We start from the raw sequence: 144,179 nt of genomic DNA on the forward strand, positions 1-144,179 counted from the left end.
GAGTTATTACCCAAACAGTTGGCTGGTGTATCTGTCAAAGAAGGTAAAGGAAATGCTCTTGTAGCCAATAAGAGTAACTTTAAAGGAAAAGCAAGAGATAGGCTACACTCTCGCTCCTCAGGTGGTTCAAGCTCGCCAGGAAAGAAGGAAGAGTCTTCTAAAAATCACGGTAAGAAGCCTCCCAAATGCTATCGGTGCGGCAAAATAGGACACATAAAAAGATATTGCCGAGTCAAAGAGAGTAATATGGCTCAAACTGAGAAAGCTTCTGAAGAAGAAGAAGAAGAATGGGGAAAGTGCTTTGTAGCTGAGACTCGAGCAGTAGATGCCATGGCTTCCATCAATTTTGAAAAAGACTGCATGGCTTCCATCAATTGTGGATTCAGGATGTGGGCACCATCTCACCGGGGATGAATCTAAATTTTCCAACTTCCAGAAATACAATGGTCGTGATGTCATTGTAACAGCAGATAACTCAGTTCATCATGTGGAGAAGGAAGGCTCTGTTGTCATCAACGAGAAGCAGGAGGACTCTATCACTCTCAACAGTGTCTTTCATGTTCCAGGTATGAAGAAAAATCTATTTTCAGTTGCAAATGTCGTAGATGCTGGAAGTTATCTATTATTTGGCCCACATGACGTAAAGTTCCTTCAAAATATCAAAGAACTCAAGGCAGATATCATTCATACCGGTAAGAGAGTTAATGATTTATATGTCTTATCTGCCTCTAATTCATATATTGAGAAGATGAGTAGCAATGATAATACATATCTGTGGCATGCTAGACTTGGGCATCTTAGCATGGATAAATTAAAAGCTATGGTGAAATTCAATCTAGTAAAAGGATTACCAAACTTAAGCAACTTTGGTGGAGGAGAGATTTGTGAAGGATGTCAATACGGAAAGGCACATCGTCTTCCGTTTGATAGATCCTTGTCAAGATGCAGTTCTCCTCTAGAGCTAATTCACAGTGATTTGATAGGGCCAACAAGAACTCCTTCATTCTCCGGCTATTCTTATATGTTAATTCTCATTGATGATTTTACTAGATTCACTTGGGTTTACTTTGTGAGGCATAAGTTAGAAGTTTTCAGCAAGTTTATGGAGTTCAAAGAAATGGTTGAAAGCGAGCTCGGTTCCAGAATAAGGTGGTTGCGGACTGATAATGGTGGTGAGTTCACTTCTGAAGAATTTCTTTCTTTTTGTCGTCAGCATGGTATTAAAAGAGAACTCACCTGTGCTGATACACCACAACAAAATGGAGTGGCAGAAAGAAAGATTCGACACTTAACCGAGACATGTAAAAGTTGGCTTCATGCCAAAAATTTACCTAGAGCCTTATGGGCTGAAGGTATGAAATGTGCAACATATGTGATCAACAGGATGTTGCTTTCTCCAAACAACATGAAGTCACCCTATGAATTAATGTTTGGAGAAAAGCCTAGCATCAAACACCTAAGAGTTTTTGGCTCTATCTGTTATGTTCATAACCCAGATTCTCAACGAAGCAAGTTGGATGCCAAGGCAAGGAAATGCATCTTTGTTGGATATGACGAAAGGAAAAAGGGTTGGAGGTGCATGGACCCGAAAACTCATCGCTTCATTGTTTCTCATGATGTCGTATTTGATGAAGTCTCCTCGTATTATGGAGCAGCTTCAGAAGGAGAGGATTTTAAAATCTTGAATCCTGGAGTTCCAAGCTTACCTATCACAGGTGTTTCCTCGGATAGTACAGCTGCAGAGGAGCTAGGAGAAAGGGGAAGCCCGGGAACTCAACAATATGAAGCTCAACAAGAAGATAATTCACGTAATTCACAAAGACCAAGAAGAACTATTGTTAAGTCAGCCCGCTTTAGAGATGAAAATTTTGTTAGTACATATTCTTGCTTCTTTACAGGACCAATTGACGATGAAGAACCTTCCTCGTTTGAAGAAGCTAAAGGAGTCAAAGAGTGGGAGGTTGCTATGAATGATGAAATGGAGGCGTTAATGAAAAGTCCAACTTGGAGCCTTGTACCAAAGCCCAAAGACGTACAACCCATATCTTGCAAATGGGTTTACAAAATTAAAAGAAGAGCAGATGGCAGCATAAACAGATATAAAGCAAGGCTAGTTGCTCGAGGATTTTCTCAAAATTATGATGAAGACTACGAAGAAACCTTCAGTCCGGTGGCTAAGAAGATCTTAGTTCGAGTTGTATTAGCCATGACAGCATCGTACGGTTGGAAGTTATGGCAACTCGACGTGAACAATGCCTTCTTGTACGGGGAACTTGACAAAGATATCTATGTGGATCAACCACCCGGGTATGTCTCTAACTTATATCCTGATTATGTTTGCAAGCTTAAGAAAGCACTTTATGGACTCAAGCAAGCTCCACGAGCATGGTATGGAAAAATTGCACAATATCTACATTTTTGTGGATATGCTGCATCACATTCAGATCCTAGCTTGTTTGTTAAGAAACATGGAGACTTTCATGTTGTTGTTCTGTTATATGTGGATGACATGATAATAACAGGAAACAATGATGATGAAGTTGCGAGGCTTCAAGAGGAGCTTGCCATAAGATTTGATATCAAGAAGCTGGGAGAGCTATATCATTTTCTTGGCTTAGAGGTGACAAACACGAGTAAAGGGATCTTTATTACCCAAGAAGGGTATGCCAAGAAGCTTGTTGACAAGTTTGGGATAAATCAAAGCAAAAAGTTCTCTACTCCTCTTGAGACTAGCACGAGGTTAAGGCGTGAAGAAGGCTCACTTCTTGCAGATCCAATGCCTTTTCGAGCTCTTGTTGGAAGTATTTTGTATTTGACTATTACAAGGCCAGATATTACTTTTTCTGTTGGATATGTTAGCAGATTTATGCAATCACCAAGAAAGCCTCATTTGGAAGCTGCAAAGAGGATTCTGAAATACATCAACTCAATATCAAATATGGGCCTACTCTTCCAAAAGAAGAATGATTTGGTGTTAATTGGATATACTGACGCCGATTTTGGTGGTGATCTGGATGATCGAAAATCTACGTCAGGCTATATTTTTCTTTGTGGTGGAACAAGTGTTTCTTGGTGCAGCAAGAAACAAGACTCAGTTTCTTTATCAACTACGGAGGCGGAATATAAAGCAGCAACTCTTACTGCTCAAGAATGTGTATGGCTCCAAAGACTTGCTGAAGATTTGCATCTGTCTATATCAAAGCCAACTGCTATTTTCGAAGACAATCAAAGTACCATCAAGCTTGCAAGCAATCTGGTATTCCATGCTAGAACTAAGCACATTGAGGTGGAACATCATTTCATCAGAGAAAAAGTTCTTGATGGAACTATAAATACTTTGGAAGTGCGAAGTCAGGAGAATATTGCTGATATCTTCACCAAGTCACTTCCTAAAGCTTTATTCGAGTTCTTTCGCGACAAGCTTGGTCTAGTTCCAAAAATTCACTTTAAGGGGGAGTGTGAAATCATAAAGTAGATTTTTTGGAACTACAAAAAATCCTAGATATTTAGTAATGATTCTAGAATAGCCTAGTATAGTATCTTGGATAAATATCTTGAAGAGATTTCTAGATAGTCTAGAGTATTGCAAGAAGATAAGGTTTGCTAGATTTTTCTTATAGACGTATGTAGAAGAATGTCTAGAACCATCCTTAAACAAGTATAAATAGGAGTGGACTTGATCATTTGTAACCAAGTAATTCAAGAAAGACTTTCTTCCATAACCAAGTTCTCCTATCTAAAATTTTCTTTATCCTTTCCAAAGCTTCCTCTTCTTTAGTTGAATCTTCCAATCTTAGTAACGATCTTGGGCTAGCAGAAGGTCTCTCTGATTTACTTTTCTTCTGCTATATTTCTCTACAGGGACTAGACTTAGAATTGCAGACCTGGTTTGGACATCTGTAGCGCAGCCAAGACACAGAATGATAGTATGGTTAGCTGTGCAAGGAAGACTGCTCACCAAGTAAAGGTTGATACATTTGAATATACCAGTTGATAATGCTAACTGTTGCCTATGTTCTAGCCAAGCAATGGAGACCTCGCTTCACCTCTTTGCTGAATGTGGCTGGTTGAAACAGGTGAGAGATGCCATAGTTAGTTGGGTTAGCATACAAGTGCATAGAGGAGAAGTAAAGCAGGTCTTGGAGGCAATCAGAAGGAAACATTGGAAGCAGTTCTACAAAGAAGTGGTTGCTGCTATATGAGGTGCAGTTATATACCAAGTGTGGAGAGCAAGAAACAGGAAATTATACAAAAGCAAAGTAGTGAATACTGATATTGTGATTACTCAGACAAAATATGAGTTTATAGATAGGATAGCAAAATATAGAGGTTCTAGGAAGGCTCAACGATGCATTAGGCTGATCCAACAGTTTTTTTTTTTTTTTTTTGTAATTAGATTCTGTAGGAGGCTTAGAGGACATAGAACTCTTCCTATAGGGTGGCTATGGACTCTAGGTGCCCTGTAGGTGTAATGACTCTTGTTTGTTTGTTAATGGTATTTACAGTTTACCAAAAAAAATAAAATTCTTATCCCTTTTTAACCGACTATACCTAAAGAATAGTAACCACTTTCAATTCCCCTAAATAAGGAGAGTTGCTTCTGCCACAATATCAAATCCCCTTTATTCTTTAATCTATACTCAATCAAATTTGTTGGGGATATACATATGTACAGTCAATTCTGGAGTTTTTAAATAAGAAAGGCTTTGAAGTAACCATGTCCGATGATGTTGGCCATTTTGTGTGCAATTATGTATATTACCATTTTCTCCAGTTCGCAGAGCAAAAAGGTCACAAATGTCTCTTTGTTCATGTTCTTACCTTTAATAGAGTGAGTCAGGAGGAACAAATGGAATTTGTAGTTACTCTGGTGGAGGCTATTGCGGCAACTTGTTGAAATTAGTCGACTGGCTTCAAAATGGATTTCATAGTTTCAAACTTCCGGTTTTATTATGTATTCTGAATTACCTGTAAATACTGAACATCAGTGGTTCATGTTTGCATTAAAAACGAAATGGAGCCTGCTCCATTCAGGTAGGTGAGGTTTGCTACTATGCAACCTTCTGATGTACTTCTTTTTTATTATCAATAAAGTACATCCAAAATAATAATAAAAAAAATATATCATATGTATACAAATCAGAGGTGCATACAATATGTCTATGCAAACCTAACTAAAATTAAAATAAAAAATCAACTGCATTCAACAAACTTGCATATGTATACACAACCAATTTTTAAGAAAGCCAATATATGTATACATTAGGTGTGTACAACTCATTCAACAAACCAACAAGTGTATACAATATATGTATACAAATAACAATAGACGTATACAAAACCTAGTTGAAATAAAAACAACATGTGTATACATTAAGTGTATACATCTCAATCAGCAAACCAATAGGTGAGTATCCGGTATCCAAAATAAAGCTGCAAGAAAATACGCATATACATTTAAAAAAATCAATTACCTTCTAAAAACAACTACTATACTTGTATCATGAATCTAATGTATACATCATATATATACCAACTGCTATGCATGTATTCATGAATTCTGATGTATACATCATATGTATACCAACTGTTATACATGTATTCGTGAATTTAATGTATACATCATATGTATACCAACTGCTATAAATATTGGTATACATGTTTTTTTGTGGGTGGTGAATTCGGAGGAATACCCTTTAGAAAGAGGATAGTCATAATTGAACATCTTTTATTAATTTTAAGGAGCGAGATGGTTCTAAATATTTGTTTGCTAATTTTAAGGAGATATTTTGTTTGAAAGTTAGAAGAGAGAGAGAGAGAGAGAGAGAGAGAGAGAGAGAGAGAGAGAGAGAGAGAGAGAGTACTAAAACTATGTACTTCTGGCTATAATTTCGATTGTTAATAGTGAAATTTTAGGAGATGAAATAAAAAAATAAAAAAAAATAAAAAAAAAAGAGAAAATTTTAGAGGAGAGAGAATGAAATTGAAACCGTATACAAAGTTATTTTAGTGAGATGATTTATGGGTTATGGAGTACAAAAGAAAATGGCCTAAAACGTGTGAATGGGTCATTCTATGCCAACTTTTTAAAACTTGGCTATTTTATGTCAATTTCTTGTCTTAGATGATATACTGCGCCAAATTCCCTAACTTTATCAAGGAGAGGCATAACTTCAGTGTAAACTATTTATAAGTTCTGCCCATACATTATTAACAAGTTATGATGGTTACTGGATAGACACAATTTTGGTACACACTGTTCAAATACCCGGAAACTTCATCAATTTTTGTAAAGCTCTCTAAAATGAAGTATCTAATCATAGCACACAGGGTGTAAAATACCTCATAACTTAACTAAAAGTTGTTGGTTAAATAAGTTGTTCTTAATTTTGATACTGACAGTATAAAAAACTTTTATAATATTTAGATCATAAAAATAAATAAATTATATGTGTTATGTATATTAAAGTTGGTGTAACGACCCGTTTGGTCGTTATTGCGTTTTTTTATCCTTTTTCCCCTGTTGACTTTTCCCCTAGATTCGTTAGAGTGTGTTTGACTCGTGGGCATAGGTAGCACCGTTCCCGAGGTGATCAGGATTGGTTTGAGGGGTTTAGAAGCCCTTAAGTTGAATAAGCGAAAAAGTATTGACCAATAGTTGACTTTTGTGTATTTATGTTCTTTTGTGAGTTTCATTGGTTCCATTAGATCCGGATGGTTGATTATGACTTGTTAGGACGGTTTGTTCGGTTCCTGAGGCACTCGGGGGTGTTTTGGGCTATTGGATGGAAACCTTATTTTAAGGGTTCGGGGGTGACCGGGTCAGGATTACCTCTTTTGGAAATTTAGGGTGTGCGGGTGAGTTCGTAGCATGTTATTGCATATGGTTATATGTCTAATTGTATCCGGGAGGTCTCGGATGGATGTCGGGATTTTTGGTTGAAACGTGGTGAAAACTATATTTTCTGATGTCTGGCTCTGCGAGAGTGTTTCTGCCTCCAGCTCCGCATTGAGGTGGTTAGAACTTACTTTAGTTAGACTTTGATTAGTAAAATGTATGTATGCATAGAATTGATAGGAGAAAGCATGATTAGGCCTCCAGACATGATGTTGGGATGGATATACATTTAGGTTGGTATGACTTCTGATTATGTGGGCTCGTCGCTGTTATTTTATGCATTGTGACATATGGTGTCCTTGTTTATGTGGTTGGAGTGATGTGATGTGATAGATTCACTATAATGATTGAAAGTTGATGTTGATTCCATTTCCATGGTTGTTGTGATTTATGCAAGACTTAATATGGCGCTTCTAGTGCTTTATGATCTCCATAGCATATTCATTAGCACTGATTTAATTGATTTCTCATTTTATACATTCATGCATAACGGAAATGTTGTGGAAAATAGTTTGATGAAAGAATCGTGGAACAATTGATGGAAAAAGGTTATGGAAACTTTTGAAAAGAGAGTGAAAGATGAGACTCACCTCTAGGCTTTGTGCGGAGTGGCTGGTTTGTGAAAGTCACCTCTAAGATTTGTGTGAAGTGGCTGGTATTGTGAAAATCATCTTTGGGATTTGTGCGGAGTGACTGGTACATGGACGTCATGGATCCCTTGCAGGTCATGACTGCCGAGACGTCGATATTTCGTCCGGAACATGTATATACAAATTGAGATATTAGCCATTGCATTGCATGACGTCCATTTCATTACATTGAATACATCATTATCACATTTTACATAGATTGACTGGATTTGTTGGTTATATTTGTGAATGTGGTTACTATGAGGTAATGTTGGAAACTTGGTAGACTTGTGTTTAGGTGCTTCACCTTAGGGGATGATTTAGTTATTTGATATTATGTGACTTGAGTGGTTATTATGTGCCTGTCTATTTATCTTGTTGATTTTGTGCCTTATATGCGTAAACTAATCTTAGTCGGCCTATAATACTTACTAGTACTTGTTATTTGTACTGATGCTACCTTGCTCGATTCTTTTCTGAGTGCAGAGTTTGTTACAGATTCCACATCAAGCCCTCGTGTGTGAGTTTCATGATGAAGTCAATTGGAGTTTTCAGGATGAGCCATGTTCCGATCCGCTACCCGAAAAACTCTTCTATCATGATATCTGTCCCTTGTATTCGAGACATAATTGTTCAGACTTGATGTATTTCTACTATTCAGACTTATGCGCTTACTTAGTAGCTCTTGTACTGCGACTTGACCAGATTCCTTGGGTAGTTGTTGTATTTCCAGACTAATATACTTTACTAGTCTTGTGAAGCCCGTGCTGAGTCCGGGCCCAAGATCTAGGCAGATAATTCCACAATAGTTTAAATTAGAAAAGAGATAATTTAATATATGGTAAACAAATATAGTTGGATGTATTTAAAATATATATATTTAAAAAAAAAAACTGGCTGTAAGAGTTTGACCATTTAGTTTTGTTTTTCTTCACAATGGTTACGAAAAAATTCTACTCGCTCCGTTTCTATTTAAGTATCTTATTTTGACTGTGCGCGAGGTTTAAAAAATAAAAAAAAACTTTTGAATTTTGTGGTCTTAAACTTGACACGTAGAATTTTGGAATGGAAAAACTTATTTAAGTATAGAAAGAAGCATTCTTTTTTGGACAACCCACAAAAAAAAAAAACACTTAAATTAGGACGAAGGGTATATTATTTCAGCTAAGATTTCGATATATAGAATGATCCTTTTATTTCTCATCACAGATTCTTGCTTTATTTTCTTAAAAAGATCTCATATCGCCATAAAATTCAATGTTTATCTAAACTAAAAATGATTAAAGAGTTAGAAAAGATAAATAACAAAATTAAACTTCAAAAGTTACAAAATTGTTAAAAAGTTAAAAGTTATTAAAAATAAATGCAAAGATGGGATTAAAGAGCAGCCCACTTAGTAGACACAGTTACATCCTTTTCCGTTTTATTCTCCTCCACCCCTAACTTAATTAAGCAAATTGAATGAAATGTAACGTTCCTTTTCTTTTATTTTCAGAGATCTTGATATAATAATTATTAAAAAGTTTGATACCGTAATATACTTCAGTGCAAAATCTTTAAAAAAAAAAAGTTGCTAGAAGTACTGGTGGTTTACATATGCACGATTAGTAACAACCATGTTTTATGAACTATCCGGTTCAAGAAAAAAGTATCAAACTATACATTCTACATTTTTTCTTTTGTTGAGGAATTAGTGAACTTACTATAAATAAGACAAAATTTAAAATTTAAGAAATTGATACTTTATACTGATGTTAGTATATCCTAATTCAAATTTAATCATAGATATCTAAAATATGAAAAGTAACTATTTTTCTTAATTTAAACTTTCTTTTTGCTTTCAAAAATGCATGTGAGAAAATAACACTTCCCCCCTTTTTTTCTTGAAGTCTAAGTGGAATATTAATTGGTAAACTTTTCGTCAATAGTAATATTATAACTCCATTATCAGTCCCGATAAAGTTAGGATCAACTAAATTTAAATAATTAAATCATGTCTCAATACAATAACGTACCTAAAAATTTTATTTGTTCTCGCTTTTATTTTTCTAAAGGATCAATTTTGATTCCTTTTCCTATTATACAAAATTATGTTAAAATATCATACCTTATATTTTCAAAATAAAAGATTAGATCAAGAGAAATTTAATTATAATCTTAGAATTTATAAAGTGAAAATATCATTTAAAGACTTCTCTCTCAATACCAAATGAGGTCTTCAAAATTATTAATATCATATAGTTTTTGTCTTTATGGATAATTATTTCTTTTAGATGACATCATCACCATTCACAACTTTTTAAGCATTTTAAAGAGTCTTAAACTTTTTTATATTTACCAAATTGAAAGTGGCAACCTAAGTAATAAAGGAATAAAATAGGGCTAAATAAATGACACAAAAAAAGTCATGGTACATACTTCACTTGCAAAAAGTTGAACTAAGGGGCCATATAATTACCAAAAAAGTTTGAAAGTGTTTTGATTTATTTGGAACATACTTTGGTATATCATACAATAAAAAACAAGTACGAGGACAAATTTGGAAGAGCCCTTGTTTTGATTAACAAGCTGCTCAACTAAATAGTTGAGATGCAACTAAGGACTACAAAAATCATTGGATTGCCCCTCATTATATATAGTAATATGACATGGCGATTGCTTAGAAAGTTATGCTTCTTTTGGTATGTTTAATTTGAATGTTGAATAAGGGAAGGGTTCGCCCACCGGGGGGCGGGCGGTTAGCGTGGGAGCCCGCTCGACCCACGAGTTGGATCGTGACAGTTGGACGGATAACCTTAAACGGAGAGAAATTTGTCGATTTATGCATGAGCAGCCCTTAGCAAAATTATCAAGTGATGTCGAAATCTAGAGGTAAACAATCAATAGCAGGGTTGAAATTTAGTTAATTAGGTTCTATGTGATAATCATAGTCTCTAAAGTCCAAGTTATTGAGATCTAAATTATATTCAAAATATCTTCGAGATTTTTGGAAGAAAAGACTAACATACGTCCACCTTGAATCAAAGTGTCTCCATTGCTATATTACTGTAATAGGCAACTAATTAAGAAAACATTCACAATGAAATGACATCAAGAAATTAAATAATCCACCAGCAAACTAATTCACCCATAATTTCAAAATATAACCAACTCCATTTCTCATGTTTTGATGAAGGGAGCATAATGAAAATTTTGATGTAAGATATTTCAAACACAATCAAAATGTTTATAAATAGTACTATCATGCAGAGCATCAAACGGCTACTCAAGAAGATAAATGCTTTAAAGAAACAAAGAAAGTTGGTTATTTGTCAGGAAAATATGGGAATCCTAAATAGGAAGTCAAACACATCTGCGCAACACAAAGTTATCCTACAGTCTTAAAAATTGACATTATAGGGGTAAATCCCTGCTTTGGGATCAAGCATGTTGGCTACAGAGAGGCCAGCATGGTTACATAGAGATCTGCCAGCTGAAGCTCTAGGACCTTTACGCACGGATAAAATAAGCCTTTCATCATTCAGGAACTGGCCAGCAAAGCATATCTGAAAGGTGGTATTCAACAAAGCATAAGTTCCGGCTGGTCAAGCTGGATCTTGACTTAGTTGGGAACAATATTTTGGTGCTCTATCATGTTATGTTGTAGCTGGGAATAATTCATAAGCTATTTCTGATAGTTGTAGGCTATAACGTACATGTTTCTTGTCTTAGTATAGTTTCCTGATACTAGGATATAGAAGAGATAAGGTTTATGCCCTCCTCCTTGTATTGCAATTCTGTGGGTTTTCAATTAACAAGGTAGGGGTTTATGTCAAATCCCGGCCCCCAACACTATAGGAGATGAAAACCTGGGTGAGTAGTTTATTGAAAAAAAAGATATTTTTATAGGAGACAAGGGTCAAATTTGCCCTTTCTGAAATTGGGCAACTTGATGCATCGTTAATTTGTAATATAGTACCCTCGATATCGGGTAAAGTCTCATATTTTTCCTTTGACCCCTCACCGAGCTCCAACTTGAGCACTACAAGAAAGTATAGAAATGACAATAAAAAATTTAATATTTGGCAACAATTTGGTTTTACTGTTGGCAAATGATCTTTTTTGTTGCCAAAAAATTTAATTTTGTTGTCATAGTATTAATTATTGTTGCAAAAAATACTTTTGGCAACAACAAAAAAAGTTGTTGCAATAACAGCCGTTGAGAAAAGTCTACGCGACCAAAAAAAAAAATATTGTTGCCACAAGTACTTTTTGTAACAATAATCAATCTATTGCCAAATATATTTTTTCTTGTAGTGGAGGGTTATTTTAAATCATAGTATGAAAATTGAGGGGTAAATTAAACTTTTTTTTTAAGGAATTTGGACATACCTAGCTTGCGTCTATTTCACGTTGAAACAAATACGAGACGATTTGTTAACAATAAGAATATGAATGAGCAAAAAATATAAGAAATTGAACAATACCGAATAGTACATGTCCAAATTAGTTCCACGATCTCTTTCATTTACTCATTCCTTGGTACTAAAATAGGTATGGGCAAATGTACATCGAAGGTAAGTGGCCCAATCATTTAGGGAAATATTTTTAGAATATATTTATGTTAAGTTCAAATTCATCTTTGCAAAGAGTTTTTTATGTAATAATACTGGTCCTGATTTAAAATTCTGAATTCACTTTATTTATAGGGAGGGACCCACCTAACCCCACAATTAATGTGTAATGAACGTTACTAGAAATAATTATAGCAGAACAATTCCCAGTGTAACTAGAAAATAACCAAGTTCATAGAATGATTTAGCTGATTCATGTGGGCTGCTCCTTTTTTTTAAATAGAATGAATCAGCTAAATCATTCTATGAACTTGGTTATTTTCTAGTTACTGATAGCGACTGATTCTTATACTTTGCTTAATTAGTAGTATTAATTATTAGGTTAATGAACGTGCTAGAATTAATCTAGCCAAGATCCGAAAAATGATCTTGGACAAAGGCCGCTTTTACTTTTACCTTCAATATTTTATTTGGGTGTATAGTTTATTCGGCCAGACTTTTTCTTTTAATCTGGATCCGTCGGTGTCACTCACTGGATTTTCAGATATACTTTTAACTTTAATATATACACATAGTGGGCAAGCAAAGAAAGTTAGTTGGCAACTGATAACGCGTAAAATGATAATTAAATTGTCTGATCATCTCATTTAATAATAAAAAATATTTTTTTTTGAGACATATTAAAAAGAAAAATACGTGTCATATAAATTGGAATAGAAAAAATACTTTATTTTGTTTAATCATATTTCGGATTAATAAAGGACTATTTTAGAACACTAGGAATATTTCATTCCGAATTAAAACATAAAAAACTTCAGAATTATAGAATCAATCAATGAAAAAATTGGTTAAGACAGCATTATCAATACGATTTATTCTTTATCTATTAACTAACGGAGTTGCAGATATTCAAAATTATCATGATGGTCCTATTAAGAGTTGGGGCTAAGGTTGTGCATCACATCCTCAATTGTTCACTTGTTAATTAAGACAACATATTCCTGAGTTAGAAAATGGAAGTTGTCCCCACGCAACTTATAGCCTGTTTGGCCAAATTTATTCCCCCCCCCAAAAGTACTTATTTTTTCAATAAGTACTTATTTGAAAAAAAGTGAAGTGTTTGGCCAAGCTTTTAGAAGAAAATAAGTGCTTCTAGAGAGTAGCAGAAACAGTTTTTCAGAAGCTAAAAAAAATTGTTTTTGCCCAAAAGCATTTTTTTAAAAGTACTTTTGAGAAAAATACAAATAAAAACACTTTTTAAAAGTTTGGTCAAACACTAATTGCTGTTCAAAAGTACTTTTATAATTAATTGGCCAAACACAAACTGATTTTTGCCAAAAGTGCTTTTTTGAAAAGTACTTTTTAAAATAAGCTGATTTTAGAAGTTTGGCCGAACAGGCTATTAATTAGAAATGAGTCATGTTACACGTTATTAATTTCAGAATTGGTATTCTAATTTCCTGGTATATTCGTCATGCAAAATTAGGGATTGGTGAAGACTGAAGAGTCAATGAGAATTAAATAGTTGAACGAAACACAGCCAATAGTTGAACAAAACATAGCCAAAATCGACAAGAATCCTCTATGATAGATTGAGTGAACTAAGAAATAATTAATTAATTCGGTACTAAAAGAGCCTTTAGGAAGATAAAAGGCTTAATTAAGTATCATCATGTTGCTAATCTCTAAAGTTAGAAAATATTGTAATCAAATAGTTACTTGTAATGACTAGCCGTGATTAAGCAAGTGAAAATGCATCCATTAGATGACTATAGTTCCTTGTTTGTACGGTTCAAAACTTTTGTTACTTGAGGAGGTGGGAATGTCCAGCTCTTTTTTGTTGTTTGAGGAAATTCAGTTTTATGTTCCCTCCTTCGTGTATTCACTTTTTGGATATTTATTTACAGAATAGGGGTCGATGTCCAAAAGAGTTCAATACTCCTTCTGTCCAAAAAAAATTGTCCCACTTTCCTTATTAGTTTATCCAAAAAAAGTTGACACATTTTTATCTAAGGCTTGTTTTAGATCACACATTTCAAAAGTCTTCCTTTATTTTTTAAATTCCGTGTCAAATCAAATCAGGACAATCTTTTTGGGACCAAGATAATACCTTTTTTTTCCATCTTCCATTTGATGTGACTTTATCATTGAGAAAACATGAATCTTTTTTTAACATCTGATATTTTTTGTTTTACTTTTACCTTGTTAGATAATATATTTTTATAATCATAGAATATTATTAGCATGATTAAAATTATAAGTTTCAAGAATACTTTTGGTGTTAGTCAAAATATTCTAGAATCTTTTAAACTTCATCCTCAATTAAATATTGCCATACACTCCATCGCCCCCCCCCCCCCCCCACCACCACCAACAACCAAAACCGCCCCCACCCCCAATTTATGTGAGGCATTTGATTGAACGATAATTTAAGGAACAATGATCTATTTTTAAAAATTTTGAGGTCTATAACATGTCACAAATATTTGTGTGTGATTATAAATCATCTAATTAAGCAAAAAATAAAATGTTTAAAGTTAAATTATTTTAAATATAATAAAAAGATATCACTTTTTAAGGACGAATTAAAAAAATATCACGCGAAAAAATAGAATATAAACTTGGAATGGAAAGGGGGAAAAAAAGAAAAAGAAAGAAGTGCAGAAACCACGTGAAAATGGTGCCAAAATAGAACGTATTGTATGAAAGGAACCTCTACCTCTGCTAATATATTAAAGCCAAAACTCTCTGTGAGGATTAAGGCTCAACAATAATCTCTCTTCATCAATTATTACTACTAAAATAAATTAGTAGTAGTTGCTGAAAATGGAAAATATATTTTCTACTTCACAGCCAAACACACTTCAAAAACTCCTTCAATATATAATCCATAGTCGTCAAGAATGGTGGGTTTATTCCATCTTCTGGAAAGCATCCAAAGATGTCAATAACCGTCTTATCTTCTCTTGGGGCGATAGCCATTTTCGTGGAACTAAAGACACAGCTTCCGCGAAAATAGGCCATCGCCAGTACCATCAGCATCAGAAGAAATTTGGCTTCGATGTAATTGATGATACCAGTAATGATAATGTTACAGATTCGGAGTGGTTTTATATGTTATCTATGACACAGTGTTTCGTGGCTGAGGATGAACTCGTCGTACGAGCTTATACCTCGGCCAGCTCACACGTGTGGCTGGCTAATTATTATGAATTGCAGCTTTATAATTGTGATAGAGCTAAAGAAGCTGATTTGCATGGAATTCGTACGATTGTGTGTATTGCTACTCCTGGTGGTGTTGTCGAATTGGGTTCTTCTGATGTTATTCAAGAAAATTGGGAATTTGTTCAGCTCATTAGGTATCTATTTGGATCAAACAATAACGTGAATGCGACTTCTCATCTACCCATCAATCAAGGTATTTCTAGCTTTGATTCTATTTCTGTTGAACTGTGTGATTGTTTCTTGTACTCTTCTTTTCAATTTGTGATATAGTTTAAATCGAAATGAAATTTAAGAAAGAAATTAAGTTTTTTGAAGCTTGTAACATTAAACATAACATATGTGCAGTTATAAAAGTTGAGAACTTGTTTAGCTTATTAGGTCTCTATTTGGAACATATAATAACATGAATACGACAACTCATGTACCCATGAACCAAGTATATATTTGGAGCCTTAATTTGGTTTACGTTGAGTCGTGTGACTATTCATCTGACAGTGTCCAAACATATGCCTCTTCAGTGAGTCTGATTCTTAAAATACACAATTTCTTCTAAAGGCTTAATTTGTCAAAGAAAATATACTTCTAGTTAATTATATTGCGGCTCACTGGCTCAACATGTCTTTTCATGTGTTCACCTGATTCTTTTTCATGGCTAAACATGTAGAAATAATTTTTTTGTTTTTGTTTCCATTCTTTTTGGGTGGCAGTGAGGTTAGAGAAAAAGATGTCTTATCGGCTCTGATACCATGTTGAATTATGCAATCATAGTTTCATCTAAAAATTCAAACTGTTAGATAGGGCTTAATTTTAATTATTTAATTACATTATGACTCAGCAGTAACATCGGGAGATCATCAGAACGTTGGAAAACGTGGATCACCTTGCCAAGAAGCAGATGTTATAAAGCAAGAAATGGTTATAGGAAACCTCATATCAGATTCAGGCAATTCCGATTTCGAGAGCGAGTCCTCACCTATCAACAATGTTGTCAATCGGTCACGAAAGCGGGGAAAGAAGGGCGATTCAAGCAGTACAATAATAACCAGTCGAGAAACAACAATGGAAATTCACGTGGAGGCTGAGAGAAGAAGAAGGGAAAAATTGAACCATCGATTCTACGCGCTACGAAGCTTTGTTCCGTATGTGTCCAAAATGGACAAAGCTTCATTATTAGCAGACGCAGTTACTTATATCAATGAGCTCAAATCTAAAATTGAAGATCTAGAATCCAAATTAATCGAGCCCCAGAAAAAACCTATAACTATTGAGCGACACGATTCCTATAGTGCGTCTTCTGTTGTAACTGATCGAGGTAACAATAATAAGTCATTATTTCCGAGCAGCATTAACGGGGCACAAAATGGGATGGAAATTGAGGTGAAAATTATAGGATCGGAAGCCATGATTAGGGTTCAGTCTTTGGATGTGAATCATCCGTGTGCGAGATTGATGAAAGTGATGAAAGAGCTGGAGTTTCAGATTTATCATGCAAGTGTTTCCAGTGTTAAAGACTTGATGCTTCAAGATATCGTGATTAGGGTTCCGGATGAGTTATCAAATGAAGAAGCCTTAAAATCCACTATAGTGACAATATTAAGTGTTGCTGAGAATTAGTACTAAGCATATATTACTGCATGCTGGCTTGCTATCTATAGTATACATATGATTATCCGTGTAATTCAGGGACTCGTGTTATATATATAAAATTGCAGGACATACGCTCCGTGGCATGCCTCATTGATCAGGAAATCTATTTATCTTTTTCTCTTTTTTTTGCCCTTTTTCATTTTAACTATAAAATTGCAGGACTTCGAACAATTTATTTGACTAGGCATGAAATTTAAGAAATAAATAAAAACTTTCGGAACTTGTGGTCTAAAACAAGTCATATATTTCTGTGGTTGTAAATAATTTCATTAAGAGTAAAAGGAAATTATTTCTAAATATATACTAAAATTGAAATTGCATCACATAAATCGGGACAGAGAGTAATATAATATTATATCAAAAGCAAAAGCTCCCTACAGAGAATACATACCTCACAGCTAATGTAGTGAAGTAAACACAACAAATAAGACCTGATAATACATAAATACCTCTGGTACTAAATTATCCTCTTTGTAATTATTTTTTTTTAACTATACACCTTAATTTTGGGAGGCTCTATATATTTGTTCGAAGTGATATTAATTGGAGACAAGTACGGGGAAGAAGTAAACTTCATGATATGTTTACCATTTAAAAGTCTTTCCCTTTGTAAGACCGCATAATAATAATTGTTCATTTTTCTTTTTCATTATTATTGCTGAATGCGGACTAGAAAGCTGCGAAATTATTTGCGTAAATTTCAATGTTGACGGGTAGAAAATAATGCCATGAATAACCATCAAAAGTAATTTTTTTTTGTTTGTTTGTTTGGGAAAACCATATAAAAGCTAGATATAAGTAAAAGATGCAAAATAATTTTTCGTGCTTAAAGTTCAACCTATTTTTTTTTTTTTGGTTGTGTATATACATACACACACACATTATTAGTTCTACAAATTATTCCTCTAGTATTGTCAAAATTTGTAGTTCTACGAATAATAGATTGGCCATTTTGTTGATTATATTGCTGAGTTTAGCAGCACGATCAAACCCATAATAGAGAGGCCCTAGAAAAGATAGTAGAGAGGCCGGGCCACCTGCAAAGCCCATAACAAAAAATGAGGTCCGATTGGTGCCCATAAGATGGCAAATGGCTGATTTACACGAACATCCTTTTTAGGCCCACATTTGAATTGGGTCATTCGCACAAAAGTCCTTATTCGGGGATGGTCTTTAATTTTTGTCTCTCAAATTGTTGGTCTTTAATTTTTGTCGTTCGGTACTTTAACTGATCGAAAATACCACTGAGATTCTGGGTTCGAATCCCAGCAAAGTATATAGAAAAAAAATCGCAAGGCAGAATTCCATAACAAAATTAGGTCTATTCGAGCAAGGCCTAACTTATGTAGAATCACAGCAGAGGGAAAAAAGGAAACAATTCGTAAGGCGTAGTTTCTATATAGAAGTCATGCCTTGTCTGGCATAACTTTTGCCTTAACGTAGAACTACAGAAGTTATGCTTTATACGGCCTAACTTGGAACTATTGCATTTTCGCGAAACCTAGCCTAGCAAAAATGTTTTTGTTTTTTTACTAAGCCGGAATTCTAACCCAGATCGTCGGGGTATTTTAGACCACTTTTTTAGGCGAAGGAAAAAAATTAAAGACCAGCGCTTTTGAAGGGAAATCCGTGCAAAAAAATGATTTAAATTTGTCCCTATTTTAAAAAGTTGTGCAAATTTTACGTTTGGAAAATTACTCGTTCAAATAACATCAAACCCGGGTATAATGTTTGCATTTATATGTCAAACCTTACAGACAAAACTTTAGACTGCCGTCGGAGGCGGAACCATGATTTTAATTTTATGGGTTCTGAATTTTAGGAAAACAATTTTCAAGTGCTAATAATTGAGTTCTAAGTTTAATATTATACATAAATTTTTAAACACAAATACACTTTTTGGAGCGAAAGCTACTAGGTTCGGCTGATCTCGTATTCAGATTTCTGAAACTGCCCTGATTGTCGCATAACATTTGCAATATGTACAAAAATTAAACTGTCGCCTAACGTCTACTCAGAAAACTTTTAGTTTGCTCAAAAGCGGTCATAAGACCATGATCTAAAAGTTCCATAAGTTACAAGAGATGTAAAAAGAGGTTTATTTACTAAGCAGTTGTCCAAAAAAGGATAATTGGTGAAATTTTCTGAATTTAAATAGTCACCATTTGAGAAAGAAAAAAATCATTAGAAAGGCCATAACTTTCTTAAGGAGAGGCATAACTTCAGTGTAAATTGTTTATAAGTTCTGCCCATACATTATTAACAAGTTATGATGGTTACTGGTTAGACACAATTTTGCTACACACTGTTCAAATACCCGAAAACTTCATCAATTTTTGTAAAGCTCTCTAAGATGAAGTATCTAATCATAACACACAAGATGGAAAATACCTCATAACTTAACTAAAAGTTGTTGGTTAAATAATTTGTTCTTAATTTTTATACTGACAATATAAAAAACTTTTATAATACTTAGATCATTAAAAAAGAAAAAAAGAAATTATATGTGTTATGTATATTAAAGCTGGTGTAACGACCCGTTTGGTTGTTATTGTGTTTTTTACCCTTTTTACCCTAGCTTGTTAGAGCGTGTTTGACTCGTGGAATGGATAGCACAGTTCCCGAGGTGATAGGGATTGGTTTGAGGAGTTTATAAGCTCTTAAGTTGAATAAGCGGAAAAGTGTTGACCAATAGTTGACTTTTGGGTAGTTGTGTTCTTTTGTGAGTTTCGTTGGTTCCATTAGATCCGGATGGTTGATTATGACGTGTTAGGGTGTAGTTTGTTCGGTTCCCGAGGCACTAGGGGGTGTTTGGGGCTATTGGATGGAAACCTTGTTTTGGGCGTTCCGGGTTGATCGGGTCAAGATTACCTCTTTTGGGAATTTTGGGTGCGCGGGTGAGTTTGTTGCATGTTTTTACATATGGTTGTATGTCCAGTTGTATCCGCGAGGTCTCGAATGGATGTCGGGACTTTTGATTGAAACGTGGTGAAGACCAGATTTTCTGATGTCTCGCCTCTGCGAGAGTGTTTCTGCCTCTATCGGTCCGGCCAAGCGGGACTTGGTTCGCAGACACGATTGTTGTGTCATTTAATGAGGTCGGCCTCAGTAGACTGTTATCCACCGAGGCAGGATGACATAAGCGGAACTGTATCCGCAGGAACGAAGATTGCTGAACCAGTAAGCTTTTTATTTCCTATTTCGAATCTCCATTCAAAAATTTGAAACCTTAAAGAGTTTTGGAGGCAATTTGAGGAGCTTTAGAGTTGAATCATCTTCGAGTAAATTCCCCTGACCTTGACTTATGTTTGTTTACTTTTTAAGTTAGAATCTATGATGAAATTAATGAGATTAGTTAGGGAAGATAGGTTTACAAACCCAATGTTAATGTTTGAATCTTAAGTTATGAATATGGGTTTATTTGGTGAATCTTGTTTTTCTAAACATGGGACCTGGTGAATTAGTAGATTATGGGAAGCTTGAATTTCTATTATGTTTAAGAAATTGATTAAAGGAAGCTAGGGTTTTATCCTAAATTGGGGTTTTTCGATCTAATGTTGAAATTGATCATTAATTGAGTTTATTTAGCAATTGGGGAATTGTACTGAGCTTCTTGAACGTTGGGTTACTGTTTTTAATTTTGAAATCCCCATCTTACCCTTATGGGCCCGATTTCCTCTTTTGAAGTCTAATTTTCGATTCGAATAAGCCTATAGAAATATGGGTATCATTAGTCTCCTTTTCTAACTTAGATTATGATATTCACTAGACTTTGATTATTCGAAAGCTCCTCGAAAGGGCAAAGCTCACGTTTGATTGTTCGTGGTCCCAGCTTCGCATTGAGGTAGGAACTTTAGTTAGACTTTGATTAGTGAAATGTATCTATGCATAGAATTGACGGGAGAAAGCATGATTAGGCCTCCAGACATGATGTTGGGATGAATATACATTTAGGTTGGTATGACTTCTGATTATGTGGGCTCGTCGCTGTTATTTTATGCATTGTGACATATAGTGTGCTTGTTTATGTGGTTGGAGTGATGTGATGTGATAGATTCACTATGATGATTGAAAGTTGATGTTGATTCCATTTCCATGGTTGTTGTGATTTATGCAAGACTTGATATAGCGCTTCTGGTGCTTTATGATTTCCATAGCATATTCATTGGCACTGATCTAATTGATTTCTCATTTTTGCATTCATACATTCATGCATGATGGAAATGTAGTGGAAAATAGTTTGATGAAAGAATCGTGAAACAATTGATGGAAAAAGGTTATGGAAATGTTTGAAAAGAGAGTGAAAGATGATACTCACCTCTAGGCTTTGTGCGGAGTGGCTGATTTGTGAAAGTCACCTCTGGGATTTGTGTGGAGTGGCTAGTATTGTGAAAATCATCTTTGGGATTTGTGCGGAGTGACTGGTACATGGACGTCATGGATCCCCTGCAGGTCAATGACTGCCAAGACGTCGATATTTCGTCCGGAACATGTATGTACAGATTGAGATATTAGCCATTGCATTGCATGACGTCCATTTCATTGCATTGAATACATCATTATCACATTTTACATAGATTGACTGGATTTGTTAGTTGTATTTGTGAATGTGGTTACTATAAGGTAATATTGGAAACTTGGCAGACTTGTGTTCAGGTGCTTCACCTTAGGCGATGATTCAGTTATTTGATATTATGTGACTTGAGTGGTTATTATGTGCCTATCTGTTTGTTTTGTTGATTTTGTGCCTTATATGCGTAAACTAATCTTAGTCGGCCTATGATGCTTGCCAATACTTGTTATTTGTACTGATGCTACCTTGCTCGATTCTTTTCTGAGTGCAAAGTTTGTTACAGATTCCACATCAGGCCCTCGTGTGTGAGTTTCATGATGCAGTTAGTAGGAGTTTTCAGGATTAGCCATGTTCCGATCCGCTACCCGAAAAACTCTTCTATCATGATATATGTCCTTGTATTCAAGACAAAATTGTTCAGACTTGTTGTATTTCTACTATTCAGACTTATGCGCTTACTTAGTAGCTCTTGTACTGCGTCTTGACCAGATTCCTTGAGTAGTATTTGTATTTCCGCACTTATATACTTTAATAATCTTGTGAAGCCCGTGCTGAGTTCGGGCCCAAGATCTAGGCAGATAATTCCACAATAGTTTAAATTAGAAAAGAGATAATTTAATGTATGGTAAGCAAATATAGTTGGATGTACTTAAAATACTTTTTTTAAAAAAAAAAAATTGGCTGTAAGAGTTTGACCATTTAGTTTTGTTTTTCTTCACAATTGTTCCGAAAATATTCTACTCGCTCCGTTTCTATTTAAGTGTCTTAGTTTGACTGTGCACGAGGTTTAAAAAATAAAAACTTTTGAATTTTGTTATCTTAAACTTGACACGTAGAATTTTGGAATTGAAAAACTTATTTAAATATAGAAAGATGCATTCTTTTTTGGACAACCCACAAAAAAAAACACTTAAATTAGGACGAAGGGTATATTATTTCAGCTAAGATTTCGATATATAGAATAATCCTTATATTTCTCATCACAGATTCTTGCTTTATTTTCTTAAAAAGATCTCATATCGCCGTAAAATTCGATGTTTATCTAAACCAAAATGATTAAAGAGTTAGAAAAGATAAATAACAAAATTAAACTACAAAAGTTACCAAATTGTTAAAAAGTATTAAAAATAAATGCAAAGATGGGATTAAGGAGCTGCCCACTTAGGAGGTACAGTTACATCCCTTTCCGTTTTATTCTCCTCCACCCCTAACTTAATTAAGCAAATTGAATGAAATGTAAAGTTCTTTTTCTTTTATTTTCAGAGATCTTGATATAATAATTCTTAAAAAGTTTGATACCGTAATATGCTTCAGTGCAAAATCAAAAAAAAAAAAAGTTTCTAGAAGGACTTGTGGTTTACATATGCGCGATTAGTAACAACCATGTTTTATGAACTATCCGGTTCAAGAAAAAAGTATGAAACTATACATTCTGCATTTTTTCTTTTGTTGAGGAATTAGTGAACTTACTTATAAATAAGACAAAATTTAAAATTTAAGAAATTGATACTTTATACTGATGTTAGTATATCTTAATTCAAATTAAATCATATATATCTAAAATATGAAAAGTAACTATTTTTCTTAATTTAAACTTTTTTTTTTCTTTCAAAAAATGCATGTGAGAAAATAACATTTCCCCCCTTTTTTTCTTGAAGTCTAAGTGGAATATTAATTTGTAAACTTTTCGTCAATAATAATATTATAACTCTGCTATTAGTCTCGATAAAGTTAGGATCAACTAAATTTAAATAATTAAATCATGTCTCAATACAACAACGTACCTAAAAAATTTATTTGTTCTCGCTTTCATTTTTCTAAAGGATCGATTTTGATTTTTTTTCCAATTATACAAAATTATGTTAAAATATCCTACCTAAATTTATATTTTCAAAATAAAAGATTAGATCAAGAGAAATTTAATTATAATCTTAGAATTTATAAAGTGAAAATATCATTTAAAGACTTCTCATATTTTTCCTTCGACCCCTCACCGTGCTCCAATTTGAGGGTTATTTTTAAATCATAGACAGAAAATTGAGGGGTAAATTAAACTTTTTTTAAAGAATTTGGACCCACCTAGCTAGCGTCTATTTCATTCTAGAGCAAATACGAGATTATTTGTTAACAATAAGATTATGAATGAGCAAAAAAATATAAGAAATCGAACAATACCGAATAGTACAAGTCCAAATTAGTTCCACGATCTCTTTCATTTACTCATTCTTCGGTACTAAAATAGGTATAGGCAAATGTACAGAGAAAGCAGTGGGTAGGTGCACCCCTTGCCTCCGACTAACCCAATCATTTAGGGAAATATTTTTAGAATACATTTATGTTAAGTTCAAATTCAGCATTGCAAAGAGTTTTGTATGTAATAATACTGGCCCTGATTTAAAATTTCGAATTCACCTTATGCATAGGGAGCGACCCATTTAACCCCCAATGTGTAATGAATGTTATTAGAAATAATTATAGCAGAACAATTCCCAGTGTAACTAGAAAATAACCAAGTTCATTGAATAATTTTGACGCACTATGATAAAAAAAAAAAAAAAAAAAAAGGAGCAGCCCACATGAACCATATGCTTTTAACAGTTAAATTCGATTTTTTCTCTATTTGTTCCCTTACATGATACACGACCATCTAGATGGCTGATTGCGACTGATTCTTATACTTTGCTTAATTAGTAGTATTAATTAATAGGTTAATGAACGGGCTAGAATTAATCTAGCCAAGACCGAAAAATGATCTTGGATAAAAGCCACCCGTACTACCTTCAATATTTTATTTAGTTATATAGTTTAATCGACCAGACTTTTTCTTTTTATATGGATCTGTCGGTGTCTCTGACTAGATTTTCAGATATACTTTAACTTTAATAAATCCTTTTTTAAAAATAAATTTCTAAAGGCAATTAGTAGACTAAATTGCACACATGACAAATGAGGGATGGCTCAGTGGTTAAGCACCTCCACCCACGACCGGTAGGTCCTCGGTTCGAGTCACACTGGAGGGGAAGTGTGGAAACACTATAAATCCTCCTAAAAATGGGAGGGGAAAAAAAAAAATTGCACACATGAATGTTACATTTCCACAGTGTGGTTACACGTGTCGTAACGTACATAGATTTTTATTTTGTGATTGTGGTTAATTAATATGAATTCTAACATTATTAAATTCCTTAACAATAATAGTTTATATGATTTCTTATAGATACTATGTGTGACTAAGTTTCAATCGAATTCCCAAGAGAGTGATCTTTTTAAAACCCTCAAATTTCTGAACATAGAAATAAATAACAGCTTCTATCGATCTATATATGCTGATGGTTTACGTTCTATTAGTGAGACAGCTAAAAAAGAGGTAAAGTAGAGAATCTTTTTTTTTTTTCTAAAAAGTTACTAGAAGCTTCTACTAATGTATTTGAAAAAGATATACTTTGTTACAGTATTCTAACCGACATTACTCAATATTGGTGAGAACGAGACAGAGAATGTGCAAAATTCAACGAATTATATACACGACAGCTAAAAAATGGGAAAGTAGAGAATCTTTTTTTTTTTTTTTAATAAAGTTACTAGAAGCTTATACTGATGTAAATGTTTGAAAAAGATATACTTTGTTACAGTATTCTAACGGGCATTACTCAATATTGGTGAGAACGAGACAGAGAATGTGCAAAATTCAACGAATTATATACACACAGTGGGCAAGCAAAGAAAGTGAGTTGGCAAATGATAACGCGAACAATGATAATTAAATTGTTTGACCATCTCATCTAATAGTAAAATTATTGATATTGTTTTTGAGACATATTAAAAAGGAAGAAGCGTGTTATATAAATTGGGATAGAAAAAGTACTTTATTTTATTTAATCATATTTCTTTAACATATTCTCTCACGTTCGGATTTGATTTTTTTAATGAGTCAAACACGTGAAAATTCTTTATTGTATTAACTAACGGAGTTGCAGATATTCAAAATTATCATGATGATCTTATTAGATTTGGGGCTAAGGTGGTGCATCACATCCTCAATTGTTCACTTGTTAATTAAGACAACATATTCCTGAGTTAGAAAATGGAAGTTGTCCCAATGCAACTTAATTAGAAATGAGTAATGTTACACGTTATTAATTTCAGGATTGGTATTCTAATTTCCTGCTCTATTCGTCATGCAAAATTAAGGATTGGTGATGACTGAAGAGTTAATGAGAATTAACTAGTTGAACGAAACACAGGCAAAATCGACAAGAATCCTATGATAGATTGAGTAGACTAAAAAATAATTAATTAATTCCGTACTAAAAGAGAGTCTTCTCCAGCACGCCCTTAGAAAGATAAAAGGCTTAATTAAGTATCATCATGTTGCTAATCTCTAAATTAGAAAATATTGTAATCAAATAGTTACTTGTAATGACTAACCGTGTTTAAGCAAGTGAAAATGCATCCATTAGATGACTATAGTGCCTAAAACACTAATTAAATTTGGACGGAGCAATTCGAGGAAAGAGAAAAAGAGATTTGAATGGTCAAGTATTTCTATAAAGTACTTTATATGTAGACTTTAAGTTTTATAAGTAAATAATTTATTATTCAATCAGATTATCAAAAAGATATCTACAAGTAAGCCTATTTTATAATATAAAATTTCAAATTTTAAAAATTAGATATGTTGCTCAAACTCTTATACATTATATAAACTTAGATAACTAGAAAACGTTTGAATAGTGTCTTACACCTTAAAAATTGGGCGAATATCTTGAATCCAATAACTTTACTGTTATAAGCTCATGTTTGACTAAGTCAAGGCACGTGCATGTATAAACAAATACCCCTTTTCTTTTGGAGAGTACTCTCCACCATATATGTGTGAAATCAATTATTCCTCGTTTGGCTCTGTTAGTACGGGTCAATAGTTCAAAACTTTTATTACTTTGAGGAGGTGGGAATGTCCAGCTCTATTTTTGTTGTTTGAGGAGATTCAGTTTTATGTTGCCCTCCTTATTAGTGTATTCACTTTCTGGATATTTATTTCCAGAATAGGGGTCGATGTCAAATTCTCCACACGTAGGTGGATTGAATAAAAAAAAAAAAAAGTTCACCACCTTTTTTTTCCCATCTTCCATTTGATGTGACTTTATCATTGAGAAAACATAAACCTTTTTTTGATATTTGACATTTTTTGTTTTACCTTATTAGATGATAGTATATTTTTATAATCATAGAATATTATTAGCATGATTAAAATTATAAGTTTGAAGAATACTTTTGGTGTTTGTCAAAATATTCTTTTATCTTTTAAACTTCGTGCTCAATTAAATATTACCATATACTCCATCTGCTGCCCCCCCACCCCCCCGCCCCCCCCCTCTCCCGGTTTATGTGAGGCGTTTGATTGGACGATATTTTAAGGAAAAATGACCTTTTTTATTTTTATTTTTAAAACTTGAGGTTTAGAACAGGTCACAAATATTTGTGTGATTATAAATAATCTAATTAAGTAAAAAGTAAAAAGTTTAAAGTTAAAAAGATATAACTCTTTTAAGGACTAAGTAAAAAAATATCACACGAAACAATAGAATATTAACTTGGAAAGGAAACGGGGGAAAAAAAGAGTCCAAAAACCACGTGAAATGCACGAACGCATTGATACGAAAGGAATATGTACAGCTCTATAAAAAAGCCCTGTACGGCTCTACATCAGCTAATATAAAATAGCCAAAACTCTCTGCGAGTATTAAGGCTCAACACTAATCTCTCTCTTCATCAAATAGTACTACTAAAATAAATTAGTAGTAGTAGCTGAAAATGGAAAATATATTTTCTACTTCATCAACTACTTCACAGCCAAACACACTTCAAAAACTCCTTCAATATATAATCCATAGTCGTCAAGAATGGTGGGTTTATTCCATCTTCTTTTCAATTTGTGATATAGTTTAAATCGAAATGAAATTTAAGAAAGAAATTAAGTTTTTTGAAGCTTGTAACATTAAACATAACATATGTGCAGTTATAAAAGTTGAGAACTTGTTCAGCTTATTAGGTCTCTATTTGGAACATATAATAACATGAATACGACAACTCATCTACCCATGAACCAAGTATAAATTTGGAGCCTTAATTTGGTTTACGTTGAGTGGTGTGACTATTCATTCATCTGACAGTGTCCAAACATATGCCTCTTCAGTCCAAACATATGCCTCTTCAGTGAGTCTGATTCTTAAAATACACAATTTCTTCTAAAGGCTTAATTTGTCAAAGAAAATATACTTCTAGTTAATTATATTGCGGCTCACTGGCTCAACATGTCTTTTCATGTGTTCACCTGATTCTTTTTCATGGCTAAACATGTAGAAATAATTTTTTTGTTTTTGTTTCCATTCTTTTTGGGTGGCAGTGAGGTTAGAGAAAAGATCTCTTATCGGCTCTGATACCATGTTAAATTATGCAATCATAGTTTCATCTAAAAATTCAAACTGTTAGATAGGGCTTAATTTTAATTATTTAATTACATTATGACTCAGCAGTAACATCGGGAGATCATCAGAAGGTTGGAAAATGTGGATCACCTTGCCAAGAAGCAGATGTTATAAAGCAAGAAATGGTTATAGGAAACCTAATATCAGATTCAGGCAATTCCGATTTTGAGAGCGAGTCCTCACCTATCAATAATGTTGTCAATCGGTCACGAAAGCGGGGAAAGAAAGGCGATTCAAGCAGTACAATAATAACAAGTCGAGAAACAACGATGGAAATTCACGTGGAGGCCGAGAGAAAAAGAAGGGAAAAATTGAACCATCGATTCTATGCTCTACGAAGCGTTGTTCCGTATGTGTCCAAAATGGACAAAGCTTCATTACTAGCAGACGCAGTTACTTATATCAATGAGCTCAAATCTAAAATCGAAGATCTAGAATCCAAATTAATCGATCCCCAGAAAAAACCTATAATTATGGAGCAACATGATTCTTATAGTGAGTCTTCTGTTGTAACTGATCGAGCTAACAATAATAAGTCATTATTTTCGAGCAGCATTAACGGGGCACAAAATGGGATGGAAATTGAGGTGAAAATTATAGGATCGGAAGCCATGATTAGGGTTCAGTCTTTGAATGTGAATCATCCGTGTGCGAGATTGATGAACGTGATGAAAGAGCTGGAGTTTCAGATTTACCATGCAAGTGTTTCCAGTGTTAAAGACTTGATGCTTCAAGATATCGTGATTAGGGTTCCTAATGAGTTATCAAATGAAGAAGCCCCAAAATCCACTATAGTGACAATATTAAGTGTTGCTGAGAATTAGTACTAAGCATATATTACTGCATGCTGGCTTGCTATCTATAGTATACATATGATTATCCGTGTAGTTCAGGGACTCGTGTTATATATATAAAATTGCAAGACATACGCCCCGTGGCATGCCTCATTGATCAGGAAATCTATTTATCTTTTTCTCTCTTTCTTTGCCCTTTTTCATTTTTAACTATAAAATTGCAGGACTTCGAACAATTTATTTGACTAGGCATGAAATTTAAGAAATAAATAAAAACTTTCGAAACTTGTGGTCTAAACTAGTCATATATTTCTGTGGTTGTAAATAATTTCATTAAGAGTAAAAGGAAATTATTTCTAAATATAAAAATATATATTAAAATTGAAATTGTATCAGATAAATTGGGACAGAGAGTAATACAATATTATATCAAAAGCAAAAGCCCCCTACAGAGAATAGATACCTCACAGCTAATGTAGTGAAGTAAACACAACAAATAAGACCTGATAATACATAAATACCTCTGGTACTAAATTATCCTCTTTGTAATTTTTTTTAACTACACACCTTAATTTTGGGAGGCTCTATATATTTGTTCGGAGTGATATTAATTGGAGACAAGTACGGGGAAGAAGTAAACTTCATGATATGTTTACCATTTAAAAGTCTTTCTCTTTGAAAGACCGCATAATAATAATTGTTCATTTTTCTTTTTCATTATTATTGGTGAATGCGGACTAGAAAGCTGCGACATTATTTGCATAAATTTCAATGATAGCTTGGGGAGACACGTATCTATATAGCAAATGTTGACTGGTAGAAAATTATGCCACGAATAACCGTCAAAAGTAATTTTTTTTTTGTTTGTTTGTTTGGGAAAACCATATGAAAGCTAGATATAAGTAAAAGATGCAAAACAATTTCTCGTGCTTAAAGTTCAACCTAATTTGTTTTCGGCTGTGTATATATATACACACACACATTATTAGTTCTGCAAATTATTCCTCTAGTATTGTCAAAATTTGTAGTTCTACGAATAATAGATTGGCCATTTTGTTGATTATATTGCTGAGTTTAGCAGCACGATCAAACCCATAATAGAGAGGCCCTGGAAAAGATAGTAGAGAGGTCGGGCCACCTGCAAAGCCCATAACAAAAAATGAGGTCCGATTGGTGCCCATAAGATAGCAAATGGCTGATTTACACGAACATCCTTTTTAGGCCCACATTTTAATTGGGTCATTCGCACAAAAGTCCTTATTCGGGGATGGTCTTTAATTTTTGTCTCTCAAATTGTTGGTCTTTAATTTTTGTCGTTCGGTACTTTAAGTGACCGAAAATACCACTGAGATTCTGGGTTCGAATCCCAGCAAAGTATATAAAAAAAAAATCGCAAGGCAGAATTTCATAGCAAAATTAGGTCTATTCGAGCAAGACCTAACTTATGTAGAATCACAGCAGAGTAAAAAAAGGAAACAATTCGTAAGGCGTAGTTTCTATATAGAAGTCATGCCTTGTCTGGCATAACTTTTGCCTTAACGTAGAACTACAGAAGTTATGCTTTATACGACCTAACTTGGAACTGCTGCATTTTTGCGAAACCTAGCCTTGCGAAAATGTTTTTTTTTTTTTACTAAGCCGGAATTCTAACCCAAATCTTCGAGGTATTTTAGACCACTTTTTAGGCGAAGGGAAAAAATTAAAGACCAGCAATTTGAGGGGCAAAAATTAAAGACCAGCGCATTTGAAGAGAAATCCGTGCAAAAAAAAATGATTTAAATTTGTCCCTATTTTAAAAAGTTGTGCAAATTTAACCTTTGGAAAATTACTCGTTCAAATAACATCAAACCTGAGTATAATGTTTGCATTTATATCTCAAAACTTACAGACAAAACTTTAGACTGCTGTCGGAGGCGGAACCATGATTTTAATTTTATGGGTTCTGAATTTTAGAAAAATAATTTTCAAGTGCTAATAATTGAGTTCTAAGTTTCGTATTATACATAAATTTTTAAACACAAATACACTTTTTGGAGCGAAAGCTACTAGGTTCGGCTGATCTCGTATTCAGATTTCTGAAACTGTCCTGATTGTCGCCTAACATTTGCAATATGTACAAAAATTAAACTGTCGCCTAACGTCTACTCAGAAAACTTTTACTTTGCTCAAAAGCGGTCATAAGACCATGATCTAAAAGTTCCATAAGTTACAAAAGATGTAAAAAGAGGTTCATTTACTAAACAGTTGTCCAAAAAAGGATAATTGGTGAAATTTTCTTAATTTAAACAGTCACCATTTGAGAAAGCGAAAATCATTAGAAAGGCCATAACTTTCTTAAGAAGAGGCATAACTTCAGTGTAAATTGTTTATAAGTTCTGCCCATACATTATTACCAAGTTATGATGGTTACTGGTTAGACACAATTTTGCTGTTCAAATACCCGAAAACTTCATCAATTTTTGTAAATCTCTCTAAGATGAAGTATCTAATCATAGCACACAAGATGGAAAATACCTCATAACTTAACTAAAAGTTGTTGGTTAAATAATTTGTTCTTAATTTTTATACTGACAATATAAAAAACTTTTATAATACTTAGATCATTAAAAAAGAAAAAGAAAAAGAAATTATATGTGTTATGTATATTAAAGCTGGTGTAACGACCCGTTTGGTCGTTATTGTGTTTTTTTACCCTTTTTCCCCTAGCTTGTTAGAGCGTGTTTGACTCGTGGGGATGGATAGCACAGTTCCCGAGGTGATAGGGATTGGTTTGAGGAGTTTATAAGCCCTTAAGTTGAATAAGCAAAAAAGTGTTGACCAATAGTTGACTTTTAGGTAGTTGTGTTCTTTTGTGAGTTTCGTTGGTTCCATTAGATCCGGATGGTTGATTATGAGGTGTTAGGGTATAGTTTGTTCGGTTCCCGAGGCACTCGGGGGTGTTTTGGGCTATTGGATGGAAACCTTGTTTTGGGGGTTCCGGGTTGACCGGGTCAAGATTACCTATTTTGGGAATTTTGGGTGTGCGGGTGAGTTCGTTGCATGTTTTTGCATATGGTTGTATGTCCAGTTGTATCCGTGAGGTCTCGGATGGATGTCGGGATTTTTGGTTGAAACGTGGTGAAGACTAGATTTTCTGATGTCTCGCCTCTGCGAGAGTGTTTTTGCCTCTACCGGTCCGCCCAAGCTGGACTTGGCTCGCAGACACGATTGTTGTGTCATTTAATGAGGTCCGCCTCAGCAGACTGTTATCCACCGAGGCAGGATGACATAAGCGGAATTGTATCCGCAGGAGCGAAGATTGTTGAATCAGAAAGCTTTTTATTTCCTATTTCGAACCCCCATTCAAAAAGTTGAAACCCTAAAGAGTTTTGGAGGCAATTTGAGGAGCTTTAAAGTTGAATCATCTTCGAGTAAATTCCCCTGACCTTGATTTATGTTTATTTACTTTTTAAGTTAGAATCTACGATGAAATTAATGGGATTAGTTGGGGAAGATGGGTTTACAAACCCAATGTTAATGTTTGAATCTTAAGTTATGAATATGGGTTTATTTGGTGAATATTGTTTTCATAAACATGGGAACTAGTGAATTAGTAGATTATGGGAAGCTTGAATCTCTATTCTGTTTAAGAAATTGTTTAAAGGAAGCTAGGGTTTTATCTTAAATTGGGGTTTTTCGATCAAATGTTGAAATTGATCATTAATTGAGTTTATTCAGCAATTGGGGAATTGTACTAAGCTTCTTGAACGTTGGGTTACTGTTTTTAATTTTGAAATCCCCATTTTACCCTTATGGGCTCGATTTCCTCTTTTGAAGTCTAATCTTCGATTCGAATAAGCCTATAGAAATATGGGTATCATTGGTATTTTTTTCTAACTTAGATTATGATATTCACTATACTTCGGTTATTCGAAAGCTCCTCGGAAGGGCAAAGCTCACGTTTGATTGTTCATGGTCCCAGCTCCGCATTGAGGTAGGTTACAACTTACTTTAGTTAGACTTTGATTAGTGAAATGTATGTATGCATAGAATTGACGGGAGAAAGCATGATTAGGCCTCCACACATGATGTTGGGATGGATATACATTTAGGTTGGTATGACTTCTGATTATGTGGGTTGGTCGCTGTTATTTTATGCATTGTGACATATGGTGTGCTTGTTTATGTGGTTGGAGTGCTGTGATGTGATAGATTCACTATGGTGATTGAAAGTTGATGTTGATTCCATTTCCATGGTTGTTGTGATTTATGCAAGACTTGATATGGCGCTTCTGGTGCTTTATGATTTCCATAGCATATTCATTGGCACTAATCTAATTGATTTCTCATTTTTGCATTCATACATTCATGCATGATGGAAATGTAGTGGCAAATAGTTTGATGAAAGAATCGTGGAACAATTGATGGAAAAAAGTTATGGAAATGTTTGAAAAGAGAGTGAAAGATGAGACTCACCTCTAGGCTTTGTGCGGAGTGGCTGGTTTGTGAAAGTCACCTCTGGGATTTGTGTGGAGTGGCTAGTATTGTGAAAATCATCTTTGGGATTTGTGCGGAGTGACTGGTACATGGATGTCATGGATCCCCTGCAGGTCATGACTGCCGAGACGTCGATATTTCGTCCGGAACATGTATATACAGATTGAGATATTAGCCATTGCATTGCATGACACCCATTTCATTGCATTGAATACATCATTATCACATTTTACATAGATTGACTGGATTTGTTAGTTGTATTTGTGAATGTGGTTACTATGAGGTAATATTGGAAACTTGGCAGACTTGTGTTTAGATGCTTCACCTTAGGCGATGATTCAGTTATTTGATATTATGTGACTTGAGTGGTTATTATGTGCCTATCTGTTTATCTTGTTGATTTTGTGCCTTACATGCGTAAACTAATCTTAGTCGGCCTATGATGCTTACCAATACTTGTTATTTGTACTGATGCTACCTTGCTCGATTCTTTTTTGAGTGCAGAGTTTGTTACATATTCCACATCAGGCCCTCATGTGTGAGTTTCATGATGCAGTCAGTTGGAGTTTTCAGGATGAGCCATGTTCCGATCCGCTACCCGAAAAACTCTTCTATCATGATATATGTCCCTTGTATTCGAGACAAAATTGTTCAGACTTGATGTATTTCTACTATTCAGACTTATGCGCTTACTTAGTAGCTCTTGTACTGCGACTTGACCAGATTCCTTGGGTAGTATTTGTATTTCCGTACTTATTTACTTTAATAGTCTTGTGAAGCCCGTGCTAAGTCCAGGCCCAAGATCTAGGCTGATAATTCCACAATAGTTTAAATTAGAAAAGAGATAATTTAATATATGGTAAGCAAATATAGTTGGATGTATTTAAAATACTTTTTAAAATAAAAAAAATAAAAATGGCTATAAGAGTTTGACCATTTAGTTTTGTTTTTCTTCACAATTGTTCCGAAAAAATTCTACTCGCTCCGTTTCTATTTAAGTGTCTTAGTTTGACTGTGCACAAGGTTTAAAAAATAAAAAAAAACTTTTGAATTTTGTTGTCTTAAACTTGAAACGTAGAATTTTGGAATTGAAAAACTTATTTAAATATAGAAAGATGCATTCTTTTTTGGACAACCCACAAAAAAAAAGCGCTTAAATTAGGACGAAGGGTATATTATTTCAGCTAAGATTTCGATATATAGAATGATCCTTTTATTTCTCATCACAGATTCTTGCTTTATTTTCTTAAAAGAATCTCATATCACCGTAAAATTCGATGTTTATCTAAACTAAAACGATTAAAGAGTTAGAAAAGACAAATAACAAAATTAAACTTCAAAAGTTACAAAATTGTTAAAAAGTTAAAAGTAATTAAAAATAAAAATGCAAAGATGGGATTAAGGAGCTGCCCACTTATTAGACACAGTTACATCCCTTTCCGTTTTATTCTCCTCCACCCCTAACTTAATTAAGCAAATTGAATGAAATGTAAAGTTCTTTTTCTTTTATTTTCAGAGATCTTGATATAATAATTCTTAAAAAGTTTGATACCGTAATATACTTCAGTGCAAAATCTAAAAAACAAAAAAAAGTTGCTAGAAGGACTTGTGGTTTACATATGCGCGATTAGTAACAACCATGTTTTATGAACTATCCGATTCAAGAAAAAAAGTATCAAATTATACATTCTACATTTTTTCTTTTGTTGAGGAATTAGTGAACTTACTTATAAATAAGACAAAATTTAAAATTTAAGAAATTGATACTTTATACTGATGTTAGTATATCTTAATTCAAATTAAATCATATATATCTAAAATATGAAAAGTAACTATTTTTCTTAATTTAAACTTTCTTTTTTCTTTCAAAAAATGCATGTGAGAAAATAACATTTCCCCCCTTTTTTTCTTGAAGTCTAAATGGAATAATAATTTGTAAACTTTTCGTCAATAATAATATTATAAATCTGCTATTAGTCTCGATAAAGTTAGGATCAACTAAATTTAAATAATTAAATCATGTCTCAATACAACAACGTACCTAATTTTTTTTATTTGTTCTCGCTTTTATTTTTCTAAAGGATCGATTTTTTTTTTCCTATTATGTTAAAATATCCTACCTAAATTTATATTTTCAAAATAAAAGATTAGATCAAGAGAAATTTAATTATAATATTAGAATTTATAAAGTGAAAATATCATTTAAAGACTTCTCTCTCAATACCAAATGAGGTCTTCAAAGTTATTAATATCATAGAGTTTTTGTCTTTGTGGATATTTATTTCTTTTAGATGACATCATCATCATTCACAACTTTTTAAGCATTTTAAACAGTCTTAAACTTTTTTATATTTACCTAATTGAAAGTGACAACCTAAGTAATAAAGGAATAAAATAGGGCTAAATATATGACACAAAAACAGTCAGGTACATACTTCACCTACAAAAAGTTGAACTAAGGGGCCATGTAATTACCAAAAAAGTTTGGAAGTGTTTTGATTTATTTGGAACATACTTTGGTATATCATGCAATAAAAAGCAAGTACGAGGCCAAATTTGGAAGAGCCCTTATTTTGATTAACAAGATGCTCAACTAAATAGTTGAGATACAACTAAGAACTGCAAAAATAAATGGATTGCCCCTCGTTATATATAGTAATATGTCATGGAGACTGCTTAGAAAGTTATGTTTCTTTTGGTATGCTTAATTTAAATGTTGAATAAGGGAAGCGTTCGCCACCGGGGGGCCAAGCAGTTAGCGTGAGTGCCCGCTCGACCCACGAGTTGGATCGTGACAGCTAGATGGATAACCTTAAACAGAGAGAAATTTGTCGATTTATGCATGAGCAGCCCTTAGCAAAATTATCATGTGATGTTGAAATCTACAGGTAACCCATCAATAGCAGGGTTGAAATTTAGTTAATTAGGTTCTATGTGATAATCATAGTCTCTAAAGTCCTAGTTAGTGAGATCTAAATTATATTCAAAATATCTTCGAGATTTTTGGAAGAAAAGACTAACATACGTCCACCTTGAATCAAAGTGTCTCCATTGCTATATTATTGTAATAGGCAACTAACTAAGAAAACATTCACAACGTAATGACATCGAGAAATTAAATAATCCACCAGCAAACTAATTCACCCATAATTTCAAAATATAACCAACTCCATTTCTCATGTTTTGATGATGGGAGCATGATGAATATTTTGATGTAAGATATTTCAAACACAATCAAAATGTTTATAAATAGTACTATCATTTAGCAGCCAGCATGCAGAGCATCAAACAGTTACTCAAGAAGATAAATGCTTTAAAGAAACAAAGAAAGTTGATTGTTTGTTAGGAAAATATGGGACTCCTAAATGTTAGAACAAGGATGATAATAATAAAAGAAATCCAAAATAAACTTGCTTGGCTTAGAGGCACGTTAAGACGTTTCTTGAAGATAGTTGGAGTCTCTCCCACGAGCAAACGGAAGAATAAATAACAACTCTATCTTCGGGATTCAACTAAGCCACAACAAGTAGCATTCAAGAAAGTTGCTCTTCTATTCTTGAATTGGTGATTTCATCTTTTGATCAATGTCTCTTTAAAGTTATTAGGGGAAATTGTTTTCTTGAAGTGCTTGCCTTTTCCAAAAGAATGAAGCACTATTTATAGGATAAAAATTACATAACATAAAAGTTTTCATTAAATAGGATTTAAAATAGGTTCATGAATTTTTCTTAAAATACATGCAACTTTCATGTAACTTTCAAGAATCTAAAACGTAAAATACTAAATGAAGAATGTATCTTCAAATTCACATTCATTTAGTTTGGAAAACTTTTATCAGATGAAATGTTTCAAAATTAATTAAAACATTAACTTAACACTAAATAGGAAGTCAAACACATCTGCGCAACACAAAGTTATCCTACAGTCTTAAAAATTGACATTATAGGGGTAAATCCCTGCTATGGGATCAAGCATGTTGGCTACAGAGAGGCCCACATGGTTGCATATGCAATGTTCAAATTTTCCAACAACCTTGACCAAGAAAGGTTCATCTACCAATACAGAGATCTGCCAGCTGAAGCTCTAGGACTTTTACGCATGGATAAAATAAGCCTTTCATAATATTTCAGGATCAGGCCAGCAAAGCATATATGCAAGGTGGTATTTTGAACCACCTTAGATGGATAAGTTCCGGCTGGTCAAGCTGGATCTTGACTTAGTTGTGAACAATATTTTGGTGCTCTATTATGTTATGTTGTAGCTGAGAATAATTCATAAGCTATTTCTGATAGTTGTAGGCTATAATGTACATGTTTCTTGCCTTAGTATAGTTTCCTGATACTAGGAATCTAGGATAGAAGAGGTAAGGTTTATGCCTTCCTCCTTGCATTGCAATTCTGTTGGTTTTCAATTAACAAGGTAGGGGTTTATGTCAAACCCTGGCCTCCAGCACTACAGGAGATGAAAACCTAGGTGAGTAGTTTATTGAAAAAAAATACATTTTTATAGGTAAAAAGGGTCAAATTTTCCCTTGTACGGTTTGCAATTGGGCAACTTGATGCATCATTAATTTGTAATATAGTACCCCCGATATCGGGAAAAGTCTCATATTTTTCCTTCGACCCCTCACCGAGCTCCAATTTGAGGGTTATTTTTAAATCATAGTCAGAAAATTGAGGGGTAAATTAAACCTTTTTTAAAGAATTTGGACCCACCTAGCTAGCGTCTATTTCACGCTGGAGCAAATACGAGATTATTTGTTAACAATAAGATTATGAATGAGCAAAAATTATAAGAAATCGAACAATACCGAATAGTACAAGTCCACACTAGTTCCACGATCTCTTTCATTTACTCATTCTTTGGTAATAAAATAGGTATAGGCAGAGGTACATAGAAGGCAGTGGGTAGGTGCACCCCTTGCCTCCGACTAACCCAATCATTTAGGGAAATATTTTTAGAATATATTTATGTTAAGTTCAAATTCATCGTTGCAAAGATTTTTGTATGTAATAATACTGGCCCTGATTTAAAATTCCGAATTCACTTTATGCATAGGGAGCGACCCATCTACCCCCCAATGTGTAATGAACGTTATTAGAAATAATTATAGCAGAACAATTCCCAGTGTAACTAGAAAATAACCAAGTTCATTGAATAATTTTGACGCACTATGATACAAAAAAAAAAAAAAAAAAAAAAAAAAGAGCAGCCCACATGAACCATATGCTTTTAACAGTTAAATTCGATTTTTTCTCTATTTGTTCCCTTACATGATACACGACCATCTAGATGGCTGATAGCGACTGATTCTTATACTTTGCTTAATTAGTAGTATTAATTATTAGGTTAATGAACGGGCTAGAATTAATCTAGCCAAGACCCAAAAATGATCTTGGATAAAAGCCACTCGTACTACCTTCAATATTTTATTTAGTTATATAGTTTAATCGACCAGACTTTTTCTTTTTATATGGATCCGTCGCTGTCACTGACTAGATTTTCAGATATACTTTAACTTTAATAAATCCTTCTTTTAAAATAAATTTCTAAAGGCAATTAGTAGACTAAATTGCACACATGAATGTTACATTTCCACAGTGTGGTTACACGGGTCGTAACGTACATAAATTTTTATTTTGTGATTGCGGTTAATTAATATGAATTCTAACATTATTAAATTCCTTAACCATAATAGTTTATATGATTTCTTATTGATACTATGTGTGACTAAGTTTCAATCGAATTCCCAAGAGAGTGATCTTTTTAAAACCCTCAAATTTCTGAACATAGAAATAAATAACAGCTTCTATCGATCTATATATGCTGATGGTTTACGTTCTATTAGTGAGACAGCTAAAAAAAGGGAAAGTAGAGAATCTATTTTTTTTTTAAAAGTTACTAGACGCTTCTACTGATGTAAATGTTTGAAAAAGATATACTTTGTTGCAGTATTCTAACAGGCATTACTCAATATTAGTGAGAACGAGACAGAGAATGTGCAAAATTCAACGAATTATATACACGACAGCTAAAAAATGGGAAAGTAGAGAATCTTTTTTTTTTTTTTTTTAAAGTTACTAGAAGCTTCTACTGATGTAAATGTTCGAAAAAGATATACTTTGTTACAGTATTCTAACAGGCATTACTCAATATTGGTGAGAACGAGACAGAGAATGTGCAAAATTCAACGAATTATATACACACAGTGGGCAAGCAAAGAAAGTGAGTTGGCAAATGATAACGCGTAGAATGATAATTAAATTGTTTGACCATCTCATCTAATAGTAAAATTATTGATATTGTTTTTGAGACATATTAAAAAGGAAGAAGCGTGTTATATAAATTGGGATAGAAAAAGTACTTTATTTTATTTAATCATATTTCTTTAACATATTCTCTCACGTTCGGATTTGATTTTTTTAATGAGTCAAACACATGCAAATTCTTTATTGTATTAACTAACGGAGTTGCAAATATTCAAAATTATCATGATGGTCTTATTAAGAGTTGGGGCTAAGGTGGTGCATCACATCCTCAATTGTTCACTTGTTAATTAAGACAACATATTCCTGAGTTAGAAAATGGAAGTTGTCCCAATGCAACTTAATTAGAAATGAGTAATGTTACACGTTATTAATTTCAGGATTGGTATTCTAATTTCCTGCTATATTCGTCATGCAAAATTAGGGAATGGTGACGACTGAAGAGTTAATGAGAATTAACTAGTTGAACGAAACACAGCCAAAATCGACAAGAATCCTATGATAGATTGAGTGGACTAAGAAATAATTAATTAATTCCGTACTAAAAGAGAGTCTTCTCCAGCACGTCCTTAGGAAGATAAAAGGCTTAATTAAGTATCATCATGTTGTTAATCTCTAAATTAGAAAATATTGTAATCAAATAGTTATTTGTAATGAATAACCGTGTTTAAGCAAGTGAAAATGCATCCATTAGATGACTATAGTGCCTAAAACACTAATTAAATTTGGACGGAGCAATTCGAGGAAAGAGAAAAAGAGATTTGAATGGTCAAGTATTTCTATAAAGTACTTTATATGTAGACTTTAAGTTTTATAAGTAAATAATTTATTATTCAATCAGATTATCAAAAAGATATCTACAAGTAAGCCTATTTTATAATATAAAATTTCAAATTTTAAAAATTAGATATGTTGCTCAAACTCTTATACATTATATAAACTTAGATAACTAGAAAACGTTTGAATAGTGTCTTACACCTTAAAAATTGGGCGAATATCTTGAATCCAATAACTTTACTGTTATAAGCTCATGTTTGACTAAGTCAAGGCACGTGCATGTATAAACAAATACCCCTTTTCTTTTGGAGAGTACTCTCCACCATATATGTGTGAAATCAATTATTCCTCGTTTGGCTCTGTTAGTACGGGTCAATAGTTCAAAACTTTTATTACTTTGAGGAGGTGGGAATGTCCAGCTCTATTTTTGTTGTTTGAGGAGATTCAGTTTTATGTTGCCCTCCTTATTTGTGTATTCACTTTCTGGATATTTATTTCCAGAATAGGGGTCGATGTCAAATTCTCCACACGTAGGTGGATTGAATAAAAAAAAGTTCACTACCCTTTTATTCCCATCTTCCATTTGATGTGACTTTATCATTGAGAAAACATGAACCTTTTTTTGATATTTGACATTTCCCATCTTCCTAAGTTTGAAGAATACTTTTGGTGTTTGTTAAAATATTCTTTTATCTTTTTAAACTTCGTGCTCAATTAAATATTACCATATACTCCATCTGCGCTCTCCCCCTCCCCACCCCCCCTTCTCCCGGTTTATGTGAGGCATTTGATTGGACGATATTTTAAGGAAAAATGATCTTTTTATTTTTATTTTTAAAACTTGAGGTCTAGAACATGTCACAAATATTTGTGTGATTACAAATAATCTAATTAAGCAAAAAATAAAAAGTTTAAAGTTAAAAAGATATAACTCTTTTAAGGACTAAGTAAAAAAATATCACACGAAAAAATAGAATATTAACTTGGAAAGGAAAGGGGGAAAAAAAAGAGTCCAAAAACCACGTGAAATGGTGCCAAGCCTTTGATGCACATGCGCGAACATATTGATACGAAAGGAATCTGTACGGCTCTACATTTGCTAATATAAAAAAGCCTTGTACGGCTCTACATCTGCTAATATAAAAAAGCCAAAACTCTCTGCGAGTATTAAGGCTCAACACTAATCTCTCTCTTCATCAAATAGAACTACTAAAATAAATTAGTAGTAGTAGCCGAAAATGGAAAATATATTTTCTACTTCATCAACTACTTCACAGCCAAACACACTTCAAAAACTCCTTCAATATATAATCCATAGTCGTCAAGAATGGTGGATTTATTCCATCTTCTGGAAAGCATCCAAAGATGTCAATAACCGTCTTATCTTTTCTTGGGGCGATGGCCATTTTCGTGGAACTAAAGACACAGCTTCCGCGAAAATAGGCCATCGCCAGTACCATCAGCATCAGAAGAAATTTGGCTTCGATGTAATTGATGATACCAGTAATGATAATGTTACAGATTCGGAGTGGTTTTATATGTTATCTATGACACAGTGTTTCGTGGCTGAGGATGGACTCGTCGTACGAGCTTATACCTCGGCCAGCTCACACGTGTGGCTGGCTAATTATTATGAATTACAGCTTTATAATTGTGAGAGAGCTAAAGAAGCTGATTTGCATGGAATTCGTACGATTGTGTGTATTGCTACTCCTGGTGGTGTTGTTGAATTGGGTTCTTCTGATGTTATTCAAGAAAATTGGGAATTTGTTCAGCTCATTAGGTCTCTATTTGGATCAAACAATAACGTGAGTACGACTTCTCATCCACCTATCAATCAAGGTATTTCCAGCTTTGATTCTATTTCTGTTGAATTGTGTGATTGTTTCTTGTCCTCTCTTCTTTTCAATTTGTGATATAGTTTGAATCGAAATGAAATTTAAGAAAGAATTAAGTTTTTTGAAGCTTGTAACATTAAACATAACATATGTGCAGTTATAAAAGTTGAGAACTTGTTCAGCTCATTAGGTCTCTATTTGGATCATATAATAACATGAATACGACTACTCATCTACCCATGAACCAAGTATATATTTGGAGCCTTAATTTGGTTTATGTTGAATCGTGTGACTATTCATCTGATAGTGTCTAAACATATGCCTCTTCAGTGAGTCTGATTCTTAAAATACACAATTTCTTCTAAAGGCTTAATTTGTTAAAGAAAATATACTTCTAGTTAATTATATTGCGGCTCACTGCCTCAACATGTCTTTTCATGTGTTCACCTGATTCTTTTTCATGGCTAAACATGTAGAAATAATTTTTTTGTTTTTGTTTCCATTCTTTTTGGGTGGCAGTGAGGTTAGAGAAAAGATCTCTTATCGGCTCTAATACCATGTTGAATTATGTAATCATAGTTTCATCTATGAATTCAAACTGTTAGATAGTGCTTAATTTTGATTATTTAATTACATGATGACTGAGCAGTAACATCGGGAGATCACCAGAAGGTTGGAAAACGTGGATCACCTTGGCAAGAAGCAGATGTTATAAAGCAAGAAATGGTTATAGGAAACTTAATATCAGATTCTGGCAATTCCGATTTCGAGAGCGAGTCCTCACCTATCAACAATGTTGTCAATCGGTCACGAAAGCGGGGAAAGAAGGGCGATTCAAGCAGTACAATAATAACAAGTCGAGAAACAACGATGGAAATTCACGTGGAGGCCGAGAGAAAAAGAAGGGAAAAATTGAACCATCGATTCTACGCTCTACGAAGCGTTGTTCCGTATGTGTCCAAAATGGACAAAGCTTCATTGCTAGCAGACGCAGTTACTTATATCAATGAGCTCAAATCTAAAATCGAAGATCTAGAATCCAAATTAATCGAGCCCCAGAAAAAACCTATAATTATGGAGCAACACGATTCTTATAGTGTGTCTTCTGTTGTAACTGATCGAGCTAACAATAATAAGTCATTATTACCGAGCAGCATTAACGGGGCACAAAATGGGATGGAAATTGAGGTGAAAATTATAGGATCGGAAGCCATGATTAGGGTTCAGTCTTTGGATGTGAATCATCCGTGTGCGAGATTGATGAACGTGATGAAAGAGCTGGAGTTTCAGATTTACCATGCAAGTGTTTCCAGTGTTAAAGACTTGATGCTTCAAGATATCATGATTAGGGTTCCTGATGAGTTATCAAATGAAGCAGCCCTAAAATCCACCATAGTGACAATATTAAGTGTTGCTGAGAATTAGTACTAAGCATATATTACTGCATACTGACTTGCTATCTATAGTATACCTATGATTATCCGTGTAATTCAATAATCAGGGACTCGTGTTAATTCCTTGATTCGTGTGTTTTCATATTTTCATTTCCCTAGCTAGTAGTTGTGGATGTAATATAGATCATATGTAGTAAGTTCATTAATTAAGGGAACTTCTTTATGCAGGATATATATATATATAAAAAATTGCAGGACATACACCCCGTGGCATGCCTCATTGATAGGAAATCTATCTATCTTTTTCTCTCTGTTTTTGCCCTTTTTCATTTTTAAAATGATTAAAAATGTGTTCCACTAAAAATATTGGGTATTCTAGTAGACGCCTCTTTTCCTAAACAGACACAACCGCTTCTTAATACCCTGCGCTAAAAACAACGGTTCCTCCACTGCGACACTGATTCGTTAATTCTCTAAACTTTCTTTCATTCCCTTCCCTCTATTCCTTCGTTCTCTATCTATTTTTATCTACGGTGCTCTTTCTTCAATTCTGCCTAAATTCTTCAATTCATCTACTAAACTCTACATTCTTTAATCATTGTCGCTTTCATGTTGCCTGTTTCCGTTACTTCCGTTGTGATGTTTTTATTGCAGTCCGTCTTTGCATTACTCCTTCACTGTTAACAGCACAGACAGGCACACTTACCAACATTCTTAAAAGTAAATTTGTGGCGAATATATATCACCTAGGGCGTTGTTCATTGTACACAGTAGCCATAACTTTCGTGGACTTCATATCTTGATGCAGGCAGCAGTTCGTCCATGCATCTTCTCTCAAATGCAAGTTCGGCGATAAGAGCAATTTCAAACAATAAGATTCTCCGGCGAGATTGATGAAGTTTTAACATTGAATTGTGTGAATGGATGATGAGATAAATCGGAGAAATACAGAGAGTAATAAGATGATTGATATATTAGGTGGAGACATTGTACGAAGGAATCTAACAGTAAAAGAGAGGGATTACTCATTCATTATTAACCGTGTTGAAAATGTGAACACAAGTGCTTACCAACTTAATTATTCTCAAAGCGAATTTGTTGTGTGGATTGCTTGCCAGGAGATGAAAACGAATAAAGTCGAGGAACTTACTCCATGAATATATTTTCAAAACTTCAATAAGGTATGAAAGAATAAGTTGTCTGATGGCTTATTGTCCATTGTAGTTTTATTTGCTCCATTATGATCTGCTTTTGCCTTCTTTGGTTGTTTGACATTTATACAAAGCATAAACGTAATTTGTACGGTGATCAGATCTTATAGAGTTCAAGTTAAATTTAAACTGATTAATATAATTCTCCATATGCATGTTTATATCTTCATAATGCAACTTATCTTTCATATAGGATTTCTGCAATGGAAAAAAAATTAGATCATGTGTACATCAAATACCTTCATGATTATGTAAACAACCATTTATCTTGAACTAAATGTAAAAGCTAAAAACACCATCTAATAGGGATTAGAAGAAGTATGTACTGAATCACTACTAATGCTGCACCCGTTGAAATTCTGCCAAAAAAAAAAAAAAAATCCTTCTTCAAAATGGGTGTTGCTATAACGTGACCTTGGTAGTTATCTGTTGGATGAAATGTGGGGTGAAGTGAGGCAGTTGCCTTGATATATATGGTTTCCGTCTCGAAGGACTTCGAGCCTTGTGCTGGACAGAAACATGATTTATGTTGACAAAGATCAATTATAATTAATAGGTCATTAATCCATTGTAATTGATCATGGTAGAAAAAAGAAGAAATATTTAATAACTTCCCCGTCTCAATTTATGTGTCATCTTTCTAATTTCGAGATTCAAACAAGCCTTTTTGGACCGTAATGTTTTCATATATGTTTTAAATATTTTGAAAATTCAATTATTGTGACTTATACGTAGTACTTTTTATCTAGTTACTAGATGTGCAAATTTTATTTTAAAAATTTAAAGATTTCATGCAAACTGTTTGACTCTCGAAATTTGAATTGTGCCACATAAATTATGACAGAGGAGTAGTAATTAGTTTCCTTTTATCAAAATTATAACATAATATAATTTTCCATACTCTATTTTTTTTTATAACCACGCGAAGCGCGGGTAAATTTACTAGTTTTACTTTATAATTGTAGAAATAACTTTAAGAAAGAAGTATACTTGGGGATAGATCCAGAATTTAAGTTCTAAGGATCCATCTTTTAAGGTTTTTAGTGCTGAACCCATTATATTTTTAAAATCATTAGTTCACATCTACTATTTGTTAATAAATTCTAGTGGATTTTTATACATAAAAATTACTCCATCCATCCTATTAATTTCAATTGTATTACCTTCCTTTTTGGGTTGTCCCTAAAAAGTGTATTTTTCTATATTTTGTAAATTGACAATTCAAACATCCAACATGACAAATTTAAAATCACAGGATTCAAAAGATATTTTAGTACAGTACACACATCTTTAAATTATGACCACAAGATTCAAAAGTCTCTCTTTATTTTTGAACTCCGTGTCTAATCAAACTAAGAAACTTAAATTTTGCACGAAAGGAGTACTGGATTCAGATAGAAACCGATTGTTATTTCATCCGCCTCCGAGTACACCTCTCTTCCCTTTTTCATGATATGTTCAACAGAAATTAAACTTAGTATTTCTTTATACCAAAATTAATTTTTTTAGCATAAAGTTATCTAATAATCCACGGTTTTATTATAAGAATGAAGTGAGTAGACAACATAGTTAATGGACCAAAGATTAATTAATCTACAAAATAGGAGACGGAATACAAGTGGACATTAACAGTAGTACTTTGGTCGCTTCTTTATAGAGGAAAAACATTTTCCCATCCCATTACAGAGTTGTGGTAATACTAGTACAAGAATATCCGAGCTTCGTGGTCCCATTAACCAAAAAAAACAATGATAAAAAAAGAACTGTAAACTAGCCCAATAAAGCTTTCATTATATCCAAATTAATTTTGCTTCATCGGATAGCATTTTTAACTTATGGTGGAAGAAAAAGAGGAATTTTAACTTGTGGAATATTTCAACTTGTGGAATTATTTTTCCAAATTTCCTCAAGTTCCCTAGCAAATGCTTGTTGTCTTCCGACAACGATGGTGATATGATCTTTGTTCTCGACAACCTTAACACGAGCACGAGGAATTCTGGACTGTACGTTGTAGCTGCATTCGACAGGGATAAGCTCGTCGTCTTCGCCGTGAAACACTGTGACATCGCATTTTAAATGGTTTTTCACCATATCTAGGTATCCTTCTATTTTTCCAGCAGTACCACAAATGATGTTGTGTAGAGTATGCCATGCTGCATTGTGTGTGTGGCAGCAGAATCCCTCTACTAAGTATGTTCTTATCCTGCATGTAGGTAATTAACATCGATCATTCTCATGATATAAGTAAACAATAAATTTAAAAAGGTAGCTCGATGCACGAAGTATTTCATGTTTAAGTAGAATATATCGTTAAGGGTGTTGTATATGTTACTATAGGTTTTTTAGAATAAATCGTCATAATTAAAAGAAATCTAATATTTGATTTACTAGAACATTCAGTTTCTTAGTCGTAAGAGGAGTCTGATTTACTACTTTGTTTATGTGGCTATTTAAAGCAAATAAGTCTACTACTTTGTATATGTGGCTATTTAAAGCCCTGTGGTGAATATGAAGTTTATGAGACAAACTTCCGTTCATACTTTCAACCTTGTTGCTTGTATTTTTAAATTAAAAAAAGAAAAGAAAAGAACATTCATTGGAAAGGTTGTACTTCATAAGGTTGTGACGTAGACAATCTATCCTGACAGAATTACATCAGCAATTGATTCAATTGCTTGAATCCGTAACCTATTTGTCACATAGAAGAGAATATTTTCGTTGCCCCCAAAGACCGGTTCCTAAGTAAATGGGAAACGGGAAACGATATAGAAAAAAAAAAAAAGAGAGATTGATTAAGGTTCTTTTTTCTTAAAAATAGATCCGAAAGAAAAAAGATGATAGGAGAAAGAGTTTAAGTTTAGTGCAGTGTATAAAACTATTTACATATCAGTTAATTTGAAAGGCAATACATCTTTACTTTTATATTTACAATTTATTTAATGGAAAATTGAATCCTAATTGTAAGTAACCAAAGTTCTTTCCTTTTCCAGCATTATTTACTCAAAATACGTTTTTCATGGTTTTCATCATTTTCTTTTCAACTTTCATGATTTTCATCTCAGTAAAGTAATTCTTCAACACCAAATTATTTCATAATTGACTGCTATTTGCTAAAGTATTATTTTCTCTCAACGTCATGGTAAATCAACCACTGAAGTAATTCTTCAACGCCCAAACATTAGAATCTTAAAAGAAACAATTCGTCAACATCACATTGGAAACTTTTCTGATTTTCATTAGGGAATTGCTGCAATTCCCTATGAATTGAAGTTGTAGTGGCAATACTATTACCATTAACAATATTCTCATTCTGGTGAGACAGGATTAAAGTTAGTGGTAAAGTTAATTATTTAAAATTAATTTACTCATTCATGAAAAAATAAATAATACCAATAAATCTTGGAAACAAAACCCAAACAAATGTACATATATCCAAGAAAGTTGGATTTGATTAAAGATATGAGAATAGAATTGGCAAAAGTTTGGTATGATTGTTATGGACTGAAGAAGAATAGCAAAGATGCATTAGGCAGTGACAGAGAACTTCGAGGAGAATCTCAGAGAAAGAAGTGGTGGATTCATTCAAGGTATTTCCTATAGAGAGAGAAAATAGATTAAATTTTGAGGGTGGGGGCAAACGATTGGATTGAAAAGGAGAGAGAGAAAAGGACATTGTTTGACATTCTTTTTTGCAAATTATTTACCAAAAATTTGGTAACCTGCTGTTGCCGGTCATTATTACCTGATGGCTTAAAAAAATAGTACACTGATAGTGCACCAAATTTAAACTTTAAGAGAAAATTAATTAAGCTTGGTTTCTGTCCACAAATACATAGATGAAACAAAAAAGAATCTAAATTTTACGGATTCGGGTCTTCTCCATTTTCTCCAAGTTCTTGTTTAGATTAATGACACATGTCGTGGTCGAGAATTAATGGTATATATTTAATTAACTAAAACAAAACTCTAACCATAGGTAGAATAATTAATCACTTCCATATATTTGCTCCCAAAATATATTTTTACAATCCCATAATTCTAGATCTACCTTATATCTTTTCTAAATATATTAAAAACTTTTCTTTCTTTCCTTGAGTAAACTTTTGCCGTACCTTAAATATTTTTACGTCTATCCTTTTTTTTTTTCTTCACAATATTTATTTTTCTAATTGAATTTGAAAGGGCCACAACTCCTGTAAGGCTATAGAGTAACGGAAAGTTGAGTGCTTAAATTTAATTTGCTAGTACTACCAAAAATATGTTAGGTAAGACATTTGATTCTTTATTTGGCAAATATTGTTTTATAAAGTTCTTTAATTTTATCATCATAATTCATCGGTTGGAGTTTACTTCTAATTTTCTCTCTTCGAATGAGAAGGTAAGCATATACCTATGAGATAAGCTTCAATATCGAGGGATAGGAAAAAAGTAGCAAAAAAATAACAATGATTCACGGCAAAAATTTATTCATGCTAAGAAAAAAAAAGTTTCAATATATTTAGAAAAAATATAATGTAGATTTAGAATTGTGAGATTGAAAAAGTATATTTTGGGAGCAAATATATGGAAGTAATTAATTATTCTAACAGTGGTTAGAGTTTTTAGTTTAGGTAATTAAATCTAGGCCATTAATTTTAGACTATGATATGTATGTGTCATTAATCCAAGCAAGAATTTGGGGAAAATGGAGAGGAGTCGGATCCAAATTTTATATACTTGTACATATAAAAGATATCTACCCGGGTAATTACAGGTACTTTCTACTCCCTTCATCCCAATTTAAGTGTTTTAGTTTAAGAAATAAAAAGAACCATTTTAATCTTGTGGTTTTAAATTAAAAATGTGAGTAATGTACTAAAATGTCCTTTGATTCTTGTGATTTTAAACTTACAGGTCGAATGGTTGAAATGTTAACTTACTAAATATGGAAAGAGATACTTTTTTTGACACATACCGAAAAGAAAAGTATGACACAGACGGATGGAGTAATAAGAAACATTGGTTGGTAATAATAAGTAACTATCCTATTATAATAAAATTATACCGACAGTGCAAATCCATCACAAAAAATGGATTGAGCCGAATTCAAATGGTACAAACAACTTCAATGTAATTGTAATTTCGCTCTGGTACGTTATTATTTGGGTCAACGGTCAAGAACCGACTTGGCTGACAATTTATACGGACTAATTAATCACAGAGAATGAATGCTAAAACGACCAAGCACAAATCTACCATTAAATCTGAGAAAGGACGAATTTTGCTTTATCCCAATCTTAAATAATCTAACTACCTGGCATGAATGACATAATAAAATGTTTGACCAAGTAAAACGGGTGGCCATGCCCAAAAAAGAGGAAAACAAAAACAGAAAACGGGCGTTGAGCAGTAGATGCAGTTGGTGGGGCATTGTTTGGTTTAAGCAACCCCCATTATATCATATTTTTTTTGGCCTAGACATTTATTACAGTGATGGATAAAGTTATGAAGGAGGTCGTTGTGTGTTGCTTCCTAATTTAATGTAAAGATTTGGTGTTAGGTTGTTTTTCATAATATATAGGTAGCTAATAAGAAAAAAGAAGCTACATATAAGATGTATATACGTATTCTTAACAGTGATGTCTTTTACTGAAAACAAATAATATAATATGACCATGTTTACTACCTTCACACAAAGCTTGGAGATCGAAGCCCACGGCAAAAATTGTAGGCATTGGTGACATAAATACTCAAAAAAATGTGGTAATACATAGTGAATTTCAAGATAAGGTGGTGGACCATGTGTAATTTCATTCTAGAAAGAAATTATTGGATGCGCAAACGAAGTCCAAATTAATAGTTGAAAAGAAAAATAAAGCTACATACAAGGTGTAAAAATACTCTTAATAGTGATACCTTTTATGGAAATTGTAGTGTGCATGATAATATTTATTTTAAGTCAAACTCGCGTGATTTTTCTTAGAGAGTCTCATGTCGTTAATTTCTTCAAAAAGCCTAAACACTCTTCCAAGTAATTTTGCTAGTTAGTATTAGCAATGGACATCAAATGCTAAATTCCTCCTGGGGTCCATAGCCGTATACTCTAAAGAATGACATGGACATTAACGACACAAGAAATTTCTAAAGTTAGTTTGGACAATCAAACCTAATTCATTTCGAGACTTTGACAAGACAACGGGAGAACAAAATATATAGTTAGTGTTGGCAGGAAAAATGAGCATAATATAAACACGCACACACATACATACCTGTTTCTGGTCAGGAGTTTGGTGAGAAATTCCCACAAACGATGGTTCTTGCAGATGAGTAGGCAAATTGTTCGACTAACGTGCTCATACCAACATGCTATCGACGCTCCAAATGCAATCACTGGCCATACTCGTCTTGGCGCTATTCTCCTCATCATATACTGCGTCGCTTGTTCTCCCTTTGGTGTTGGAAAATATGGCTGTCATTTTGTTTCATTCAGGTCATTAGAAGGAAAAATGACATCAATTAATAAAGACAGACGTGAACTTTATCATGGCAATAATTAGGAAAACAAAGATCATATTTGCTCATGTACTATTAGAAATTGAGTAATTGGTAACAATTATAAGGCCTATGAGTTCTAAATTCTAAAGTGAAATCATGTGTTAGTAACTCACTTCTAAATTTAAATTTTGTAGATATTTAGGGATTTTTCTTAATACAAATATGGGTTCGAGCTAAAACTATTGAATTCTGTTGAACCTGTATATCGACTTCTAGCTCCGGCCCAGCCCCACTATCAGAAATGTGTCTCAATTTTGTCCTAACCCCTTCTCCAACCAGAAGTAATTTTAAACTATAGTCAAAAGTTGAGGAGAAATTTGATTTTTCTCGAAGAATTTGGTCATGTGAAGTCTACATATATCACTAAATAGGGTTCTTTTTACGTTTCCTGTGGAGCTCGTTTAATACCAAAAGTGTTAACGGATAAAAAAATTGAACCACTTCAAATAGTACAAGGACGAGTTTGGACCATTTCTTACCGGTGCAAGTAAAGTGAGGGATTTAACTAAGCCAGGGTGTTTTACAGCGAGTGCCAGCGCCAAGATACAGCCCAATGAATGTGCCACAATGTGGAAAGATTTGACCTTGTATGGCTCTAACACTGATTTCTCAATCATGTCTAGATGCTCCCTTAAGGTGTATAGTGATTCATTTGGCTTTGGACTTCTTCCAAATCCTAGCAGATCCACCGCAAATAACCGATACTTCGATTTTGTAGCCTTTGTAAAGTTTGGAAACAGAGTCTCTGTCCAAAATTCTGATGATGATATGAACCCATGTATGAAGATCACATTTTCTTGCACGTTCTCTGTATTTTTTTAACACAAATATAAGGCATTAAACTAAAAACAAAAAAGGATATACTAGTAGTTCTTTACTTCTTTTGGTCCATGATAAATGTCGTTAAAGTTTTTGACACACCCTAAAATAAGTACTACCACTAATTTAATAGCATTCATTATAAGGATTATCTGACTAAATTACTCGTTATATTTCCTCAATTACTACTCCCTCCGTTTCAATTTATGTGACATTTTTCGCTTTACGAGATTCAATTTGACTAAATTTTGAAGTTAAATTGGTTTAGATTAACTCAATATTTTAACATTAAAATTTATATATTTGAAAACTACATGAAAAGTACTATAAGTTGCAACGTTTCTCATATCAATTTGGTGAAAAAATACATCTTAAAATGTTGGTCAAAGTTCATGCAGTTTGAATCTCGGGTAGCGAAAAGTGCCACATAAATTGAGACAGGGGGAGTGTCTTTTATCTCTCCTAATACTTTTTACATCATTTATTATAGTAAGAGTAGATTTTGGGGAAAAAGATAAATTAACACTTTCTTGATTTTCTAAAGCGACAGACTCTGGATCAAACTGATTTGGCTAAAACGACACTTATTTTGGACAGGACGAGTAGGAGAGAAGAGTAGTTTTACTGTCATACCTTTGGCACCATCAACATGGACAAAAAGTGTATCTTTGCAAGAGGAGCTCCAAGAATTACAAGTTTTACAATCACAATCCGACCATCTTGGAATAGGATGAGATTTTTGGCCACCAATTTTGCCTTGCAGCATTTCCACAATGGTAGAGTTTACGGTGAAAGTCGAGCGCATATTTCCCTTTCTCACAGTTGTGGCATTCTCCAATTTAAGCTTTTTGAGCTCGTTCACGGTGAATTTTGACACTTCAGCCGCTAGCGAGGATCGCGTGTAGAGTGTGTCTGATATTTCTTCTAGCTGCAGTTTTTTGCAGCTAGAAGAAGAAGTCAGACACATAATCTTGGACTCGGAGACCAAGATTGTGCCATTGCTCGTTATGGCTTGTTTAGCCGACGAGCAGTAACAAGGCTTCCACTCTGCTTCGACTATAAAATCGATTACTTTGTAAGTGTAACAGAGCAAAAAATCAAGAACGTCGAGGACTGTGAACACGAGGAAGCTGATGACTTCATTCAATATTCTGCCTGCCATTGTGAATGTTGACTTGGCCTTTTCCATAATCGACATATTGATTTGTCTAAAAGAGTGAAATGAGGTGGGAAGATTGTGTTTTTCCCCTGCTTTGGTATATCACAAAAACTATGTTAAAGCTACAAGTGGCATTAGATGTTGAAAAACAGCTGATGACGCAATATTATTTTACTTTCTTCGTCTTCCTTATAAGAAGACGAAGAAGGATGGGTGTTGAGAGATTATAAGAAAAAGGGTTATGGAAAATGGAATACATATACAAATGACGACACGATGTTCTTGGGTTTGATTTTATTGGAGGAATAACGTGTGGGGTTGGCTTGTTCTCTATTTCAAAATCTGGTGGGAGGAGAAGAAGGGATAGATAAATACAGACACGTAAACAGAAGAGTGAACTTTTATTGTTACATTAAAAACGTTTGCTGGACTAAGAAAACTAAGTTTGGTGGTGGTTGAACCTCTGAGTAAATAAAATTACAATCTTCTGCAAGTAATGAGAAATGCAACCACTAAGACAGGTATAACCACATCCTTAGATCAATGCTTAAAAAGGAGAGACAATTCTTGTTAATTGGTAACTTGTATATACCGTTAATACTTTTAAAAGAGTTTTAATTTATGCACTCACAATATATATACATTTTTTGCATATATATTATATATTAACAGTATTTGGTTTTCCTTTGGTGTTTTAATGCACTTTGAGGCCCCAATTAATCCAGTTTCGTGTTGGAAGTCCCGCTTGGAAGGTGAAGTGATCTCTACCAATGACGAACGACTCCATTTCTGAGGCTTGAATCCGAAATATCGTGATTATTATCATGTTAAGTTGACCTATAGGAACATGTAAGTACTCTTTATAGCAAGTCTGATATATTAGCCTGAAGAGTAATTATGAAGTGTTGGTCTATTAAACTGGTTAAGTTCTTTGTAGTATTGTTACTGCATACGTACACTCCTATTTAGAAATTCATGCTGGAAACTTGGAATCTTGTTAGTTAGATGGACTGACGTAAAGCGTTTCTAGAAAAATTCATTCCAATAGCTGTAATAAAGATTAACTTATGAGCTTAGCTTATCCATCTAAATACTCACATTTTAACTAAGGGAACACTAAATCACCATGAAATATGTATTAGAGTATACACTTGACATTTGACAAGTTGGAGAATAAAGCATAAAGCTATTGTTAGGAAACAACGTATATAAAGGTTAATTGAGACTACTGATCCCATTCGATGCCTAACAATAAGATTTTATTTTCAGCAATTACACTATGAGTTTGCTTGCAGTAAACAAACTATTTTGCTCCATCTTTTTTTCTTGGAAAAAGTGGGGGTGGGTGGAGATATTTAGGCTTTGACAGGAAGGAAAAGAAAATAAGAACACAATACTTTCGGTGCATTCTATCTAGGACGATACTACCCAGCCAATCTTCCGCATTAATACAGCAATTGACTAAACATACGATATAATTTTTTTGTATTTTAGAAGAATATAGCTGGTGTTACGTTAAACTAGAGGTGTGCATCATTTTGGCTTTAATTGAGAAAACCGACCCTGATAAAAGCATTTTCATAGTTTGTCTCTTCCCGTACGTGTTTTTTTATCACTTATTTCATTAACTTTTCTAGAGGGACGGGTTCGTGCCAGGGAAAGGTAGAAATAGTAGCAAAGTCAGAAATTTGGCGAAGGAGCTGTGTAATATTTAATACTCCTACATATGTATAAGAACTAGTATTTGATATATTTACACAATAATATTTTGAATAAGAATGTTCTAACGGTCCGCTCTTCGCCGATTATAGCTCCACCACTGGATAGAAGTGGGAAAATTAAAACAATTTCACCTACACACTGCATGGGAGGAATTTCAATAGTTAGATGTTGTAATTAGTGGCGTAGTCGGAATTTTCACTAATGAGATTCAAACTATAAAGAGGTAAACACACGAAGAAGTCAAAAGGATTCAATATCCACTATACGTTCACATTAGATCAAAAGTAATTTTTTATCTTGTATATATACTAATATTAACTTAGAGACATCTGCCAATGGACTTGAACTCTAATCCTAATTTTATCCATTTTTAGTCTTTAATTTGTTGGGAAGATCTTAAATTAAAAGTGTACTATTGTTTTTTTTTCTCTTGTTGGAGCAAGGTAATGCATGTGAAGTGGCTTCGTGACAACAGAAAGGAAAATAATGCCATGATTTGCCTAACAAATACAAGAGTTTTATTAACAAGCCACAAAATTTAAAGACACAATCATCACTTAAAATAGAGAAGGGTAATCTTGACTTATGTAATTTAATTTAATTTTGCGGAAACTCCTCCCACAGCACTCAAAAGTTAGGGAAACCATAATTAATGCCTGAAAATTTATTTAAAGGGAAAAACCTCCAAACCTGCTTGTATTAATTGCGAGTATCCCCATCCACATGAGATGCCATCCCCCACAAACTGCAAAGCCAACCCCTCAATATCACCACCGACCCGATCCTCCTTATAATTGTACCATAATATCTTTTTCATCATGTTGACTTTGAAAGGTTTGATTTTGCTTCTTCTTATAAAAATTACTTATATAACTTGATCTTTTTTTTTTCTTCTAAATATTGAGTTAGATTTCTTTGAGGGGAATCTTTGAGTAACGGTACAATTTTTTCGGTATGACCTATACATCACGAATTTGAACCTTGGGATCAATTATTGAAGCTTGCGTTAAGATGTATTGTCTACATTACATCTCTTGGGGTGAGACCTTTAATTCCCCATACCCTGCATCCTGCATGAGCACAGTATGCTTCGTGCACCAAACTACCTCTTATTGAAATATATTAATTTTTTTTCTTGTATAACATGACAGTAGAATAAAATTTTAAATGACTTTCTTATGCTACTTTTCGCAAAGATCTTTTATATATTATTTCTATTTTTGCTCTTAGATAATAGTCCCTCCGATTCATTTTATGTGAACCTGTTTGATCGCACGAAATTTATAAATAATAAAAAGAAATTAAAACTTGCATTCTTAACAAATCATAATGTAATAGACATGACGACACTTATTGCTACACTATTTGCATGATCGTAAATTGGAGAACATAGGCAGTCTTGTTCTTTAATTCTCAAAAGCTTCTTTAAATCACTTATTTCTTGTGGAGAGCCTTGTGGTGAAGAGGGAATTAAGCTGAATGAAGGGGTCCTATTTATTGCTTTTACGTGCCATAGCCCATAAGTGAGAAGCTCTTGCTCCTGCACAAAGCCAACTGGATCTCACCAAATTCTACATTCATTATCGTCTATCGAGCCTTTATTAATGGCAGGTAGCTAGACAACTTGTTTGGCTCCTGAAAGCAACTTTAGTGCCGTTGTATCACAAGTGTAATTTACAATATTTTATTCTATCAAAGTAATTGGAAATCTAATCAATGATTTCGTTGAAGTTTGAAAAAATAAAGTACTTGAAGTTAAATTAAATAAATGTACTTCCTCCGTTCACTTTTACTTGCTCATTATTTCAAAAATGGATTTTCACTTTTACTTGTCACTTTTAGAATATCAAGAAAAGATAATTTTGTTTTTCCTGTTTTACACATAGTATTAATTACTCACTTCAAATCATCTTTCAAATCCAATAAAAATATGCACCAATTAATATAGATACATTGGTAATTTATGCACTTTATTTATTATTTCTTAAACAACTTGAATAGTCTAAAGTGGACAAGTAAAAGTGAACGGAGAGACTACTATTTAGAAGTTAAAAGTTTTTCTGCTTGAACATGAATTTGACTAAGAAAACGTTTATGTGGAAATCATTATTCACTGGAATACTCCTCAAACATGTTTTTCATACTTAAAATTCACCATTTCAAATTTAAAGCTAATATAATTGACCAAATTATTAAGCAAACATTTATGAAGATTAATTAAAAATTGGCCACTAGAGAATAGAAGAAAGATCTGACTCGAGCTATAGGATTGCTCGTCTATTTAAAATAAGTTAAATCCAATGAATTGACATATGGAAGATAACAATGCATGTAATGCATTACTAACTAGGAATTAACACACAACACATGTCATTCATTGCTTGTGTATAACGGAATTTATTAATACGGCAAAAACATAGACCTAATTATTAAATTATAACCCTGCCCTTTTTGGTGCTAAAAACATTACTGTTATCTTCCATAACATAAATTCATACCCTACTCTTATATACATGGAATAGCAAATTATACATCCATCGTGCAGGGTTTATAGCATTCAATTGTGAATGCAACATGTGGGAGTTGAATTTCCACTGATTAGAGAAGTGTTATGTTTTGATGCCCATGGGGTCTGCAATAATAAAGACTATTGGTAGAAACTATTGTCCACAGTGTGTAATTAATGCCTGCTGATGCACCTTTTGAAGAACTCACCAAATAGTTCTCCCTACATCCCATAATAAGTGTTACCGTAGCTAAAAAAATTTGTCTCATAATAAGTGTCACCTTAGGAAATCAAGACATAAATTGGTTAGTTTTTCCAATTCTAACCTTAGACAATAAAGTAACATCTAAATGATGATTGCAAAAGCTACATAGTAACTTGGTATTGTTGAATTCCCAATGTCAAAAGGTTTACTTCTTGTGCAAGCTCTAATCAAAAGGTAAAAATAATTTGTTTTTATTATATAGGGGTAATTTGGTAAACTTCAAATTGTATTATTATTTTTTTAATATGCACGTTTTTTGCTAAGGTGACACTTATTATGAGACGAATGGAGTGATAATTAACAATTAGTCACGAAATTCATCGCTTATCTTTTGCTACATAACTCGTTGTTAATCGATTTTTATTTTTTATATTTTTTATAATTCGTCATTAAATAAGATTATAATAGATTTTTGATGTTTCACAATAAACAGTGTATATTCATTTTAGTTTTACGCTATTAGGATCAATTTAATTTCAACACGTCGTCTTCTACACATTTCCAAGTTTCTACTATAATCAATAATATATTGTCTAGTGTTCACATGTGCCCATAAAACTTGTTAGTATATACTAACAATAATTTGTATGCAGAGGAAATAATTCACATTGAGTAGCCTTTTATGATGTCCTTAGGCCTAAGCTATGAGATATCATAAGCAGCTAGAGAATTGCGAGCTTATATATACTCAATTACTCCTACTAAAATGTTTTCTAATTTGCACAAATTTATTTAGCAAAAAATTAAGCGTACTAGCTAAAGGCATATGAAGCTAATATAATACCGTAGAGCTTGTTCTTCAAAATTTCTTTCTTTTGAAGAATGAAAAATTAGTATGACGTTGCTGCCTCAGAAATTAGAAGAATATTTCATTTCCATTTACATGTACAAAATTATATTATTGGAACGCCATCTTAACTGCTGTATCAATCTGAGCTCACCAATTGGAAAAATACGGTGGAATTCAGTACATATCGAATTCTGAATATTACAATGACCATTTCAAACGTCGTAGTACAATTTAAATTATTTTAGCAGCTCATGCAAAGTGCCTGACATTTTACCATTTCATATCCCATCAAAGTACATATAGTTCATGATATTTAACAATTCATGGTTCTTGTAATAGTAATAACATAGAAACAATGTACATCTTTCATGATCTTGCAACTTTCCCCTGTTTCACTATGACAATAATATTCATTTTCCAAATGCTATATATATTGCCCTTATGTTCCTCTTCTGCTGCTACATTTGTGTTCGGAGATTCCCTGGTTGATGCTGGCAACAACAATTTCTTGTTTACGTTCTCAAAAGCTGACTCTCCTCCATATGGCATAGATTTTAAACCTTCCCACGGCAAGCCCACTGGAAGATTCACCAATGGTCGCACCATTTCTGATATTGTTGGTAATTTTTCCAATTTTTCATACCGACAGTACATATAAATAACTTAAATCATAAGTATTATGTTGTGCAAGTTAATTGATTATCTTACATAATAACTATGCACCGACGGCATAAACATATTACGAAATCAAGTCAGCTCATAGAAATAATTTTTTTGCATTGCTGTTGTATATAACTTAAAACATAGGATCTTTTCGTCGAGATTTTTTTCATATACCTTTTAAATATTCTGAATTGTGATTATTGTAAATTACAATATTTTTATGTAGTTTTTAAATATGTAAAGTTAATCTAATATTTTGAAGATTTAATATCCTTATTTACACTAAAAATTAGATAGTTTGACAGTCGTACTCCGAATCGTCTCAATTGGGACGGAGGGAGTTCTGTGCAAGTTATTTGGTTATCTTAGCTAAAAGGGTGTGACAATTAGGTACCTTGTTGGTCACTAAACAATCTTTTGCAACGGTATAAGTTTTCTTCCTGTTTGATAAAGTTTGAGGATCATCTTCTTTTTTTGGCTGTATATGTTTTTTTTTTTTTTTTTTTCAGGTGAAGCGCTTGGAGGTAACTCATTTCCTCCGCCATATTTAGCACCTAATGTGGAGTCAAATGCCACGGATATTGGAATTAATTATGCTTCAGGTGCTTCAGGAATATTGGATGCAACCGGAACTCTTTTTGTTAGTACCATTTCTTTCTCCGTTTTTGTCTAAAATTTAACTTATATACACCGACACTATAACTAATGTATTTTGAACTTGTCCTAGCAGGTACAATGTCCTACTTTACACGTTAATTTCAACTTTGATATCCGTTACCAGTAATTATCATTTAGATGATATGATACAAAATAAAAAAAACTGATGGATTAATTACTACTTATAACACATGTTGCAGATAGGAAGAGTGCCATTAAGTGAACAGATCAGTAATTTTGAGCAAAGCAGAAGATACATAGTGAAGGCAATGGGAGAGATAAACGCAAAGAGATTCTTAAAGAAAGCATTGTTTTCTGTAACTATTGGGTCTAACGATGTTATTAACTATTTCCAACCATCTATCCCTTTTCTGAGTGAAAAGGTTTCTCCAACCACATTCCAAGATTTTCTAGTTTCTAACTTGACTATGAACCTTCAGGTACTCTATACACATTACTTCTTGTTCCTGCTTTTGGTAACTACTCCCTCCGTTTTAATTTATGTGTAACATTTTCGTTTTAGTCCATTCCAAAAAGAATATTCTCTGTTCCAAGTTATGTGAAGGGGCCCCGAGTAGGAGAGTTAAAACACTTGATTTTCGATGTAATACATACATACATACATACATACATATATATATATATATATATATATATATATATATATATATATATATATATGTATGTATGTATGTAAACCACTTGAAAAATACTACAAGTATCTATAGCTAATGATTCAAAATATTTTTTTAAAAAAAGTTTGAGAAAGTCGTACTCAAAGAAAACCGTTTGATTCTCTAAATAGTTATATCTTCATATAAAATGAGATAGAGGGAACAATAACTTTCTAAATTTGAAAAACAGTTTAACTTATAGTTCATATTTTACCTATAATAACATGCTTTCACACAAACTTTGGCCCAAAAATTTATTAACATCTTTTTTATTTTTTGTAGCGACTGCATAAATTGGGGGCTCGAAAATTTGTAGTAGTTGGTGTAGGACCTCTTGGGTGCATTCCGTTTATTCGTGCCATCAGACTAATACCAAAGGGTAAATGCTCTATCGAGGTAAACACATTAATCAGGAACTACAATAAGAAACTCAAGGTAGAGCTAGATCGATTGAACAAAGACATGGGACCTAAAGCCATCTTCATATATGCAAACTCATATGATGTTTTCAGAGAGATCATACTAAATCATAAACAGCACGGTAAGTTTTTCCTTCCTCGAACTATGTGATCATCTCATTTAAAAAGTAAAAATGTTAGAGAATACACATACTCTTTATTTACTAAATTATGTTTTCAATATGACGTGTGAGCTTGGTTGTTTTTTAAGAGCTGAGCACGTGGAAATTAATTATAGCAGTGACACTCGAACTGATAACCTGTTACCTGCTCTATTAAAATGTTGAAGTGTGATCGACTCATCTAAAAGTTGGTGAGACAATTCAATACCATTAGCTAGTGGTAGTGATGGTGTCCAGATCTAGCCTTAAAGCATTGGATTCATGTGAACCCAATAACTTATACCTAAATCATGTATTTGTATTAAGAGATTCACTAAATGTTCATATTGAGTTGTGAACCCTTTTTTTATTATATACTATTAACTAAATCTCCGACCCCGCGCATAGCGGGAGCTTAGTGCACCGGACTGACCTTTTTTATTAACTTGAGATCATTGCAGGAACCCATAAATTTCAAATTCTAAACGCGCTTGGTGAACATTTAATTTGTTAACAACGTTTTGGTTTTGTGAAATTTGTAGGATTTGAGAATGCTGATGGGCCATGTTGTGGAGGAAATTTTCCGCCATTTGTTTGTTACAAGGGGAAAAATGCAAATACAAGCTCAGTGATGTGTGATGACAGAGGAAAATATGTGTTTTGGGATGCCTATCATCCTACAGAAGCTGCTAATATTATAGTTGCTAAAAAGTTCTTGAATGGTGATGCTAGTGTAATTTCTCCCATTAACATTCGTCACCTTCTCCATTATGTTTCCTATTGAATAATGATATTAATTAGATCGGAGTTACATATTGTTAACTACACTTGGTTGTACTTATCTAATAGGTGATGGATGTTGAAGTAGATGCAAATTCTGTTGAGACATAATATAATTAAGTAATTAAAGTATTTTTTTTAACAGTTTAAGCTTTTAGATCATCACACACTTAAACATGAAATCAGAGCAGGCATCATATGATCATGATGCGTTCAAATCTCACCAGTAACCAAGAAGTAAACAAGTATTTCTATGTATTTGGTCCACATATGAAAAAGAATTAAGTCCACAAGTAAGAAGCATGGTGAGACATAATATAATTGAGTAATTAACATTTCCTTTCTCTTCTAATTTAAGCTTTTAGATGAATTTGCCGCATAATTCAATAATTTCGTTTTTCTCACTTATTACTTCAATAATTTCCTTTTTCTCACTTATTCTCCCTCCTCAACTATGACAAAAAATGAACATGTGGACAATTCTAGGCAGAGTAGGAAGCCAAAGAGCAACAGTTTATTAATTGCAGCAATATTAATGAATGCCTGGGCAAGTCAACTCATGAAAGTGATCGATTTACAAATGAAGTTTCTTTTCTTATTTTGTCCACCTCTGTTTTCTATATCAGTACCTCTGCTATGAATTCAAAAACTGCCCAATGACGAGGACTTAAGAATCTAATAATTTGATGCAGTATATTAAGACAACTAACAGAAGATCATAACTCCAATCTGATTGTTTTAAGAATTCATAGAACGTAACATTATATTCCCAAGGCCTTCACGCCCCATAACAAAACCAACCGTTACTCATCTTGCAAAAATTAACAATAAAAAAGAAATTTTGGAAGTGTCTTAAATGAATGGAAGCATTAAATTAAATATGTTGAGGTTGAAAGTTAGCTGTTGGAAGTTGCAAATGTCGAAGCCAATGCATGTTAGTTATAGTAAGAGTTGTGCTGGACTTGGCCCCTGGGCGGATTTTGTCGATTTCTGAAGGGGATATGGTGTCCCTCTGCCCATATTTGACTAATTCAAACAGGCGACATTTTTTTTTATAGGTTTGAAAATATAATTAGTGGTCAATAATAGGTTTAAATTCTTTTGATCTGCCCAAACCTTAAGGGCTCGTTTGGTTGGAAACAACTTATCCCGAGATAACTAATCTCGGGGTAAGTATCCCGGGATTAGTTATTCCACCCTCAAGGTTGGATAAAAAAACACTATAGTCCCGGGATAACTAATCCCGGGATTAGTTATTCTGAGTTTTTATTCCAACCAAACGTGGGATAAGGCGGCACTAAATTTTATTCCAGGACTATTTTTTCTTATCCATCATACCAAACGAGCCCTAAGTGACAGAGTTATCCGGTACCTGTGTTGGTTGAAGGTGACAAGTATCCCTTAAAATTAATCGAACTGCGCGCAAATTGTCTCGGACACCATAATTATAAAAAAGAAATATATATAAAAATTTACCGTATTGCGAGAGATTGGAATCAAACTCACGTTATCTAACACGAGAAGAACATAAGTGACAGACTCAACCAGTGCCTCCAACTAACCTTTGTGTATTTAGGTGTCTAATCGAATATATATTCGTCTTTCAAGGTATATAAACATATTTATATAAGATTTTCATGTACTAACTTAACCCATTAATTATTCTAAGTGTTCCATTCTAACAACTCTTTAAGTTTTTTGGTAAGGTAGCCACAAAATTCAACGATATGCCCATTATTTGAATTAAAACAAGAATTGATGAGCAATAGTGGGAAGTTGCGGCTAGTGCAAAGCCATATAATCAGTAGTAGTGCTAGTATTATTTTACTACGACTCAGATATCAAACAGAAAGCCAGATAGGAAAACCTGAAGTGGTTGGCTGTTGGTCTCTACTGGAGTTTTCACTGTCTTGTTTTGTTTTTGCAGAAAGTACTACTTCATGTCAACACCTTTGCTGGCTCGTAACAATGAAGTCAAACTGCCATGTGAAAGGTGACCCGTCTTAGTGTCACTGCAATTATCCCAAATAAATACTCCCTCGGTTCACTTTTACTCGTCTACTTTGGACTTTTCACGCTGTTTAAGAACTAATAAATGAAGTACATAATTTACCAATGAATCCATATTAATTGATGCATATTTTTATTGGATTTGAAGTGAGTAATTAATACTATGGGTAAAACAGAAAAAAATAAATTGTTTTCTCTTGATATGCTAAAAGTTACAAGCAAAAGTAAAAATTTATTTCTAGAATATTGGACAAATAAAAGTGAACGACGGAGTACTTATAATTTATTGTCCTGTCCTGTTTGTGATTTCTGTTCTCTCTCTATTGATGAATTTTCACTTTCCCTTATATATTTATTTTTTGAAAAGATCCAATGAACTTTTCATATTTGACAGTTTTCGATCCAATTTAAGCACCTTATTTATTTTATTTTATTTCTGTTCTTAGGAACTGCTACAACAATTTGCTCTTATACTGGCATAGAACTACCGGCACTAGATGTAAACAAAGTCCACATTATAGCAGCCCGTGCAACAAAAAATCGCATGCTCAGGTAATGGGCCGCATCTTCAAGGCCCATCATGTAATTCTTACCACAAGGTAGCAAAGTACATTCATTCTTTAGCTATGTTTCTTGGGTGTGGATCTAAAGGTCCAAAATCTTATAATTTGAGGATATTGTTGTGGACATACGATAAGCAGTAGAATACAACGCACGATACGTCACATGAACATGACTAACAAATTTAACCTTAAAAGAGGTCATATTAACCTCAGGAAAACTCTCAACATATTCTTATTTTATGCAAAACAATCGGTCCTTTTCTCACATAAAGTTTCAATCTCTATTCATAGTGGCGGAGCTAGAATTTTCACTAAAGGGATTCAAAATATAAAAAAGTAAGCACACGATGAAGTCAAATGGGGTTTAACGTCTACTATATATAAATAAAAAATAATTTTAACCATATATAAACAGTATAATTTTCCGCCAAAGGGATGAACCCCCTTGGCCCTTCCTGCCACTGCCCCTGCCTATTGATTTTAATGCCAAAACGAAAATTCAGTGTCAAGTTCGATGGACAACCTATTGAATAAATTGCACTCTATACCCTTCAAATGAACTGCAAGTTCGATTTTGAAGGACAAAAATTAAAGGCGGGCACAAAATAGGGGTGAAAGTTCAAATGACCTCAACCTATATATTTGTCCTTGATTCTAATTTGTTAAAGTATATCATAAAGGCCCTCCAACTCTTGATAATTTCACAACCTTACCCCAACCTTTGCTTTTTTGGTCAACAGATTCTCCTGGGATTAGGGATTTGGCAGTGGCTGCGGCTGCGGCGGGCGGTTTTTATCTTCTCCACAAACATTACCATAACGCCCATCAGTCTATCTCTGAACAGGTTTATTTCACTTCCAATTAAAATTATCTTTCTTTCTGATTTCACTTCCTTAATTCTAGACTAAGTGGGCATTTGGACACAAAAAAATGTGAAATTTGGAAAAAGTAGAAAAATGGTAATTTGGAAATTGGAATTGTGTTTGGACACGAACACAACTTGAAAAATGTTTGAACTTTTGTGTGTGATTTGGAGTGAAAACGGGTATTTGGAGTTTTTCGAATTCCGCAATAAAGTTCTATTCCAGGAAAATTGTAACAATTCTATGTGCAAGCATGATTCCGTAATAAAATTCCAGAATCCATTGTCATATGGGCTCTAAAGCAAAGGTCTTAATTTAAGTCTCCAGTGATACCATAAGGGTAAATCTATTGGACATACAAGCAAGCACACATACTTTATAAGCAATGCACTTATCAAATTCAATGTAATCAGCCTAAAGAATGTTCGTACTGGGGAAGGGGGAGGGGTTGAGGAGAATCTTTTTTATGGCTTAGTAGCATGATTCCTTGAGAGATTATTTAGAATCTTAAGCAAGCAAACTGGTACACTGTATGGATCTGAGGTCAATCTTGTTTTCAGTGGCGGAGCCACATGCATCCTCGACACCTCTTCGCCGAAAAATTACACTGTGGAAATACTTAAAAAGAACTTTTTATGTATATATACTATGTGTTGACCCCCTTAATTTCGTCGTATATTTACTTTTTTTATATTTTGACACCCCTTAGTAAAAATCCTAGTTCCGCCACTGCTTGTTTTGTTGGAACCTTTTGGGAGTTCATAGTATGTAACTGCATGATGCAGGTATGATCAGTAAGTAGTGGCTTTGTAGTAGTATGGTGAAGGATGGTGATGGTAAACCAAATGTTGCTAGTTGTAGCAGTGAACTTTAGAAGAAAAGAATGAAGTGAGCATGGAGAGAACAAACCACATTTGTTGGATCCCTTTTTTGAATTTCTTTTACAACTACTAGTGTCTGATTCCAGTGTATGAAATTGCTGATAAAATGGTTTCTACGTTCTAAACATATTCTACCCTTCTCTGTCCTAAAGTTAAAACCTAGTACACATGTTTCTTTCATTTTTCTTGTTACCGTTTACTTGCACATTAGGTCTGTAAATGAAGTATCATTTCAGCTTGAATTTGTTACGTGGGCGTTTAACGTTGTCATAATGTTAAGAATGTGTCAGTGCCTTACCGATCCAAAAGAGAAAAAAAATCAATTGTTGGACTTTACTCTTCTACAACTCTGTGCTTACTGTAACATATGGTGTCATCATTTAGCTTACTGGATTTTGCTATACATAGATTGCTGCAACCTACCCGTTTTCTCGTCCAGCTGGGTTTAAAATATTTCCTTGTGGACATGCTATTTACACTCTTCATTTATCCAGACAAATGGCTTCTATGAATCTCTGAATGGATGTATATCTGCTCTGGAAAAGTTGAAAGAAGTTGATGCTGCTAAACACTTGGAAGCTGCTGAGTAAAAAGTCCGAATGGTGCCCAGTGGTTGCTTGTCCTGTTCAAAGTGCAATTTAGGTTCTTAGGTCTAAATGGTGTCCCTGATTGCATCCTAATGTATATTTTTGTTTTTGCTGAAGTTTACTGACTATCTTTTGGTTGGAAGATATATTTTTGTTTTTGCTGAAGTTCACTGACTATCTTTTGCTTGGAAGTTGGTATTAATGTGATAGTTGATGCGGCATCAGGATTCTCAGCTTATGTGATGCGCAGTTGACTTTCTATTAACAAATTTTATAACAACGTTAAGTTTGGACAAGTAATTTTCTTATGTAGAAACTGTTTGGGTAGTGATGTTTGGACAAGTAATTCTCTTATGCAGAAACTGTTTGGGTAGTGATTTTGCTGCCAAGAGTATTTTGGAGGTTATGAACGTAAACCTTGAAATACTAGTTGGAAGCTCTAGCTGTCTTCGATTTTAAAATGGATTCTCTCTGCTTCATGAGTGTATTTGTATTTATCTGTTAGCAAGTGAAAATGACGTACATTTATATTTAGATTGCCGTACGAGATTGATTTGATATGGTTGATACCATGCTCTTATTAGCACTAATGCTATCCTGACAAGCCAAACAGCTAGCCAAATGTATTCCTTTGCGTTCGTTTAACACTTCTATGTTAGCCTTTTCTCACTGTCTTTTGAATTTACTTTCTGTTTAATACCTGATCATGGCTCAAAAGGAACACATGATTACATATGTGCTTACAGATACGGTGTTACGGTGATTGTGAACCTGTGAGTCGAGAAGTAAACGCTACTAGTACTACATATGAGAGCTAGTATATTTGTTTTGTTTTCAGTACCCTTTCTGATTAAAGAAATTGTACCGTAACTTATTCTACGAAACACTTACATTTATACTACTACTTCTCTTGTTACATTGCTTCATGTATAATCCTTGACCTGTCCTAAAAGTTTGAATATAGAATTGCCCCCGTGTTATCTAATTCTCTGCTCCACCCTCTCTTTCACTCCTGATGCTATTATCGTTTATTTTCTTAACAAGTCCTGCTTGACCAAACAATAAAAAAGTTGCTAGTGCGCGCAAATATGCAGTTTATACTAACGCAATATTTCTAAGCCAAACGATTAAATTATGCTCAAGATACTCTGGGAATATGGACCAATCTCTAGTTTGGAATAAATAGCAACATCTTGTGATGAAAAAGGATCCATTCTAGGGATGAAATCGTTTTGCAAAATGTTAAAACAAAGATAGATCTGAGATGCTGGAGTAAAAAAGGAAATAACTCATCATTGCAAAAGGATCCACAACCAAGATCATTTGGATGAAATTGTTTAGTAAAAAAACAATGAAAAAGTGGAGATGCGCAAATATGCAGTTTATACTAACGCAATATTTCTAAGCCAAACGATTAAATTATGCTCAAGATACTCTGGGAATATGGACCAATCTCTAGTTTGGAATAAATAGCAACATCTTGTGATGAAAAAGGATCCATTCTAGGGATGAAATCGTTTTGCAAAATGTTAAAACAAAGATAGATCTGAGATGCTGGAGTAAAAAAGGAAATAACTCATCATTGCAAAAGGATCCACAACCAAGATCATTTGGATGAAATTGTTTAGTAAAAAAACAATGAAAAAGTGGAGATGCGGGGTATCGATCCCCGTACCTCTCGCATGCTAAGCGAGCGCTCTACCATCTGAGCTACATCCCCTGCTGGATAAAGTGATGCTTTATTCTTTTAATAATCTAATATCGTGTGAAATGAGAAGCTATCAAACACTTTGGGGGATCACATTTGTGTGGTCAGAACTGTTTTTCTGTGTAAAACAGAAAACGCAAGAAAGAATTGAGGAAAAACAAAAGAAATCGTGGACATTGTCTGGACCGTGGAAGTCACACGATATGCATCGACTATCAGTGCTAACACTGAACCAAGAGCATCACCTAGCTGATTAATAACGTGAAATTCATGGTGCTACTCAGCATCCACACTCTTCCTTATTCATACCCAACTCTCAATTATCACCACACCTTTAACTATCACTCTCAACGTCAAAGCCAATGTCTGAAAGGTAACGTTATCCGATGTGGGATAGCGGAGCCATCAGGGGAACCGGCACCGTTAGGACAGAAGACAAAGTACAATGATGGATTGTTTGAGAAGGCATTCATGACGCTGTTCGCACGCAAGATGGAGAAGTTTGGTGCGAGTAAAAAAGGGCCTGATGATGAAATGGAGAAGAAGAAGGGTTGGTTTGATTATGACTACGATAGTTTTGTGGACGTGTCGAGGAAAGTAATGCAAGGGAGGTCAAGAATTCAGCAGCAGCAAGTGGTTCGTGAGGTCCTCATGTCTATGCTTCCTCCTGGTGCTCCTGCTCAGGTACTAGTTTCATTTCTTCTTCCAATTAGTTTCACAAGTGACACATATTACTCCAGCGGTCCCAAAATCATAGAGGTTTATATATTGGAGAAATAGACAAGCAAAGTGACAAATTCTATGTTGGTATACAACCACATAGCCAGCGGCAGCAAAAAAGGCAGTGCACAAAGCATATGGTGTTAGTAGGGTCTTGGAAAGGCCCTAGGCTACAACATTGAAGTGTGCAGCAAAATATAACTAACACACCGACTTCACTTGGGATCGAACCCAGAATCTCTGGTTTCGTAGACCAGCGCCTTATCCATTGGGCCATGAAGTCTTACGATATCTGTATATAGTAGTACTAATTCTATGTATAAGATTATAATTAACTATATATATAGCACTAGTACTATATATATGATGCAGGCTGTGATTTGTCTAGGGTTGAATGTAATAGGTTCATATAACAAATTCTGATCGGTTTAGAATGAGACGTAATTGATTGATTGGTTATAAATTCTAATCAACTATATGTATAGGTCATATGCTTCTTGATTTGATTTTCAAAATATTGGCATATTGCTTAGTTTACTGGAATACTTCTGCCGTCTTACTAAAAGAAAGTGTAAAAAATACTTTTTTATTTTATTTTAACATTTTTGACCATTTAGTGCTTTCCGAAGTAATGGTAGTTGATTTCCTAAAATATATAGTAATAGGTTTATGACAAATTTGTTGGGCTAAAACAATTAAATATCTTAATCTTATGTGATATTGTCGGCTTTGATTCAGGTCTGTATGATTTTCCGTAAAAGGCTTAAGAATATCATTACATATACATAGCTTATTTTTCTTTCTAGCTATAAAACGAGACTTTGTTCGCACATCCAACAAAACTTTAATTGGCTTAGAACTGAGAGGTAATTGATTGACTGTTTATAATAATAGCGTGCAAAAGTATAATGTCATGTATTATAGCTTCTTGATTTAATTTTCCAAACATTCGGGCATGATGACGAGGAATAAAAACATAGGAAGTGTAAATGCAAAAGTGCAATTTAAAAAATAAAATAAAAAAGGAAAATATCGAATTTAAAGAAGTTTCATCTCATCTATAATTTTCAGGGAAAAAAAAAGGATTATCTTTGTAAAGTTGAATCGTTATATATTTTTTCGGGGGATTAAACCGGCTTGTAATTTATTCATTTCCATTTACAATTTGAAAGGTTCATGAATCATGTTGGGACTAAAATGTATGGTTAATTCATATGTATGTTGCAGTTTAGGAAATTGTTTCCACCAACGAGGTGGGCAGCAGAATTCAATGCCACTATTACTGTGCCTTTCTTCTTCTGGTTAGTTGGTCCTTCTGAGGTACATACATTAATCAAACCACTCTCATGATTTTCTAAGATTTGGTTTTGAAAACTGTCTATAATTAAAAAGCATTGCTGTTTATAGTTTGAAGTTCTATAATTACTAGCTTATCGTGACTAACTTTAATTATGTGCATTTCATCAATAGGTTGTGGAAGTGGAGGTTGGTGGGGTGAAGCAGAAAAGTGGAGTTCACATAAAAAAATGCAGGTAAGATATTCATCCCATGATTATAAGGGGTAAAGTTTTTGTGACTTTATTTTATACTCTTGAATAAAATTCAGCTACTTTAATGTAACAAAAATAATTCTGGGACTTACTATTATAACTACTTTAATATGACAAAAAGTATTTTGTTTTATGTGGAAGGTATTTGGAGAACAGTGGTTGTGTAGGAATGTGTGTGAACATGTGCAAAATACCAACACAAGACTTCTTCACAAACGAATTTGGACTTCCATTAACAATGAATCCAAGTAGGTGCCCAGCTTGAATTGTACTACTAATTTGTGTGTCAGGAACATGATTATTTTTTTGTGTAAAACTATCATTCATATATTGTTCAACTTCGACTATGTAGATTTTGAAGATATGAGTTGTGAAATGATTTACGGACAATTACCACCTCCATTTGAAGAAGATCCCGTGTCCAAACAACCTTGTTATGCGAACATATGTAAGTCTCCCAAACTTAATTTGACTCGGGACACAAATTAAGATTGCCAAGTTACTAACAAATACGTTTTTTATCTGCGCAGGCACCATTGCAAATCCCAGTTCAAATGTCTGTCCTAAACTCAGCGCTAATTAGGTGGATACGAGCTTGCTCAATTATGCGATGGGGAAAATGTTAGTATAGCACATATCTATTTGCATTCTAGTCCAATATACGTACCATCCCATAGTATATATGTTATAAATTATGTAGCTACATGTACACTTCTTTTGTTATTCTTTTGTAATTAGCTCATCTGACTCGTACTGATCATCTTGTAACTATACATAAATACACAAGTGTTGAGAGTATAACATAAAAGTAAAAGAGTAACAATATTGCAAAGATGACAAGAATATAGTAATATTGAGAGGAAGAGAGAGCTCTTTTATTATTTTCTAAGTGTATCAAACATGAATTTTGATACTTCTATTTATAGGACTACATTTGATCTGTCCAAATTCAACCCAAACTGCAACTTTGCTGCTACTACATATGGTCACCACTTTTGTTCTTTTCCAATTTTGAAAATAAAAGGTTGCCAGACTTTTAGGATCATTCTAAAAGGAAAAGAGTGCAATAAAAGGTGTGTTAGAAATTCTAATTTGTCATCCATCGCTACAAATACAATTCCCCTCTTGACCATGGAATTCGAACGGGTGACACACTTGGAAAATAAAAATATTTTTTCGCCTCAGACGCTCAACTAACTAAACCAAACATAACCGCATTGCCCAATTCTGCAAATTCCTCGACAGATTTCGTCTCATTTCCTTTTATAGCATCTCAATTTCCTTACAGAGTTTCCTTTCTCAAATCTTGAAGGAGGAGTACATTGTGTCTCTTCTCTTTCTTAACATACACTACACTACACAAACAAACAAAACCAGTATGTAAATATCAAGAAAAAAACGAACATTTGCTTATATAGTCTGATCCAACAATGTCGCCTCCCAATTTCTCCCTTCTCTTATTTCTTTTCTTTGTCACATCACTTTTTTATTCATGTTCTCTTGGTGAAATCAGATCGTCTGAGGTTCGTTCTGATGATCGTCCGATTATACCATTCGACGAATTCGGCTTCACACATCGTGGCAGATTAGAACTCAATGTCTCAAAAATCTCCCTTGGTGTCCCTAGCAACCCTGCAAACCTTGATCTCTCCAAAGTTGGTTTTTTTCTCTGTACTCGCGACACGTGGATGCATGTTCTTGAACAAATTGAGGATGCCGAAATCACGTGTGCACTCCAATCTGATGTTGTCAAGCTAGTCTACACGTTCGATAAACTTCGTGACAATTCCTCTTTCGACACACTTTTTGTCGAAACGGATGCTGACCAGTACTCTCTTGTGTTTGCTAATTGTTGTCCACAGTTAAAAGTTACCATGACCGTTCGATCCGCCATGTATAATCTTGATGCCAAATCAGGAAATAGAGACTATCTCTCTGCTGGCAAGGCTATTTTGCCTAGGATTTATTTCATCTTTTCGCTTGTTTATTTCTGCTTAGCCATTTTTTGGATATTTGTGTTGTTTAAGAAGCGATTAACAATTCACGCGATACATTTCTTCATGCTCGCGGTTATCATATTGAAAGCCCTGAATTTGCTGTGCGAGGCAGAGGATAAATCTTATATCAAGCGAACAGGTAGTGCTCATGGATGGGATGTTCTGTTCTATATTTTCAGTTTTTCGAAAGGGATTATGTTGTTCACGTTGATCGTGTTGATAGGGACCGGTTGGTCATTTCTCAAACCTTATTTGCAGGATAAGGAAAAGAAAGTTTTAATGATTGTGATACCACTTCAAGTTGTAGCAAATATAGCGCAAATTGTGATTGATGAGAATGGACCTTACGGAGATGAATGGGTGACGTGGAAACAGGTGTTTTTGCTCGTTGACGTGATTTGTTGTTGCGCGGTTCTTTTCCCTATTGTTTGGTCGATTAAGAATTTGCGCGAGGCTGCTAAATCTGATGGGAAAGCTGCTGTGAATTTGATGAAATTGACGCTTTTTAGGCAGTACTATGTCGTGGTGATATGCTATATTTATTTTACGAGGGTTGTGGTTTATGCATTGGAGACAATTACATCTTATAGGTATCTTTGGACTAGTGTAGTGGCAGGGGAAGTAGCAACTCTGGCTTTTTATTTGTTTACTGGATATAAATTTAGGCCTGAGGTACACAATCCGTACTTTATGATTGACGATGAAGAGGAAGAGGCTGCCTCTGAGGCGTTAAAGTTTGGTGATGAGTTTGAATTGTAAACAGATTAATCTTGTGATTCCAGGATCTCATGATCAGTTTTGAAGTAGTTGAACTGATAGTGAACATTAAAGTGCACATCTTGTAGATCATTTTTGCTTTGAAGTTTTGTTTAATTTCTTTGTTGTCAATCTTGTCTCTGTAATTGTATAACTTGAGCCTGTCATATGATTTCTTGGACTAGCACTGTGTCTGGAAAAGAACAATTGCTCTGTGAATTAAAGTAGGCCTTTAAGATGCCGTCTATTAAACCTAAAGGTGTCAACCGGTTCCGTGTAACCGGTTTTAACCGGTAACCGGATCGGTTAAACCGGAACCGGAACCGGAACCGGTATAACCGGTTCCGGTTAACCGGATATTAGTTAACCGGTCCGGTTTCAAATTTTTCTTAACCGGAACCGGTTAAACCGGTTTAACCGGAACCGGATCGGTTAAACCGGTTAAAATTAAAAAAAAAAAAAAAAAAAAAAGGAAAGAGCCGTTGGACTTGGGCCTCGGTAATGGACCGTTGGCAACGGTCCATTTGCAAAAATGGCCGTTGCCAAACGGTCATTTTCTTAATTTTTGGCCCCCCATTTTTTTTTTTAACACTTTAACCCCTCCCCCACCCCTATATAAACCCTTCTTCATTTTCATTTCAATTCACTCTTCTTCATCTTTCTCTCAAATCTCAATCTCTCAATTATAGTTACTTTGCAATAATTAGCCACAAAGTCTTATTATAGTTTGAACTTTCAATTATTAATTTTGCAATTATAATATTGTTGGTGGAGTTGGTGATTTTGCAACAATCCGAAGTAGCTTTGGTGGATTTGCAATTCTAGCCGCCTTCGCTTTGTTGGAAATTATTCCGGCAATTTGGTACCTTCGTTCCAACTCTATCTTTAATTTTTGCAATTTAATTCTAGCAATTTATTTTTCGAAATTTAATTTATGCAATTTAATTCTAGCAATTTATTTTTTGAAATTTAATTTACGCAATTTAATTTGTTGTAATTTATTTTCTTGTGATTTATTTGATTGTGATTTAAATTATTTCTATTTAATAATGTCAAAGAGATTAAGACGTGGTGCCGGTAGTAGTAGTCGTACTGTTAGGGGTGCACTTAATGAGGAAACATTTGTGGAAGAAACACCTAATTTAGGTATTGATGTTGGTGGAAATAATCCACTTTTAGGTCATGAGGCAATGCAACAACATTTTACCGACACTTTTAATGAAGACTTAGATGATGATGATGATGAAACACAACCCCCCGAAAATCCTATAGGAGATACAGGTCCTGCACAATCACATACACAAGACAAACTGCCTAGAACTCGTAGGCCAACAGCTAAAGTTTGGAAATTTATGACTAAGGATAGGGAAAATCAATCAGTTACATGTACCCTATGTGGACAAGTATTTAGTTTTAAGCAAGGAACTGGTAAGGATGGTGGAACGGGTACACTAAATGCTCATATGAGAACCAAACATATGGATGTTTGGGGAGAGCAAACGGGTTCAAATGTGGGGGGGGGGGGGGGGGATTCAAATGACGATAGACCCACGAACCGGTAGAAATTTTAAGTATGACAAGAAAAAAGAACGCGTAGAAGTAGCTAAAATGGTAGCTTATGATTGTTTACCATTTTCCTTTCCCTCGGGTTTAGGGTTTGTTACTTACATTTGAACGTTGTTATAACCCGTTATTTGAGGGTATTCCTAGAAGTACTTGTAGAGCCGATGTTATAGATTTGTTTAAAAAATATAGATTTTATTTGCGCCATGTATTTAATTCTTTAAATTGTAATGTTTGTCTTACCGCTGATTTGGGTCTTAGTATTAACCATTTAGATTTCTTTGCTATTACATGTCATTGGGTTGATGACAACTGGGTTATGCAAAAAAGAATTATAGCTTTTTTATACGACGAAGGAAAAGGTCGTCACGATGGAAAATTTTTAGCCGATTCAATGTCTACTATAATGAGATTTTTTAACATTTATAGAAAAACACTTTGTATTGCTTTAGATAATGCTTCTAATAATACAAAGGCAATTGGTCTTTTAAAAAGAGAAATAAACCCTCCTCTAAGAAATATTTTTCATGTAAGATGTAGTTGTCACATTTTAAATTTAATTGTTAAAGATGGTCTTATGCATTTTGATGATTCTGTTCAAAAAGTTATAAATGCTGTTGCGTTTCTTTTTTGTAATGCTAATAGGGGAAGAATTAGAGATTTTAAGAATGCTTGTGTAGAAAATAACCTTCGACCTAGGAAAATTCAAGTAGAAATTGAGACTAGGTGGAACTACACTTACATTATGCTACAACAAGCATATGAGTATAGGATTCTCATACAACAAGTTCACAACAAATATAATATTGATAGTGAGCATTGGGAAGATGTTAAAGAATGTATTGAACTCTTAGAAAATTTTTATAATGCAACCCTTGCTTTTTCTAGACAATTCTATCCCACGGTAACCGAAATTTTAGCCTACTTAGCGGAAATAGCTAGAGTTTTACAAGAGTATAAATATAAACCCGATTATCAAGTGGCTATTTTTGAAATGATAATCAAATTTAAGAAGTATTTTTTTCCCATCCCAACTTTATTTATATTGGGTTCCCTTTTAAATCCTTGTTTAAAAGTGTCTTATACTAAAAATTTGGTTAGTCAAATTTATACATTTTTAGAAATTGAAGAGGGAGTTCAACCATCTTTAGCTGAAGCCGATCTCGCTATTGATGATGAGTTTAGAAGAGTTTTTACTCATTATTCTAGTTTGGAAGAACGTGCTACACCAGTTGCTTCACGCCCTACTACTTCTCATAGTAGCAAAAAGGGCTTGTCGGGTTTAAAAGTTTTACATTCACAGCCTACATCTTCTTCTACTGCAAACTTTGATGAATTTAACTTTTATTTGATGCAGTCAAATGTGGATATCAGCCAACTGGATGAGGTGGACGTCTTAGCATGGTGGAAGAAGTACAAGGCAAGCTATCCGATACTTTCAAGAATGGCTCGAGATATCCTTACGGTTCAAGTATCAATCGTGGCTTCGGAGAGCGCATTTAGCCAAAGAAGACAGCAAATTGAAGACCATAGACATTCATTATCCGGCTTTAGCTTGCAAGTACTAGTGTGCATTCGAGATTGGATTAGATCGGAGCGACGCAACCAAAACTCAGAAGCGGAGCAAGGCGAAGAGGAAGAAATTGAAGATTTGATAGCTAGTGGACCGGACCAAATGGAAGACTTTGAAGATATTTCCATGACCGAATATGATGTGGGGGAAATTAACGAAATGGTTCAAAATTGGTGATTTTATTATTCTACTATTTTTGTATAACTCATGTATTATTTGCAAGTTAAAAAAAAATACAACTTGCAAATAAATGTTATCCAAGAATGAATAAAATATATGGCTCATTGAGCTTTCTTCTATTTACTTGTGTTTATATTTTTACTTTTATTAAGTTAGGAATATACCTAAAATATACTAAGAATATACTTAAGTTATATAGTATACTTAAACATATATAGTATATAAGTAAGTATATATAGTATATAAGTAAGTATATATAGTATATAGTACATATATACAAGTATATATAGTATATATACTATATATATTAAGTTATACACATATATAAGTATATATAGTATATAAGTATATATATTATATAAATATATATAGTATATATATTAAGTATATATTGTATATATAGTAGATATGTATATATAGTATATATATTAAGTTATACCTATATATATATTAAGCTATCCTATATATAGTATATAGTACATATATATAGTATATATATTAAGTTATACATATATTTAGTATATATATAAGTATATAGAGTATATGTAAGTTATACATATATATGTGTACGAAAAGCACTATTCTGTATTGCTGACTTGCTGTTAGGCTGTTAGTCAGTAAATATTTAAACTTTAATTATCAAATTGTATAACATATGTAAATATACCTACAATATACAAATAAATACTATAATATATATATATATATAATACAAAAAACAAAAAAAAAATATTTTAACGAATCCAAACCGGACCGGTTCCGGTTTGGACCTTAAAACCGGTTAACCAGAACCGGAACCGGTTAGGCGGTTCCGGTTTTGAAACCGGAACCGGCCGATTTCCTAACCGGTTCCCGGTCCGGTTCCGGTTGGAACCGGTTGACAGGCATAATTAAACCTAAATCTTAATTTTGTTCTGGGTATTGCATGTTAGCTTCAAATGTGATATGCCTAATTCTATACCATTTGAAGTTTGCTTATCTAATATTGGATCAAAATAAGTTTATAAATTATTTAGTATTTGTATCGAAAAATTAATCAATTTTACCTAAGTATCAATATATTCTTTGTTTCGTCTATCACATCCCAAACTTGGGGAGGCGTGACCAGCACCCGGTGCCTTACTTGACCCCGAGCGTGCCGCTCTCTGACTTATGAAACCTGAATACAATCAACAATCTAGGCCGACAAGGCCAACCTACAAAGCAAACAATACCAATCTAGGCTGACAAGGCCGTACTCAGAATCATCTGTAGGTAACGGCTATCTCAACTAAAAGGGGAGCATCCCAAATATATATATATATATATAGAAAATGGCCAAATGAGCCCCCAACGCTTGACCGAAATCCCAACTACACACCAAACCTTGGGGTGGATTGGGGGGGGGGGGGGGGGGGGAATAATTAGCTCCGTGAAATACTATACCCAGATCTGAAGTATGCACTGAAATATACGCGCCAACCAGCATTTTACACGTGTATTTTTCATTTAAATCCATTTTTATTAATTTCCCCCCTAATTCTTCTTCTTTCTACCATTTTTGCACCATTAAACAATTTCAGAGCTCTAAATTGAAGAAAAAATAGAAAACCATCATTCAAAGGCGACCAAAAATCAACTAACAAAGTATTAGTTCATTGAAAACCAAAGATTAGTATGAAATTCTTCTTACCCGGAAAGAAGAAAACTTTGCACTAGCTTTAATTAAAAAAAAAAGTCGCTGGAGTTGAAAAGGAAAATGGTGGAGGTCGCCGGATTATTCACTTTTTTAATTTCTTTTTCTTTCCTTTCTCTTCCACATGTGCTTCTTTAGAGCATGTTACAATCTCCTTCCTTACTTCAAGATCTGATTTTTTTCATAGCAATTAGTGTAGAGTTTCGTCTAGTGTTATATATATTTGTTATTGGGTTTTCATGATATGAAGTTTTCTTATCTAGCTAAATTTTTGATTTGATTCCTATTTTGTTTAATGTTGCCATTTAGATTGATGAGTCATTCAAATCCCGTGTCCTCCTTTTTCTTCAATGTTCATCCCATTTGTTGTTCTAAAAAATGCACAAAACCTGGAAAGAAAAATCCCCAATCCCCAAGAAAACGTGAACTCCCATATCCTGTTTTCTTGGATTTTGATCTTTTATGAATATGATCCTGAATTTTCTTGTTTTGATCTTATTTGCGTTTATGAGGAAAAATGGAGTTTGCCCGTGGAAATTTTTCTGCCAACCAAAATCCGATGACTTGTTGAATAGAAGAAGAAAGAAGACAAAATATTTAAAATTAAAAAATTAAATAAAAATACTTACAAAAATAAAGTTTTAATAATCTATTTTTCTCTCTCACTCTCTTTGAGAAAGTGAAATACACTCTCTTTGCCACCTCAACCTTTAGGGAGCAAGAAATTCCACTTTTAAAATGCTAAGGGGTAATAGGACCCTCGCAAATGTTTGGTGTGTAGTTGGGATTTCGATCAAACATTGGAGGCTCGTTTGGCCATTTTCTCTCTCTCTATATATATATATATACATACAACTATGCGGGCCGACAAGGCCGTCATGAGTATCTACAAACAACAAAACCAAAATGAACATATACAAGGGCCAACAAGGTCGCCATACTGATATACATAATATACAGGACTTGTCTACAGGCCTCTAGAGAGAACATAACTGTATTGTGGCCGGGACAGTGCCCCAGCCTGCCCATCTATCTGTATATACACAAAAGACTCCAAAATCTGAACTTGATAACTCCGGCTGAGATGGAGCTTACCAATCACGCTGATACACGGCACAGGCTACTGGGGAGGTCTCTCGGTCTATTTGTCAGAACCTGCTGGCATAAAAGTTATAGATTGCTCATCTGATTTTATGTATTGGCTTTGCTACATCGACATGTGGTTTCTTGGAATTTAATGGGATGTATACTTTGAGGGAAGATCCTAACTGTCAATAACAAAGGCTTTTCCTAAGGCCATGCTTATGTTTGTTGCTCAGCTAAATCAGAAGGCCAGATTTAGATGCAATATGGTGCTCTTCTCTTGATGTTAACTAGTATTAGATGATACTACTGGTTATGATTGAATATTGTGTATCCTGCAAGTGATGGATATAAACTTGAAAACATACTTTTGAAATGTGGAAATCGAAGTGATTTTAACCTGTTTGGACAATATATGGTTAAAGTTTAAAAGGAGTCTTCGGACACGTGCTTTAATTGTATTATACCTTGCTACTCTGAGCTTTCATCAGTCAAAACATTCTAATAGCCTTATAAGTTTATAGGAACCTTAGAATAAAATAATAGTGGGGCAATGTTTCAGGACCTTGAAATGCCCAAAAGAAGCGATGTTAGTCATTACAAAGCAATGTTTTTCGGTCACTAGGCCATTTGTGATGGACATGCCAACTTTCGAGTCAATTGGACTTTGTCGGCCGAATCCGAAAAAACTGTGACGGTTTCGTGACCCAAAAACGCCCAAAAAGCGGCCTCCGTCATGATGAAGCAACGAGTATTGGTCTCCAGACCATTTAAGATGGACCTATAATGCATATTGCTCACCAAGCCATTTCGGATGGTCCAATCAAGTTTGGGTCCAAATGGAGTCGGTCGACAAAAGCTGCAAGATCCATGGGCTAGCACACACGAAAAGCTAATGAGATTCAAAATTCTTATTTCATAACCCAAAACGCCAAAAGTGTGTGTCATGATGAAATGAGTATTAGTTCCCATGCCGTTTAAGATTAACCCACAAACTGTGGGTCTAAATGGGTCGATCGTAAAATGTTCGCAAGATCTGTAGGCTAAAGCTAATAAGATTTCAAATTCCTGTTTGATGACCCGAAATATCAAAAAAAGGGATGTCAGTCGTGAAGAAGCAACGAGTATTGGTACTAGGCCGTTTTAGATGGACCAGGCAAGTTTGAGTCCAAATAGAGTCGGTCGAATTTTTTTTGCAAGATCCAAGGACTAACACATATGAAAGCTGAGGTGATCCCAAAATCATATTTCATGACCCACCAAGTAACGTGTGTCATGATGAAGTAAACAGTATTGGTCCGTAGACCGTTTAAGATAGACCCACAAAGTTTGGGTCCAAACGGAGTCGCTAGAAAAAATTCTGCCAGATTCATGGGCTAACACATCCGAAAAACTGAAGTGATCTCGAATCACTATTTCGTGACTTCTAAATGGCGTCAGTCATGATGCAGAAATGCTTATTGGTCGCCAAACCGTTTTAGATAGCCCAACCAAGTTTGGGTCCAAATGGAGTTGGTCGAAAAAAAAAAGCAGCAAGATCCATGGGCTCACACACACGAAAGCTTAAGAGATTCCAAATTCTTTTATGACCTCAAAATGCCAAAAAGCAATGTGTGTTATGATGAAACAACGAGTATTGGTCCCTAGGCCATTTAAGATGGACCCACCAAGTTTAGATCCAAACGGAGCCAGTCGAAAAAAATCTGCAAAATTCATGGGCTAACACACACGAAAAGCTAATGAGATTCGAATTTCCTATTTCGTGACCTTGAAATACCAAAAAAAGCGACGTCGGTCATGAAGAAGCAACGAGTATTATTCATCGGGACTTTTCAAATGGACTAGGAATGCTTCGGTTCAAACAGAGTCGGTCAAAAAAATTCGACAAGATACATGGACTATCACATACTAAAAGCTGAGGTGATCTCGAATTACTATTTCGTGACTTCTAAATGACGTAGTCATGATGTAGCAATGTGTATTGGTCACCAAGCCGTTTCAGATGGTCTAACCAAGTTTGGATCCAAATGGAGTCGGTTGAAAAAAAGCCGCAAGATTCATGGGCTAACACATACGAAAATATAATGAGATTCAAAATTCTTATTTCATGACCCAAAAACACCAAAAAGCAATGTGTTTCATGATGAAACAGCGAGTATAAGTTCCCATGTCGTTTAAGATGGACCCACAAATTGTGGTTCCAAACGGGTCAGTCGTAAAAAGTTCGCACGATCTGTAGGCTAACACACACGAAAAGCTAATAAGATTCCATATTCCTGTTTCGTGACCCGTAATACACACACACACACAAAAAAAAAAAAAAAAAAAAGCGACGTCGGTCATGACAAAACAATGTGTATTGGTCACTAAGCTGTTTCGAATGAACCATGAAAGTTTGGGTCCAAACAGAGTCGGTCGAAAAAATTGGTAAGATTCATGGACTAACTCATATGAAAAGCTGAGGTGATCCCTAACTCCTATTTCATGACCCACCAAGTAAGGTGTGTCATGATGAAGCAACGGGTATTGGTCCCTAGACCTTTTGAGATATGCTCACCGAGTTTAGGTCCAAACGGTGTGTGTCGAAAAAATTTCGCAAGATTCATGGGCGACACACGAAAAGTTGTAGTGATCCAAAATCCTGTTTCATGACCTCGAAAAGCCAAAAAAAAAGCAACACTAGTCATGATGAAGCAATGAGTATTAGTCCCCAGGCCATTTAAGATGGACCAATCAAGTTCGGTTCAAAACGGAGTCGGTCGAAAAATTTACACGAAAAGCTTATGAGATTCCAAATTCTTGTTTCATGACCTCAAAATGCAAAAAAAGCAATGTGTGTTATGATGGAACAATGAGTATTGGTCCCCAGGCCGTTTAAGATGGACCTACCAAGTTTGGGTCCAAACGGGGTCTGTCGAAAGAAATCCACAAGATCCGTGGGCTAACACACATGAAAAGCTAATGAGATTCGAATTTCCTATTTCGTGACCCCGAAATACCAAAAAAAGCAACTCGGTTATGAAGAAGCAATGAGTATTATTCACTTGGACTTTTCGGATGCCAGGAAAGTTTCGGTTCAAACAAAGTCGGTCAAAAATATTCGGCAAGATACATAGACTATCACAAACTAAAAGCTGAGGTGATTTCGAATTACTATTTCGTGACTTCTAAATCTCGTCAGTCTTGATGCAACAATGCGTATTAGTCACCAAGCCATTTTGGATGGTCCAATTGAGGTTGGGTCCCAATGGAGTCGCTCGAAAAAATGCCGCAAGATTCATGGCCGGCTAACACACACGAAAAGCTAATAAGATCCAAAAGTTTTATTTCATGACCCCAAAACGCCAAAAAAGTGATGTGTGTCATGATGAAACAACGGGTATTAGTTCCATGCCGTTTAAGATGGACCCACAGTCGGTCGTAAAAAGTTCACAAGATCCATAGGTTTGAGGTTGGTCTAATTTTATCCTTAATCTATCACCTGATCATTTATTATTCTTTAAATTTATCACTTGATCATTTATTATTCTTTAAATTTGTTAAAGTTGGGCACATATGATCCACTTAACGGCAAACGAAACGGAATGCATAAAACTGACGTTCCTTTCCCTGTGCAATGTACCAGATAGCCAGAAACTTGTAACTTGGAAGAACTAAGAATCACTAGTGTCAGTTTTTTTATTTTTTTCTTGGCAATTCACTAGTGTCGTTAAGTTGGTGCAATTCGTTTGAGTCTGCAGTTAAGTGGATCATGGCAAACTTAGGAAATATTTAATTGCTTAAGGTAATATTCGTTTGAGTCTGCAGTTAATCACATCAACATTTGTGTTTACTTGTTCAACTTGATACAAGTTGGGGATATGCGATCAATTTGTTCTCCTTTTTAACCAATCCATTGGATACACGTATATGCATGTTCCTTATCAAGCACACCTAGAGGTGTTTCGACAATTATATTGACAAAAGTATGATCTAAGGCACATGATCATAGCCATTTTGGAGTTGTCATAACATGCGAGTAAAAAGGTACTAATATTAACTAAACCTGCTCTTTAAGAGATGGGACCAATGAAGCACGGACATTGGCATCCTTGAGGTAACAAGGTACATGGCTGGACCAGAAGCTAAATGAAGCATGGCAATTAACTAATAGCTCCCCCGGACACGTGAATGATGAAAACAAAATTAATTACACACCGATGTTTACATCAAATTACATTCATTTATATCCGGAGTATGTCCCTCCATCTAAATATTTATTATTTTAACTTCAATTCGTAATAGAATATTTACAAATTAATATTTATCACGATTGTATCCATTACTTCAACTTTATTTGAAATTAAAATTTTTGTTTGAGGAATATTTCACTCGTAAGACTTTAAGTTTTCTTTGAGTGTATCCAAATTAATACAAACTCCCAAATGCTCTTCAATAATATACCCAGTGTAAACTCACGAGCGGGGTCTGAGGGCAGCGTGTACGCAGACCTTATCCCTATCTTGGAAGGTAAAGAGGTTGTTTCTGGTAGACCCTCGGCTCAAGTCAGAGGCGGATCTAGGATTTGAAGGTGGCAGGTGCCACAGTGCCACATTTTTTTTTCATTGTACAACTTGTTAGAACGTGTATTTGGGTCGGGTTCATCTCTTTTTAGTTTATTCGGGTCAACTTAATAGGTTTTTTTTATTTGCAACTATGAAATTACATCTCAAAAATCAAGAAACGAACATAATTAACATTTTAAACAAGGAATCACACTCATTAACAACAGAAGTAAAATCAACATTTTCATTGCATCTCGTATGTATATTTAAAAATGAATTTGCACAAGTAAAATAACATCTTCAATAAGGGAATTACACCAATCAAAATAAGATAAATAATAGAAAAACTCGTCAATAGGTAAATACACCCCATAAGTAAATATAGAATTAGATAAACTACTAGTTCTCAAAAATAAATCATAAATTTCATGTTTTTTCTAAGCAGTGCTTACGAAATTTCCATCACAATTTAAGTAGTAAAGTGATTTAAATTGAAATTAACAATTATAGAATAGCATAAATTTTTATAATACACTCTCTCCGTCCATTTTTATTTCTTCATTATACTAAAAATATATGTCCACTTTTACTTGTAAGTTATATAGTTTAAAATTTCAAGACATAACTTACCATTTTATACCCATTTTACCCTTATTATTAAGTATTCCAATTCATTTCTCATTTTATTTATTGCTTATTAAGAGTGTCCCAATCAAATATAGACAAGTAAACATGGACGGAAGGATTAATAAACAAAAGAAATTATAAAAAAAAATGAATTTTGATCTCAATCTAGCATTCTCATTGAGACTCAAGTTTTTCGATTTAAATACTCACAAATTTGAGATTAAGAGAAATGCTTAATTTAAGGGATTTTGAAGGTTCTAATTGTGTGTTCTCGCTAGAGATCATAGATAAAATAATAGAAAAATGAAAGGTAATATAAATAATAAAAAAATAATTTGACAATTGGGAGAGATAGATACTGGTACAAAGGAAGTAAAAAGCAAAAATAAAAATGAGAGTCGGAAAATGTTCAAGATAGATTCAAACTTGTGTCTACCAGCCGTGACACCTTTGTCTAATTTATGACTGGGGGTGGCAGGATCAAATATTTAACCTAATTTAAGCAAATTACAACATAAGTATATTAAAAAAAATATTAATTTAGGGGGTGCCATACCACCCCTACCCTAAAGGGTGGATCCGCCCCTGGCTCAAGTAAAAGAATATCAAAACAGTTCAGAAAAAGAAGTAATGGAAGGGAATAAGCCACAACAAAATCTTAAAGAAAGCAGGACAAAATATTCTGAAACTTTCAAATACTCTCTTTTAATTTAAACTTCAGATGTTTTTTTTTTTTCCCTCTAAAACTTGCAACCAAATGTATTGCGTATACCATGTGTTTCTACTCGTCCATCTTTATTTTATTAATTTGCTTGCTTATCTTTGAAATCCGACTTCCCCAACAATGAGGCTTAATTAATCAAGTCAAACTTGATATTATTACGTCTCAATTTACATGATTTCGAGATTCAAACAGATTTTTTTTTTTATCATAATTTTTTTATATGTCTTTTAGATATTTTTCATAGTATTCATGTAGTTTCCAAATACGTAATTTTATGCCAAATAACTTAAAACTTCTTTGTCCGAATACATGGTCAAGATTAACAGATTTGATTCTCGAAATTTAAACTGTGCCACAGGGGACGAAGGGAGTATTAAAAATAAACCTTTTACTTAACATTAATGATAGGCCGAAAGGTTGAAGTTGTCGTCAAATTTCCAACGGAAAGCAAGAAAAGCAGCAAATGCTGCTTCTTAATTACGGATGGCAACCATTAATTAAAGTTCTTTTTAAAAATTAGTACTAACATTTTTTTTTTTAATATCAAGACATTTATGCATGGCTTCTGGGCCGACTTTTTTTGGACCTAAAAGTTTGAAACATGGAAGTACAACCGTGTAACAATAATAACATATCAAGTGTAATTTCATAAGTAGGAGAAGTACAACCGCGTAGAAATGAAAAAATAATCGCTTGTAGTGCTCTTATTTAAGACATATTCAATTTCCCAAAATTATTTAAAATTTAGTTAGTTTTACCAAGTTTTAGATTGAATGATTCGTTGTTGTTGCATCTTCTTCTTCAACGCTCTAGGTATGAAGTTGGCATATGTCAAAGCCTAACTTCAAACCTTTAGCTGGATTCAATCAAAGCTTAACTTTGAAGTTCAGACAGTCTGAAGTTAGCCTTTGTGTAAGTTCACTTTACACTTCTAGGTCTGAATTTAGAAACTTCAAATTCACGATTTTTAACTTCAAACTTGCATATGTGAGATTAACCATGAGCAGATTAAACTTTAATAATTCTGTGGTTTCTGCTAAATTTTAAATAGAGGTATGAAAACAGTTATTTGTCACAGATATAACCTTCACATGCTACCTTTTAATCATGTCTTTGAAACAAAAAGCTACGATTATATAATTTTAAATTTCATGACAATATCCTTAATATTTCACATGAACTCGAAAGTTCATGACATATTACTATTTCTTAATTACAAAGATTGAAAATTACAACTCAAGCAGGGGCGGATTATATATGGATGTATATATCTGTAAGATATAGTATAAATCACAATCGCGTCACCCGCAATAACAATTGATGCCGTGGTGCCAATGGTTAGGCGCTTGGTTTTCCTCCCCAGGGGTCACAGTTTGAACACATGCATCTACATTTTTTTTGGCTAATTTTTGCTGCTTTCTTTTTCTTCCTTTTTTCTCTCGTAGGAATTTGATAATATACTTCACAAATTAACAAGTCTTTATTTATCTTCTCTGGACTTGTACCATTTCTCTTCCTATTTATTTTAAGTATAAAATATCAACAAGACAATAAATAGTTTTCTTCTTCCAAAAAACTCTTTCTCTTCTCCCAAATCTTCTTCTCTCTCTTCGTCAAAATTTTAATAATTTTTTTCCCTGCTGCCCTCTTCCGCCTTTGTTTATTATCTTTAACTTTACATGTTATTTTATTTAAATGGTTTAACAAAATGCAAAGAAAATGGTATGTTGAGTCTTGGTTCATGATGATTTAAAAAAGAAATTTTCTTTATGTTGTAGTAAAAATTATGCTTGTAAGCTTGAGTTGATGTACCTATATGAGCGTAATTTATTCTACCGTATCTAATATTTGGAATAATTTGTTTATGTAAACCAACAAAGACAAATAATCCGAACCGCTATCCAAAGTTGATCAAACCGATCAAATGTGTACTCTATTAATTGGCCCGTGTAAATTGGACTACGTCTATATTTACAGTAGAGTGGCACTCGAAACCTCTAAATTCTGGATCCGCCTTTGAACTCAAGTAACAACTTTCTTCATGGAAGGGGTTCGACTCCACACCATACACCTAACTCACAACATAACATATTGAGTTCTTATCATTGAACTAAGGTCTAGGGAAATTTAAAATACTGTATTAAACAAAAGAAAGTCAAATTAGCAATAGAATATAAAACCTACAGACAAGGAGTTATAATTCGTTAATTAGTTGCTTTGATAATTGGGCTCATCAACTTTACGTCAACGTCACTTTCTACCATGGCCAAATTTAAGAACTTCACATGGAAGGGTCCATCAAAGGAGCGTGAGAGCCATGTGCACAAATACTTCAAACTGCAGAGATAACCCAAAAAAAAAAAAAAGGGTTAATAACATATTCAGTCCTTCAGTTATTGCTAAATTCCAACTTCGAAAGGAGGCAAATGCTCGCAGAACAGGCCCATCCTTTGCTTTAATTGGAGCTTCTCCAACTTAGTCCCATATCTAATTAAGTACGTTAATCTTCAATTATTTGAAACATTCATCTGCTTATGCATATATACAAATTTTTACCGTTTAATTACCTATATATTATGTTAAAGTTGTACTGTTACTTCATATTTGAAGGCAGTATACATCTATCAGAAATATCCTCTCCCCGATCCCCACTTGTAAAATTACACCAGGTAGATTGTTGTAGTATACTTCTAAAACTGGTCCTAAAGGTACCAAAATCATATATTTTTATTATTTGAAGATTAGATGTGTTAAGTTATATATTATATGGACTAAATTAGAATCTATCAATAAATGAGGGACTAAAAATGTTATCCAAAAAATACATTAAAAAAGAGATATAGAGATTATACATAAAGAGCAGAGCTATTCTCACGGATCTTGCCTGCCTTTTATGACCCATAAATATATTCTTCTTTTTTAAAATATATTGTACCAATATGTGACACGTACATTCTATATAAACCACACACTTTTTGTGTTCTTAGCCAATAGTAAATTAGATAGATATCATAGAAGAAGATCATCTAGTAACACAAGAATATTTCTAGCAGAATATCTTTGAGGTCATGCCAATTTCTCATCAGAACAGAAAAACTACTAAATGGGTTCGAACAATCACATCTCCGTTCAGAAAAGCTCGAACTTTGTTCAATCAAGAATCGTCGAGGGATCATAAGAAGTCGCATCAAGAAGGTACGTACATCTAGGCGGTTCTATAGGTTCAGCTAACTCATACATATGCACACAAAAAATGTAAAGTGTAAGATTATGCATACTCCTCCTCAATATGCTGACTTTAGATTTTGGATTCGTCTCTGTTTATTAGCAGTCTATCGGGTTTACACATCTAAGTCTCTTAAGATTTGAAAGTTAAAACGTAAGATCTTAGGCAGGTTCCGTGAGTTCAACTGATTCGTATATATATGCAAGTGCAATAAAACAAGGTTAAAACATAAAATTAAGTCACTTTGAACCCGTTGACTCTAGATTCTGAATTCGCCTCTAATTATTAACAGTCTGTCGGTTTTTGACATCTAGTGTCTTATTTGGTTGCAGGGCCGGAGAACCATATTGTCAATTTGCAGATTGAAGTAATGACTTGTCCATATGAAGATGTTCAAGTGATGTGGTCAATTTTAGACAAGTCAAAGCCAAGAACTTAAACCTTTGTCCTTTTTTCCCATTTGGAGAAGCTATCAAGAATCAAGCAATTTATGTACATAGTTGCTATTTGTCTTGTGGATGTGGTGGCTATAATCTGACACCCAAAAGCAAGATTTGGAAAAACGTTAATGGCTCTAGTTTGGTAGGTAGAAAAACAGGTGACAAATTGGTTGTTATTCAAGCTAGACTTGTTTTGATAACAATTTGTTTTTTTAGCTCAATCCCCATGATAAATTATATCATGGTGAGATTTTACTGTATTTGGATTTCCATTGTAATTCTACATTCATTTGTGAATTACATTCAAGGGTTGTTTTGATTCACACACTAGTTATGCAAGAATAGTTGATGTGATGAATACTGAATAGCAATGATATGGTTATTATGATGTGATCAATAATGAAGGAATTATTGTGTGATGATTAATAATGAAGACACTGTTACGATGGGATAAGTTTAATGGCATTTTTATGGTTATATAGTTTAATACATGTACTCGTAATGTTAGTAGATATATATTCTTATTTCATTTTCTATTCCACGTAAAATAAATATATAGATTCTCACATAATCAAGGGCAAAGCTATAGTTTCGCAGGACCTAGTAAGCTGAATTTTCTAGAATTCAAAACCCATAAACTCAAAATTCAAACTTCACCTTGCTGCCATAACTTAATTCTACCTTGCTGACATAACTTAATGTAAGTTTTATTTAATACCGTCAACCAAACATTGCATTATGTACAATCAACCAAACATTTTATTGTTTTATTTGAAACTCAATGCTAGAATTAATTATAGGCCCTTAATTATACTAAGAAAATCTTGATTGTTCTTTCATCTATCAGACCAGAATGTTGAAATCCCCAGATCTACTTGAGGTATGTAGTACTAGACATATTAGCCATGATTTACATTAGTTTTTGTTTCTCTAATTTGGACAGCAATAACCAAAGCAAAATTTGAAGTACAAAGGCATCCAAGTTCTGATCTGAGCTATAAAGCAAAAAGAATTGCAGATCATACATAAAATTTCCAGTTCATCTATTCTTAGATATGAGTTTACAAACTGGAACAAATAGGAAGATTAAAAAAGGTCATTTGCACAACAAAAAATAAGAACAAAGAAACCACTTTCTAAAACTGAAGGCCGGTTTCTCGTGCAGCTTCAGCGAGAGCTTCAATCCGTCCATGGTAAGGATAACCTCTGCGATCAAAGGCTACTTTAGTGATCCCTTTCTCTAGACAGGCCTTAGCTATAACTTTTCCCACTTTCTTTGCCACTTCTTGCCAACAAAGCTTGTTATGATGAGCCTTCTGTTCATAAACAACATAACAAGTATTCAAGCAACTAAATTTTGATGCAAGAAAATTGCCGGGAGAATCACATCATAGTAGTTCTCTCGTGTAACTCTACACGATTTCACTATGTTTTGCTGTTTTCTGTTTCTTTGTTTATTTAATCATTTTCGTCTGGAAGAACAGTCGCACTATGCCTAAGAGGTTCAGAAAAGAGATGCAATTTGAAAATCAACCATTTTCAAAAACAAAAAAAAACAAAAAACTAAACTCCAACGGATATTCCTTCCTTATAAAGAGAAAAGTTAAGGAATTTTCTCTTCTAAGGGCAGGTTATCTAAAATTACAGTTACGGGGTCCTCTTCTGAAGGCAGAACTTTATGATTTCACCTCACCAACTAAACTGTAAGCTGATAAATGTACATGCAATCATTGTAGAGAGAGCAACAATTTCTGGATGGTATTTGTCGTACAGTTTGTGACTTTCTACCACACCAGATAATTGAGAAACTTCAGATAATCATAGGTATATTTCTTCTTCTAAACTGCAAACCAGGGATGAAGTGAAAAAACTTGGATTGAAGTTTTTCCTGCCAAGTTGTGCCAGTTCTCTAATTTTTCTGCTCCAATCCCCAAAATAGCAAGTTAAGTGGTAGTTGTTATAATTTCTTTGAATCTCCCAATATAGTTTTCTAGCTCAAGAAAGTATATTTCTTCTCAACATATTAACAGTAAAGCTTTCAATTGTTGCAACTCTATATTTCTCACTCACCCTTTAAGTTGCTACCTGTATCATTCTACATTTTGTACAGTTATTTACTCCCACTCTGTAACTTTCTTTTATTCACATCAGATTCTAATCGAACTGACAACTACTAAAGCCGTTGATGGTGTTCATTTTCTACTTAATACTCTTTTTTCCATTTGAAGGGGAGCCTTAACGTAACTGGTAAAGTTGCTGCCATGTGACCAGGAGGTCACGGGTTCGAGCCGTGGAAACAGCCTCTTGCAGAAATGTAGGATAAGGCTGCGTACAAAAGACCCTTGTGGTCCAGCCCTTCTCCGGATCCTGCACATAGCGGGAGCTTAGTGCACCGGGCTGCCCTTTACCTTTTCTGCCATTTTCACTTAAGAGTTGTTTACTCATATGTCAATGTTCACATTTTCTTATTGAGATAATTATTATATTGATCCTGTACTTTTCCATTCTTTATATTCAAGCATATGTCAAATTTAATGCTAAACACATCAGGAATCTTGGCACTTTTCACAGTTCAAGAAATTTCACTCTTTCCAGTTTTCATATAAAACGAGAAAATATGTACTGCAGAGCACAAAGGGAAAGGTTTCCTTCCAATAGTTGTTTTTCCCATAATTTTGTCTCTTCCTCCACCTCACTCTCTCGTAACTACTTTCCTAGGTATTGTTCATAAAAGAAAAATGTCGTCTTAACCTTTTGGAGAGAATATATTTAAGAACTTACTGCAGTGGGACCGGCAGAGTAGTCGAATTCCTCAGAGATCGGTTTCTGCATCGTTGAAGCAGAAACCAGTGTGTGCATCTTGGAATCATCAATGACTTGAACATAAATATGCTTGTTGGAACGGAAGACACAGAGTCTTGGTCTTTCAGGTGTCCCTTCAACCTGAAAGTCAAAAGATGTGTTGTAGAGTTGACTCATGAATTTACATAAACCAAAAAAAGAACCAGAAAGAAATTAAGAACAAACAAGTAGCATATCAATCACAAATAGACGTTTTACAAGAGAAAAAATTATGGAAGTGGAAACAAAGAGAGGGTTGATAGAGGGTTAATAGCAATATCATGTAGAAAAGCATGTGCAAATTTTACTACTCTGAATACATAAAGCACAAATTCAAGACCCCAAGAACAGATTGCACTGCCACATATTGGTAAAAACAAGATTCACCTTACAAAAAAACAAACCGATTGCACTCTGTTTTTTAAGCTGTTAGTTAAATACCTCCATTTTACCACAAATTCATTATTTGGGACTTGAGATTTGTACAACTCTGAATGCATACAGTACAAATTCAAGATCCCAAAAACAGATTGCACTGCCACATACGGGTAACAACAAGCAAAGTTGTCTTTTTCTTTAGCTGCTAGTTAAATACCTCCATTTTACCACAAAATCATTCTTTGGGACTTGGGATTTGTACAACTCTGAGGGTATAGAGCACAAATTCAGGACCACAAGAAGATATTGCATTGCCACATATTGGTAAACAAGATTAACCTTAGCAACAACTACTGCTGCTACTACGCTCTTGTCCCAAACAAGTTGGGTCCAGCTACAATAATTCTCACTGCCATGTCGCTCCATTTAAGCAAAATCAAGATTAACCTTAATAAAAAAAGCCCCAAATGAAAAGGGTAGTTTTTTGTTTCCTCTGTTGGTTCAATACCTCCATTATACCTCAAATTCTATCCCGTACTTGGATTTGTACAACTCCGAATGCTTAGAGGAAAAATTTGAGACCCCAAGAAGAGATTCAACTGCCACATATTGGTAAACAAGATTAATCTTAGCAACAATTCCGGCAACTACTACCCTTCAATCCCAAGCAAGTTGGGGCCGGCAATATGAATTCTTACTAACCATGTTCCATTTAAGAAAAATTAACCTTACCCAAAGACAAACCAATTGAAAAAGGTGGGTATTATTTTTGTTTGCTCTGCTAATTAAATACCTCCATTAGTCCATTATACCATAAATTCATTATATAAGACATCAAATTTGTACAACCCAGAATGCTTAAAGCTCAAATTCAACACCCCAAGAAAAAATTGCATTGCCATACTGGTAAAAACATGATTAACCCAATTGACATAGCTACATTACATCGCGCATTCACAACCCAGGATGCTCAAATTCAAGACCCCAAGAAGAGATCGCATTGCCCCATGTTGGTAAAAACAAGATTAACCTTACAAAAGAAAAACCCAATTGGCGTAGTTGCCTTTTTTCTTTCACTGCTAGTTCAATACCTCCATTATACCTCAAATTCATTATTAAAGACTTTGAATTTGCACAACCCGGGATGCTTAAAGCTCGAATTCAAGAACCCAAGAAGGGATTGCATTGCCACAATTGGTAAAAGCAAGATTAACCCAATTGACATAGCTACATTACACCATCAAATTCAAAAGCCAGAATGATTAAAGCTCAAAATTCAAGATCCCAGGAAGAGATTGCATTGCCCCATGTAGGTAAACATTAAATACAAATACAGAAAGTCAACCTACAACACACATATAAAGACGCAAATAAATATTTAACAAAATATTACATGTCTATATCATAAGTCAATATGTAATATTTACATCCTCCACTGAGATTCTTGCTCTTTTGGCTGGCTCCACTTGAACATCGCCATCTGGGACCTGAAGGCCTCTTAATTTTGCTCTGCTTTCTACGGGAGTGGCTCCTTCTCTCTTAGATACCGCCTCCTCATAGAGTTCTAATACAATATCAGCAAATTCAGCAGCATCCTCCTTCAGTGAAGTTTGTCCTCGCAGTACTGCTATATTTTCTGGATCTGCATAAGAGTCAGTAGATGCGAGTCCTAGCCTTTTATGGAGCATCACCAATCCATACACCAACACTTTGTTTCTTTTTGTCTGTAAATCCAGAAAGAAACCCTCATTCACGATCCGAGCATATTTCCATAAGAAATCCCTATCTTTTCTTGGTACATCAGATGGTGCATCATACTCCGTAGCAATATCATATATGGCATTCACTGCATCCTTTGTCTCATCCACTGTGAGATAGGTCAATAACAGGGCTGGGGATATCCCCTTCAGCTTATGCATTAAGGCGACTGTAAGCGGATAAGCATGCATGCCAGGATATGCTAAATACTGACCTGCAAAGAATATAAACATACGATATTGAGGAGAGTTGCTTACCATCGCCCTGTCAGTAGTCCCGGTTACTAATACTGCATATCTTGTAACACTGGAAAATGTACGGAATGCTATCTTGATAAGCCGGGCATATGTGATAGACGCTGGAAATTCAGTGACAATGGGACTAACTATCCCATAGAAAACTCTGAACTGTGTCTTTATATAATCTATGGCTTTCCTCCAATTTTCTGGCTCCTTCACTATCAATCGCAGAAACGAGGCAGCCATGTATGAATAAGCGGTACCTGCTCTCGCACCCGACCCGCCAGCCTCAGTCTCAAAAGATCTACTAAGAATCGATTGTACGAAATCTTTATCAGTGGTTCCTACAGACGGGGCTGATACTGGATCTACACTATTGGCTGCATTCTTCTCAGTCTTCCACCCTGCCATGTCTACAGGTGAGAATACTAGCTCACCATTCTTTGCTCTAAGACTGAAAGCTACAGTGCATAGATCTAACAACGTCTGCTCTGTAACTTTCCCTTCTTTTAAGTTTTTAACGAATTTTTTCCCTGTGGTAATAATCTCCTTACGATCAGATAGGATTGGTACAGGTCTATACATGAACTTTTGCAATTCTGCAACACAATATTTCACAGGAGTAGGGCCTACTGAGGCTTCAGGCAAAGGAACGTCCTCAGTCCATTTAGAAAATTCAGGGGATGGGACAAAATAGGACTGATCTAAGTATGGAATAGCAGTGCTGATTCTAAAAGCCATGGTTATGTGTTATCTATCACTCAAAATGAAAAAGACCTAGAACGTTTTGACTTACCCCAAGGGAAAAATGTTGCTGGCCAGATTTTTATGCCTAATTTCTCAACATAAGACGCGCAACCCCATCTCTTAATTATTAAACTGACTATTATAATAAAGTTCCCCTTTCTCTAAGCATACATGATTGGTACACGTACCAAGCACTTGGACCAAAACAATTGGTCTTCTATCCACTAATATTAATAATTCATGGGTACTTTATGTAAACTCCATCACGTTAAAAAAGTAGTAGGACATAGGAATCTAACAAAACTTTCCTAGTATTGGTCCCATTTAGTGGAAAACGTTTGGGACTTTAACTAATAGAAAGCAAATATTCTTAATCATATATTTATAACATGTTTGATGCTATTCTGCATGCAATACCTTAAAAAGAATTAACTAGGGAACCCAATTAACTACATAAAATCATATTTATTAATTTTTCACAAAAAAGGTTTCACTTAAAACAAAATACAATATCAAGGCTATATATAATAGTTTTGAAATTCGCCAAACTTATGGGTCTCATGAATTTACATAAACCAAAAAAAGAACCAGAAAGAAATTAAGAACAAACAAGTAGCATATCAATCACAAATAGACGTTTTACAAGAGAAAAAATTATGGAAGTGGAAACAAAGAGAGGGTTGATAGAGGGTTCATAGCAATATCATGTAGAAAAGCATGTGCAAATTTTACTACTCTGAATACATAAAGCACAAATTCAAGACCCCAAGAACAGATTGCACTGCCACATATTGGTAAAAACAAGATTCACCTTACAAAAAAACAAACCGACTGCACTCTGTTTTTTAAGTTGTTAGTTAAATACCTCAATTTTACCACAAATTCATTATTTGGGACTTGAGATTTGTACAACTCTGAATGCATACAGTACAAATTCAAGATCCCAAAAACAGATTGCACTGCCACATACGGGTAACAACAAGCAAAGTTGTCTTTTTTTTTTAGCTGCTAGTTAAATACCTCCATTTTACCACAAAATCATTCTTTGGGACTTGGGATTTGTACAACTCTGAGGGTGTAGAGCACATATTCAGGACCACAAGAAGAGATTGCATTGCCACATATTGGTAAACAAGATTAACCTTAGCAACAACTACTGCTGCTACTACGATGTCCCAAACAAGTTGGGTCCAGCTACAATAATTCTCACTGTCATGTCGCTCCATTTAAGCAAAATCAAGATTAACCTTAATTAAAAAAAAAAACAAATGAAAAGGGTGGATTTTTGTTTCCTCTGTTGGTTCAACACCTCCATTATACCTCAAATTCTATCCCGTACTTGGATTTATACAACTCCGACTGCATAGAGGAAAAATTCGAGACCCCAAGAAGAGATTCAACTGCCACATATTGGTAAACAAGATTAATCTTAGCAACAATTCCGGCAACTACTACCCTTCAATCCCAAGCAAGTTGGGGCCGGCAATATGAATTCTCACTAACCATGTTCCATTTAAGAAAAATTAACCTTACCCAAAGACAAACCAATTGAAAAAGGTGGGTATTATTTTTGTTTGCTCTGTTAATTAAATACCTCCATTAGTCCATTATACCATAAATTCATTATATAAGACATCAAATTTGAACAACCCAGAATGCTTGAAGCTCAAATTCAATACCCAAGAAAAAATTGCATTGCCATACTGGTAAAAACATGATTAACCCAATTGACATAGCTACGTTACATCGCGCATTCACAACCCAGGATGCTCAAATTCAAGACCCCAAGAAGAGATCGCATTGCCCCATGTTGGTAAAAACAAGATTAACCTTACAAAAGAAAAACCCAATTGGCGTAGTTGCCTTTTTTCTTTCACTGCTAGTTCAATACCTCCATTATACCTCAAATTCATTATTAAAGACTTCGAATTTGTACAACCCAGGATGCTTAAAGCTCGAATTCAAGAACCCAAGAAGGGATTGCATTGCCACAATTGGTAAAAACAAGATTAACCCAATTGACATAGCTACATTACACCACCTAATTCAAAAGCCAGAATGATTAAAGCTCAAAATTCAAGATCCCAGGAAGAGATTGCATTGCCCCATGTAGGTAAACATTAAATACAAATACAGAAAGTCAACCTACAACACACATATAAAGACGCAAATAAATATTTAACAAAATATTAGATGTCTATATCATAAGTCAATATGTAATATTTACATCCTCCACTGAGATTCTTGCTCTTTTGGCTGGCACCATTTGAACATCGCCATCTGTGGCAGGAGGGGGTCTGGTAACAGTTGCTGGTGGAGGTGTCATGACCTGAAGGCCTCTTAATTTTGCTCTGCGTTCTACGGGAGTGGCTCCTTCTCTCTTAGATACCGCCTGCTTATAGAGTTCTAATACAATATCAGCAAATTCAGCAGCATCCTCCTTCAGTGAAGTTTGTCCTCGCAATACTGCTATATTTTCTGGATCTGCATAAGAGTCAGTAGATGCGAGTCCTAGCCTTTTATGGAGCATCACCAATCCATACACCAACACTTTGTTTCTTTTTGTCTGTAAATCTGACTGATCTAAGTCTGGAATAGCAGTACTGATTCTAAAAGCCATGGTTTTGTTTATATCTATCCCTCAAAATGAAAAAGACCTGGAACGTTTTGACTTACCCCCAAGGGAAAAATGTTGCTGGCCAGATTTTTATGCCTAATTTCTCAACATAAGACGCGCAGCCCCATCTCTTAATTATTAAACTAACTATTATAATAAAGTTCCCCTTTCGCTAAGCCTACAGGATTGGTACACGTACCAAGCACTTGGACCAAAACAATTGGTCTTCTATCCATTAATATTAATAATTCATGGGTACTTTATGTAGTTAAAAAAAAAAAAAAAACTCCATCACATGAAAAAGTAGTAGGACATAGGAATCTAACAAAACTTTCCTAGTATTGGTCCCATTTAGTGGAAAACGTTTGGGACTTTAACTAATAGAAAGCAAATATTCTTAATCATATATTTATATATAACATGTTTGATGCTATTCTGCATGCAGTACCTTAAAAATAATTTACTACATAAAATCATATTTATTAATTTTTCACAAAAAAGGTTTCACTTAAACAAAATACAATATCAAGGCTATAAATAATAATTTTGAAATTGGCCAAACTTATGGGTCTCATGAATTTACATAAACCAAAAAAAGAACCAGAAAGAAATTAAGAACAAACAAGTAGCATATCAATCACAAATAGACGTTTTACAAGAAAAAAAAATTTTGGAAGTGGAAACAAAGAGAGGGTTGATAGAGGGTTCATAGCAATATCATGTAGAAAAGCATGTGCAAATTTTACTACTCTGAATACATAAAGCACAAATTCAAGACCCCAAGAACAGATTGCACTGCCACATATTGGTAAAAACAAGATTCACCTTACAAAAAAACAAACCGATTGCACTCTATTTCTTTAGCTCTTAGTTAAATACCTCTATTTTACTATAAATTCATTATTAGGGACTTGAGATTTGTACAACTCTGAATGCATACAGCACAAATTCAAGATCCCAAAAACAGATTGCACTGCCACATATTGGTAACAAGAAGCAAAGTTGTCTTTTTCTTAATTAACTGCTAGTTAAATACCTCCATTTTACCACAAAATCATTCTTTGGGACTTGAGATTTGTACAACTCTGAGGGTATAGAGCACAAATTCAAGACCCCAAGAACAGATTGCACTGCCACATATTGGTAAAAACAAGATTCACCTTACAAAAAAACAAACCGATTGCACTCTATTTCTTTAGCTCTTAGTTAAATACCTCTATTTTACTATAAATTCATTATTAGGGACTTGAGATTTGTACAACTCTGAATGCATACAGCACAAATTCAAGATCCCAAAAACAGATTGCACTGCCACATATTGGTAACAAGAAGCAAAGTTGTCTTTTTCTTAATTAACTGCTAGTTAAATACCTCCATTTTACCACAAAATCATTCTTTGGGACTTGAGATTTGTACAACTCTGAGGGTATAGAGCACAAATTCAGGATCACAAGAAGAGATTGCATTGCCACATATTGGTAAACAAGATTAACCTTAGCAACAACTACTGCTCCTACTACGCTCCGGTCCCAAACAAGTTGAGTCCAGCTATAATAATTCTCACTGTCATGTCGCTCCATTTAAGCAAAATCAAGATTAACCTTAATTAAAAAAAAACAAATGAAAAGGGTGGATTTTTGTTTCCTCTGTTGGTTCAATACCTCCATTATACCTCAAATTCTATCCCGTACTTGGATTTATACAACTCCGACTGCATAGAGGAAAAATTCGAGACCCCAAGAAGAGATTCAACTGCCACATATTGGTAAACAAGATTAATCTTAGCAACAATTCTAGCAACTATTACCCTTCAATCCTAAGCAAGTTGGGGCCGGCAATATGAATTCTTACTAACCATGTTCCATTTAAGAAAAATTAACCTTACCCAAAGAGAAACCAATTGAAAAAGGTGGGTATTATTTTTGTTTGCTCTGTTAATTAAATACCTTCATTAGTCCATTAAACCATAAATTCATTATATAAGACATCAAATTTGTACAACCCAGAATGCTTGAAGCTCAAATTCAACACCCAAGAAAAAATTGCATTGCCATACTGGTAAAAACATGATTAACCCAATTGACATAGCTACGTTACATCGCGCATTCACAACCCAGGATGCTCAAATTCAAGACCCCAAGAAGAGATCGCATTGCCCCATGTTGGTAAAAACAAGATTAACCTTACAAAAGAAAAACCCAATTGGCGTAGTTGCCTTTTTTCTTTCACTGTTAGTTCAATACCTCCATTATACCTCAAATTCATTATTAAAGACTTTGAATTTGCACAACCCGGGATGCTTAAAGCTCGAATTCAAGAACCCAAGAAGGGATTGCATTGCCACAATTGGTAAAAGCAAGATTAACCCAATTGACATAGCTACATTACACCATCAAATTCAAAAGCCAGAATGATTAAAGCTCAAAATTCAAGATCCCAGGAAGAGATTGCATTGCCCCATGTATGTAAACATTAAATACAAATACAGAAAGTCAACTTACAACACACATATAAAGACGCAAATAAATATTTAACAAAATATTAGATGTCTATATCATAAGTCAATATGTAATATTTACATCCTCCACTGAGATTCTTGCTCTTTTGGCTGGCTCCATTTGAACATCGCCATTTGTGGCTCCTTCTCTCTTAGATACCGCCTTCTTATAGAGTTCTAATACAATATCAGCAAATTCAGCAGCATCCTCCTTCAGTGTTAGTTTGTCCTCGCAGTACTGCTATATTTTCTGGATCTGCATAAGAGTTAGTAGATGCGAGTCCTAGCCTTTTATGGAGCGTAACCAATACATACACCAACATTTTGTTTCTTTTTGTCTGTAAATCCAGAAAGAAACCCTCATTCACAATCCGAGCATATTTCCATAAGAAATCCCTATCTTTTTTGGGTACATCAGATGGTGCATCATGCTCCGTAAAAATATCATATGTGACCTTCACTGCATCCTTTGTCTCATCCACTGTGAGATAGCTCAATAACAGGGCTGGGGATATCCCATTCAGCTTATGAATTAAGGCGACTGTAAGCGGATAAGCATGCATGCCAGGATATGCTAAATGCTGACCTGCAAAGAAATTAAACATATGATATTGAGGAGAGTTTCTTACCATCACCTGTCAGTAGTCCCGGTTACTAATACTGCATATCTTGTAACACTGGCAAATGTACAGAATGCTGTCTTGATAAGCCGGGCATATGTGATAGACGCTGGAAATTCAGTGACAATGGGACTAACTATCCCATAGAAACCTCTGAACTGTGTCTTTATATAACCTATGGCTTTCCTCCAATTTTCTGGCTCCTTTGCTATCAATCGCAGAAACGAGGCAGCAATGTATGAATAAGCGGTACCTGCTCTCGCACCCGACCCGCCAGCCTCAGTCTCAGAAGCTCTAATAAGAGTCGATTGTAAGAAATCTTCATCAGTGGTTCCTACAGATGGGGCTGGTAGTGGAACTACACTATTGGCTGCATTCTTCTCAGTCTTCCACCCTGTACAGTCTACAGGTGAGAATACTAGCTCACCATTCTTTGCTCTAAGACTGAAAGCTACAGTGCATAGATCTAACAACGTCTGTTCTATAACTTTCCCTTCTTCTAAGTTTTTAACGAATTTTTTCCCTGTGGTAATAATCTCCTTAGGATCAGATAGGATTGGTACAGGTCTATACATGAACTTTTGCAATTCTGCAACAGAATATTTCACATGAGTAGGGCCTACTGACGCTTCAGGCAAAGGAAAGTCCTCAGCCCATTTAGAAAATTCGGGATCTAAGTCTGGAATAGCAGTACTGATTCTAAAATCCATGGTTATGTTTAGATCTATCCCTCAAAATGAAAAAGACCTGGAACGTTTTGACTTACCCCCCAAGGGAAAAATATTGCTGGCCAGATTTTTATAAAGACATAAGACGCGATAATAAAGTTCCCCTTTCTCTAAGCATACAGGAATGGTACACGTACCAAGCACTTGGACCAAAACAGTTGGTCATCTATCCACTAATATTAATAATTCATGGGTACTTTATAATCATGTGAAAAAGTAGTAGGACATAGGAATTTAACAAAACTTTCCTAGTATTGGTCCCATTTAGTGGAAAACGTTTGGGACTTTAATTAATAGAAAGCAAATATTCTTAATCATATATTTATATATAACATGTCTGATGCTACTGAATGCAGTACCTTAAAAATAATTAACTACATAAAATCATATTTATCAATTTTTCACAAAAAAAAGGTTTCACTAAAAATAAAATATAATATCAAGGCTATATATAATAGTTTTGAAATTCGCCAAACTTATGGGTCTCACATCTATAACCTCATGTACGATGTCAATCCTCTGAATCCATATTGATCAACTCATGACACATCTTAACGTAAACGTACGGAATGTCACATCTTATTTCGTGACCCTGAAATACCGAAAAAAAAAAAACGACGTCGGTCATGAAGTAGCAATGAGTTTTATTCACCGGGACTTTCGGATGGACCAGGAAAGTTTCGATTCAGACAGATTCGGTCAAAAAAATTCGACAAGATACATGGACTATCACACACTAAAAGCTGAGGTGATCTCGAATTACTATTTCGTGACTTCTGAATGGAGTCAGTCATGATGCAGCAATGCGTATTGATTACCAAGTCATTTCGAATGGTCTAACCAAGTTTGGGTTCGAATGGAGTCAGTCGAAAAAAGCCGCAAGATCCATGGGTGTTACACACAAAAAGATAATGATATTCAAAATTCTTTTTTCATGACCCAAAAATGCCAAAAAAGCGATTTGTTTCATGATGAAACAACGAGTATAATTTCCCAAGTCATTTAGGATGGACCCACAAATTGTGGGTTCAAACGAGTCGGTCGTAAAAAGTTCACAAGATCCATAGACTAGCACACACGAAAAGCTAATAAGATTCCATATTCGTGTTTCGTGACCCGAAATACTAAAAAAAAAAGGATGCCAGCCATAACAAAGCAACGTGTATTGGACACTATGTTGTTTCAGATGAACCAGGCAAGTTTGGGTCCAAACAGAGTCTGTCGGAAAAATTGGTAAGATTCATGGACTAACACATTAGAAATCTGAGGTGATCCCTAATTCCTAATTCCTATTTCATGACCCGCCAAGTAATGTGTGTCATGATGAAGCAACGAGTATTGGTCCCTAGACCTTTTGAGATGTACCTACAAAGTTTAGGTTCAAACGGTTTGTGTCGAGAAAATTTCGCAAGATTCATGGGCTAACACAAACGAAAGGCTGTAGTGATCCAAAATTTCTGTTTCGTGACCCCGAAACGCAAAAACAAACAACACTAGTCATGATGAAGAAATGAGTATTAGTCCCCAGGCCGTTTAAGATAGACTAATCAAGTTTGGTTCAAAACGAAATTGGTTGAATAAATTTCGCTAGATCAATGGGCTAACACACATGAAAAGCATATAAGATTCTAAATTCTTGTTTTTCGACCCAAAATCCCAAAAATATAATGTGTGTTATGAAGGAACAACGAGTATTGGTCCCCAGGCCGTTTAAGATGGGTCCACAAACTGTGGGTCCAAACAGGTTGGTTGTACAAGTTCGCAAGATCTACGGGCAGACACACACGAAAAGCTAATGAGATTCGAATTTCCTATTTCGTGACCTCGAAATACAAAAAAAAAAAAAAAAAAGCGACCATGAAGAAGCAACGAGTATTATTCACCAAAACCTTTTGGACGGACCAGGAAATTTTCGGTCCAAATACAGTTGGTCGAAAATATTCGGCAATATACATGGAATATCACAAACTAAAAGCTGAGGTGATCTCGAATTACTATTTCATGACTTCTAAATGTCATCAGTCATGATGCAACAATGCGTATTAGTCACCAAGTCGTTTCGGATGGTCCAACCGAGTTTGGGTCCAAATGGAGTCAGTTGAAATAACGCCAAAAAAGCGATGTGTGTCATGATGAAACAACGAGTATTAGTTCTCATACCGTTTAAGGTGGACCCACAGAGTCGGTCATATAAAGTTCGCAAGATCCATAGGCCAACACACACTAAAAGCTAATAAGATTCCAAAGTCCTGTTTCGTGACCCGAAATACAAAAAAAAAAAAAGTGACGTCAGTCTTGACAAAGCAACGTGTATTAGTCACCAGGCCGTTTCGAATTAATCAGGCAAGTTTGGGTCCAAACAGAGTCGGTCGAAAAAATTGGTAAGATTCATGGACTAACAGATACGAAAAGCTGAACTGATTCCAGCAAGTTTTCCTTTAGTTTGAATGAGGCCGTCGAGCTCCGAGGATTGAGCCCTTTGGTGAAAGCTTGCGTAGCCCATTCCTCCGGAACCGGTGGGAGCTTCATTCGTTCCCTTTGGAATCGGTTGACAAATTCATGCAATAACTCGTCATCCCTTTGGGCTATATGGAAAATATCCGCCTTACGGGCCTGCACCTTTTTGGCACCGGCGTGAGCTTTTGTAAACGCATCGGCGAGTATTTCGAAAGAAGTGATTGAATGCTCGGGAAGATGGTCATACCAAGTCAATGCTCCCTTTGATAGAGTTTTCCCGAACTTTTTCAGCAACACGGATTCAATTTCATCCTCTTTCATATCATTGCCTTTTATAGCGCAGGTGTATGAAGTCAGGTGTTCCTGAGGGTCCATTGTGCCATCATATTTCTGGATATCCGACATCTTGAACTTCTTCGGGATCAATTTCAGAGCCGCACTCGGAAGAAAAGGCCTCTGAATATACCTCTTCGAATCCGGTCCTTTCAGAATAGGTGGAGCCCCAGGGATTTGGTCCACCCGAGAGTTATATGTTTCCACCCTCTTTTCGGTCGAGTCTACCTGCTTCGCCAATGTTTCGAGCATTCTCATAACTTCGGTGGATGAACCAGCTCCGGACCCATTGCTCTCAACCATCCGCGTCTCGTCCCTTCTGGGTTCAGCAACACCTTTCGCCCTCTCCGGGGTCATTTTATCACTTTTGTTTTGCAATTAGGCTATTGCGATTCCTTGTTCGGCAATCGCTGCTCTCTGTTCCTGTAACATTTCAAAAATTAAACGTATTTTGATTGACCTAGGTAGCTCGGCCAACATCATCCGGTGGAGAGTGGTCAAACAGCTAAGGCTACTCGATCAGATCATACCGGTAGCCCGGGTGCTCAGCGGGTTCAACATGGCGAGCGAAATCATGAAGGGGAAGATCTCTTTGCCGGTTAACATTGATGGAACTATCCAGCAAACGGTGTTCTATGTAATCGAAGAAGATATGAAGTATAATGCATTGCTGAGTAGACCTTGGATATATAGCATGAGGGTCGTTCCGTTGACATTACATCAGATGCTGAAATTTCTGACCCCGGAGGGGATAAAAACCATCTGAGGTGTCACGACCCAACCCCGTGGGCCGCGACCAGTGCCCGAGCTGGGCACCTATACGTACCCGATACCCCAAATTAGCATATTAACAGAATAATAATATAATAATAATATTAGTGGTCGCTATAGAACTTAGCAGAAAAGCAGACTTGGCACACATAGGCCGATAAGGCCATCACAGAACAGAATATCCCAAACATATGTACAGAACCCACACAGATGTATCCACAGACCTCTACAGAACATATCATAATCATAAGACGGGACAGGGCCCCGTCATACCCTGAACAAAGTACATATCCAGATAGCAGTGACAGACTGTACCAAAAGATGGGCTCTGTAGAAGAGAGCGCCCCAAATAGCAGAAATAGGATCCTAAACGTGTGGATCAGCGAACCTGTCGTCAGTACCTGCGCGGCATGAAAACGCAGCCCCCGAAGAAAGGGGGTCAGTACGAAATATGTACTGAATATGTAAAGCGGAATCACAGAAGTCAAATCATAATGGTTACAGAAAAATAAGTACAGAATCCAGAGTGTCAAATGCATATTTCCAAAACAGACAGAATGCGTACAGAAACATATGTCATATCATATCATATCCGGTCCCTGACACGGGACTCGGCAGACAGAATGTGGCCACCCTCCCGACGCCGGTGCCACTATACAGAGGAATCAGAAAAAGGGGCGTGGCCCCGTATCATAAAATGTCATATCAGAATGGCCATAACAGATCAGATCAGAATAGGCGGACATGGCACATCATACTCCACAGACCCATGTACGCGTATACCTGCCCCCTCACATCGGGGCGCGGCGAACAATGCAGAGAATTACGCTTGACAACATATCCTGGCCCGGGCTCAGTGTGGGAAACATTGGGACATCCACGAATGGAGTTGTGAGAGACTAATGCAATTTAAAAATATAATAAATGTTTTCAAAGACTCGATGAAGCGTATCAAAGACAAACAAATCCAATGGGGTCGGACGGAATCATAATAAATGTATTTCGGATATCATAATAAATTACAGAAGTATAACTTTCCCGAAGTCATTCCGAGTGTCAAAATAATTTATAATATTTAACAGAATATTTAAAATAATATTCGTTAAGCGATTAGTAGGGTAATTAAAACATTTCTTTCAAAAATCGCTTAAAAAGGAAGCTTTAACACATTAGGGGCAAAACCGTAAATAGCGGGCCCGCCTTGGGACAAACAAGGCGGCGGGCTCAAATTGTGCCCTCTAAGCATATAGTATCACCTAAAAAGGTTATACAAACATTCTATGATTTTCTGAATAATTTAGAGCAAAATTGCATAATTTCAGAAAAAAAAAAAAGCGTATCAAAATGGTTCAATTCTACTGAAGGAAAAACTGAAATTTTGTCTTGCGAATTCCGAGGGCCAAGAGGTCCTTCGAGGCCCGAATCCGACCCTAACACACTAGGGGCATGCCAAGGGAAGAATTGGGTTTACTTTACATACCTTTCACGCTCCTTAAGCCTTTCCAATCTCACTTCCCGTTTCGTCGAAAAACTGCAATTGGTCAAGTTTACCAATTGTGAATTATTAATGCCATTATTTCAACTTTAAGCATATTTGGCTACCGAAATTTCGGCAGCACTTCCCCTATACATATGACACCCCGAGAATTCAACTCGGCTATAAATCATCAACAACAACCCAAACGACAACAACAATATCAACAATGAACATTAAAAACACAAATATCCTTCAACTAGTCATTTTTCTCACAAGTTGACATAATCTTCAATTCAACCCAACTTTCAACTAAGATCAATAATTTCATATTCAACAACCATCATGATCATCACCATATAGTTCTAGAAACATTTCATATCGTTTTCCTTAAGATATACACTCGATATACATGATATACAATCTTCCGCCAAAATCATAACTTATGCAAAACATCAAATCTTTGGCATACAACTTCATAACAAGTTTCCAACTTCCAAATTCATCAACCATAATCATAATTCACATCTTAACAACTTCATTTCCATAATATCACAAAATTATTCTAAAGTGACATAATCATCTACATTCCAACTTCAACCAAAATTCATTCAACTTTCATTCCCAATATAATTTCCATCATAACCACAACTAGAATGCAACATAAAATTCAACTCATATATGTATACAACATATATAGACCCATGGCTACATATATATATACATACCCACTTTGCAAACTTCCTTATTTCCATAATTTCTACTCATTTCCACATACCACAACATAAACAAACCTTCATAACATAAGAAAAAGGAATTGATTCTTACCTTTTTCTACAAACTTCTTCACTTGAACAAGTTGTCAACTTGAAGAAATAAGTGCTCCTTCTTCCAAAACAATTACACCAAGTTGTAGAGGACACTTAATTTAGTAGGAATTCAACAAGAAAATAATTTTAGAGGCAAGATTTTGAGGGGTGATTTTTCTATGGCCAAACCCGAAATGCCCTCTTTTTGTTCTTGTTTTTCTCTTGTTTTTCCTCCTATTCTTTCTCTTGAAAGTTCTATGGAATTTGGATGATTAAGTGGTCTTTTATTCATTGACCACATGACTTAATTCCATGGGCTTGGATACTTTTTATGGACCATGGCCGAATGGCTCCTCACTTGGGCCTGAATTGTTTTTTCATTTTTTTGGGCCAACTCGGTTGGTCCCGAGTTGGGCCTAGCCCACTGACCTTTCGACCTTAAAACGTTCATATCTCCTTGTACCGACGTCACCTGGGAACCCACGACCTATGGATGGAAAGCTAATTCAATTATCTACAACTTCTATTTCAAGGTATTTTCGAAATTCCAAACTTACAATACAGTTTTTGCCCCCCAAAGTCAGGTCACCCGAAAACGTTTTCTTAAAAATATTCGTTTGGAGGGTTTCCACTTTGATTTGGTCCAAAGGTACTTCATGAGTTGTGTTTAACTTTACATATGTGATTCATATGACTTTTCAGATGTTCCAAAAAAAAATCTCGGTATGTGGGCCCCACCCCAGCAGATGCTCCGAGGTTCAAAAATACGGGATATAACATGAGGTGAATAGCCCGTTGCAAGGGAGATGTTCGCGGTCGAGGAAGCAACACCTCAGCCCAAAAATCGGATCAAAAGGAAGAAGATTCAACCGGGGGAAAGGACACCAAATAGCAACTAAAGCACACGGGGTTAGATCCGGGATATGAAAAGGATGATTTCGGTGTACCCAGATCATTCATCATGCCGGATGACTCGGATGCAACCAAGTCTACCGGACAGAAAGGTATACCTGGGCACGGGGTTAACCTCGGAGCTCAGGAATAAGTTAATTAAATTTCTTCGAGCTAATGTCGATTGCTTCGCATGGCCCCATATAGATATGACAGGTGTGCCACCAGAAGTAACAACTCACAAACTCAGCTTAGACGGGAGGTTTCCCCCGGTGAAGTAGAAGACAAGGCCCATAGCAGAGGCAAAACACGCCTTCGTAAAGGATGAGGTAACGAAGCTTTTAAAAACAGGCTCTATCCAGAAGGTAAAGTACCCGGACTGGCTAGCTAACGTAGTAGTGGTGCCGAAAAAAGGTAATAAATTTCGAATGTGCGTTGATTATAAGGATCTAAACAAAGCATGCCGAAGGATTCATTTCCGTTGCCTCACATCAATAAAATGATCGATGTGACGGCCGGGCATGAGATGTTAAGTTTTCTCGATGCTTGCTCCAGTTATAACCAAATCTGGATGCACCCGGAGGATCAAGAGAAACATCCTTTATTACCCGATATAGGACTTACTGTTACAATGTCATGCTTTTTGGATTAAAAAATGCCGGTGCACCTTACCAACGCCTAGTTAATGGAATGTTCGAAGAACAAATAGGGAAAACAATAGAAGTTTAGAACATTGTTATAGCAAAATATATAAAATCTCTCCTTCTCATTCTCTGATATTGGTCCGGATTTGTGTGTTCTTCTTTAGCTTTATCTAATCAAACAACATTCATATATTATTTAATACATATATTTAGTGTAAATCATCGATCATTGTTCGCTTGCTCACAGCAGATTCATATATAACTTCTTCCAACCAAATAGATTAAAGATCAGCCGCATATTTTATACCTCACTTATAAATTTAATTGATTATCAAAATTCGGCATAAACAGTTATGTTTATATCTATCCCTCAAAATGAAAAAGACCTGGAACGTTTTGACTTACCCCCAAGAGAAAAATGTTGTTGGGCAGATTTTTATAAAGACATAAGACACGCAGCCCCATCTCTTAATTATTAAACTAATAACTATTATAATAAAGTTACCCTTTCTCTAAGCATATAGGAATGGTACACGTACCAAGCACTTAGACCAAAACAATTGGTCTTCTATCCACTAATATTAATAATTCACGGGTACTTTATAATCACATGAAAAAGTAGTAGGACATAGGAATTTAACTAAACTTTCCTAGTATTGGTCCCATTTAGTGGAAAACATTTGGGACTTCTAAACTTTCCTAGTATTCGTCCCATTTAGTGGAAAACATTTGGGACTTTAATTAATAGAAAGCAAATATTCTTAATCATATATTAATATATAACATGTCTGAGCTATTCTGCATGCTGTACCTTAAAAAGAATTAACTACATAAAATCATATTTATCAATTTTTCACAAAAAAAGTTTCACTTAAAACAAAATACAATATCAAGGCTATATAATAATAGATTTGAAATTCGCCAAACTTATGGGTCTCACATCTGCAACCTCATGTACGATGTCAATCCTCTGAATCCATATTGATCAACTCGTGACACATCTTAATGTAAACGTATGAAATGTTACATCTTATTTCGTGACCCTGAAATACCCAAAAAAAAATGGCGTCGGTCATGAAGTAGCAATGAGTTTTATTCACCAGGACTTTCGGATGGACCAGGAAAGTTTCGATTCCGACAGAGTCGATCAAAAAAATTCGACAAGATACATGGACTATCACACACTAAAAGCTGAGGTGATCTCGAATTACTATTCGTGACTTTTGAATGGCATCAGTCATGATGCAACAATGCGTATTGATTACCAAGCCATTTCGAATGGTCTAACCAAGTTTGGGTTCAAATGGAGTCGGTCGGAAAAAAGCCGCAAGATCCATGGGCGTTACACACAAAAAGATAATGATATTCAAAAAAAAAATTTCATGACCCAAAAATGCCAAAAAAGCGATTTGTTTCATGATGAAACAACGAGTATAATTTCCCAAGTCATTTAGGATGGACCCACAAATTGTGGGTTCAAACGAGTCGGTCGTAAAAAGTTCACAACATCTATAGACTAGCACACACGAAAAGCTAATAAGATTCCATATTCGTGTTTCGTGACCCGAAATACTAAAAGAAAAAAAAGGGATGCTAGCCATAACAAAGCAATGTGTATTAGACACTACGTTGTTTCAGATGAACCAGGCAAGTTTGGGTCCAAACAAAGTCTGTCGAAAAAATCGGTAAGATTCATGGACTAACACATTAGAAATCTGAGGTGATCCCTAATTCCTAATTCCTATTTCATGACCCGCCAAGTAATGTGTGTCATGATGAAGCAACGGGTATTGGTCCCTAGACCTTTTGAGATGTACCTACAAAGTTTAGGTTCAAACGGTTTGTGTCGAGAAAATTTCGCAAGATTCATGGGCTAACACAAACGAAAGGCTGTAGTGATCCAAAATTTCTGTTTCATGACCCCGAAACGCAAAACAAAAAACACTAGTCATGATGAAGAAATGAGTATTAGTCCCCAGGCCGTTTAAGATGGACTAATCAAGTTTGGTTCAAAACGAAATTGGTCGAATAAATTTCGCTAGATCAATGGGCTAACACACATGAAAAGCATATAAGATTCCAAATTCTTGTTTCTCGACCCAAAATCCCAAAAATGTAATGTGTGTTATGAAGGAACAACGAGTATTGGTCACCAGGCCGTTTAAGATGGGTCCACAAACTGTGGGTCCAAATAGGTTGGTTGTACAAGTTCGCAAGATCTACGGGCAGACACACACGAAAAGCTAATGAGATTCGAATTTTCTATTTCGTGACCTCGAAATACAAAAAAAAAAAAAAAAAAACGACCATGAAGAAGCAACGAGTATTATTCACCAAAACTTTTTGGACGGACCAGGAAAGTTTCGGTCCAAATAGAGTTGGTCAAAAATATTCGGCAATATACATGGACTATCACAAACTAAAAGCTGAGGTGATCTCGAATTACTATTTCATGACTTCTAAATGTCATCAGTCATGATGCAACAATGTGTATTAGTCACCAAGCCGTTTCGGATGGTCCAACCGAGTTTGCATCCAAATGGAGTCGGTCGAAAAAAAGCCAAAAAAGCGATGTGTGTCATGATGAAACAATGAATATTAGTTCTCATGCCATTTAAGATGGACCCACAGAGTCGGTCATATAAAGTTCGCAAGATCCATAGGCCAACACACACTAAAAGCTAATAAGATTCCAAAGTCCTGTTTCGTGACCCGAAATACAAAAAAAAAGTCAGTTTTGACAAAGCAACGTGTATTAGTCACCAGGCCATTTCGAATTAATCAGACAAGTTTGGGTCCAAACAGAGTCGGTCAAAACAATTGGCAAGATTCATGGACTAAGAGATACGAAAAGCTGAGTTGATCCCTAATTCTTATTTACTAACCCAGCAAGTAATGCTTGTCAAGATGAAGCAACGAGTATTGGTATCTAGACCTTTTAAGATGTACACACAAAGTTCGGGTCCAAACGACGTGCCTCTAAAAAATTCCACAAGATTCATGGGCTAACACACACGAAAAGCTGTAGTCATCAAAAATACTCGTTTCATGACCCCAAAACGCCAAAAAAGCAACACTAGTCATGATGAAGCAATGAGTATTAATTCCCAGGGTGTTTAAGATGGACCAATCAAGTGTGGGTCAAAATGAAGTTGATTGATAATTTTTTGCAAGATCCATGGGCTAACACACATGAAAAGCTTATGAGATTCCAAATTCTTGTTTCATGACCCCAAAATGCCAAAAAAGCAAGGTGTGATATGATGAACAACGAGTATTGGTCCCCAGGCCGTTTAAGATGGACCCACCAAGTTTGAATCCAAACAGATTCGATAAAAAAAATCCACAAGATCCATGAGCTAACACGCACGAAAAGTTAATAAGATTCAAATTTCCTATTTCATGACCCTGAAATACCAAAAAAGCGACGTCGGTCATGAAGAAGCAATAAGTTTTATTCACAAGGACTTTTCGGACGGACCAAGAAAGTTTCGTTTCAAATAGAGTCGGTCGAAATTTTTTGACAAGATACATGGACTAAAACATACTAAAAGTTGTGATGATCTCAAATTACTATTTCATGACTTCTAAATAGCATCAGTCATGATGCAACAATGCGTATCGGTCATCAAGCCGTTTTGGATGGTCCAACCAAGTTTGGGTCCAAATGGAGTCGGTAAAAAAAAAGCCCTAAGATCCATGGGCTAACATAAACGAAAAGCAATGAGATTCAAAATTCTTAATTCATGACCCAAAAACTCCAAAAAAAAGCTATTTGTTTCATGATGAAACAATGAGTATAAATTCCCATGTCGTTTAAGATGGACCCACAAACTGTGGGTCCAAATGTGTCGGTCGTAAAAGGTTCGCAAGATCCAAAGGCCAACACACACGAAAAGCTAATAAGATTCCAAATTCCTATTTCGTGACCCAAAATACAAAAAAAAAAGTGACGTTAGTCATGACAAAGCAACGTGTATTGGTCACTAGGACGTTTTGGATGAATCATGCAAGTTTGGGTCCAAATAGAGTCGGTTAAACAAAATTGGTAAGATTCATGGACTAACACATACGAAAAGCTGAGGTGATCTGTAATTCCTATTTACTGCCTCAACAAGTAACGTGTATTAAGATGAAACAACGGGTATTGGTCTCTAGACCTTTTGATATGTACCCACCAAGTTTAGGTCCACACGGCGTGTGTTGAAAATATTGCACAAGCTTCATGGGCTAACACACACGAAAAGTTGTAGTGATCCAAAATTCTTGTTTCATGACCCCGAAACGCCAAAAAAAGCAACAATGGTCATATTGAAGCAATGAGTATTAGTCCCCAGACCATTTAATAGGAAAAGACCATGATGGGGAGTATCTTTTGTGCAGTGGCAGGTCTAGGATTTTCACCAAATGGGTTCAATAGATAAGAAAATAATTGTGCAGAGAAACTAACAAAACAAAGTTTGATTAATTGAAATATACTATTACAATAATATCCTAGGAGTTTTCATTTTCTGAAATATATTCATAATACTCTCATCAGAAACAGTATTAAATATTCTATTTTCTACATAAGGCACTTTACAACCGCTCATGAAGTCATCATCCATTCGATTTCGCAATTCACTCTTGATCAACTTCATTGCCAAAAAAGCTCTTTCAACTGTAGCAGTAGCGACCAGCAGGATCAACGGAAATTTTACAAGGCGAAAGACAAGGGGATCATTTAAATGCTTCTTTGCTTTAACTAGCTCTTCAGAAAGATTACCAAGTTCTTTTAGGTTGGAGAACATTCCATCAACATCATGGAAATCAACAATATAAGTCTCGGGCTCATTTTTAAGAGTAACCATTATATTTTTCACCAAAATCATCAGGATATAATTCAGCCATTATCAATATTTTCTTGATGTCAAAACTATAAAATGAGTCAACTGGTTTCAAGCAAGAAACTCCAATAAGCAAATCCGTTCTCACCTCGTTAAAACTTTCCTTGAGTTCTTAAAGTTGCCAATCAATAATCTTACAAAATATGTTAACACTATAATGATGTGAGAAAGTATAATCAACAACTCTATGTTGAAATCTTCCAAAACTAACATAGAACTCATCAAACTTAGTAATCAAAATATCATACTTGACACAAAATGCTGAGACATTCTCGATACGCGGATCCTAGCCTTCATCTCTTAGATCTTGCAATCGTTTCTTCACCACTTGAACTAGTAACATAGCATTTGCAATATCTTGTTATTTATTTTATAATGATTCATTAAGTTCATTTGTGATCTCCAAAATATCTCTCATTAAGTGCAATATGAACGTAATATCAAATGTTTGACAAACCCTGAGAAATCCTGGTGCCTTAGCTCTATATTCACATTCAGAATCAACAACAATAGTATCAAGAACATCAGTAATAGAGACAAACATGCTAATGAATTTTTTAAAAGATTTGTAGTGTGAACCCCAACAAATATTGGCAGCCCTAGCAAGATCAAGTTCTTGATTCAATCCCTTACCAGTTTCAACCTCGCCCATATCTAGTGCCTCTTGTACTTTTTCTGCTTGAGATTTTTGAAGTTCATCCATGCGCTTAAAAGAACATCTCACTACATTTAAGACATTAGAAACCAACAATACGAGTTCTTTAACTTGAAAACATTTTTTTAGATACCCCGACAAGAGTCAACTGAAGTTAATGAGCAAAACAATGAATCGCATGAGCTGATCTACTTTCTTGTTGAATCAAAGTTTTAAGGCCACTTAGACGTTCTTGCATATTGCTTGATCCATCATAGCATTGTCCACGTATATGAGATAAACTCAAAGAATATTGAGGAAGGTAGTTAACAATTACTTTTTTTAAACATAAAGCACTAGTATCACGAACATGAACGATCCCAATAAACCGTTCCACCATAGATCCCCATTTATCAACATATCGCAAAACAATTGCCATTTGCTCCTTACGTGACACATCACCAGATTCATCAACTAGCAATGAGAAGTAGTCACCATTTAGATCCTCCATAATAGTTTAATTGTTTCAAGCTTACATGAAGTGATAGTATCTTTTTGAATTTTATGAGAAGTCAATTGATCATTTTTCGGAGCAGTTTTCAACCCAAGATCACTAATTTTATCACACCACTTCGCATATCATGAAAGAATTTCAAGAAAGTTACCCTTGTTTATTGATGATTCATCTTCACGATGTCCCCGAAATGCCAATCCTTGATTCAAAAGGAGTCTTACCACCTCAATTGAAGCCTTTAAACGAATTATGTGCTCAAGCTTAGTTTCATTATACGGCTTTACAAACGCAACTTAAATTGATTGTTCTTGTCGCATTAGATCTTCACACTTCTTCTTTGCCTGGTTGTGATCACTGTTCAACTCACCAACGTGCTTATCTAATCTTTTCTTTTTGTGCCAACTCTTGAAGCCTATACTTGAAAATGTTTCGCCTCCATCTTGATGAATGCTTTCATCTTGAAATAAATAACAACACAAACAATAAGCAGCATCTTCTATCACACTATACTCCAATCCATCATGATATTTTTATACCATTTACGACTAAAACTATCACGCCGAACCATGGCCTGGGCGTAACACGACACTCGGTGCCGGGCTGCATGTGACCGAGCGAACCACACGGCTTGCTGAATCAACATGGGCATCATAAAGCATGCATAAACTGAATACTAAAACATGAAGTCTGATTTATAAAGCGAAAGTGAGTCTGAAAAGCCATAAGAATAGTACTGAGCCAAAGCAGCTACAAACTAAGAAGTATCTGACATGACATAATTGTTGTGATAGTACATGAAACCTCTAACATGACAACTGAGTACTGAACTGTTTGCCAGGACAAGGCCCCTGGAGTACCTTAAACTGAACTATCTAGACATGACATGAAATAAATAAGACTAACTTAGCCTCGAATAAAATGGGGCTCACCAAAGTGGGCTGATACGAGTGATCCTAGCGAGCAACTGCGTCGTCTTGTAAGTCTGTATCTGTATCATGAAATGTAGGCTCCCAAGGCAATAAACGGGGACGTCAGTACTTTGAATATAATGGTATGTAAACACATGAGAGAATAAGCAGGCACATAATACATAGACATGAAATTAAAACTGAAACTGAATACTGAAACTGAACATGAGTACTGTAAACATGAAATAATCTGTAACTGAGGTAAAACATGATAATAACTGTAATACCGACATAAACCACCATGGGGAGAAACGTGGAGTTTGATCTCGGCCCGATCAGCTAAGCCATCCCGTACCTTGTTAGGGTACGAGACATGCATGACATGAATGGATCCAAAATCCCTCAATGGGAAAAACATGAAGGAATCGTCCTAACTAGGCGGAGCAATCCATATCCTACGTTGGCATACATAGTTTCAGGCTATCTGAGCCTTTTCGGTATTAATACAACTCCCGAACATGAAAGATAACTGAAGACATAATTTCTGATTCTTAACATTAACATGGATACATGAAGACGTGACAATAAATACCTATATACAAGATTTTCATAGAAATAAGCATAATATCTCATATCTTGTGTTATAGAACTCATGGGATGCAAGTTATGGGTTTTTCATAGATTACGGACTGAGTCTTAATCACCAAAACAGTAAATTAAGACCAATCAAATGGAATTATAACTGCTGTATAATATATCATGGTTTAAGTGTCTAGGGTTTATCATGAATATACCTAGAACCCTAAAATCTGGTGGGTGTAATCATGGAATACTAAAACATGGGGAAGAACAAGCATGTTCCCACACGTGGATAGCGTCTACATACCTGGTAATGTTCCAGCTTGTAGTAAAAGTCTATTCTTGGAAAAATAATTCTAACCCTTGGTCTTGAATCCCTTTAATTGGGTTATCTTGAAAACCCTATGTTAAGAATATGGAATTCCTACTTAGAATTCATGGGAAAATTGATGGAATTCACTAAGGAGGGTCTTAAGGAACTTACCTTGATTCTTAGAGAAGTTGGGAGGAGAGAATTTTCGTGTTAGGGCTTGAGAGGAATGAGACTTGTGAAATAAAAATTGAAATCCCGTCTTTTAATTGTCTCAGTCGCGGCACCATTACGGACCGTGTTACGGTCCGTAACACTAGACCATAACGTGAGTGAAATTTCCAGTGAGCTTCTAGGTTTTGAGGTTGGGCTACGGACACGAGATACGGTTCGTATCTCCTGTTACGGTCTGTAACCCTGGGCCGTAATGCATGCTAAATTTACATAGAGGTTTTGATTTTTTAGGGTGGGTTACGGTACACGTTACAGGCCATAACACGTGTTACGGGCCATAACGATGAACCGTCCTTTGGTCCAAAAGTTACGAGACGATGATTTTCCAAGCATACCCGTTACGATATGAATGACAGACCGTAACACATGTTACGGACCGTCCCTTGGAGCGTAACGCGTGGTTTCTAAACTAAGACCTATTTTTAGATTCCAACACTTTCTTTCTTGGATTTCTAACCTCCTGAGTCATGAATATGGTTTAGTACTGATTTACGAGATGTTACAAAAATGACATTTATGTCCGTAAAAATCTGTTTGAAAAAACATAGGAAGTTCAAGCTGATGAGGACGCCTTTGGATATATGCTCGTCTAATCTCATCACGTTCATCTGGATGATAGTCCAGAATGGATATTCTTTTCTTTGGATCCGCTAGTAGAGAATCCAAATCGACTCCTTGCTTTTGTTTTTTTGCAGAATGATGATTTTCTTCTAACTGGTTCAAGTTTTCTTCCACACGAGAAATATTTTAAGCGATTGAACTTGGTTGTGGCAACTTGGACGATATCGTAGAGAAATATCTCTCTTCATTGGACTTTGAAATTGGATTACAAAATTAAAATTCTAATTAGAAGTTACAACAATAATATAACAGAATGGAGAGGCAGCAAAGGAAAAGCAAAGACATAGGAAAAAGGTTCATTATCATTAACTCTTCTATTCTATTATACAGTTTTAGTGTAACTGTAGAAAAAATGGCATCATGCATGAGAATTATTTTATTATGAATACTTTGTTTTCATTGCACCTATTCCTTCCATTACATGCTTATATTCACTATTCAACATCAAAAATATCCACAATAATTTTATTTGTATGAAAGTAGAGAGTAGAGAGTAAAGGATAATGAGCTGAACTTCATCGATGTTTGGTGTTGATGCGATAGCTGAGAGAGCCAAACTTGATCCATAAAACTTGCTTCAGTTGAGAGAGACCAGTGAGTGAGGGGTTTGGGATTTGGGGATTTCTATACCTTTTTAGATTGGGATTTGGTTCCTTTTTGTTCTTTAAGTTCTATACTATTATATTAGAAACTAGGAAATCTGTCCGCGCTTTGCGCGGTCATAGATGACTTCATTGAATTTTGTGACTTACTTTTTCTAATATTAAGAATTAAAAATAACAAAAAGCAAATTCTTGTAAAAAAGAATTTAAACTGTTGAAAATATTTCATGAAGAACCTTTAATGAATGATTTAGAAGTATATTCATTCATCATTTTTTTAATGTGTTATATAATATTTTTTGTTTTCGAAGATAAAAGAAAATGTAATTAGTACATAAAGCTATTGCCAGAGAAGCCGACTGAGTATTATTTAGTGTTCTTGCATGCCTTAGAATGAAAGGTGATCAACGATTATTAGTTTAGACATCAGGTACCACATGTAACGAATTGTTTAATATAAATTTGAAGGAAAATGTAAAAGTAAGAGAATAATACTACAAAAAAAACGTGTAGATGAATTTCTTGATTCGAATCACGGATCGAATTAATAAATTTGGAATAGTTTCATTATTGACCGCATTAGTACCGTATTGAAGATCACCTTGAAGAACTTAAACCATGTCAAAAAGCACCACCAAGAGATAAAGAGCAGAAAACATCAAAATTGCAAAAGAAAAAATTTAGATATGCTATATGATTAGATCATCGCACATTTTTTTTTTTTAATTGAACTAAATAGATTACACGAGTAAGCATCATCACAGCTTATTTGCCTATTTTTCGTAACCACGACTAATATTCAAGAAAAAAAAAACTAAAATCAAATAAATAATGTGAAAATCACTACCTTGCAAATTTGATTTTTTTAGGATGCAACTTGAGACTGAGACAACAATAACTATCGTCAATTTAGCCTGTCAATTTGCGTACACAAAAAAGTCTAGCAAATAATAAAATAACAAAGAAGTTAAATGAATTTTATGCCAATCCTACACATACAAAATTTTAATCTTGTATTATCACTTAATAATGAGATTCAACTCAAGCTTCAGATAAAGAAGACGGATTTTTTATTAGTCTTAAAAAGCAATTGTTTTATGAGATTTTAAGATCAATCAACAAAAAGATTCAAATGGACCGTAAACCAAAAAAGAGTTACTAACAACTTCATCATCATTTTTTAGTATCACCTTGTTCCACAGAGAAACCACCATTATTTCTCTTTTTTATTATTTATAAAAAAAATCACCAACACAGAATTAAAGAACAAATATTAGAACATTGAAAATAAGAAAAAACGGACTCTCTGTTTCTCAATTTATGTGACACTTCTCGTTTCTCGAGATTCAAAGTATGTAAATTTTGATCGATATTTTATAATATATATTTTCATCAAATTGATATGAGAAAAGTTGCAACTTCTAGTACTTTTCGTATAGTTTTTTAATATGTAAATTTTAATTTAAAAATGTTAAGTTGATGTAATTCAATCTAGCTTCAAGAGTTGATCAAATTAACGTGAAAGGTGTGACATAAATTGGAAAGGAGGGAGTATTAATGAACAGAAACCAAAGAGTGACTGAGGATTTATGGTTTAAATCGTATTTTCAGGCAAATGGAGCAGTCAATTCTGCTTTTTCTTAATTCAATATGTCTTTTCTGTGTAGCAAACTTTCAGATTAAAAAAAAAAAGTAGAAGCTTGGCCACCTTACATTCCTCTCCATGCCAGTCACATTATCATTATCAGTTTTCTTCTTGAATCTCTTTTACATAACTGTCATTCTCCTCCAAAATCACGAAACATAAAACACTTTCTTTTCGTTGGTTAGTTGCTCACTTATCACTCCTGTTTAAAAAAAAAAAACTAATAATTGAAGAGGAAAAGTAAATAATTAACTGATATCATACATGCACACCGGAACAAATTTAAACTGATGCAGAATTATATCCCTAAGCAGGAGCCAGACTACAGTTACAAATCAATATGTAAATCAATGATAATTAGAATAAATAAAGAGAAAGAAAGTTTATATTGCTAGTCAGTAATGCAAAAGAAAAAAGAAGCGTAAAGCCATAGAGGCAAAGGAAATTTTAAATATGTTGAAAATATGGGCAGTTGAAACAAATCAGTATAAAAGATGATATTGAGCCGAGGGTCTCTCGGAAACAGCCATCCTACCTTGCTAGGAGTAAGGTCTGCGTACATTATACCCTCCCCAGACCCCAAGATGTGGAATTTCACTGGGCTGTTGTTGTTGTTGTTATTGAATGGGAAGGGCAGTTGAAACAAATCAGTATAAAAGATGATATTGAATGGGAAGTAACGTGGGTAAAGGAATGGCCGAATAGGTGTGGATTATTAACTCAGTGATAACTAAGGTGAGAGAGAAGTAGAATTTTGACACTAAATCTTGAAAGGCAACGTTTCAATAATAATTGAGGAGAGAGAGAAGTAAAATTTTGACACTTCTATTTTTAAAAGGCAACGCTTCAATAATAACTAAGGAAAGAGAAAATTTAAATCAACACTTTTAAAAGGCAACGTTTGTAAATGCGGACGGCAATTAGCACATTTTTTTTCCTAATTTATTTATTTATTATACAATTTAAATATGAGATAAAGGCAAAAGAATTGAAAATAAAGATATATAGGTTTTCTGGCTTTAGAGACATGTCACATCACCTCTGCTAAGCCTAGCTTTATATAGATATATAGATTAAAAAAGGAAAATGGAAAAGGGAGTAAGGGACGAAGATATGCTTTTAGGTTCTAATATTACTTGTGTGCTGAAATTTTAATTTTAAATGATTCATTAAAAAAAAAAAAAAAAAGATCGCTCATTTGTTGCAATTGGTTTCGAACTCGTGACCATTTAAAAACATTTATGAACCCATTTTGCCACTGGACTGAGCATTGCAATTGTTTAAAGTGGAGTCAAAAATTTAATATATACGCCTATTTTTTCAAAGACTAATTATATATATATACAACAACAACAAGCCCAGTATAATCCCACTATGTGAGGTCTGGGGTGGGTAGAGTGTACGCAGACCTAACCCCCACCTTGAAAGGTAGGGCGACTGTTTCCGAAAGACCCTCGGCTCAAGAGAGGAGAGAAAGAAAGACAAGACAAGACAAAAGGTTAAATATGATCAAGCGTATCGAAAATAATATGAAAGCAAGGAATAACAAGGCAAGAAAGTCATGGTAAAAGGAGAATTAACTGCTATAAATAACTATGAAAATGAAAACAATGAAGGTAAATAAGTCATTATAAACCAACAGATACTCGCAGAAACTCGCAGAAATCAAGAGACAAGAAACTATACAACAACATAACTACTCTCAAGGGAGGATAAACGCGACTACCTACTATCCTAATATGAGTCCTCCATACCCTCCTATCTAAGGTCATGTCCTCCGTAAGCAGAAATAATTTTATATATATATACACTATAATTTTTTGACAAGTGGGTTGATATGAATTCACTTGACACCACGTGAGTCTGCCCCAGTCTTTGTGTATATAGCCAATATAATGATCAAAATGGCCGGGGACAACGTTACTCGGAAAAAATATTCTAGTTGACAATGATGTCCCTCTTCAAAGAAAATATGAACGGCTCATAATTAATTTGAATACAGAGGAATAGTAGTACTGTTATATCACTCAGAATAGCCACTATTATCTCAACTCCTAGAACTAGGCACGTACTATTTTGGATAGAATAAACAGTACCAAGTTAATCTAAGTATGATTCATACGGACAGGTGGCTTAATGGATCAAAGGTTGATGATTGCGCATAACTCCAAAATTCAACATCATCATCATTGTATCGAGGGGTGTTGTTGGTTGATATTTCGAGATGGCCATTAAGTTGAGAAGCCACCAGGCGATCCAGAGTTACCCAGTCACCAGCAGGGCCATTTTTCTTATCAGCCTTCTCATCCTCATGGTAATTATTCATGTAAGAATAATGTTGATCAGTTCCTTTTGACATGATCTCATCAAAGCTGCAATCTTGATGAATTAGTTCCATGTTGTTGGTCGTCGGACGATGATTCACCAGCTCTGGAAGATGTAGGAAACCGCTGCCTTCAATATTATCAAATTGAATGTTTGGGTTGTCGTTGACATGCGAGATATTGTTGTGTTTGGTTTGATCATGTTGTTGTTTGCATGACCTTCCCATGTACATGAGTATTTGATCAAGAACGCTATCAGTGTTTGGGTTCTGAGTAAGAGTTCTAGAGACAGCAGAGGAGCTTTGAGGGATTTCAGGTACTTTATGGTAGCTCTTCTTCTTGAAAACACGGCACACCACCCAGCCCTCTTCCGGAGCAGCTGATTCAGAGGCCTGTATATTAAGAATAAATGAGTTTAACTTATGTACACCCAAAGTAGATTATCAAGTCACCTTAAAAATATCTACATACAAGTAATTAACACTTCATAAAAATGAAATCTTATAATTTTGAAAATAAGACAGGTTACATGCTACACCACGTAAATGGTGAAATTTTGTGATCTTAAAAATAAGATAAGTTATATGCCGCATAGGTTTTCGACTTTGCCACTGTATATCATATCAGTGTATATAAGATAAAATAAATTATATGGATGTGATAATTAGTAGATGTGAAGAAAGATTAGGGACACGTACACAAAAGTTGAGGGCTTCTTGAGGGGTGGAATTGTCGTCGAGGCGATACTCATGCATGATCCAATCTAATTTCAGTCCATGTGGGGCACGCCCTTTATAGAACACTAAGGTCTTCCTCATTCCTATTCTCTTACCATTGCCATATATGACTTTGTCCCGTCCAGTAGCCTTCCAGAATCCCGCAGCAGTGGCTCGATTCGTGCGAGTCCCCGTCGGATACTTCTTGTCCTTGTGGCTGAAGAAATACCAATCACTTTGTGGCGTCGATCCTATTTTGCACTTTTCTGGCACAGAGTTAAAATAATGTATATCAAACATTTGATACAACTTATGTACAAGACAAATATAATTAAGTAAATAAATAGATTTTTAGCATCTTAAATTTTTAAATAAAACTACCACACTTCAACATGATGAATGTGATCTCACCTAGAATGTCCCATGGTTCGAGCTTGTTGAGGTCTACTTCGCGGATAACATCAAGGTCAATCTTGTCGTTAGCAATCTTTTTCCTCAAGTAATAGTGAAGAAGCTCTTCTTCTGTTGGATGAAAACGGAAGCCGGGAGGCACTTGTGATTGACCATTCACTGATAGATTCATCTCTAAAGTTGCAAAATCGAGCTAAGTTTGTAAAAATGCCTAAACCAAAAGAGAGAAGAGAGTGTTAGAACATTATTGAAGAAGAGAGGTAAAAAGGGAAGGGAGGAAACATGATCATTTATATGCTGGTTAGGGACACTATTTTGTCCAAAAATGCATGAAAAGGTATGGTATCATGGCCGATAGTGTGCTTTATTATTTGTCGTCTTTGGCTTCTAAGAGAAAATCAACCACCACCGCCACAATTAAAAAGAAAAATGTAATCAGGTAGGCTGATAGACCAGACCAAAAAGGATAAGGTTGTGGTCCCTACTCTTGGTAGAATTGTGGGGTCCCACATTGGTGGGGTAACCCCGCATCAAGAAACTATGACCCTCTACCTTAAAATCTCTAGAAAAGCTCTCTGAAACCACCAATTTCCTAAGAAAATCTCTCTTCCCCTCTGTCTCTCGTTTTATTTATTTATAAATAGTTATACGGCATTCGGTGCATACTTATTTGACTAATTTAAATTATTAGCGGAAAAACATTTTCTTCTAGAATTTCTTTATTTTATACGGTGACAGAGTCATCCTGTCTAAGAAATGTCAATTGAACAATTAAACCCCTTAATCGAAAAATTACACTCTCTCTCAAAACTCCTTCATTGAACGATCTTTAGCTTCTTAGTACATTTTCTTTTATATGTTTTGAATGTCCTTAGTGAAAATGCTAGTTCTGCCACTATTTCAAAGACTTAAATTCAAAATTTCTAATCATATTCATCACTTCACACCTATTGATGATTGTCTCTCTCTTTTTCAGGATCCATCTCACTTTACTCGTGCAACTAACACCAAAGACAAGGAGGTATAGAGTGGGGTCGGAGCATTGCGCTTTCCAAATTCATGATATTTTATAAAGAGGTATAAAGATGCATATTTTCTTTCATAGCTATTTCCACCTTATTAGATCCAACAGTCACAGGAGTACCAACTATAGGCGCTGCACCATTATATGTTGACATCACATACTATTTTATTGTAGGATTTTATATAGTTTTTCAAAAGGTCATGTATGTTTTAACACTTGGCAGCTAGTACAAGCATATATACCATAAGTTAAACTGTGCATAATTATTTTGGGCTTGAACTAACGCTGAAATCTTTTTTCCATATTCGGATCTCATTTGAGAGGAATCGTTCTTAATTATGTGTAGCTCATCTCAACTGAACATTTAAGCTATTAAAGAGAAGATACTTTTATTTACTTAATTATGTCTTCAACACAGTGTCACGTGCGAGCCTAACCCATAGATTAAGTACATTAAGATTCTTTCGTAATGGCCGGTGGTGGTGAGACTCAAATCCAGAACATTTGTCTATGATATTATGTTGAAGCAAATGAGTGACCATCTCAATAAAAAGTTTAAGCTATTAAAGAAAGTACATTTTTATTTACATAATTATGATCTAATAATTATCTTCTAACGTGTATAAGGTTATATTCAACATGCAGAACTGCTTTGGCTCAAAATTAACAAGTTAATTGTCTACCCATTTCTGAGAAATTGCTGGTTTATGGTTGTTGTCATTAGCATATAGACGTGTTACCTCATCGTTGTCTGCTGCTTAATTTGACTATATTAATTCACCTGTAATTCTCATGTCTATTATCAAAAATCCATTTTCAACTTTTCCATCCTCGTTTCTTACTTTCTTTTCATATACCTTGTAGACAATCTTATTGCATATGTTTCTTCATGACAAGTTAAAGTATACATTTTCATTTTCAACGATAGAACAGAAAAAGGGACAAAAGATTATCATTCTCCAATCACTCCGACATAGTTTGGCGAATGGTGCATTGACAAATTAAGTAGGAAAGAGAAAGAGCTGATGATTATGTGTATGTTTATTTTCAACTTTTATCACAACCACAACGTATTAATTATTTACTGGATTAATATAAGAGCAACACACCACTGAATAAGTCTAATACCAGCAGCACTGAGAATTCTGTTATGAGGTCATTCTGTTTCTTAGACCTTAATGATGCTCTCTTTTTCCTCAATTTCCATATCTAATCATTATCGTTTATTGGAGCCTTTAAATTGACGAGCCACCCACTTCCTCCTCTAACGTCTTACCAGCACCCCCATTAAGCCTCTCTTTTCTTTACTAGTTTTATTTATGCAACATTTTTTTTTATCTGCTTAAAAGAGAATAATATATTTTTATAATTAACAGAATTTCTTTTATTTTATCCTTAATGATATGCATAAGTTCCAAAAACATCTTTTATTTTATCCTTAATGATAGTCAAATACCGCCACACAAATTGAAACATAGAGGGAGTATTACAACGACAACAATGTACTCAATGTAATTTTTATAAGTGCGTCTGGGGAGGATAGAGTCTATGCAGACCTTATCCCTACCTTATGAGATAGAGAGGTTGTTTCCGATAGACCATTTGCTCAAGGACAGTATTACTTTCACAAATTTAACTCACTGCTCAGCGTTAACTAAGAGCCTACTTAATTATACTAGTAGTTGTAGCTGGTTAGTTGTTGACTTATTGTTGTTGGGCTAATATCACAATCCTTTTATTTTACTATTTACTATTCACCATCCTAAGTGGAATAGTAATTTACTAACTGTCTTTGTAATATTTATATACATACATATTGGTGACGTTCATTATTTCAGATTTAAGCTTTGTGCCATGACATGGTATGATGACAGCATCCTCAGAAAGATAATAATCACTTGGGAAATTAATTTTAGAGTCATTTATTTATTTATTTATTTATTTTATCATTTTCACTACGAGGTTTGCATAACAAGCAACATATATATTATCATCATAAAGACTATCAACTTATAGTGTTCATCAACAACTACCAACTATTAGGCAACTAATTTTGGGGAATTCTTTTTAATTACAGAAGAAACACGCAAATTTCGTTCTTTCAAATAGACCTTTTTTATATTCGAAAAAATAACAAATAATCGACGTAGCTAAAGGAAATACACATACACACAAACACATGTTACCCATTTAGTTTGATGTTCTTTTCCCCATATACATTTCTTATTAAGTCCAAAATATCTTACGATGATAGCATCTTTACAATTTTAATTATTCCCCCTACTGAATGCCGACAAAGAACCGGTAGAACAACAAGAACGACTATTTTGTCAAATAACTAGTGTAAATAATCAGAGGCGGATATCCACAACTTGAACTTTATAAGTTCGAGTTAGGAATTTTGTCAAAACTCATTGATTTATTGGGTTCGAAACCAATTAATTAGGTACACTTATTTAGTGAATTTTTTAATACATACATACATGATCCAATCCAAATCTAATGAGTTCTGATGAACTCGGACTTTAAACTCTAGATCTTCGTCCACTGTGGTGTAAAGTATAGTTCTAACTGGATCTGCAACCATTAGCATGCAGAAGAATCTTGATAAAGCGGCTTTAGGGAAATGTGTCCTTGTTATGTTATTATTAGCGAATGACTTAACAACGACAATGCCTTTTAATTTATAGCTGTATGAACCACAGGTAAAAGGATTAAGTTGAGAGAAGATGCCTGTACGAAATCAATCCGTGATCTGTATTGATGTATGAAAGTAATTATATACAAAGTAGGTATCTCACTAGCAGCATAATACTAGGCTAAATTATAGGACCTAATTACTATACATAAGGAAGAGAATATTTACAATATTTACGTAGACTTATTACATAGTCTATCACACCCCCGCAGTCGAAGCGGGAGGTTGTCGTACGCTTAGACTGTCCCTGAAATCATCAAAGAGCACGCGCGGAAGACCTTTAGTGAAGATGTCTACGATCTGGTAACGGGACGGGACGTGAAGAACACGGACTTCTCCACAGGCAGCTTTCTCACGTACGAAATGTATGTCCATCTCAATATGTTTAGTGCGTTGGTGCTGAACTGGGTTACCTGATAGGTATATGGCACTAACATTATCACAATAAACCAATGCAGCTGTCCGGATGGGACAACGGAGCTCCAATAGAAGGTTGCGAAGCCAACAGGACTCAGAGACGACATTAGCGACGCCACGGTATTCGGCCTCGGCACTGGACTTAGACATAGTAGGTTGCCGTTTCGATGACCATGAGAGGAGATTATCGCCAAGGAAAACACAGTAACCGGATGTGGATCGGCAAGTGTCCGGACAACCACCCCAATCTGCATCTGTATAAGAAACCAGAGAGGCAATGGAGGATTTGTACAGATGGAGACCAAACTCAATAGTACCTTGAATGTATCGGATTATGCGTTTAAGAGCATGCATATGTGGAACCTTTGGATCATGCATGTGAAGGCATACTTGCTGAACCGCATAGGAGATATCTGGTCTTGTGAATGTAAGGTACTGCAACGCGCCGGCCAACTTGCGATATTGTGTGGGATCATCACAAGAAAGTCCGGCTGTGGCACCAAGTTTGGCTTTGGTGTCGACCAGTGTCTGACTCGGCTTACAGGCAGTCATGCCCGCACGCTCTATAATATCTGTTGCATAATTTTTCTGAGAGAGAAACATGCCGTGTGAAGTCCGGGTAACAGCAATACCCAGAAAATAGCTTAAAGGACTCAAATCCTTCATATCAAATTCGGCACTAAGCAGAGACATGATGGATTTTCTGAGGGAATCTGAAGAAGCTATGAGAATAATATCATCAACATATAGCAGAATGTAAGAAGTATCAGAACCTCGACAATAAATAAAGAGAGAGTGATCAGATCGGCTACGTGAAAAACCAATAGTAGAGACATAGTCTGCAAAGCGTTGGAACCATGCACGGGGAGCTTGCTTAAGTCCGTACAACGATTTCTTCAAAAGACAGACATGATGGGGATGCTTTGGATCCTTAAACCCAATAGGCTGATGCATATAAACAGTCTCATTAAGATTACCATGTAAGAAGGCATTCTTGACGTCCAACTGATGAATGGGCAAGAGTGTGCGAGGGCAATGCTCAAGATAGCGCGAATAATAGCCGGTTTGACAACCGCACTGAAAGTCTCATCGCAATCAACTCCAACCTGTTGAGACCTGCCATCACGGACAAGACGGGCTTTGTGCCTCACAAAAGAACCATTAGATTTCTTTTTATGACGAAAAATCCACATAGAACAAATCAAATTCACATCAATGGGACGTGGAACCAACTCCCACGTCTTATTTTTAATTAGAGCATTATATTCATCAACCATGGCAGCTTTCCAATTGTGGTCATTTAAAACACTTATAGGATTTCGTGGGATAGGCGAGATGGTGGCAGTGTTTAAGTTAAATGGTTGTTTGGGCTTGAAAATCCTATATTGGCTTCTAGTGACCATGCGGGTGGGCTGCTGGGCAAGCACGGGTGGGGCAGTGGGGAGAGGCTGCTGGGCAGTGACCGTGCGGGTGGACTGCTGGGGGGGGAGGGGGCAGACTGTTGACACTCAATTTTGTCCCTCCTTTATTTGATTTTATCGGGTTTCTAAATTTACTGACGAGCTAAATACTTTATTTTCAAAATATTTTATTGCTACTACTATTAATATCATTACTTATACTTTTCGACGTTATGAGCATTACTTTATCATAAATTTTGAACAGTTAATCATCGTTTCGTTTCGGGTTCGGATTCGTTAAATTAATTACAAGACAATACTTTGTAAAATCCTTACTTTCCATATACTAATTACTATTTATCTTCACATAATAAATATTGTACTGGTTACTAAATTAGAAGCCCGAAAATAATTAAAATAGCGGAGGAAGGACCAACAATTTTCAGCCAAATTAGTGGACCAAAATACAAATACAATATTATTCTTCTACCCAAATAAACAACCCACATTTTTATACCAACCCACATTTTTCAACCCATATTTAAATTAATGGGCCAGCCCAAACGGACCAGCCCAATTCTAGTTTTTACCCGACCCGGGTCCAGCCCAACTCCCTAATCTTAACTCTAATCCCCTAACCCTTTCTTCTTCCATCTTCTTCCGCCTCCCTCTTTCCTTTTCCCTTTTCTCCGCCTCCCTCTCCCTCAAAACCCTAGCCTCTCTCCTCCTCTCCTTCTCTGCCATCCCACGTTCTCCCCACACCCACGCCTCTGCCATTTTCCCTGACACCCCCACCACGCCTGTTCCCCGCTTCTTCTCTCTCATACGCTCCCCTTCCATTTAAAAAAAAAAAAAAAACCAATCGCAATCCTATAAGAAGAGGGGAAAACAGATCTAACGGGGGGGGGGGGGAGAGGGAAACATCTCCTAAACCTTGAAATTTTTTTCAGTCAGCACATCTAAAAATAGCATCGCTAATAACAACTTTGACTCTAGCGTTTTCATTCGATTCGTCCAAAAAATGAAATACGGAACTTTAGTTCTTTAAAGCTCTTAATCCTTTCAATCAACTCTACTTGGCTCGAAGTTCGGACCTACCAGTACGAGAAAGGAAATTCGAGACCTCGACGCCCCGTTCACTGCGCATAAAAGAGGTAAACCTCAATGCATTTATTGCTCATAGTCTCTAATTTTTGTTTTGGTTAAGATTTTAGTTTATTCTGCTATGTGTTGGGTGGTTATGTAGTTTCTTTGTCGTCGCGTTATTTGTTTGATGTTTGGGAGCTGTTAGGATAGGATATCAACCGTTAAGTGAATTTGAAAGATGTCTATTGTAGTTCGGATATTTAAGACTGAATTTCCAAGACTCAGGACACACTCAAAACCGAATATACATAGGATATACAGTGGGTTAACAAGATAAGAAGAAGATATACATTCGATATACACCAGATATACACACCCTGATATGTATATTTTAGGTATATTGTATATATGTTTAAAACAGTTCTGAACTATCCCTCTTTACTCTATTTGTTCTAAGTAGTGTGCCCCGCGACGAATGTAATCTGCTTAGATTTAAATGCGGTAAAGTGATTATACAACATGTCGATGTTGGTTGCTGAATTATGTTTGGTCCTGTTATTTTTCATCATTTTTTAGTTGGTGGTTGTATTTGAGTAGCATATAAACTATAAACCATTCAGATTCCTCTTTTCCCTCGTTTTTTTTTAAATTGATGATTGCCCCTCAATTAGACCACTATGAAATGTGCCTATTTGTTGTAATTTAAGTATTTGAATTGATTAAGGCTTTTCATGCTCATTAAATAAATTTGAAACTCTGTATGGCCTGCTTAATAAGATATGAATCTTAAGTCGTCTGGTTCATTGGTTAGTTCTACAATAAGGATGCCAGAAAATGTGTTTAAGTTCAATATATGCACTGTTTAACCAGCTGAGGAGTAGGCAGTTTCAATTTCTTGTTATGTGCACAAAAGCTTAATTTAGAGATCAAAGAGGTTTCTGATTTAACTTAAGGTGTGGCTGAGTTGGTTGCTTAAATCTCACTGTGTTCGAGCTCTATGAGAAACTTGTAATTTCCACTTATTTTACAAATCTGAAATGTATGAAAGAAACTTTTCTTTCTTTTTGTGTATTATGAACACTTCTAACTGCCCCTTGTTTTTTTTGAAAGGTGAATCTGAGTAGGGGTAACTTAGTATATAATCATGCCTTTCTCCTATTAGTTAAGTGGCTGTTTTGGTATCTGGTAGTATAAGTTCACCTCAAGCACCAATGTTGTTACCCTGTAATAAGATTAAGAGAAGTTTGTTTATCTTTCTCAAGTATGCATGTTTTTTCCTAAAAGACATATTGGTTTCTCTTCAAGACTTTAACATTAGGAATATGAATCTGTAATTTTACCTACTGTCCTGTTTGAGTAAAGAATGATGGTTCAACACGATTTTCAAGGCATCAGCTTCTTTCAAAACTTGTTGACTGTCAGCTTAAGTCGAAGTCTAACCCTTTCTTTAACAAATGTGGCTGGAATTTCAGCCCTATCTTTAAACATGTTTAAGGCAGGACAGAAGTAATAGTATGCCACCTTCTTTATACTTTGTTCTTCCTTTTCGACAGATTCCAATTTGACATAACTCTTTATTTACCTGAGAATCTAGGATTGACTCCTTTAACCCATAGAAAACTGGATTAGTTCACAATAGGTTTGCATCCTACTTACTGTCAATATGTTGGTGCCTGGTGTGTGAATTTGTTGCTATAAATCTTGTTTTAAGTCCAGTTGTGTCAAAGTCATGGAATCAGTTTAGAATGGTAGTTGTCCGATTAAACAAACCTGTGTTTCTGTCCAGGGTCTAAAAATCAAATGTTTTGACCCTTTTGTTTGCTGATCTTTACCCTTCTGGCTTGGACCAGTGTTTAGCCCTAAAAACGAGTTATTTGCTAAAAACATATAGAAGGGAAAAGTGTTGAGATTCTCCTTACGCTTCTCGAGTGCAAACACCTTTTTTTTTCGAAAGCTTTCCTTGATAAAAATATATCCAATCCCTTTTCTTTGTGGAATAAATTTAAATGCGTTTAATGTGGATGCATGGGATTACTGTGCTTCCCTATTTTCATTTCATATGACTGAGCAGTGTCTATTTCTCCTCATTTCGGGCATGCTATAAGGTGTAAAGACCCTTGGTTAATTTTCCTGATTGTTGCCAACTGATTTAGAGACAGATCTCAGTTCTGTAAATATAACACGTTTCGTGAACCTGTTATCCCTCTTTGTAGTTTAAGTACACTATGCTTGATTAAATGTATACTTATGTATATTACCAGCATACCTGACTGCATACCGATGTTCACAACCCATGAGAGACTATTAAAACATGATACAGAAGTTAGGGACTTGTCAACCCAACGTTTATTGTTTAAAATGAAACAAACTCTGCCACCTTGCTCTGCCTAATCTTGCTATCCTTTATTTAAATTCTTCATGTATGGTAGATGTATTTGAATTCCCTTTTTCCACTATGCTGCTATGCCACTACTGTGTGATATACGCAGGATATACATAATACATACAATCTACCGATCTTTTTAGTTTACATTTGTATTTAACATTATTCATTGATAATTTACTAATTCTTTTCCTTTTATTTTATGCATGACCATCGCATGCGAGTCCGAGGATTCGTTCTTCTCCTATATTCGTTGTTGGGCTAAAAGCCCAACGAAATCCTCTCGCATCATTCTCCATCAGTCCATCCGCGACAGCCCATAAAATTGTCATTGGGCCAAAGCCCAACAGCAGCAGCCAGTCCGTAGCCACTATAAGAGAATTTTCTGGGCCGAGGCCCATATACCAGATCTGATTGCAGCAGTCTCTAAAAATGGGCTGAGCCCATTTAACTACATTTGCTCCTTCATTCCATTTTTTGTGCATTTAACCTTATATTGTTGACTAACACTTTATCTTGTTGTTGTTTTACTTAGCTTAGATGATTTATAAGGGAATCAGTATAGAACTTAGTCTTAGTTATGGGTAGTTAATTTAAGAGAAACTAACAATTAATTTCATAAATTATTCTCTCCTTTTCATGCTTTTTCTTTTATTTGAAATAATCAATTTGCAAAATGACATGACTATATATTTTAAGTAAAGGGAATTACATTTTATCATAAACGTTTCAAAACGTCACTAATACGCGATTATAAGTATATTTTATAGATACCTCTTCAAGTTTGAATCAATCATGCATATTTTAGCTAAGCATAGTTATCATAGTTAATAAGAAATGATAAAGAAAACTCACTTCCTTTTGCATCCTATTTATAAAATAAGTCTAGATTTTTCTACATCACAATATTCATACAATATAATTTTTATCTAAAGTTCACATTTGTGGAATCTCCTCTACAAGTATTATTTTAAACAATACTACTATACTTTCGTTTAAAAACTTAACAACATTTATAAGTCGTATTTTAAAACAACATTAGAAGTATTCTTTTATACAAATTATTACCTTCTACAAATCCTATTTTCAAACAACATTTCTATATATCTATCTGTAACTTTAGCTATATTTATAAAGCTACTTTCTTTTTTCTACAATATCATATTTACACTTAGCCTAATTAATTATAAGTCCGGTCGGTTAACCATTGTTAATGGGTCTTAAAGGGTGCCTAATACCTTCCCTTTAGACTAGTTGAACCCTTACCTAGAACCTTAAGTTTCGCAGACTTTTTAACTTTAAAATAACTTTAGGTGTCCTAATTCACCATAAATAATTAGGTGGCGACTCCTTAATCCTGAAAAATAAACAAAAAAACAGGAATCTCCAATATGTCGTACTTCTACTTTAACTCCCGGGTTAAAATGGGGTATGACAGCTTGGCGATTCCACTGGGGAACACTTAGGTTCTAACCATAACGGATTTATATTTAATTAGGATTTGTGTGCTAACTTTATTTGCTTAAACTATTTTCACGTGTTATAACTGTTTATCTGCTATTAATTGTTTGTTTGATATAAACTGTTTAAATGTTACTGCTTTGATAAACTGTCATTCCGTTCATATTTCCTCCACTTCTGGAAAATTCACACATATTCACACACTTAAAACGGCTTCGCGGTTCGCGCCCGTTCACTATTAAATTACCTTTTAGTTGGATCGATCTTGTGGATTTAGTCGATCAGCGATGCAGTCGACGGCCACGGACTTTCCACTCCCAAGTTGTCCGCTTGGGGGAACCTTGTGTCATAGGAAGCCAACTCTTAGTCAGCCTAAGATAGAGCTAAACCAACACCCTTTACTAAGAACATACATTTTTGACCTAGGAGGTTTAATACCCTTGGTGTATTAAACTCATTAGACGACTTTACCCAAACGTCCAAGCGGGTTCACGACCCCGAATGACACCAATCATACTTATGTGCATGTTTGAAGGATAACTGTGCCTAAATATTGACTATTTGCTCTAATTAATTAGACTTTAGGAAGAAGGGAATGACTAACATTTCTATGACAGGTATGCATCGGAATATAACAAATGACGAAGATCAAGGGTATCACAAATGGAGCTAGAAGTTAGACATAGAAATTTTATTTACTTTATTTAGATTAGGAAACACTTTATGTTGTATTCATTTGACATGTAATAAATATTACATTATCTTGTACTTTATTTTGGGAAATAGAATTCGTTTAATTAATCAAAGCAACGGGATGACGTATTATGACACACTTTACCCTTCAAACAAACGTTAGGCCTACCTCTGGCACAAAGAGGTCACATGCATGTTAGGACACGTTGTTGCTTGATATGCTTGTTTGACAACTTGTTTGACTCTATTTGATGAATTATTTGCTACATGACTTACTTGACTTTACGTGATAATGACTTTACCTAGATATGTTCATGAGACTAACATCGTTTATACTTTATGTTTCTTTTATCTTATTCCCAAAAGAGAGTTGATTCGTGTTGACACTCGATGGCCGACCATCCTTACATCACAAGGTCAAAGACGTCATCGTTACCTGAACGTAGTTGGGTTGTTCAAGGAAATGAAATTACTATGTCTAATCCGGCCGCATCTACTCCAACTGGTGTAGAAAACATAGTGATCTCTAGCGATCCGCCCGAGACTTCCGAACACGGAACTGCTATTCAACGGGATGAACATATCGCCCGCCTGACTCAAGAAATTGAGAATCTACGTGGAGAACTAAATCGGGTTAGGGACTTGACCAATTTATCCATCACACTCCAAAATTCACCTCCTGAACCTAGAAATACTGCACCAGACCCACCTCGTTTCCCATCACTCGAATCCCCAGTTCCTGAGCATTTTTCTCCCCAAAACAATGCACCTACCAACAACAACTTACCTCCGATCACCCCCGCAAATCCACCAAATATATCATCCGTCTATACTCCCCCACAAAGTCAACCACCCACTTACACTAGCTATACTCCTCCACAAAATCAACCACCCACTTACACTACATATGCTACTCATAATCCACCACCCATCAACCCACCAAGTCAATCGCTAGTGCACACTCCCTATGTTCCTTTGCCCACCAACACTAATCCACTACCCACAACCACTCCTCTAAACCCACCAAATCAAACACCTACAAACACCACTTATAACACACCACCTCCGGTCCAAAACACTCTCATCGCCCAAACTTATCCAACCCAGCATATACACGGGGCACACTTTGTCACCCCTAATGCACAATGCGTTCCTCCGGTATATGCCGCAGAAACACAAGCCTTTACCAATCCAATAACGGTCAGGTTCCAACCCGAGGTAGATCAATACGAGGAAATGGAAAAGGATGCAAAGGCAGGGGCAGATAACATATTGCTAAAAGAGATCCACAGTCTCAAAGAAGCAATGAGAAACCTTCAAGTTGCTAGGGGAACCAAGAGTGTAGAATACGAAGATCTCTGTGTTCAACCTGACGTCGATTTACCCGTAGGCTACAAACCGCCGAAATTTGATACATTCAATGGAACAGGCGACCCTCATACACACTTAAGGGCTTATTGTGACAAACTGGTTGGAGTGGGCAGAGACCAGAACATAAGAATGAAGCTCTTCATAAGAAGCTTATCCGGCGAAGCACTTACTTGGTATACACAACAGGACGTCCGTAAATGGCGGGGTTGGAGTGACATGGCACAAGATTTTATGGACAGGTTCAGCGTTAACACCGATATCACGCCGGATAGAGTCTACATGACTAAGTTGACCAAGAAAGTAGCTGAGACATTCCGCGAGTATGCGTTACGTTGGAGATCAGAAGCGGCCAGGGTTCAACCTCCGATGAATGATAGAGAAATGACTGCTACCTTCATTGAATGCCAGGCTGGCATATTTTAAGAGAAAATGATAGGTATGATGGGACAAAAATTCACAGAAGTTGTCCGAATGGGAGAAGCCTTAGAAGAAGGAATCAAATCGGGGAAAATTCAGGATCTTATTGCTTTACAAGCAATAAACAAAGCTATTCAATCTGGTTCTATCAACGGGGTTAAAAAGAAGAAAGAAGATGTCACTACAGTCATGAATATCCAAGGGCATGAGCCGAGCCAAGCCATTCCATACTTTAGCCACCCACAACAACCTTTCTACCCTTACCACTACCCTGAACCCTATCAAGCTCCACTATCTCCTTACCCTGTCTACAACACCCAAGCTAACTATTACCAACCCCGAGCACCTCCACATCAAAACCCACGTCCGTATAAACCCAACCAAGCTCCAGCTTACCAAAATCGACCACATACTATACCTAGAGCCCGTCCAAACCCTGACATCAAAAACACCCGTAATTACACTCAGATCGCTGAACCCTTGGCTCAATTGTTCGAAAGAATGAAAGCAGCAGGCATAATACAACCGATTGAGGGAAAAATTCCCGAGCCTATCCCGAAATGGTTTGATGGTTCCAAACGCTGTGCATACCATTCTGGAGTTGCTGGGCACGCCAATGAATATTGCTATGGGTTTAAAAACAAAATCGAAGCCCTGATTAAGGAAGGAGTAATCCAGCTCGCTGAAGCTAAGCCCAATGTGGTCAACAATCCTTTGCCTACTCACGAAGATACCAAGATTTAAATGAATCAGTGTGTCGATTGGAGGGTGGAAAAGAGACATGACATCAAATTTTTTCGTTCCCATAAACAATCCAAAGACAGACACACATGAAGATTACTGCTACAACCACTCACAACACCAAGGCACTGACAATATGGGGTGCTGAAGAATTTGACTTGTACTCCGTCTCTGATGCGCCGGTAGTCTTGGTAGACTGAACATGTAGTGAATTTTATTTTTTTGAATCATGCTCAAAACTTTTGTTGCTTTGCTTCATCTTTTGGATTGCAAATCTATGAATGCATTTCTAATTTTCTTTAATCATCTACTATTATTTTCTACTATAATTATCAAATCCGTCAACTCTACGATTATGACATGAAATGAACGACTAGACAATATACATCCCGAGAACAGTAACAAAGAAACTAGGGGACAAGACAAGATTTCACTCAAAAGAATTGAAATAGCCGATAGGTGATAACATAAGCCTGAAAGCTAGCAAAGGACGACGTTAGTTTGCAACCTTTCCTTTAACAACCACCTTACGAACTACGTTCCGACCTGATTCCCGTGGTGGGATACGTAGGCAGCCCACATAGGGTTCGGTTGCTTTATAACAAAAAAAAAATCAAAATATCTTATGCGTTATGAACTACGCTTGACCTGATTCCTCGGTGGATACGTAGGCAGCCCACATAGGGACTCGGTCATACTAGGTTAGAATTTTTCCCATTTGCGTGCGAACTACGCTTGACCTGATTCCTCGGTGGATACGTAGGCAGCCCACATAGGGACTCGGTCATACTAGGTTAGAATTTTTGCCAATTATATGCGTACGAACTACGTTCTGACCTGATTCCCGAGGTGGGATACGTAGGCAGCCCACATAGGGTTCGGTTGCGCTATAACAGAAAATCCAAAAAACCCTTATACAAGGAGAACTACATATGGCTGGATTCCCTCGGGGGGATTCGTAGACCATCAACATGCAGGTCAATTATATCTAGATAGAAATCCTACAAACCTTTAGCCATTTACATAACAGAACTACGCTGACCTGATTCCCATGACGGGATACGTAGGCAATCCAGATCGGGTTCGGCCCCTTATTAGAAAATTTTAAACCATTCTTATATACCTTACGAACTACGTTCTGACCTGATTCCCTGGAAGGATACGTAGGCAACCTATATAAGGATACGTAGGCAACCTATATAGGGCAGACTGCTGGGCAGTGGGGGGCGGGCTGCTGAGCAGTCACGGGTGGAGCAGGAGGGGGGAGGAGTTGCTGGGCAGTGGGGGGGTCGGGTTGTACCGAGGGAACGATGGGTGGAGTAGGCTGCGACAGAAAATGCAGGGTGTATGGAGAAATCCCATGGTCCAAAAAATCATAAGAAGTTTGGGTTAGGGAGTGCAACTTTGAGAAGGGAAATTGAGTTTCCTCAAAGATGACATGCCTTGATATGATGATTTTGTTGGTGGATAAATCGTAACATTTATATCCTCTATGATTCAACGGATAGCCCAAAAATACACACGGGGTGGATCGTGCTTGCAACTTATGAATAGTTGTAGATGGGAAAAGTGGATAGCATAGACACCCAAAAACCCAGAGATGAGAATAGGAGGGGGTTCCTTGATAGAGAACTTGCGTTGGTGATAGGGGTGGGCACGGTATGGTATATACCGAATACCATACTGATACCGAAGTTTTTAATACCGCGGTTTTAGTATTATGGTATTTGGTATGAATTTAAATTTTCTTTGGTATTCGGTATGGTATTTGGTATTTATAAAATGGATACCGAAATACCGTATACCATACCGAAGTTTATACTACATATATACAATCCATATATATTATATTTACTACTGCTAAATATATAGACTAGTTTTCGTATAAAAAATTACATCACATCTCATTTAATGCCAATTTGTATCTAATAGAAAATTGTACCATCAAAGCTAACTTTTTATCCAATATTTTCATGCTTTTAGTCTTTCACATATGCTGAGGCCTAGAAGCAGCCTTTAATTTGTCTCTGCTATTTTTCTAATACATTAAGACTTGAAATGGTGGAAATGGCCTATTCTCTCTACTGCTGAATGAAATTTTTGGTGTAAAATTGTTTAGGACCGAAGATTATGCTTAATTTTGGCTAATGTTGTTTAGACTTTGAAACTTTGACTACTCTATCGTGATTCAAATGTCCGTTGTGCAATTGATTAACGAAGAAAATTGCTTGTACTTTCTTTTAAATACGTCTATTTGTGTATGGTGTTAGTTTAATATAATTGAGAAATCTCGAAGTCATAATCCTTTATTACATGAGTATATACGTAAGTCGAAGTCAAATAAACTATGGTTACCGAATTACCGTAGTGTGAAATACCAAAACTGAACTTAAAAATACCGAACCGTACCGAATTAATTTGGTATGGTAATGGTATCGTATTTTTAAAAACTGAATACCGAAGTTACCGAACCGAAGTTTCGTACCATACCGTACCATGTGTTATATCCCATTTTAACCGGGTTAAATCTAGAGTACAACATATTGGTGATTCCTATTTATTTTGTTTAAGGAGTCGCCACCTAATTAATTTAACGATGAATTAGGACACCTAAATGTTAACTAAGGTAAAGTTAAAACTAAACCTCAATTAATAGTCTGCTTAACCAATTGTGATTCTAGGTAAGGGCTCTATATTATCCTAAAGGGAAGGGGTTAGGCATCCTTTAGAATCCGCTAACTACGGTTGTCCGGCCAAACTTAGGTTAATTAATCAAAGTGAGAATTTGTATAAAAGAGGACTTTAAATGCCATTTTAAATAAAACTTATAAATATTGCTAAGACTTTAAATAAGATGTTATTTAAAAATAAAACTTGTAAAGGATATTTTGCATAAAAGAGGATTTTAAATACTCTTTAAAATAAAATTCACAAAATGTTGCTAAGGTTTTGAAAGAAAAATATAATAATGCTATATAAAAATAGGTTTATAAATACATATTAATTGATTCTTTTATGATTTAGGAGTATGCACAAAAATAGCTAATATGAGTTTCTTTATCATTTTATCATTTCTCATTAACTATGCATAGCTGAAAATATACGTGATTGACTCCAAACTTGAAGGGTCATTTACAAAATATGCTTGAATTTATATTTGCGTATTAGTGGCGTTTTGGAAATGTCTATGATAGTAAGAATAAAATATGATTCCCTTTACTTAAAATATATAGTCATGTTATTTTGCAAATCAATTGTTCCAAATAAAATAAATATTAGACATTATAAATAGTTTTAACATGGAAAACAAAAGAGAATAAAACTTATGGAATTAATTGCTAATTTCCTTGGATTAACTACCCATTACTAAAACTAAGTCTCATATTAATCTAGTAAGGTTCATTTGGCTAAGGAAACAAACAAGTAAAGTGTTAGTTGCACAAATACAAATCAAATACATGAAATGAAATAAAGGGGGCAAATGATATTAAAATGGGCTCAGCCCACTTTAGGACTGCTGCGAAACTGTCACGCTATTGGGCCTTAGCCCAGAACTTCCGTTTCTTTTGTTTGTTGCGGACTGACTGGACGCGGGAAAGATTTCGTTGGGCTTTTAGCCCAACACCGGATGTGGAGGAAGAACGAGTCCCTCGGGCTCGTATGCGATGTTCATGCATAAAAACGGAAGAAAAGGATTAGTATATAATTCAAAGAATCTTAATAAAGGAAGGGTCAGACCAGATGTTCTATTCTTTGAAAATGTAATAACTTGCTTCAAAACCCGCAAATAGGTAAAAATGACGAGTCGACTCTTAATTATCGAAATAAAATAGTTCAACCTAATTCTAGTGAAGGGGAAATAGAACCAGCAATTCTCACCTAAATCATGTTTCAAATACGAAAAGGACCAAGTATCCAATTCAAAAAACAAACAGAACTAAGACTTTTATGCTAAACTTGGATAGAATTGAAAAGCAAAGCTGTGAAATAAATTAAGCCGGTTCATGCTTGTATTTCGAAATCTCTTAAACCAAATGACAAGAAAAGAACAACAAACAAGGATCATATTATGAAAGAATATATTCAGTTTGAAAGAACGTAGTGAATTTAATCCCTAAGCAACTGCTAGATAGCAGCAAAATGAAGTAACTAAGAACACTGTTAAGCAGCCATAAGCAGTGGCCGCTATGGCAGGTATAACAAAAAAGTGGCAGTCCAAGAATACTGTAGTAAATTGACTCATAACTACAACAATCCTAGTATCCCTTTTTTCTCAAGGACAAAGTAGCCATCGATTGTTTATCCACACAACAGCAGCCACCGGTCCTTTAGAATATACCAGATTCAATCTCAAAATACAGTAGGCATGAGGAGATGGAACAGCAAAGCAGTCAAGCAAGCACAATGCACCAAGGAAAACATTATGCACAACAACAACACGAACAGAGGTTTATAGAATGCGAGTGCCTTCATGAATCATATATTCTATGTATATCAGTATATATTCACTTCAAGAGAGAAACCCAGAATTAGGATACTAAGACAAGTAACCCAAGACAGTAATTAAGTGTATATCTGAACCATATGATTTTAAGAAGGGCCTCAAACATCTTCAATATGTCACACAGACCTTACTGCCTATGCTCTAATGTACTTATCACGCATACAGTTTACTTGGTAAGTAAATTTTAATAGGTTCAATCAAATGGATCTTCCAAGTTTCAATTAATCAGTGATGATGCTTCCTATTCATTACATGGTTGCAGTCACTAGCAGCAAACAAGTTGAGGCAAAGGGGGTGTCATTGTGACAAGCGCTTGACGTTAAGATCATAAGTATTTAGTGCAATCAGTTAAGTGCATACAAACAGGGGAACTAACTAAATGCCCTATTTAATAAGATTCAGATAGCTTTCTGAGAGGATGACATATTCCCAGTTTCATACAATGTGTTTGAGACAGACACTTTCAGAGAAAACAGACACATGCAAGTATAGGAAGAGAGATAAAAATGGGTTTGAGCTATCCTACAGGTGAATCACCTGATCAAACCATTAACTAAGCGAAGCATAAACAGATGTGATAAACTAAACATAAGCAAGACTGAACAGAAATCCATATTGAGGACTAAGTAGATCATATATAGTTTGATCAGCATATTAGCCTAAAACCTCAACTAAATAAGACTAGACTGATACACCTATAAACACACAGTATATTATACACACACAAACATATAGAATGCTGGAACTTAAAACCATAGGAAAGGAGTTTACAAAGGTCTTGGTCAGTTCAATAACTCAAGTTACATGTCTTTTAGTCTCTATGAACGTAGTTTTAGATCCAAGAAACCTTATACAAATTGGTACACAACTTATCATCAGGGTTTAACATACAACAAAATTTAAACTTCCTAAAGCCAAACATCATTTGAAATAACAGCTCTATATTGACTAGCAACCAGACATATGCATGCTTAAAGATTACTTTATGCTTCCAAATACCAAACAGCTACTGAAAAGTTACAAAGGGATCAGGTAAACCATCAAACATACTACATAAGCATTTTCAACGATTCTAACTAAACAAGATATTCAAGCTAGCACAATATGATCAAATTAATCACTTACACAAGTAAACCAATATGCTAACAGGATCGTAATAGGAATATAGCAAATGCCTGAGAAAGCGATAGGCAGAAATAGAACCAATCATGTACTTATATAAAATTTAAGACTAATAACATCTAAATCATGCCATGCAGTAACTAAACTCAACAACACATAAAACATGCTAACTTAATACATAATCGACCACAAATAACCAAAGAGACAGAACAAAAATGCAAAAGTGAGAAGAAAGGGGAATTACAGACCCTTTTGGGGTGCAGCGAACTAGGGTGCGGGTTTCGAGTCTCCGATATACCTCGAAAATTACCGAATCCGAGGTTGCGAGACTCGGGTTCAACAGCCACCAATAGAACAGAAGGAAAATTGTTTGAATCTTTTTTATTCGATATTTTTGAACTATCACGAAGAACTGCGAATTTGATATTTGAAAAAAAAATTGGGGTTTTCAGCTTTAATCCTAGGGGAGGGTTTCTACGGCTAAACCACTTGTTCTTGATTTCTATGGGATTTTAAGACTAAAGGACTCAATTTTCAGGGGATTTCGTGCGACTCAGAGAGCTTTCTTTCCAGGGGATTTCTCCGTTCAAAATCCCTTATTTCTTGGGGTCATTTCATGAACCGAAAAAAATCTGTTCTTGGGGAATTTCATGAACTGAAAAAAAATCATCCGGGTTCTTGGGGGAGTTTTTTCAATCCAAAAATCCACCCCTTTCAACGACTGGTAAACGATTATTTATAGGGGATTGTTAGGTTTTTCGTGTGAAGAAGAGAGAGAGGAGCGTGGGGACAGAGGGGCGTGGAGATGACAGTGAGCGTGGGGGAACAGGAAGTAGTGGGGGTGGCAGTGCCGTGGGGGACAGGAAGAGGTGGAGGCGAGATGACGATGAGGATGAAAGAGAGGGAGAAGAGATGAAGGGAGAGAGAGAGAACAGGGGGGGATGCGGCGAAGGAGAAGAAAGGGAAACTCTTTTAGGGTTTCCCTTATTTGAAATGGATAGGCCGGGTCATGTTTAAACGGGTATGGGCTGGATTGGCTAAAATATGGGCTGGGCAAAAATTAAAAGAATGGGCTGGTCCGAAAATGTTGGTTAATTATTTGGGCTGGGGTGAATTAAATTGGGCTGGTAAATTAGAATGATGCCAGGTGAACTAAAATGTGGACTGGTTTTGTGCATTGGTCCGAAAATAGTATGAGTTGATTGGGCTACTACATTTAAATAAAAGATCCATTTAAATAACTTGTGTTAAAATATTACTTAATATAAAATATGCAATTATTAGTGTTCAGATAAAAAATGGTGTCAATAATATTCCGAAAATCCACAGTAAATAAACACTATTATTTAATTATGCAAAGATAAATGCGATGCGTGTGCGTAAGCTGGCAAAAATGCCGAAATGATAAAATTGTGAATTATAATAATAATAATAATAATAATAATAATAATAATAATAATAATAAATAATAATAATAATAATAATTAGTATTGTAACAGAATAGTGA

The 144,179-nt window shown here is 35.1% G+C and overlaps 10 protein-coding genes, 2 long non-coding RNA genes and 2 other non-coding genes across 15 annotated transcripts; 8 read left to right on the forward strand and 6 right to left on the reverse strand.

The window, feature by feature from the left end:
• The first annotated feature begins 14,906 nt into the window (after positions 1-14,906).
• LOC132612332 (transcription factor MYC2-like) lies at positions 14,907-17,020 on the forward strand. The gene is made up of 2 exons (XM_060326618.1): positions 14,907-15,498; positions 16,144-17,020. The coding sequence occupies exons 1-2, from the start codon at positions 14,907-14,909 to the stop codon at positions 16,917-16,919; spliced, it is 1,368 nt and encodes a 455-aa protein (XP_060182601.1). The 3' UTR covers positions 16,920-17,020.
• Positions 17,021-28,135: 11,115 nt separating this feature from the next.
• LOC132612333 (transcription factor bHLH14-like) lies at positions 28,136-28,858 on the forward strand. Its single transcript, XM_060326619.1, has one exon. The coding sequence runs from the start codon at positions 28,136-28,138 to the stop codon at positions 28,835-28,837; it is 702 nt and encodes a 233-aa protein (XP_060182602.1). The 3' UTR covers positions 28,838-28,858.
• Positions 28,859-41,510: 12,652 nt separating this feature from the next.
• LOC132608789 (transcription factor MYC2-like) lies at positions 41,511-43,819 on the forward strand. The gene is made up of 2 exons (XM_060322534.1): positions 41,511-42,168; positions 42,814-43,819. The coding sequence occupies exons 1-2, from the start codon at positions 41,565-41,567 to the stop codon at positions 43,587-43,589; spliced, it is 1,380 nt and encodes a 459-aa protein (XP_060178517.1). The 5' UTR covers positions 41,511-41,564; the 3' UTR covers positions 43,590-43,819.
• A 2,568-nt stretch (positions 43,820-46,387) lies between these two features.
• LOC132609965 (probable lysophospholipase BODYGUARD 3) lies at positions 46,388-53,631 on the reverse strand. The gene is made up of 4 exons (XM_060324195.1): positions 52,756-53,631; positions 51,783-52,111; positions 51,018-51,217; positions 46,388-46,972 (listed from the first exon to the last, which is right to left on the reverse strand). Exons 1-4 carry the CDS (start codon positions 53,318-53,320, stop codon positions 46,645-46,647), a joined length of 1,422 nt encoding a protein of 473 aa, XP_060180178.1. The 5' UTR covers positions 53,321-53,631; the 3' UTR covers positions 46,388-46,644.
• Positions 53,632-55,821: 2,190 nt separating this feature from the next.
• Positions 55,822-61,944, forward strand: LOC132612334 (GDSL esterase/lipase At5g41890). The gene is made up of 6 exons (XM_060326620.1): positions 55,822-55,872; positions 58,911-59,184; positions 59,737-59,867; positions 60,085-60,324; positions 60,841-61,099; positions 61,660-61,944. The coding sequence occupies exons 1-6, from the start codon at positions 55,822-55,824 to the stop codon at positions 61,899-61,901; spliced, it is 1,197 nt and encodes a 398-aa protein (XP_060182603.1). The 3' UTR covers positions 61,902-61,944.
• A 3,118-nt stretch (positions 61,945-65,062) lies between these two features.
• Positions 65,063-67,097, forward strand: LOC132609966 (uncharacterized). 2 transcript variants are annotated; one of them, XR_009570974.1, is made up of 3 exons: positions 65,063-65,081; positions 65,211-65,314; positions 66,709-67,097. It is a non-coding gene; the product is annotated as an uncharacterized LOC132609966 (long non-coding RNA). The 2 variants fall into 2 exon arrangements; XR_009570973.1 differs by lacking the exon at positions 65,063-65,081 and having other exon boundaries at positions 65,088-65,314.
• Positions 67,098-68,448: 1,351 nt separating this feature from the next.
• TRNAA-AGC (transfer RNA alanine (anticodon AGC)) lies at positions 68,449-68,521 on the reverse strand. Its single transcript has one exon. It is a non-coding gene; the product is annotated as a tRNA-Ala (tRNA).
• Positions 68,522-68,633: 112 nt separating this feature from the next.
• Positions 68,634-71,532, forward strand: LOC132609968 (beta-carotene isomerase D27, chloroplastic). Its single transcript, XM_060324198.1, has 6 exons — positions 68,634-69,193; positions 70,457-70,549; positions 70,700-70,761; positions 70,921-71,027; positions 71,132-71,227; positions 71,310-71,532. Exons 1-6 carry the CDS (start codon positions 68,780-68,782, stop codon positions 71,360-71,362), a joined length of 825 nt encoding a protein of 274 aa, XP_060180181.1. The 5' UTR covers positions 68,634-68,779; the 3' UTR covers positions 71,363-71,532.
• TRNAR-ACG (transfer RNA arginine (anticodon ACG)) lies at positions 69,440-69,512 on the reverse strand. The gene has a single exon. It is a non-coding gene; the product is annotated as a tRNA-Arg (tRNA).
• Positions 71,533-71,682: 150 nt separating the features above from the next.
• Positions 71,683-73,716, forward strand: LOC132609967 (protein CANDIDATE G-PROTEIN COUPLED RECEPTOR 7). The gene has a single exon (XM_060324197.1). The coding sequence runs from the start codon at positions 72,210-72,212 to the stop codon at positions 73,533-73,535; it is 1,326 nt and encodes a 441-aa protein (XP_060180180.1). The 5' UTR covers positions 71,683-72,209; the 3' UTR covers positions 73,536-73,716.
• Positions 73,717-88,132: 14,416 nt separating this feature from the next.
• On the forward strand, positions 88,133-89,525 carry LOC132609969 (uncharacterized). Its single transcript, XR_009570975.1, has 2 exons — positions 88,133-88,696; positions 89,060-89,525. It is a non-coding gene; the product is annotated as an uncharacterized LOC132609969 (long non-coding RNA).
• Positions 89,526-90,158: 633 nt separating this feature from the next.
• LOC132608790 (large ribosomal subunit protein uL18c-like) lies at positions 90,159-92,266 on the reverse strand. Its single transcript, XM_060322535.1, has 2 exons — positions 91,949-92,266; positions 90,159-90,483 (listed from the first exon to the last, which is right to left on the reverse strand). Exons 1-2 carry the CDS (start codon positions 92,144-92,146, stop codon positions 90,304-90,306), a joined length of 378 nt encoding a protein of 125 aa, XP_060178518.1. The 5' UTR covers positions 92,147-92,266; the 3' UTR covers positions 90,159-90,303.
• Positions 92,267-114,227: 21,961 nt separating this feature from the next.
• Positions 114,228-115,002, reverse strand: LOC132612335 (uncharacterized). Its single transcript, XM_060326621.1, has 2 exons — positions 114,681-115,002; positions 114,228-114,580 (listed from the first exon to the last, which is right to left on the reverse strand). Exons 1-2 carry the CDS (start codon positions 115,000-115,002, stop codon positions 114,228-114,230), a joined length of 675 nt encoding a protein of 224 aa, XP_060182604.1.
• A 6,766-nt stretch (positions 115,003-121,768) lies between these two features.
• On the reverse strand, positions 121,769-123,720 carry LOC132608791 (NAC domain-containing protein 43-like). Its single transcript, XM_060322536.1, has 3 exons — positions 123,356-123,720; positions 122,927-123,210; positions 121,769-122,620 (listed from the first exon to the last, which is right to left on the reverse strand). The coding sequence occupies exons 1-3, from the start codon at positions 123,525-123,527 to the stop codon at positions 122,021-122,023; spliced, it is 1,056 nt and encodes a 351-aa protein (XP_060178519.1). The 5' UTR covers positions 123,528-123,720; the 3' UTR covers positions 121,769-122,020.
• Between the last annotated feature and the right edge of the window lie 20,459 nt (positions 123,721-144,179).

This window comes from Lycium barbarum, chromosome 9 (genome assembly GCF_019175385.1).
Source record: "Lycium barbarum isolate Lr01 chromosome 9, ASM1917538v2, whole genome shotgun sequence".
NCBI lineage: Eukaryota > Viridiplantae > Streptophyta > Magnoliopsida > Solanales > Solanaceae > Lycium > Lycium barbarum.

Coding starts and splice junctions, on each gene's coding strand:
- LOC132608790 (XM_060322535.1), bottom strand. CDS start 92,146: ATGAGTCAACTCTACAACACATCTTTTGACTTTCAGGTTGAAGGGACA. Junction 90,484..91,948: donor ACTCTGCCGGTCCCACTGCA/GTAAGTTCTTAA, acceptor GTTTATGAACAG/AAGGCTCATCATAACAAGCT.
- LOC132612333 (XM_060326619.1), top strand. CDS start 28,136: ATGGTTATAGGAAACCTAATATCAGATTCAGGCAATTCCGATTTTGAG.
- LOC132608789 (XM_060322534.1), top strand. CDS start 41,565: ATGGAAAATATATTTTCTACTTCATCAACTACTTCACAGCCAAACACA. Junction 42,169..42,813: donor TCATCCACCTATCAATCAAG/GTATTTCCAGCT, acceptor ATGACTGAGCAG/TAACATCGGGAGATCACCAG.
- LOC132612334 (XM_060326620.1), top strand. CDS start 55,822: ATGTTGACTTTGAAAGGTTTGATTTTGCTTCTTCTTATAAAAATTACT. Junction 55,873..58,910: donor TTCTTATAAAAATTACTTAT/ATAACTTGATCT, acceptor AATAGTAATAAC/ATAGAAACAATGTACATCTT. Junction 60,325..60,840: donor ACTTGACTATGAACCTTCAG/GTACTCTATACA, acceptor TATTTTTTGTAG/CGACTGCATAAATTGGGGGC.
- LOC132612332 (XM_060326618.1), top strand. CDS start 14,907: ATGGAAAATATATTTTCTACTTCACAGCCAAACACACTTCAAAAACTC. Junction 15,499..16,143: donor TCATCTACCCATCAATCAAG/GTATTTCTAGCT, acceptor ATGACTCAGCAG/TAACATCGGGAGATCATCAG.
- LOC132609968 (XM_060324198.1), top strand. CDS start 68,780: ATGGTGCTACTCAGCATCCACACTCTTCCTTATTCATACCCAACTCTC. Junction 69,194..70,456: donor CTCCTGGTGCTCCTGCTCAG/GTACTAGTTTCA, acceptor TGTATGTTGCAG/TTTAGGAAATTGTTTCCACC. Junction 70,762..70,920: donor GTTCACATAAAAAAATGCAG/GTAAGATATTCA, acceptor TTTATGTGGAAG/GTATTTGGAGAACAGTGGTT.
- LOC132609965 (XM_060324195.1), bottom strand. CDS start 53,320: ATGTCGATTATGGAAAAGGCCAAGTCAACATTCACAATGGCAGGCAGA. Junction 52,112..52,755: donor CCATGTTGATGGTGCCAAAG/GTATGACAGTAA, acceptor AAAAAAATACAG/AGAACGTGCAAGAAAATGTG. Junction 51,218..51,782: donor CCCTCACTTTACTTGCACCG/GTAAGAAATGGT, acceptor ACAAAATGACAG/CCATATTTTCCAACACCAAA.
- LOC132612335 (XM_060326621.1), bottom strand. CDS start 115,002: ATGGAGGATCTAAATGGTGACTACTTCTCATTGCTAGTTGATGAATCT. Junction 114,581..114,680: donor ATCAGCTCATGCGATTCATT/GTTTTGCTCATT, acceptor TCTTAAATGTAG/TGAGATGTTCTTTTAAGCGC.
- LOC132609967 (XM_060324197.1), top strand. CDS start 72,210: ATGTCGCCTCCCAATTTCTCCCTTCTCTTATTTCTTTTCTTTGTCACA.
- LOC132608791 (XM_060322536.1), bottom strand. CDS start 123,527: ATGAATCTATCAGTGAATGGTCAATCACAAGTGCCTCCCGGCTTCCGT. Junction 123,211..123,355: donor CGAACCATGGGACATTCTAG/GTGAGATCACAT, acceptor ACTCTGTGCCAG/AAAAGTGCAAAATAGGATCG. Junction 122,621..122,926: donor AAGAAGCCCTCAACTTTTGT/GTACGTGTCCCT, acceptor CTTAATATACAG/GCCTCTGAATCAGCTGCTCC.